General features: G+C 42.9%; 1 protein-coding gene across 9 annotated transcripts; it reads left to right on the forward strand.

The window, feature by feature from the left end:
- The first annotated feature begins 3470 nt into the window (after positions 1-3470).
- On the forward strand, positions 3471-120599 carry cep63 (centrosomal protein 63). 9 transcript variants are annotated; one of them, XM_052018846.1, is made up of 16 exons: positions 3471-3522; positions 5340-5385; positions 9073-9140; positions 13701-13878; positions 19774-19869; positions 21326-21457; positions 29658-29771; positions 54534-54785; positions 60613-60758; positions 67006-67140; positions 69262-69355; positions 71362-71559; positions 82346-82417; positions 91455-91654; positions 113419-113764; positions 119633-120599. In XM_052018846.1, the coding sequence occupies exons 3-16, from the start codon at positions 9097-9099 to the stop codon at positions 119780-119782; spliced, it is 2157 nt and encodes a 718-aa protein (XP_051874806.1). In that variant the 5' UTR covers positions 3471-3522; positions 5340-5385; positions 9073-9096; the 3' UTR covers positions 119783-120599. The 9 variants fall into 9 exon arrangements, with proteins under 9 accessions (XP_051874806.1, XP_051874808.1, XP_051874802.1 ...); XM_052018842.1 differs by having other exon boundaries at positions 3498-3522; positions 54531-54785; positions 91452-91654; positions 119633-120554; XM_052018841.1 differs by lacking the exon at positions 3471-3522 and adding an exon at positions 4999-5095 and having other exon boundaries at positions 54531-54785; positions 91452-91654; positions 119633-120554.
- The last annotated feature ends 7306 nt before the right edge of the window (positions 120600-127905 follow it).

Here is a 127905-nt window from a genome sequence, read left to right on the forward strand (position 1 = left end):
TGGTGACAGCCAAGTCTCTGCAAGAGCCACAATATCATAGTTCCACGTATTTATCCAAGCTCTCAGTTCATCCCCCTTATTCCTGATACTTCTTGCATTTAAATAAATGCACTTTAGCCCATCCACCTTTCTACTTTTATACCCTGTACTCTGCTTCTCCTTCCTCAAAGCCTCTCTACATGTTAGATCTGACTTTACTTCTTCCACTGACCTACCCCTCCGGTTCCCATCCCCCTTGCAAACTAGTTTAAACTCTCCCGAACCACACTAGCAAACCTGCCTACAAGGATATTAGTCCCCCTCGAGTTCAGTTGTAACCTGTCCTCTCTGTACAGGTCCCACCTTCCCCAGAAGAGATCCCAATGATCCAAAAATCTAAAACCTTGCGCTCTGCACCAACTCCTTATCTACACATTCATCTGCCATCTCTTCCTATTCTTACCTTCACTATCACATGGGACTGGCAGCAATCCTGAGATTGCTACCCTTGAGGTCCTGTTCTTCAGCTTTCTGCCTACCTCCCTAAACTCGATCTGCAGGACCTCATCCCTCTTTCTACCTATACCGTTGGTACCAACATGTACCATGACTTCTGGCTGCTTTCCCTCCCGTTCAAGAATGCTGTGGACCTGATCAGAGACATCCTGGACCCTGGCACCTGGAAGGCAACACATCATCCTGGATTCTCGCTCACATCCACAGAACCTCCTGTCTGCTCCCCTGACTATCAAGTCCCCTATCACTAATGCCCTCCTCTTCTCCTCCTTTCCCTTCTAAGCAGCAGGACCAGTCCCAGTGTCTGCTTGATCCCTGTAGGTCATCCCCCTCAACAGCATCCAAAGCGGAATACCTGTTATTGAGGGGAACAGCCTCCGGGGTCCTCTGCACTGTCTGCCTGTTCCCCTTCTCCTTCTCTCCCTTGACAGTCACCCATCTCTCTGCCTCCTGGACCCTAGAAGTACCTGCTCTAAGGGGGGGGGGGGGGTGACTGCCTCCCAATGCACAGCATCTACATATCTCTCTCCCTCCCTGATGCTCTGCAGTGTCTGAAACTGCAACTCCAGCTCACCAATTCTGAGCCAAAGTTCCTCCAGCCTCGTGCACTTGCTGCAGATGTGGTCACTGTGCACCACAGCAGGGTCCACTAGCTCCCACATCAAGTAGCTGCAGCACATCGCCATGCCCTCCATATGAACTAGTTTTTTTTCCCTACCTAGCTGTAGTCTACTTAAAAATTCATAATAACAGTAAACCTTACCCTTACTTACCAGCTACTCAGCAGTGTTGTTGCAGATGGCCTCCGCCTCTTGATGCAAAGAGAATGACAGATAAGTGGATCCTGCCTCGACCCGTTACCGCTTAAGCCCGTTGAGCCAAAGCCCAATCACTCTACTCCCTCTCACTCCGCTGCCCGCTCCGATGCTGCCCGCTGGATATGGCAGTGTTCGTTTTAAACTGGTCACATGCTACTGACTGACGTCACGCACCTATGCAGTCTATCCCCGCTATCCCCGAACTGTTAGAAAAAAACTTATCTTCTTGGAAGTCCTCGGCTGATTCCGCTCGCTCTCCTCTCGCTCCCGATTGAAACCACCGAAGATTCTCCTTCTCTTTTTAAACTGGTCGCGCGCTACCAACTGACGTCACGCGCCTGCGCAGTCTATCCCCGCTATCCCTGAACCATTAAAAAAAACCTTATCTTTTCGGAAGTCCTCGGCTGATTCCGCTCGCTCTCCTCTCGCTTCCGATTAAAACCACCGAAGATTCTCCTTCTCTTTTTAAACTATTTGCGCTATGCAGCGTAGATAAGTCATCGTAGTGGGAAATGACTGTGGCAAGACTCTAACCTGCAGCCATCTGACCATTCAGTCACTCGTTACCGGAATCATATGCCTTATCATTTAAACTACATGGCCGGTGAAAATGCGACATTCCCATCAAAGGTATTCAGTGCATTTCTGGCAAGTTATTTGTGCCTCTTCTATAAAGACAGAACCAAAGCATTTGTTGAATAGCTCTGGCTTTTCTTTGTTCAATGGTATATAGAGAATGCAGCAATAGATTCATAGTTCCACAATATGGAAATGGGCCCTTCAGCCCAACATGTCCATGCCAACCAAGGTAGGCCCATTTCCATGCTGTAGAACTACGAATCTAATGCTGCATTCTCTACCATTGACACACACACACCAACTTGGCGAGGCCGCATTTGGAACATTGTGTTCACTTTTGGTCACCTTACTATAGTATGTATAAAGCAAAAGATTAGGGAAGACAAGAATAGGTCACTTACATCAGAAATAGGAGAATGAAAATAAAAATTCTCCTATTTCTGATGTAAGGGATCCATTCTTGAATAGGTCTAGTGAGAGTTCTGTTGATGATGACTCCCTAAGTGAAAGTATTCCTCCAGATCTCCTTTGTTAGTAGTTTCGAATCTCCTACCTGTGGTTTTTGATGTGTTCGCTGGAGGATATTTTTATCCTCATTTGCTTTATCATCTTAAAAATGTCTGTTATGTCACTTCTCTATTTCTAGAACAGTTTGATCCTTCCCAAGCTACTGACATTCATCTTTCCCAGAACATGCTGGTGATAATCCAAATTTTTTTTCAATACTTCTACATATGAACTCACTTGCCTTTTTTTTAACCATTCAACTTGCTCGATTGCCTTCAGGATTAGTATACATGGATAATTTTCAAAATCACAGAGCTCTGATTTTCCATATTAGTTTTTACAAAGTGCATCATTTCACATTTCTCTGTTGGGAATTCCAGCGAATTTATATTTCCTGTCAACATAGGAGACTGTTCTGCCCATCGGGTCTATGCCAGCTCTCAGGACAATCCCATTGTCCCATTTATTTCCTCTGAAACTATTCTCTCTTAAATGCCCATTCACTCACCCCTGCTGATTCTCCCACTCACTTGCCTACACCAGGGACAATTTACAGTGGGTGAGTAATCCACCAAACTGCACATCTCTCGGATGTGGGAGGAAACTGGAGGAACCCCATAAAGTCACAGGGAGAACGAACTGACAGCACCGGAGGTCAGGATTGAACAGGGTATCCGGAGCTGAGAGGCAACAGATCTACCAGCCAAACATGACTGCTTCACCCTCCTGTTTATATCAACCGAAAACGACTTTCTCATTACAGTCTACATCAATACCAAGTATTGCAATGGTCAGGACAATACTGAGCAGCAAGCTCCAATGTCCAAAAAGATCTGATATTGTACCTCAGTGTCACTAACTCCATCTCCCTGATTCCCGAAATATCCCACTCCATCCCCGGCTCCTCCCCTCCCCACCCCCCGTCTGCTCCTCCCGCAGCTCCTGGGGCGTGAAGCAGGTGTCGCCAGAAGGGGGCGCTGCTGACGGCGGGGCTCCCGAGCGCCGGGGAATATGGCGGAGCGGGGTGGTGGGAGGGACTGCATATCCCGATAGGCCGTGCGCGAAAGGAGTGCGCGTGCGCAGTCGGGCCCAGGCGCGGGTGGCGGGAGAGGAGGGATGTCCGGTACGGGCGGTGGAAGGGAAGGGGAAGAAGGGATGGGGAATCGTCAGTGGTGGGAACGAGAGGGGTGGAGGGAATAGGGGAGGGAGGGAATAGGGGAGGGAGGGAATAGGGGAGGGAGGGGGGTGGGAGGGACGAGGGGAGGGAGGGGGGTGGGAGGGAATAGGGGAGGGAGGGGGGGTGGGAGGGAATAGGGGAGGGAGGGGGGTGGGAGGGAATAGGGGAGGGAGGGGGGTGGGAGGGAATAGGGGAGGGGGGGGGTGGGAGGGAATAGGGGTGGGAGGGAATAGGGGAGGGAGGGGGGTGGGAGGGAATAGGGGAGGGAGGGGGGGTGGGAGGGAATAGGGGAGGGGGTTGGGGTGGGAGGGAATAGGGGAGGGGGTTGGGGTGGGAGGGAGGGGGGGTGGGGTGGGAGGGAGGGGAGGGGGTGGGATGGAGGGAGGGAGGGGGTGGGGTGGAAGGAGGGGATGAGGGGGAGGGAGGGGATGAGGGGGGAGGGGATGAGGGGGGAGGGGGGGGGAGGGGATGAGGGGGGGATGAGGGGGGGAGGGGGGGGAGGGGATGAGGGGGGAGGGGGGGGAGGGGATGAGGGGGGAGGGGGGGGGGAGGGGGGGGGGAGGGGGGGGAGGGGGGGGAGGGGATGAGGGGGGAGGGGGGGAGGGGGGGGGGAGGGATGAGGGGGAGGGGGAGGGAGGCAATGGGGGATGGGAGGGGAGGGAGAGGCAATGGGGGAGGGATGGGGAGGGGAGGGAATGAAAGGGGGAGGAGGGGAGGGGTGTCAGGGTGGGAGGTGGAGGGAGGGGATGAAGGGAGGGAAGGGGATGAAGGTGGTGAAGGGAGGGAATGGGGAGGATGGGAGAGGCTGGAGGGGGTATGGGGGAATGAAAGGGAGTGGAGGGTGGGGGGAGTGAGGGAGTGGAGGGTGGGGGGAATGAGGGGGTGGAGTGGGAGAATAGGGTGCAATGAGGAGGGATGGGGAAATGAGAGGGGTGGGAAAATGAGCGGAGGGAGGGGCGAAATGAGGGCAGGGTGGGGGGAATGAGGGGGTGGGGGGAAGAAGGAGGGCAATGAGGGGGCAGGGAATGAGGTGGGGAGGGGGAATGGGAGGAGTGAATGAGGGGATGGAGGATTGAATGGGGGAAGGGGGAATGTGGGGTGAATGGGGGTGAGGGGATAGCTGGGGGAGGGGGGAATGGGGTTGGGGGATGAGGGGAAGGACAAGGGGAAAATGGGAGGGAGGGGGAATGAGTGGGGGAAATAAGGGGAGAGGTGAGGGGGAAATTGGGTGGGGGAATGAGGGTGGTGGGGGAGGGAATGGGCAATGGGGAGGGGTGAATGGAGGGAATGGGTGGGAGGGGGGAAATGAGGGGATGGAGGGGGAATAAGGGGGAGGGGGAAAGTTAGGGGCGGGTGATGAGGGAAGGGGAGGGGGGAATGAGGGAGGTGCAGCAGTGTTTCCCCTTTACCTGCCTACTTACCTGTTCTGTAACTTCCTGTCAATCCCATCAAGTTTGTCTTTTGCCATTTTCTGGCATTCTAACCCTACTCCCTGTTCTGCAGATGCTCGGACATTTAGGTTATGAAATTAATTTTCTTTTGAGTTTTTGCATTGAATATGATGGGGGAGTGATGTCATTGAAAAGGAAACAAAGCTGATTGTGACCATTAACCTGAAAATAACTTTCATTTGAAACAATTTATCTCAAATGATTTTGTTCCTTCTTTTAGTGTCTTTCCTTTGCTTTCTTTCTTTCTTCTTACTCTTTGCGTGCCTTCTATGTGCGATATTGATTTATCCATTGTTTCGTGTTCTTTCTCAGCGTATACACCAGGGGGTCACTGAGACATCCGTTCAGTATGATTAAGGTACAAAGTATGTATTAATATTGTGTTTACCAGATGTTGGATCAATAATTTGATTGAACAAATCTTTATTAAATGATTTCTTGTGAATTATTTTAAAATGTCTCGGCATGCAATTACCTTGAACATAGTATAACAATTGCAGAGTGATGGAAGCAATATCGACTTGTTAATTTATCTGAACAGTGGGGAATGAGGAGGAGAATGGTAAACATGCCTGTGATTTTACAGTTAGAAATGTCAACAAGATCTTATAGTAGATTAGAGAAGGTTCAGCCACTATTAATATAAGTGTAGTTCAATGAAAAAATAGTCCTTTACACATGAAGTCCAGGTGCAATGATGCAAAGTAGAGGAAAGTTCTAACACTGTACTTGGTTTCATGGAAAAACTGTTGAAAGTGTGAAGCTTATTGTGATAGTCCTGGACCTAATGTACAGGTCATTACTGAGGTTGAAAGGAATCAGAAGGCACCAAACTTGGATTTTTAAAAACTGCAGATGGGACTTCAGTGATATGGCCACTGAATGTAGAACAAACAACAGCTAGCATTTATGTTGTACCTCTTGTTAAACTATAAGAACAATTAAACAAAAGGATGGTTATTGGTCTGTAATACAGAAGTGAAAGGTTAGAAAAGAATCACAAGCCATTTTTGTCAGGGGAGGAAGATGAGGATTGGTACTTAAAGTTGCAGTTAGTAACAAAAGATTTAAAGAAGTTGAGAGCAGAGCAAAGTTTGATTTCACAGATAGGATTGACCCAGTGTCAAGCAAATCCATACCAACAGTATTTAAAAATGGGTAACACTAGGTGTCAGAGAAGAGTGAAAACAGCATCTAGAGCAGTGCTGGCCATTGATGCTGGTTAACAGATGTGCGAACAATATGGGACTATTACAGACTAAACCTGAACAGGGCATCGTTTGAGGTGGGGACCGAAGACAAATATCCCATATTTAGTAAGGGAAATTTCTAGATTGGATTTAGGAAAGCAGCTGCTTTCCTACCAGCACTGCTCTCAATCCGTGCTTTTATGTGAAGTGGTTGTTTGTGGGATTGGTGGTTAACATGGTGGGAGGATTGTGTGGAGAAGAGAGAAGTGTAGGAATAAATGGGCCTTTTTCAAGTTGGTGGCCTGATGTCAGTGACTTGTCTCTAGTATTAGTTCTGGGGCCTCAGCTATTTAAAAACTGAAATAATATCTTGGCTGAAGGGATCGTGTATATATAATATATCTGAATTATGTCTCAATATAAATCTTGACGGAAGAATAAGCCATGACAAAGGGTGCAAATAGACTGCAAAAGACTATGTTAAATGAACAGGTATTGAGGTGGTGTACTTTAACTTCCAGATGCACGCTTTCAAGGTTAGTGTAAAGAAGAGAAACGAGGGTGGAATCTTGGGAGGCTCTAGAATAGAGAATGAACCTTACAACACAAACAGAGTTTGATTTGCTGAAGAATGTTCTGCAAGAGTGAATGTGGAACATTGGTCAGATGTACCCAGAGTTAGTAGGACAGTGTGGGATATATTGAAGCTGATTGTAGTCTCTCGGTTTTTTGAGAAATAGGTGTTGATTTGGAGCTAGGCTGGTTGTAATTTAACAACCAACTCATTATTTTAAAAAAACAGCTACAACTTCAGAAGGATTGCTGGTCAATATTAATGACCTTATAAGGCCTTTGATAAAGTATAGAGTGATGGCCTTTGGCAAGTCATGATCTAACTGCACCAAATGTTTTCAATACTAGTCCCATTTTCCAATGTTCAGCCCTTAGCCTTCGATGACATGATGTTTAAAGTTTGTTGTCATGGTATAAACACTGAAAATTAGCTTTTTGCAGCAGCAGCACAATACATTACAAACATAAGTTAGATAAATTTACATAAATTATACACAACTTACACGACAGAATAAACAAAAATAAACATGACATTAGTGCAAGTTGAGGGGAAATATGGTCCAAGGTAGAATTAAGGTTTTTCAGGTCATTTCAAGAACCTGATGGCAGTGGGGAAGAAGCTGTTGTTGAGCATTGAGGTGCGGATCTTCAGGCTCCTGTATCTCCTACCTGATGGCAACAATGAGAGAAGGGCATAACCCAGATGGTGGGGGTCCTTGATGATGGATGTTGCCTTCCTGAGGCATCGCCTCTTGTAGATGTCCTTAATAGTGGGGAGACCTGTAACCATGATGGAACTGGCTGAGTTCATCACTCTCTGTAGCCTCTTGCATTCCTGTGCACTGGAGTTTCCATACCAGGCCGTGGAGTAACCAGTCAGAATCCCTTACACTGTACATCTGTAGAAGTTTGTCAGAGTCTTCGATGACATGCTGAGTCTCCTTAAACTTCAAAGAAAGTAGAGATGCTGGCACATCACCTTCATGGTTGGATCTATGTGTTGGGCCCAGTTTAGATCCTCTGAGATATTGACACCCAGGAACTTGAAGCTGCTTCAAGTGTTCGTCTGAATATTAAATGTTGTGAGATTACCTGCCTCCATCTAAACAAAAATTCTTCTTCAAATCCCTTGTGAATCACCTATGCCTTACCTTAAACCTAAACACTTAAACCTAACCTCAGCTCTGCTGAGGGGAAATGTTTCTCACTATCTACCCTCATGATTCTGTCTACCTCTATCAGGTCTCCCTCAGCCTTCTCCACTCCAAGGAAAGCAAATCCAGCCTATTTAGTCTCCTTTCTCCTCTTAGCTGAAAATCTCCAACACAGGCAACATCCTCATGAATCTCCTCTACATCTTTACCAGTGCAAGCATATCCTTCCTATAGTCTGGTGACCAGAACTGCACAGAGTACTCCATCTGTAGCCTAGCTAATGTTTTATGTTGATCCCTGCTCTTAAATTCCATGATCTGGTTAACAAAGTCTGGTATCCCATATGCTTTCATAACCACCTGATCTACCCATTCTGCTACCTTCGTGGGTCCTTGGACATGTACACCAAGATCCCCCTGTTCTCTGTATTTCCTAGGGTCCTGCCATTCATTGTGTACGTCCTTACTAATACTCCTAAAGTGCATCATCTCATATTTTTCATATTTAAATTCCACCTCCTGTTGCTCATCAAGGCAATCATCATCACTGCCAACAACACTGCCAACTTTTGTATCATTTGTGAACATTCACATCCAAATTGTCAATGCATCCTAACAAACAATTCCGATTCTTGCAGTATACCACTAGTCGTGAGCTTTCAATTGCAAAAACAGCCCTTGACCATCACCAACAGCCTCTTATTACCAATATAATTTAAGATCCAGTTTTGTTAAATTGCCTTGGATCCCAGTTTCCTTGGTGGGATCTTGTCAAAGGCCTTGCTGAAGTCCATGTAGACTACGGCAACTATCTATTGAAACAAAGCAAAGATTATCAGTTGGGTAATTTTGAATTGATTCCGCCTTCCGCTCTTGACTGTGCATGTTTCCTTAAATTTAAATGAGAAGATTTCAGCTGAGAAATAGGAGATTAAAACTAAAGGTAGGGAAGGGGAGTCCTGGAGGTGAAATTAGCTTCAGATGAGAAAGAATAGATAAGAGTAAGGTGAATTTGAATATGGGAGCTGTAGCAAATGTATGACTACAAGTTTAAACAATTGGAGGTTGTGGCAGATATATTTAAAGATGAAAAGGAATCTTGTTAATTTTTCCTATCCTTTGTCTCAAGTTCTCTCTCTGAAGCTAGGAGGAAATGGAGGCTTTACTAGAAGCAGTGCAAAACCTTGGCCAAGATGGGTAAGCAGAATAATTTAATGTGATAGGTGTGGTGTCTTTTTTGATCCGATGTTTGGGGATTTAATGCCTTCTTGAAAATATGGTGGACATTTTCTAAACTGCATTTGTGTACAGTTATTGCTCATACAGGCAGTTACAACAGGGCTCCGATCCCCAGAACTGTGACCAGAACTGGAAATGAACAAAGATGGTGTGTGGGAGAGGATCACAGAAGCTACTCTGATGAGAGAGTGAGCAGGCAGGGGAAGAGTGGCCACCAGCTACCTCGCTGACTCAGTGAGTTAGCCTGTGAGTCTGCTTAGTGCTCCCAGCTCTGCTTGGCTTGACCTAGCCTCCAATTGTTGCAGCTCGGGTGGGGAGAGGGGAGAGAAGGCTTGGGGAAATGTCCCGTTCCTATCCGCCAGAAGATGACCACAGCAGCTGGCAAATTCATCCCCATCCATCCCACAGGTCTTCCAAACATTCATTCACATGCACGAGGTATGTAGAAGTCAGGTGCTCATAACCTGGGGTGGGACTGTCCCGAAAATGTGGATATTTTTGCATTGGATTTTTGTTTACACTGATAACATTTGCTAAGATGCATATTTGCAGAGCTATGGGGATAAAAGCTTGGTGCAGGTAAGAGAGGAGGAGGTGTTGCCTTCTGGATGAAAGAGGACATAACAACGGTCATTAGAGAGGATATTCTTGGGGGATCATCTAGTGAGGCCATATGGGTAGAACTTAGAAATGAGATGGATGGTCACACTGATGGGATTGTATTATAAGCCCCCAAATGGTCAGAGGGAATTGGAGGAGCAGAAATGTAGAGAGATTGTAGCTCATTGTAAATATAATAGGGTAGTATTGGTGGGAGATTTTATCTTCCTTAATATTGACTGGGCCAACCATAGTGTAAAAGTGGAATTTGTGAAGTGTGTCCAAGAAAGCTTCCTTGATCAATATATAGAGGGACCTACTAGAGAGGGAGTAACACTGGACCTCTTCCTGGGAAATGAGGTAGGGCAGGTGGTGGAAGTCTCTGTCAGTGAGCACTTTGGGTCCAGTGACCATAATTCTATTAGTTTTAAAATAGTTACGGAGAAGGATACGATTGTTTCACAGGTTGAGGTCCTGAACTGAGGCAGAGCAAATTTTGGAACCACTTGACAGGATCTTGCAGAGGTTGATTGGGTGAGATTGTTTGCAGGGAAAGGAGCGTCTGCCAAGTGGGAGGCCTTTAAAAGTGTGATGTCAAGAGTTTTGGACCTGTTAGGGTGAAGGGCAGGGCTGGCAGGTTTCGGAAACCCTGGTTGACGAGAGATGTTGAGGCTCTGGTTAAGAAAAAGAGGGAGGCATACGCTGTGCATAAGCATTTGGGAACTAGTGAATCTCTTGATGACTACAAGAAGTGTAGGAGTGCACAAGAGAGAAGTTAGGAGGGCAAAAAGAGGATATGAGAAGGATCTGGTAGACAAGGTGAGGCAAAATCCCAAGAGATTCTACAGGTATATTAAGAGTAAAAGGGTAGCTAGGGAGAGAATAGGTCCCCATAAAGATTGGCATGGCCATCTGTGTGAGGAACCAAAGGAAATGGGAGAGATTTTTAATGAATATTTCTCTACAGTTTTTACTGTGGAGAAAACGATGGAAGTTAAGGAAACGGGGAAATGGTGGTGATGTCTTGGACCACATATGATTTGGCAGGGAGTAGTATTGGATGCCTTAAAGTGCATTAAGGTGGATAAATTCCCAGGCCTGACTTGGTGCATTGTCAGACCTTGTGGAAGCAAGAGGAGAAATTATGGAGTCCCTTGTAGAGATTTTGGCTTCAACTCTGGCCACATCTGAGGTTCTGGAGGACTAGAGTGGTTAATGTGGTGCCATTGTTTAAAAAGGGTAGCAAAAGCAAGCTAGGAAACTACAAGCTAGGTAAATTTCTGGAGGGGATTCTGAGGGACAGGATATACCCACATTTGGAGGGACAGGGTCTGATTTGGGACAGTCAGCACGGCTTTGTGCATGGGAAGTCGTGTCTGACAAATCTCTTGGAGTTCTTCAAGGAGGTAACCAAGTGGGTAGATGAGGGTTTGGCAGTGGATGTTGGCTTTATGGACTTCAGCAAGGCCTTGGACAAGGTCCCTCATGGCAGGCTAGTGTGGAAGGTTAGATCACATGGAATCGAGGGGGAGACAGCAGATTGGATTCATAATTGGCTCAGTGGTAGGAAGGAGAGGGTGATGGTCGAGGGTTGTTTCTCAGACTGGAGGCTGGTATCTCGTGCTGTACCACAGGGGTCAGTGCTGGGACCTTTGTAATTTATATAGACGATTTAAATGTGAATGTACAGGGCATAGTTTGTGGATGATACTAAAATAGGTGGTGGTGTAGATAGTGTAGAAGGGTATGAAAAATTACACAGGGATTTTGATCAACTAGTTATGTGGGCTGAGGATTAGCAAATGGCTTTCAATCCAGATAAACGTGAGGTATTGCATTTTGGGAGATCGAACCAGGGTAGGACTTGCACAATGAATGGTAGGGCCCTGGGGAGTGTTATGGAACAGAGGAGTGCTAGTGCATAGTTCGCTGAAAGCAGCATCACAAGTAGATAGGGTGGTGAAGAAGGTGGCCTTCATCAGTCAGGGTATCAAGTATAGGAGTTGGGAAGTTACGTTGTAGTTATATAAGACATTGGTGAGACCGCACTTGGAGTATTGTGTACAATTTTGGTCACCCTGTTATAGGAAAGATGTTATTAAACTGGAAAGAGTACAGAAAAGACTTACCGGGATGTTGGCTAGACTTGGGGCTTGAATTACGAGGAGAGGTTGTGTAGACTAGGACTTTAGGAGTACGTAGGAGATTGAGGGGCAACCTGACAGGTGTGTACAAGATCATGAGGGGCATAGAAAGGGTGAAAGCACATAGTCTTTTCCCTGGGGGGGGGGGGGGTTGATGGGTGCTAAATTCGAGGGCATAGGTTTAAGATCAGAGGCAAGAGATTTAAAAGGGACATCAGGAGCAGCAGCTTCATGCAAAGGCTGGTGCATATTTGGAATAAGCTGCCAGAATTATTGGTTGAGGTGGGCACATTAACAACATTTAAAAGCCATCTTGATAAGTACGTGGATAACAGGTTTAGAGGGCTATGGGCCAAACGTGGGCAGTTGGGACTAGCTCGTTGGGTGACACAGTCGGCATGGATGAGTTGGGCTGAAGGGCCTTTTTCCATGCTGTATGACTCTGACTCCAAAGAGCTGGCACAATCCATATTGGCCAAGTGGCCTCATCCTTTGCTTAATATGCCAGTGAATAAAGAAGAGGAGGAGTGATCTCTGAAATCATGGTAAAGTTAGATCATGAGAATGCTAAGGAGAAGTTAGGAGTAATGAGGAAATTTGAGTTTCATTAGTGTACCATCTTGATAATGCACAGTTTAAACAGAAGTTCTTAGCAGGTCAGGCAGCATTAGTCATGAGAGAATTGGAGCTAAGTTGTTCAGATGAGAACAGTTTTGATGAGACGTTAACTCAGTTTCTTTCTCCACAAATGTTGCCTGACCTGCCGAGTATTTCCAGCTTTCTCTATTTATTCCCCCAGACTTCCATCATCTGAAGTTTCTTCTGCTTTTACACAATGCTGCTGTCACTTTGGTGGCATTGAGCTGAGGAGTGGCTCTTCGCATTCCATTCCTGGTGAATCCACTGTTGCTTGAGATTATTTGTTGTCTGCTCTGAGTTACATTGAGGGCACTAAGAACTAGCTAACGTGACTACAGACCCTGAGCCTGGCCGCATGCCTACTCATGTCCGTCCCCCAATGTTCCTGACCCCTGGCACCATCCATGCACCCAACCCATAAACCTGATGATAGATGGCGGACCTCACAAGTACACGGATTCGCAGATAATGAGGACTAAGTGTACTAATGAGTGAACCAGATGCCAAACTGTTGGGATTTCTGAACAGTGGCCAACTAACCTAACAACCTCCATGTCTTTAGTATGTGGTAGGAAACCCACAGGGTCACAGGGAGAACGTGCAAACTCCACACAGATGGCACCAGAGGTCAGGATTGAACCTGGATCTCTGGAGCTGTGAGGAAGTGACTCTAGAGCTGCACCACTGTGCCACAGAAATTTGACGCTTAACAAGGAAAAATAAACTAAAGTAAACAACTGAAAAGATATAAAGGAACATCCTTTATATTAACTTGTTTCCATTGTTGAAAGCATTGTGCACAAAAAAAAATTCTGTGGGTTCTCTGGTATTTCACTGAAGTAGCTCTACAATAGAACTAAGTTAGTGAAGCTTACACTATAGATGCGGGACTGTGATTGAATGTCTGCAAGTCTTTTAACTGGAAGCTAGCACAACCAAGCCTAGTCTTGCCTTGTTGCTTTCCTGCCAGAGCAGGTTGTGATGGATCCAATGGCAGAGGGTGGCCTTGCAGAATGTTGCACTATACGCTATATAAATGGGGAATGGAGACACAAAAAAATGGGGAATGGAATCTGCAGGTAAACCTGTAAGTTTCTTTCTCTCTGAGTTTTCTGGCTTTTCAATTGAATTACAGGAATGTCCTCACCACCTGTGAAGCTGAATTGCAAGAACTGATGAAGCAGATTGATATCATGATGGCTCACAAAAAGTCTGAATGGGAAGCACAGTTCCAGTCAGTGGAAACCAGGCTGAAGGTCCGTGAACAGGAGCTTGGTGCCATTCGATTAATGCTTGACCAAAAGCAGACAGAGGTAGGAGAAGAACTCACTGTGATTGTGCATATTGACAGTTGACTCCAGGTATCAGTCTACAACAAACTTTATTAGATTTAATCTATTATTGTGGAAAAGGTAGATGTGGTTTTGAAAGGTGAAATGTGGGTCCAAAACCACACACACATTTAGAATAGAGGTTTATTGGAGCCAATCCAGGAGAGGTGGGGGAACATTGTATCAGGTGGAGGCCACCTACTCTTTTTATTTGTTCACTGTTTCCTGGGATTATGACTAAGAACTTTGTGTGACTGCCTTCGTCCCATAGAACCTAAATGCCTATAGTTAGTAAAAATCTTCTCTCTATATGATACTGATATAACTTACATTAGTCAGGGCATTGAGTACAGAAGTTGGGATGTTACGTTGCAGTTGTACAAGATGTTGGTTAGGCTGCATTTGGTATATTTTCAGTTTTGGTCACCCTGCTATAGGAAAGATGCCATTAAGCTGGTATTGGTTTATTATTGTCACTTATACTGAGGTACAGTGAAAAACTTGTCTTGCAAACCAATCGTACAGGTCAATTCATTACATGGTGCGGTTACATTGAGTTAGCACAGAGTGCTTGATGCTACTACAGGTAAAAACAATTATAGTACTGAGTAAAGTGTCACAGCTACAGAGAAAGTGCAGAGCAATAAGGTGCAAGGTCACAACAAAGTAGATCGTGATGTCATAGTCCATTCATTGAATAAGGGAACTGTTCAATAGTCTTATCACAGTGGGTAGAAGCTGTCCTTAAGTCTGGTGGTACGTGCCCTCAGGCTTCTGTATCTTCTACCCGATGGAAGAGGAGAGAAGAGAGAATGTCCCGGGTGGGAGGGGTCTTCGATTATGCTGGCTGCTTCACCAGGACAACGAGACGTAAAGACAGAGTCCAAGGAGGGGAGGCTGGTGTCGTGATGCGCTGAGCTGTGTCCACAACTCTGCAGTTTCTTGTTGGTCCTGGGCAGAGCAGTTGCCGTACCAAGCCGTGATACATCCAGATAGGATGCTTTTCGTGGTGCATCGGTAAAAGTTGGTGAGAGTCAAAGGGACAAACCAAATTTCTTTAGCCTCCTGAGAAAGTAGAGGTGCTGGTGAGCTTTCTTGGCCGTGGCGTCTACGTGACTTGACCAGGACAGGCTGTGGTGATGTTCACTCCCAGGAACTTGAAGCTCTCAACCCTCTCGACCTCAGCACCATTGATGTAGACAGGTGATGTACACCACCCCTCTCTGAAGTCAATGACCAGCTCTTTTGTTTTGTTGACATTGAGCGAAAGGTTGTTGTCCATGACACCATTCCACTAAGTTCTCTATCTCCTTCCTGTACTCCCGACTCATCGCTTTTTGAGATACGGCCTGCAACGGTGGTATCATCTGCAAACTTGTAGATGAAGTTAGAGCAGAATCTGGCCACACAATTTTCAGTGTATACGGAGTAGAGTAGAGGGCTGAGGACGCAGCCTTGTGGGGCACCAGTGTTGAGAATAATTGAGCCGGAGGCATTGCTGCCTATCCTCACTGATTGCGGTCTGTTTGTTAGAAAGTCAAGGATTCAGTTACAGAAGGAGGTGTTGAGTCCTAGGTCTTGGAGTTTGGTGACAACCTTGCTTGGGATTATTGTATTGAAGGCAGAGCTGTAGTCAATAAACAATAGTCTAATATAGGTGTTTTTACTGTCCAGATGCTCCAGAGCTGAGTGTAGGACCAGGGAGATGGCATCTGCTGTAGACCTGTTCCGACGATGGATGGAAAGAGTGAAGAGGAGATTTATGATGATGCTGCTGAGATCTGAGGGACTGGATTATGGAGAGAGGTTGAGTAGGTTGGGACTTTATTCATTGGAGTTAGGAGAATGAGGGGTGATATTAATGAGATCTGTAAAATCGTGAGGGGCATAGATAGATTGAATGCACACTGTCTTTTTCCCAGGGTTGGGGAATCAAGCACTGGAGGACATAGGTTTTGCATGAGAGGGGAGAGATTTAATAGGAACCCGAGGAGCAACTGTTTCACCCAGAGGGTAATCTGCATATGGAATGAGCTGCCAGTGGAAGTGGTTGTCACAGCATTTAACAGCATTTAAAAGATACTTGAACAGGTACACGGATAGGAAAGCTTTAGAGGGATGTGGGTGAAGTATGGGCAAATGGGACTAGCTTGGATGGGAATTATAGATGTCATGGACCAGATGGGCTGAAGGGCCTGTTTCTGTGCTTTATGACTTTATATGATGAAAACTTCAACCAGATCATTTTTTAACCTTGCATTCCAGAGAATACAATTGTATGTTGTCTTTCCTTATAAATTAATTGTGCTTTTCTAGATTTAATTCTGGTAAACCTTAGCTTCAGTCATTCCAAGGCCAGTATATCCTTGCTATAAAGTGGGGTACCTAGACTGAATACAGGACTCTAGGTGCAGTCTAACCAAGGCTTTGTATAGTTGTAGCATGACTTCTAACAACTTGTACTCCTATTCTTCAGATATATGGACAGAGTTCTGTTAGCTCTACTTGTTTTCTCAGCAACTTATGACATTTTAATCCATTTTCTAGACCCCAAGTCTTGGGGAAGGCCACCAACTGTGACCAGTAGAAGGTGACCATGATCATTATAGAAGAGAGAACCACAAAAGGGGCGGAAAGTGGTTGAAGGGAAAGGGATAGGGATTCTGTCTATGGATGGATGGAAGGGAGGAGAGGAGCTCTGGCTGTGATCGGAGTAACAAGTTTGATGGGCTGTGTTACTCTGGCCATGACTGAGGTGGACAAAGAATCTCTGGGCCAGATCTGGTATGGAAAGTGTACCTGCATGACAGTTCCCCATTGGCATGATGTTCACCTTGAAAGGAGAACTTAGGGGTATGTATAGATGAAATTTAACCAAAAATGTTAACTTGCATTTAATTAATAAAGATTTCCAATGTGTATCAATGAAAATAAAAGTGTACTTTAAGTCCCAGGTGGTAACCAAACATTGTCACTACTGCAGGTCTACATAGCTTGCTGAAACCACTGATGTGAGACTGAGAAATGAAGCAATGTATTGCTTCTTGGGATATCTTTGGATTCGCTTTAGAAGTTGCATCTGATTTTCATTTTGAATATGTAGCAAAGGTTAAATTTGGAATGGCTGACCATTGTACTGAAGGCTCAATTGTGCCTCTAGATGGCAGTAGTACTTCACAGTAGTTTTGAGCAAATTGGAATTATAAGCAATTCAAATGAATTAGAACACAGGCAGTCAGTTTAATGTTTTATTGGAATTATGCACGTGGGTTGGGTCCTTTGAAGAACCACTGTAACTGCCTTACTTGACATGGAACCTCCGAATGGTTCTGGTATGGAGGGTGCCATTCAGCCCATCTAGTGTGTCCTGGCTCTGTGCAAGGGTAATTCAGCCAGTCCCACTCCCATATCCTCTCCCCAGATTCTTTTCTTTCAGATACTTATTCAGTGTACTTTTGAACATTGTGGTAGAATCTGCCTCCACTATTATCCCTGGCCGTGTATTCCAGATATAACTACTGGATGCATTAGAAAACCTTTATGTAACTTTTAGTTCTTTACCATTCTTCTCATTCTCTGTCCCCTAGTCCTTGATCCCTCTGCCAAAGTAAAAGCTCTTCGTATCCTTCATGATCTTAAGTACCTTTATCAGGTCACCTCACAACTCCTTTTATTTCGAGGACAACAGCTCCTATTCTCCACCTATCCATGAGTCATTTGGATAAAGCTCTTCCGCACACTCTCCAGAGCCTTAACATGTTTCCATAACCCACAACAGTACTCCAGCGGTGGTTAGACCAGTGTTTTGTAAAGGTTGATCAGGGCTTCCTTTCTCTCATGTTCTGTGCCCTGTCCTTCAAACAACCTATGCACATATGCCTCATATCTCTCTATTCTTGGACCCCTTTTAGAATTCTGCCCTCTAGTTTATATTGCCCCTTTTCATCCTTCCTACCAAAAATATAAGACCTCATTTCTCGGTATTATCTTCCATTGGCCACCTATCCACCCATTCCAACTGCCCATCTAAAGCTCCTTGGTGTCTGTTACTATCCTCACAGTCAATTACCTTATGTCACTTGCAGATTTGGGAGATTGTGTCTTCTACAGTCCAAATCATTAATGCATATAAAGAAAAGCAGTGGTCCCAGTACTGACTGACTGACTGACTTTGCATTGATTAATATCTGCAAGTTTTGTCCATTCCTAGATGTTAATCATTGGCTGCTTGATTATGCTGATATGATATTGGTTCCAATCATCAGTTTGGGGGAATGCTATGTTGGCACTGGAAGTGTGGCGACACCTGCAGGTTGCCCCTTGGGACGCAAAAGATGCATTTCGCTATGTGTTTTGATGTACATGTGACTAATAAAGGTATGTTAATGGGATACCTGTCATCAACCTGAATAGGAACAAAACATGTACGTCATTTGTTTTGGCATCGTCCATGTTGTTCTTTCCCAACTACAAGGGATAGAGAGAGCATTTACCATCTCCCCATGCCCAAATTGTGTGAGTTAGAGAGAGGTAGCAACTCCACGGAGCTTGACCTAGAATTTGCTGAAGCAGTGGATCTGTTTGCTAGGTTCCTTTCACCACCTTTCAGCTCAAAGAACATTTTTTTCTGTACTATGTTACTGGAAGTGCAAGCAGATAATGGCAACAGGGCACATGGGAACTAAGTGAATGATGGAACTGATAAGTCATAAGGATGGAAGAATAAATAAAGGACTGAGAAGGTGAGGAGAGTGTGACTTCAGTATCAAATCACATATTTAAAGAAAAAGGAAATTGGATTTAGAAAAATTATGAAAACAACACAAGGTGGTAAATTCTCCCAACTGTTCACTTTCTGAAGGAATGGGGGCCCACATACCTATAATTTCCATTTTTAGTTAAGAGAGTTTTGCTGGTTATTCTCAGTGAAATCTTTGTGCATTGAACTTTATACATTGTTGGTGCTGCACTCATCTAGGCAGTTGGAGAATAGTTGACTCATTTGCCACAGAATACATCTAATCACACATTTAAGAGAAAACAGAGGAATTTCTTCTTGGAGAATCATGTATCTTTGTAATTCTCCATCCCACTGAGGTGTGGAGGCTGAATCATATTCATTGTTCAATGTTCAAAGCCGAGATGGGCTTTTTTTGATCTATACAAGAGTCGAGGATGATGGAGACTAGCTGGAACGTACAATTGAGCCAAGGTCATTTCAGCCATCGTATGGAATGCACAGCAGGCTCAAAGGGTCATATGGCAGACTCCTGTGTCTATTTCTTATATGATTAGTCAGTTAAGTGTTTGATCAATCGTGGCCTCCAGGATGAAGATGGTAAGAGCTTTGACAATGCCTTGATTCTAATCAAGGCCTTGTGATTAGAATTCAGTTCCCTTGTCCATGGCTGTGTAAAAAAAATGTTGGGAAGAACTGAATGGTCTTGACAAAATTCAAATTTATTAATGGTGAATAATTGCTGCTTAATACCTTGGTAGTTAGCAAGTTCTGTCACTCTGAGAGGAGACTGACAGGCCTGTAATTAGCTGGTGTGGCAATCCTACTTGAGTAGCTTGGGTTCTGGTGCAAGTGTCTTCAGCACTCCAGTTCTCATATTTCCTGAGTCCACAGTCTTTTCTGTATCCACTGCTCAGAGCAATTTCTTGATTTGACCCTGAATAGAATTTACTTGCCTCCAATGGAAAGGACCTATAGGGGAAACTGAGATTGATCATCCGCATAGCATATCTGGCAGAAGTTGAATGCAAAAACTGAAGAGGGTAGACTAGGTAGAAACTGAACTGCCTTCTTTGCAATGTATGCCTGAATGTCTTGCTATTTGATTCTTTCGCACAAATGGTTTTTCTGTTTTTCAGGTGGACCTGTTGCGACAGCAGTTACAAGACAGTGAAAAAATTCAACATGATATGGTAGTGCAGTATGAATCGCAGCTCAACATATTTCAGGCAGAGGTAATGTCAAGGATAGAATTTCTGGTTTTCAAAAACAATAATTCTGTTTAACCGAGGTACAGTGAAAAATTTGTCTTGCATATCGTTCGTACAGATCAATTCATTACACTGCAGATACATTGAGTTAGTACAGAGTGCTTTGAGGAAGTACAGATAAAAACAAAGAGTACAGAGTAAAAGAGTACAAAGTAAAGTATCACAGCTACAGGGAAGTGAATTGCAGGTAGACAATAAGGTGCAAGGTCATAACATTGTGAGGTCAAGAGTCCATCTCATCGTATAAGGGAACCGTTTAATAGTTTTATCACAGTGGGATAGAAGCTGTCCATGAGCCTGGTGGTATGTGCCCTCAGGCTCCTGTATTTTCTGCCTGATGGGGCAGGAGAGGAGGGTTTCCTTGGGTTTGCTCTCTGGAAGACTGATCTTACATCCTCGACGGTGACCGTGGGTTCAGTTGCATTGGAGACTGTCAGGGTGGGTGGTGACAATCCACTTCCCTTCTGTTCAAACTGCACGTAGAATACGTTAAGCTCATCAGGAAGGGACAAGCTGTTGTTAACTATGCAGCCCAACTTCGTTTTGTAGCCTGTTATAGCATGTAAGCCCTGCCATAACTGACAGCTGATCTGGGACTCTATTTTGAACCGGTATTCATTACCATTGGCACCAACACACTTCTGTTTAGTTTTGATGGTGGCATCAGGAGCCTAAAGGAATTTTCTTTTCACCCATAGAAAAGAGGTGTCATGCCACTCGTGTTCCACCACAATTTATTGTCCTATCATGAGGCTCTTTGTAATAAAGGCAATCCCCAAGTTCTGTTTGTACAGACATCCATAAGTTGATTTTGTCCATGAGTAAGAAAATGCACAAAAATCACTTGATATGGTAACCATACCTCCATGGTATTGCAATGAATGGCATCAAAAACACAGAAGACTGATTAAAAAAAGAACAATTACTAAAAGTGGAGAGGGCAATGTAGCTCTGACATTTGCAGGAGTGAATGTATTATGTACATTGGACTTTTGAATTTAGTAATGCTCTGGGAGTTCATTCATTTGTATGGGTGTCCGTAAGATGGGCATTCATAACCTGGGGACAGCCTGTATTGAAGCCACCTGTATCCTCCACAAAGATTGATTGTGGTGTTAATGCCATCTGTACCCTCTGCAAAGCTGCTTGCGATGCTAATAGTACCTGTACCCCCTACAAAGTTGGTTGTGATGCTGATGCTATTTATGCTCCAATGCTTGCCCAGGAGATGTACTTCAATGTCAAAAGATAGTTACCAGGTAATTTACCGAGCTCAGCTTACTGTGCTTATCAGAATTTTGTGCTAAGCTAGTCCGTCACTCCACTAATTAGATGTGTGTAGTAACGTGTTCAGAAGTGGGAGAGAGATTTCCACAAAACAATCAAATCTTAGCTTGCATTCAAACTTTCATACTTTAAGATCGAGAAACTGAAGAAAAGCTATGAGAAGTTGCAGAGACGGCAGTTCAAGGAAGTGAGAGAGGACATGAAGGACAAACAAGACAGGAAGGAGAGCATGTCTGAACTCAACAGGCTGAACAAGAAGGTCGAGGTAAATACCATGTGTGAAGTTTAGATGGCTTGGTTTGGTCATTTAGATGGTTAAGTATTTCTCAATGATTCAGTAATATTTTTAACTTCACTATCTGTTTAATATATTCTTGTTTTGATCTGTTCTTGACTTCTGAAAGAATTAGTTTTGATGTCATGGCACCAAGGTAAATGAGCAAATGTGATATCAGTCTGTTCAATAAAGTTAAATAGCTAGAATTTATACCTTAGACACTGGTCATCTGAGTAAGCAGGTGTAAGCCAGTGTCTGTCGTCTGCACAAGTCTTTTCCACTTTAATGCACGGCCAGTTTGTTTCTCTTTCATTATTATGTTGGTTTTTCTAACACCATTGTATCAGCTTCTCACAAATTCTTCTTTGTAATTTTTAGTGACCTTTCTTGTATTTATAATTTCAGATTGGCTAAAAGTTTTATTACTTCGGTTTCTTTCGGATGAATCCCCACCCCTTGGTAGTCTTAAAGATGACTGTTACGTCTTTAGCTGCTGAGGTGAGCTAGTTGGCATTACCTGTGAGTTATGCTCTGTTTTCAAGTCCCTTTTTTGCTCTTTTTCCAGTCCCTCTGTATCCTTTTTGTAATGTGATCCATAGGTGCACACAGTATTCCCAGGGTATAGTGAATGGCAGGGCACTGATGAGTGTTGTGGAACAGAGGGACCTGGGAGTATAAGTGCACAGTTTGCTGAAAGCGGCTGTGCAGGTAGACGGTGGTGAAGAAGGCGTTTAGCATGCTGGCCTTCATCAGTCAGGGCATTGAGTTTAGGAGTAGGAACATTATGTTGCAGTTATATAAATCGTTGGTGAGGCCGCACTTTGAGTATTACATACAGTTTTGGTCACCCTGTTATAGGAAAGACATTGTCAAGCTGGAGAGGGTGCAGAGGAGATTTATGCACATGCTGTCGACTGGAGGGTCTGAGTTAGAGGGAGAGGTTGGCCATGCTGGATCTTTATTCCTTGGAGTGTAGGAGAATGAGGGGTGACCTCGTATAACTTTATAAAATCATAAGGGGTATGGATAAGGTGGACGGTCGCAGTCTTTTCCCTAGAGTTGGGGAGTCCATAACTAAAGGGCATAGATACAAGATATGACGGGAGAGATTTAAAAGGGACCTGAGAGGTAACTTCTTTACACACAGGGTGGTGAGTGCCTGGAATGAGCTGCCAGAGGAAGTGGTTGAGGCAGGTACGGTTATGACATTTAAGAGTAATTTGTTTAGGTACATGGAGGGGAGGAGCTTGGGGATTATGGGCTGAACATGCTGTGGTCAGCAAGGACTAGTTGGGCCGAAAGGCCTGTTTCGGTGCTGTATTACTGTATGACATTTGACCGGATGAAACTCCATCTGCCATTTCTCTGCCCACATCTGCAACTTATCTACATCCCTCTATATCCTTTAGCAATCTTCTGCACTATCCACAACACCACCAATCTTTGTATTATCTACAAACTTACTAATCCACCCATCCACATTTTCATCCAGGTCAAACAGCAGAGGTCCCAGAACAGATCCCTGCAGAACACCACTAGTCACAGACCTCCAGCCAGAATATGTCCCATTGACCACTACCCTCTGTCTTCAACGGGCAAGCCAATTCTGAATCCAGTCAAGTCACAGTGGATGCCATGCATCCTATCTTCTGGATGAGCCTATCATTTGTGACCTTGTCAAGTGCCTTACTAAAATCCATGTAGGTAACATCCACAGCTCTACCTTCATCAATCACCCTTGTCACCTCCTCGAAAAACGCAATCAAGTTAGTAAGACAGGACTTGCCCCACACAAAGCCATGCCGACTGTCCCTAATTAGGCCATGGTTTTCTAAATGCTCATAACTCCTATCCCTAAGAATCCTTTCCAATAGCTTCCTTACTACTGACGTGAGACTCACCGGTCTATAGTTTCCAGGATTATCCCTATTTCCTTTCTTGAATGATGGAATAACATTAGCTACTCACCAGTCCTCTGGGATCTCATCTGCAGAGAGGACGTGAAGATCTTGGTCAAGCCCCCAGCAGTCTCATCTCTTGCCTCTCTCAATAACCTGGGGTATATCCCATCAGGCCCTGGGACTTATCCAACTTAATGTTCTTTAAGAGACCCAACTCTACTTCCTCCTTTATCTCAAAATGCCCTAGCGTATTAGCACGCTCCACACTGATCTCCCTATCCTCCACCACCTTTTCCTTGGTAAATACTGACGCAAAGTACTCATTTAAGACCTTACACACATCCTTTGCCTCCAAGCACATATTCCCTCCTCTATCCTTGAGTGGTCCTACCCTCTCCCTAGTTATTCTCTTGCTTTTGATGTATGTGTAGAATGCCTTGTGATTCTCTTTAATCCTACTTGCCAAGGACTTTTCATGGCTCCTCCTTGCTCTCCAAATTTCCCTTTTGAGTTCTTTTCTGGCTTATTTATAATCCTCAAGAGCTCCATTTGATTTTTGCTTCCTAAATCTTGCATACATTTCCTTTTTCTTCACTAAATTCACCATCTCTCTCGACATCCAAGGTTGCCTTACCTTGCTATCCTTGTCCTTCTCTCTTACCAGAACATACCTGTCCTTTATTCTGTACAGTTGGTCTTTAAACACCCTCCATATGCCAGAAGTGGACTTGACCGAAAACAGCTGTTCCCAATTAACTCTCCCTAGTTCCTGCCCAACACTCTTGTAATTTGCCCTGCTCCAATTTACTACTCTCCCGCAAGGTCCGTACTTACTCTTATCTATAACCATTGTAAAACTCAAGGAGTTGTGGTCACTGTTCCCTAAATGTTCTCCCACTGAAAGGTCAGTCACCTGGCCAGGCTCATTTCCCAACACCAGGTCCAGTATAGCCCGTCCTCTAGTTGGACTATCTACATACTGATTTAAGAAACCCTCCTGGATGTACCTAACAAATTCTGCCTCCTCTCAACTTCTTGCACTAAGGAGGTCCCAGTCTATACTGAAGTTGAAGTCATCCATGACAACAATCCTGTTACTTTTACACCTAATCTGCCTGCATATCTATTCCTTAATATTCTGGTGGCTGCATATCTATTCCTTAATATCTTGGTGGCTGTTTGGGGTGGCTGGGCGGGGTTGTAGTACTGTAGTATACAGAGTGATTACTCCTCTACCCATATAGACTCAGTGGATGAGCCGTCCATTATGCCCCCTCTGAGTGCAGCTGTGATATTGTCCCTGATTAATAGTGCTATTCCCCAAACCACCTCCCTGCCCCCCCCCCTTTTTTTTTAAAACCTCTTTCTCTACCTTTTCTAAAATATCAAAACCCTGGAATATTAAGCACCCAGTCCTGTCCCTCTCTCAGCCATGTCTCTGTGTGGCCACAACATCATAATTCCATATACTGATCCATGCTCTTAGTTTATCACCCTTACCCTTAATACTCCTAGCATTAAAATGAGCATACTTCCATGTGTCCATCCCATCGTGTCTATTGACTTAGTTCCTGCCTGTTCTTCCTTACAGACTTACTGGTCACGACATCTACCTTCCTCTCAATCTCTCCACTTTCTGACCTGGTTCTCTGGTTCCCATCCCCCTGCCAAACTAGTTTGAGCCCTCCTAAGTAGCACTAGCGAACCTCCCAGCCAGGATATTGGTTCCCCTCTGGTTAAGGTGCAAGCCATCCCCCTTGTACAGGTCCCCCCTGCCCCAGAAGACATTCTAACATTTCAATGAATCCTGAAATGCTGCTGAAGTTGGGCGCTCTACGTGGACCTGTCTCAGCTTCCAGTTTTTAAATTAAAACAGAAAATGCTGGAAGCAATTAGCAGGTCAGTCAGCATCTGTGGAGGGAGAAGCAGAGTCAGCATTTCAGGTTGATGACCTTTCATCAGAACTAGCAAATTGAGGACAAAAACGCTAGTGCCCAAAACTAAATTGTTTTCTCACTTCTCAGATCTGTTAAAGATTCTTTGACCTGAAACATTAGCTCTCTGTACAGTTGCTGCTGGACCTGCTAAGTACTTCCAGCATTCTCTGTTTTAATTTTACATTTCCAAAGTCTGCAGTTTTTTTATTTTTAATTTACTGTTTTTAAATTTCCTTGTTACTTTCCAAATGATTACTTGATTAACTTGATTAAAGTGACCACATGGAACAATTATGTCAATAAACAGCAGCTGACACAGGTTGTTAAAATTTGTCCAAGTCTGAAACATTTGAATGAGCCCATGATAACTGCATTTCTCCGAATGAAGAATAGAAGTGATTGCGATTTCTGTTCCATCATAGGCCAGTGAATAAAAAAAACTTGTTCCTGAAATACCATAGAACCATACAGCACAAAACAGGCCCTTCGGCCCACCATGTTGTGCCGTCCATCAAACCACCCTCACACTATCTAACCCTTTCCTCCCGCATATCCCTCTATCTCGCATTCCTCCATATGCCTATCCAACAAACTCTTGAACCTGTCCAATGTATCTGCCTCTACCACCACCCCAGGCAGTGCATTCCATGCACTAACCACTCTGGGTGAAAAACCTCCCCCTGACATCTTCCCTGAACCTCCCAGCCATAACCTTAAAGCCGTACCCTCTCGTCTTGAGCATTGGTGCCCTGGGAAGGAGGCGCTGGCTGTCTATCTATTCCTCTCAATATGTTATATACCGCTATCATTATCTCCTCTCATCCTCCTCCTTTCCAGTGAATAAAGCCCAAGCACCTTAAGCCTTTACTCATATTCCATACGCTCTAATCCAGGCAGCATCCTGGTAAATCTCCTCTGCACCCTCTCCAACGCCTCCACATCCTTCCTGTAATGCGGCAACCAAACAGTTAGGTCAGATGCAGTTAAACTCTGATAATCTGGCACCCCAGCAACATTGGCAAGAGCTACATTTATTCCTCATCACTGAATCATCCTTGAGAAGGTAGTGCAGAGCTGCTGCCTTGAACCACTGTGCTCTTTGTGCTAAATGTGCTCCCACAGTGCTGTTGGGTACTGTTCCAGTATCTAGAGTTAAGATGATGAAAGAATAGAAACATATTGTCAAAGCAAGATAATGAAGGACACGAAGAGGAACTTGTAGGATGATGGCCTTACTTTTGCTCAGCTGATTTTGTCCGGGTGGATGAGATCAAGGGTTTTAGAATGCTGTTGAGGAAGTCTTGGTGAATTGGGGCAGTCTGTTTTATAGAGTGCAGATCCTGCTGCATGGAGACAAAAGCTGCAATATCATTGATGAGTTGCCAATGGTGATTGTACAATATTCAATTAAATTGGAAAATTTAAATTGGTTTGTTATTGTCACATTTACCAAGGTACAGTGAAAAACTTTGTTTTGCATGAAGTCCATACAGATCATTTCATCACAACAGTACATTGAAGTAGTATAAGGGAAAAGCAATAACCAAATACAGAATAGAGTGTTATAGAGAAAGTGTAGTGCAGGTAGACAATAAGATGCAAGGCCATGATGAGGTAGATTGTGAGGTCAAGAGTCCATCTTATCGTACCAAGGGACCATTCAATAGTCTTATAACAGCGGGTAGAAGCTGTCCTTGAACCTGGTGGTATGTGCTTTCAGGCTTTTGTATCTTCTGCCTGATAGGAGGGGGGAGAAGAGAGAATGTCCAGGTTGAGTGGGTGGGGGTCCTTGATTATGTTGGCTGCTTTACCGAGGCAGCGAGCAATTAGAGAATCCATAGAGAGGAGGCTGGTTTCTGTGATGTGCTGAGCTGTGTCCACAACTCTATAGTTTCTTGTGGTCTAATATTCAATTACATCTAATATCTCAATTGTTACTTTACAATGAGGGTCATTGATGAAGCAGGTTGAGTCTAGAACACTGGGCTTTGGAGCTCCTTGTGCATTGTAATGCTGGTGGAGTGATTGACCTCCAGTTGTCTTCCTTTAAGCAAGGTATGACATTCCTTTATGACCATTGACTTCAGTTTTCCCAGCTTTCTTGATGCCACACTTGGCCAAGTGCTATCATGTTGTCAAAACAGTCACATTCACCTCGCCTTTGGAATTCTGCTCTTGGCATCATATTTGGGCAAAGGTTGTGATGAAATCTGGAATCCTCTTGCCTTAGCATTGAACAGTTGCAAGCAGGCTGCATAGACTTGTCCGTTATGTGACTGTGATGTAGTTGGGCAATTACTCTCATTTCTGGTAAATGCCATGTTGTAATTGTACTGAAATACTTGGTGAGTGACACTGTGAGACTGGAATGCAAGGCTTTGGCATTCCAGGTCTCTCAGCTGTTTCTTGATAATATAGAGCAAACTGGACTGGTTTGAAAATGGTGCAGCCTTCAGGATGAGCTGAATATGGCTGAAGCTTTGATCATATTAGGTTTATGGGATTTCTGTGTTTGCTACATGCTGCTTCCTCTGTTTAACATGCACGTGGTCCTTTGTAACTTCACATCAGTCTCTCACTATGAGTTATATCTGGTGTTGCTCATGGCGTGGTTTTCTCTGCTCAGTGAACCACAGTTGATCCTCTGGCTTGATGGTGAGGGATATTCTGGTCCATGGCTCTTTGCACCTCATGTGACCAGGTTTGATCTGCAAATCTGTTCTGAGTTACCCCATTTAACTCAACAGTAATACAACAGAACACAGAGATGGGGATTCTCTTCCACAACTACTACATGATGGTTATTTTACTAATACTAGACAAGTGATAGCCCCACCCCATGTGTCTTCTGTATCCCTGCCACCCTCAATGCTGCTCTAGTATTCAACTTTACTGATTCATCAGCTGGAGTTGGGCTGTGGTTGGTAATAGGTAGAGGGTTTCCTTATACTTGTTGCCTGATGCCATGGAATTTGGAATCAATGCTGCAGAATCCCACGGCCATTCTTTTCTGACTGTGTACCAGTCCTGCTGGTGGACCAGGATCCATCCAGGGATCATCTTGGAAGAGTTCAGGACATGAGCGGAAAGGAACCATTTTATGAGTGTAATTATGTCAGGCTCTTGCTCGAGTATTCTGTTGGTCAGTCCTAATTTAAGAGGTAGTCGTCAGATGTTTGAGCATGACTTTCCAAGGACAACTGTGATGTTCTTGCTATTGCCTTATCCAAATCCACTGCTTGTCAGTGCCTGATGTTCTGTCTGGTAGATTTTTTTTGGTACAGTGGTCAATGTAACTCATCGGGCCTTTCTAAGGGGGCCTCGCTGTTTAGTCCTATTTGGGTAATGGGAATTTTACTTCTTTAAAGGTGTTTTGTGAACCAGATGGGCTTTAAAGCTAGTCAAATAAAATAATGCTCACTATTATGGATTCTAGCTGTTTATTACAGATTATTTAGTCAACCAAATTTAAACTCTAGATACCATGATGGAATTTGAACTACCCCCCAGGTCATTCGTCCGAGTCTCTGGATTACTATGTAACTTAATATGATAATAAAAACAGCGCTGAAAATAGCTGGTTAGGCAGCATTTGCAGAGAGAATCAGAGTTAAATGATAACTTCCTTCATCAGCATCTCTCCACAGATGCAGTCTGATCTGCTGAGTATTTCCAGCACTTGGTTTATATTTCAAATTTCTAGAACCGGCAGTTTTTTTTCTACTCAACCACAGGAAATGGCTCTAATAATGTCGGCTTTGCTGGGATAAGTGTTGGAAGCTGGATGACTTGCAATGGGAAGTGCCTGTTTATGTTTCTGGACTGATAAAAAATGACCTGGAAATAGTCATTATCATAGTTCACTTCAGAAACGATTGAATCGCAATTGCTTAAGACGGGCAAAAGCAGCATTACACAATTTAACATCCAGATCCACGTTGTAGAAATATAACAATATGGTACCTGATTCACACTCAGCAAGGTTCCACAAATTGCAGCATAATGATCAGGTAGTCTGCTTTTGGCTGTTGGCTAAGGGAAAATATTGGAAAACTCCCTGCTGTTCTTCAAGCAGTGAATAATGAGAATCTTTTATGTTCACCTGGGAGGCAAGACAGCGCCTTGGCTTAACAAGCCAGTTGAAAGACAATACCTCCAAAAATGCAGTATTTGAACATTCCTAATTTCAAATTTCATGAGGCTTCAAAAGTGCTTAAGGATTAATATTGAAACACTGTCTGAATTTGATTTTATCTCTCCAGCGCTGACCTGATTTATTGGGAAATGCTTTGTGTTTTTTGGGGAGTTATTTAAAAAACAGAAAATCATAATAAGCAGTTCTCTTTTTAGGAGTTTCAGGAGAAGTCACTGGATTGGGAGAAGCAACGGTTTCGTTACCAGCAGCAGGTGGCATCCCTGGAAGCAGAGAGGAAGCTGCTGTCAGAGCAGTGCAAAGCCATACAGGTGTGAGCTTGACCAGTATTTGGTGAAACAGCCCAATCTGTGCACATTAGAATCTGCTTTCAGCACTTTATACACATCCACCATTTGAAAGAAATATATACACTCTACAGAGAGCATTGTACAATATGAATGACCATTCAATCAGAGTACCAGGGAGAATAAAACTGGGATTGGTGTAAATGGATGCCCAATGCTTGGCATGGAATCAGTGGGCTGAAGGGCCTGCTTCTGTGCAGGATGACAGATTCCTTATGATTCCTAGTTATGACTGCCATATGGATATAACTCCTAGGCATCCAGTATCTATTCCGTAGAGTTTTGAATTATTAATATTTTATCATTAGCTGGATGCTGCTTAAATATTAGCAGTGGATGACATTGTAATAGGGTTTATTGGGAGGCCCCACATACTTTCTAATTATAGAGTCATAGAATCACACAGCATGGAAACAGGCCATTGGGCCCACCTCATCCACGCCGACCAGTGAGCAACCATCTGTATTAATGCCATCTCCCAGTGTCCACAGCCTTCAATGCCTCAGCAATTCAACTACTTATCCAGACAGTTCTTAAATGCTGTCAGTGACCTAACTTCAGCTACACTCAGGCAGTGCATTCCAGGTACTCGCCAGTCTCTGGGTGAAGAAGGTCCCCATCATGTCCATTCAAAATCTACCCCTTGCCCTAAGTCTATGTCCTCTAGTTTTATCTACCTCTGATATGGTGAAATGCTTCCTGCAGTCTATCCCATCTATACCTTGCATTTTATAGACCTCAACTGAGTCCACTCTTGACTTCCTCTCCAGGGAGAACAAACCTAGCCTCTCCTCATAACTGAGCTGCTCCATTTCAGGCAACATCCTTGTGAATCTCCTCTGCACTCTCTCCAGCACTATCGCATCTTTCCTATAGAAACGTGACCAGAACTGCACACAGTACTCCAGTGGAGGTCTGACCAAGGTTTTATAAAGTTGGAGCATAACCTCCTTGCTCATGTATTCAACGAAGGACAGTATTCCATATCCCTTCCTAACCACATCATCTACCTGTGTTGCCACCTTCAAGAATCTGTGGACTTATACTCCAAGGTGCCTCTGTTCCTCAATACTCCCAAGATCCTACCATTCATGGTGTATGTCCTAGCCTCATTAGTGCTCCCAAAATGCTTATCTTCACATTTTCTGGATTAAACTGTCATTTCTCAGCCCATTTCACCAACACATAAATATCTCTCTGCAGCCAAAGACTACTTTCCACACTATCAACAACTCCTCCAATCTTCGTGGCATCAGGAACCTGCTGATCATGCCTTCCACGTCCAAGTCATTTGCGTTTATTACAAATGGCAAAGGTTCCAGCACCGATTCTTGTGGGACACCACCGGTTACGGGCATCCAATTGCAAAAACAAGTCTCTACCATTGCCCTCTATCTCTTGTTGCCAAGCTGGTTTTGGATACAGTTTGCCAACTTGCCCTGGATCCCATGGGCCCTAACCTTTTGAATCAGTGGGACCTTGTCAAAGGCCTTACTAAAGTTCGTGTAAATCACATTTACCACCCTGCCCTCACTGATCCATTTCGTTACAGCTTCAGAGAATTCAGTCAAACAAGATTTGCTCTTGGCAAAGCCATGTTGGCTGTCTCTGATTAATTCCTTCTTTTCCAAATGATCATTAATCCTCTCCCTCAGTTGTTTCCAATATTTTCCCTACTACTGATGTTAGGCCTCAGAGGTCTATAGTTACCAGGCTTTTCCCTGCTGCATTTCTTGAAAAAGGACCACATTTAAACACCTCTCTAACTTTTTTTTATACCCCTGACAGGCCATACGCCCCCCCAACCCCCATTAGTTCCCTGTACCTGTAAATGTTTTTTTTCCCCTCTATCCAACCCTCAATATACCTTGACAGCCAGGGTTTCCTATTCTTGTTACTCCTGGCTTTTACCTTTACAGGAACATGTTAGCCCTGAACTCTTGTATTTGTCCTGTAAGTGCTTCCCACTGTGCTCCTAGTCTACCTTTGTGGTCCTCCTTTATGTTAATGAATTTGGTCTTCCCCCAATTTAAGACCTTTATTTCTGGCTTAACAATATCCTTTTTCCATAACCACTTTGAAACATATGGAGTTATGGTCATTGTCTCCAAAGTGGTCCCCTATTGACACTCCCTCTTCATTCCCCAAGATAAGGTACAGTAATGCACCACCCCTCATTGGCCTATCTGCATGCTCTGTCAATAAGTTCTCTTAGACACACTTCAGAAATTCCGCCCCTTCGTGTAAACAAACAGCAATGTTTGTACGAACTTGCACCTTTCTATAGCTTGTCCAGGAACTGGTCAAATGAATGGCCAAAGTAAATGGGCTATCACTCTGGTGTTGATTCATTGAAAGTACCCTTGTTCTTAATTGAATATGGCATTCAAACATGATGTTCGCTTCGGTTGTCACATGGCATCCAGGAGGTACAATAATACATCCTCATTTCTCATCGTAACTTCCTGTGACGTAAACTACACCAAAAAGGTCAAATAGAAATCCTCAGATGACAAGTGATTGGAAAACAGGGAGTCTCAGAAATGCACAGCAGCTAAAGTAGAATCTATACCCTGTAAGCATAAGAAACAAAGATGGTAAATTTAGGAAATCTTGGTTAACAAAGGATATTGTAAGTTTAGTCAGGGAAAACAAGGAAGTGCATCCTGGGTATAGGCAATCAGTTTTGAGCAAGTCCTTGGAGTTTTATAGGGGATATAGGAAGGAACTTGAGAAAGAAATTAGGTGGGGGCAAAAAGAGGCTATGAAATGACCTTGGCAAGTAAGATTTAAGAAGAACCCTAACATTTTTCATGTATATTAGAAACAAGAGGGGATCTAAGGAAAGAGTAAGTCCCTGAAGTTGCCAAATGGTAATTTGTGTGTGGGATAGAGTAAGATGAGATTTCTTTATTAGTCACATGTACATCGAAACACACAGTGAAATGCATCTTTGCATAGAATGTTCTGGGGGCAGCCCGCAATGTTGCCATGCTTCCGGCGCCAACATAGCATGCCCACAACCTCCTAACCCATACGTCTTGAGGTCCTAAATGAATACTTTACATTCACCAGGGGGAATGATATGGAGGATGGTAAGTTAGGGAAGGAGTATGCTGATGTACTAGAACATGTCTGTGTCAGGAAGGAGGAAGTGTTAGAAACATTGGTGCACATTAGGTGGATAAATCCCCAGGGCCTGACAGAAATCTATCCCAAGATGCAGAGGGAAGCTGGGGAGCAGATTGCTGAGGCTTTGATGGAAATTTTGCATCTTCATTTGCCACGTGTGGGGTACTGGAAGATTGGAGGATAGCTAATGTTGTCCCCATGTTCAAGAAGGGCAGTAGGAATAAGCCTGGTTTAGACTAGTAAGTCTTATATCAGTGGTAGGGATATTGTTGGAAAGATTCTGGGGACAGGATTTATGTTCACTTGGAAAGGCAGGGACTGGTTAGGAGGAGTCAGCATGTTTTGTGCAGGGGAGACAGTGTTTCACAAATCTGAGTTTTTTGAGGAGGTAACTAAGTAAATTGATGAAGGCAGAGCAGTAGACATGCTTTACATGGACCAGTAAAGCTTTTGACAGGATCCACAACTGGCCTCTGACAATCACCCAGCTGTCTTGACTATCACCCAGCCAATTTTGGATCCAGTTCACCAACTTGCCTCGGATACTTTGTGCCTTAACCCTCTGGACCTTGCAGGATCCTGTCAAAAGCTTTACTGGTCAAATTCTGTTTAGACATAAAGAGTAAATGGCAGGGACCATAGGGCTCTACGGAGAGACCTTGGGGTGCAAGTCCATTGTTCTCTGAAAATGGTGACGCAGGTGGATAGGCTAGTAAAGAAGAATTTGGCATGGTTGCCTTCATAGGTTGAGGCATTGAGTATAAGAGTTGTGATATCATGTTGCAGCTGTACAAAACATTGATTAGACAGTGCTTGGAGTATTGTGTATAGTTATGGTCGCCACACTACAGGAAGGATGTGGTGGCAATTGAGAGAGTGCAGAAGCGATTCACCAGGGTGTTGTCTGGAATGGAGGGCTGTGGTTACCAGAAGATATTGGATGGGCTGAGTTTATTGTCACTGGCTTGTAAAGCTGAGGGGTGATATTATAGATGTTTATCAAATCACGAAAGGCATAGATATTGGATAGGTTGTCTTTTTCCAAGGGCATGGGAGCCCAGAACAAGAGGGCACAGGCTTAAGGTAGGTAGGTTACATCTGACATATGCGAAGTATTTGGTTAGGGGCTCAACTGTTCCTATATTTCCCATTACCCCTCTAAAATTTAATCTGTTATCGTCTGATTCCACAAAGCTCAATCTGTTTTCTCTTTATATTTCTAGCTAGTTTATGGTTGCATGGAAACCAGTGCAACCACTCTGCGCTGTCCAAGGTGCCTTCCTGAGCTGGTCCCATTTGCTTGCATTTGGCCCATATCCTTCTAAATCTTGAGCAACACACAAGATGCTGGAGGAACTCGGCAGGTCAGGCAGCATCTGTGGAGTCCAGATGAATGGTCTCGACCTGAAAAATTCACTGTTCATTTCCCTCTGTAGATGCTGCTGACCCACTGAGTTCCTCCAGCATTTTGTGTGTTGCTCCAGATTCCAGCATCTGCAGTCTCTCTTGTCTTCCTCTAAAACTTTCCTATCCACAGACCTGCCCAAGTGTCTTTTAAACGTTGTGATTGTACCCGACTCTTGCATTTCCTCTGGTAGCTCGTTCCATATACCCGCCACTCTTTGTGTGAAAACACTTACCTCTCAGGTTCTCTTTAAATCTTTCTCCTCTCACCTTAAACTGGTGCCCTCTAGATTTAGACCCCCTACCCTGGGAAAAAGACTGTGACCATCCACCTTATCTATGCCCCTCATGATTTTATAAACCTCTACAAGGTCACCTTTTGGAGTAACCATTTTGAGAGTGTCTCTGAGTTCGAAGAGCAGTGTATGAGGTCAAGTGCTGAGGCTTTGGCTGTGAGACTTCGGTGAAGAGGCAGAACAGAGATAAGTGAAGGTAAGCACAGGGAAGGTTTTTCAACTGAATCTTCATACTTGGTGCATCAGGATGGCAGTTAGGGCAGTGGTATCCTCATCCTGCAGGACGTAGGAGATCAGGGAGATTTCCAGTGTCCCTGAGGACTATACCTGTGGGAAGTGTATCCAACTGCAGCTCTGAGCGGAGCTGGAACTGGATGCACCTAAGATCATCTGGGATGCTGAAAGCATCAAAGATAAGAGTTTCAGTGAGATAGTCAGACCTAAGGTGCAGGCTGAAGGCAGGAAAGGTAGACGGTGCAGGATTCCGCTGTGGCCATTCCCCTGGAAAACAAGTATACAGTTTCGGATACTTTTGAAGGAATGACCCCAACTTCAGGGGAAAGCAGCAGCAGCCAGGCTGTGGCACCTGGACTAGTTCCGAGGATCTGCAGGGAAGGGTGAAGGCAGAAAGGACTATAGAGTTAGGAGACTTGATAGTTAGGGGGGCAGACAGGAGCTTCTGTGGCTGCAAAAGGGACTCTAGGATGGTGTGTTGCCTCCCTGGTGCCAGGATTGAGGATGTCTCAGCGGTTTCAGAACATTGTCAGGGGGGAAGGTGAACAGTCAGAAGTCATTGTGCACGTTGGCACAAATGACACATGTAGAAAAAGGGATGAGGTCCTGCGGAGTGAATATAGGGAGTTTGGAAAGTGGTTATTAAGCAGGGCCTTGAGGGTAGTAATCTCTGGATTACTCCATGTGCTACGTACTGGTGAAGGCAAGAATAAGAAGATATGGCAGATGAATGCATGGCTGAAGAGTTGGGCAGGCTTTCAGTTTTTTGGATCATTGGGATCTCCTCTGGGACAGAATGACCTGTTTAAAGAGGGACGGGTTGCACCTGAACTGGAGGGGGACCAATATCCTGGCAGGTGGATTTGCTGGGGAGGGGAGTGGGATCCAAAGCAGAAGTGAAGCAGATGGGAGGCTAGAAGTTGAGACAGAATTCAGTGAAAATAAGTTCAGTAGATAAGACAAGCAGTGAGGAAAGTCAGGGAGTGAGGAAAGATTGTTGGATTAAATTGCATTTATTTCAATGCAACAGACCTTGTAGTTGAGGCAGATGAACTTGGGGCACAGATAGCTATATTTAACTGGGTTATTATAGCCACTACAGAAACATGGCTAAGGGAGTGACAGGACTGGCAGCTAAATGTTCCAGGTGCTATCAGTGGAATAGAGGTAGAGGAGGGAGAGTTGCATTTCTGATTAAGGCGAATATCACAGCAGTAGTCCAAGATGAAATTACTCCGGGATCATCTAGTGAGGCTTTATGGGTTGTTACGTACTAGCAACAAAAGAAACACACTGAGTCATGTATAAGTGTTAGAAACTATTTTATTAATAACTACTTATAATAAGAAAACAAAAGTAAAAATGTTAAAAGTAAAAATGTTAGATATTAAACATTAACCCCCAAAACTAAACTCAAAGTGTATATGTGGCAAATTCCCAAACTCCAAGTCCAGGAATAGTTCTCAAAGTTCAGTTCAGCAAGCCATAAGGTGAAACGTGAGCAAAGGCTTTTGCAAAACCACCGTTGACTGAAGAGAAAATGTAGAGAGAAAATAGAGAGAAGTTATGAAATCCAAATGTTCCATGATGGAACCCATACGACACCTCAGTCACTGATGATCTCCATTGCTTTGTTCTGAAGTATCTGCCACCCCGCAAGGCATTCGAGACGTGGCCGTCCACACAAATACCTGTTTCCCTCTACAGGTTAACGACAAAGTGGACTCCACTGGATTATTCCAAAAATCCATACGTGGATTGTAGTGACAGACACAGTTATTGTTTTTCATCCATCGATACAGAGACCAGCAGACAGTGTCTCTCTTTCTCCTCTCTCTCCTGACTGCCAAAACGTCAGCACATCATTATCTCCTGTTGTCATAATAATGCCACACACACACACAACTGTACTATGTCTTAAAGGGACATTCACCAAATAGTAACCTAATCCGTAAGAGGGTGAAGCTGAGAAATAAGAAGGGGATGGTCACCTTGATGGGATAGTATTATAGGCCCCCTAATAGTCAATGGGAATTAGAGGAACAAATATGCAGGGAGATTGCAGAAAGTTGCAAGAATAATAGGATTATCATAGTAGGGGATTTTAACTTTACTAATATAGACTGGGACTGCCATAGAGCTGAGGGCTCAGATGGGGTGGAATTTGTTAAGTGTGTTCAGGAAAGTGACCTCAGGAAGGCCCTGCTAGGAAGAGGGCAAAGCTTGACCTACTGTTGGGAAATGAAGCAAGACAAGTGACTGATGTGTCAGTGGGGAAGCACTTAGGGACCAATGACCATAGTTCTGTTAATTTTAAATTAGTTATGGAAAGGAACAGATCTGGTCCATAAGTTAAAGTTCAAAATTGGGGCAAGGTAAATTTTGGTGGTATTAGACAGGAACTTGCAAAAGTTGATTGGAGTAGGTAAAGGGACATCTGGCAAGTAGGAGGCTTTTAAAAGTGAGATATTGAGAGTTCAAGATTTGCATGTTCCCATTAGAGTGAAGGGCAAGGCTGACAGGGATGGGGAACCCTGGACGACGAGGGTTAGGAAAAAGGAGGTGGCACGGGTCAGGTACAGGCAGCTGGGATCAAGTGAATCCCTGGAGGAGTATCAGGGATGTAGGAGTGTACTCAAGAAGGAAATCGGAAGGGCGAATAGGGGGCATGAGGTAGGTTTGGCAGAGAAGATTAAGGAGAATCCAAAAAGATTTTATATGTATGTTAAGGGAAAAAGAGTAACTGGAGAGAGAAAAGGGCCCCTCTAAGACCAAAGTATAGGAGGTGGGTGAGGTCCTCAGTGAATATTTCTCTTCTGTTTTTACTGTGGAGAAGGACGTGAAGATTTTGGAACTTGAGACAGTTAATGGGGATTGGTATTGGTTTATTATTGTCACTTGTATCGAGGTTCCGTGAAAAACTTGTATACCGTTTGTACAGATCAATTAATTACACAGTGTATTGAGGTAGTACAAGCTTAAAAACAACAAAGTACAGAGTAAAGTGTCACAGCTACAGAGGAAGTGCAGTGCGGATAGACAATAAGGTGTCAGGTCATAACAAGATAGATTGTGAGGTCAAGAGTTCATCTCATCGTACTGGGGAACAGTTCAATTGTCTTATAACAGCGGGATAGAAGCTGTACTTGAGCCTGGTGGTATGTGCCCTCAGGCTCCTGTACCTTCTGCCTGATGGGAGAAGAGAGAATGACCCAGGTGGGTGGGGTCTTTGATTATGCTGGCTGCTTCACCAAGGCAGCGAGAAGTATAGACAGAGTCCATGGAGGGGAGGTTGGTTTCTGTGATGTGCTGGGCTGTGTCCACAACTGTCTGCAGTTTCTTGCAGTCCCGGGCAGAGCAGTTGCAATGCATCCAGATAGAACGCTTTCTATGGTGCATCGATAAATGTTGGTTAGTGTCAAGGGGGACATACCAAACTTCTTTAGCCTCCTGAGAAAGTAGAGGCACTGGTAAGCTTTCTTGGCCTTGGTGTCCATGTGGTTGGACCAGGATGTCATGGGGGTTGTCTGCATTATAGCAGAGGAGGTAATGAATGTCTTAAAATGTATGAAGGTGGATAAATCTCCAGGGCCTGATCAGATGTATCCAAGAACAGTGTGGGAAGCTAAAGAAGAAATTGCATGATCCCTAGCTAAGATGTATGCATCATTGTTAGCAGTAGGTAAAGTGCCGGAATACTGGAGGGTGGCTAATATTATGCCTTTATTTAAAGAGGGCTGCAAAGAAAAACCTGGGAACTATAGACCAGTGAGCCTAACATCTGTATTAAGTAAATTACCGGAGTGGATACTGAGAGAAAGATATACAAGCATTTGGAAAGACAGGTTGATTATGGGATAGTCAGCATGCCTTTGTGGGTTGGAGATCATGTCTCATGGATTTGATTGTTTTTTGAAGAAGTAACCAAAAAGGACGATGAGGGCAGGGCAGTAGACACGGTCTATATGGACTTCAGTAAGGCCTTTGATAAGGTTCCACATGGTCGGCTGCTTTGGAAAATTAGATTGTATGGGATCCGGGGAGAGCTGGCTAATTGCACACACAATTGGCTTGATTCTAGAAAGCAGAAGGTGATGATGGAAGGTTGTGTTTGGACTGGAGGCCCGTGACTAGTGGTATTCCCCAGGGCTCAGTGCTAGGCTGATTGCTATTTGTAATCTATATCGATGATTTGGATGAGAATGTACAAGGCGTGGTTAGCAAGTTTGCAGATGACACTAAAATAGGTGATACAATTGACAGTGAAGATGGTTATCAGGATTTACAGAGGGATCTTGATCAGCTGGGTAAGTTAGGGAGGGAGGTTGAGCAGGCTAGGACTTTATTCCTTGGAGCATTGGAGAATGAGGGGTGATCTTATAGAGGTGTATAAAATCATGATGGGCATAGATAGGGTGAATGCGCACAGTCTTTCCCCCAGAGTTGGGGAATCAAGAACTAGAGGGCATAGGTTTAAGGTGAGAAGAGAGGGATTTAATAGGAACCCGAGGGGCAAATTTTTCACCCAGAGGGTGGTCAGTATATGGAATAAGCTGCCAGAGGTGCTGGTTGAGGCAGGTTCATTAATAACATATAAAAGTTACTTTAACGGGTACATGGATAGGAAATGTTTAGAGGGATATGGGCCAAACACGGGCAAATGGGGCTAGCTTAGATGGGAATCTTGATTTGCATGGACCAGTTGGGCCGAAGGGCCCATCTCCCTGCTCTATGACACCTCTCAGCCTCCTCCACTCCAGGGAATGAACTTTACATTCAGTCCTTAGTGCTGGGAATGGTAGCCTGGGAGAAGACATAGTTCCTGACACTTCTAGTGAATTTGGACAATTCTAAAGAAGTAGTGTTAGTGGCATTTTTCAAGAAGTGCTTGCTTTAGGTAGTCCAGGGCTCGGAAACATACAGGAGGCAGGTATCATTAATACCTAGTGCATCATGAATTTTGTGCAGGTGGTTACTAATTAACCCTGACTCATTGCACAAAGTCTAAAACCGCCTGTTCCTTTGTCGGTAGCACGTTGTTTCAGGACCTAATTATCAATACTTTCTATCAACTTGCTCTCTAAACTACTTCGGCTAATTTGACTTTTCCAGTCCAGGCTCTTAACTGCAAGTTGCATTTATTCCTTGATTGATACCCACTTCAACAGTGCTGTTGTAAGGGCTTGTAAATTACATCCATAAGTGTTTTCTAGACCTTGTTAACAGGTACTTCACTCATATTGTTTCTATTTTCCAGACCAGAATTATTTCTCATTACTGTTCTTGTGTCATAATATAATATTAGGATTACCCAACTCTTTTTTTCCATTTTGGCTCTCCACCATAAATGTCAGTGGACATGGATACATTTATATATATGTTGAGAATCTTAAGCCATCATACAATCATATCCTTGTATTAGCTACCAGATGAAATTAATTTATCACTATTTGCATCTTTGTGATGCAGTAATAGCAAGCCAATTGCTTATCATTACTTACTTTTTTTATGGCTTAAGCCACTATCTAGAACCTTAGTTCCCCTCTTATAGGAAATATTAAATGGCAAACTTATCGTTTTTAAACTTTTTGCAAGACTTTTGAAATATTGCAATTGAAGTTAAAGCTTCAAATGTCCCACGGCAAGATGCAGCATCTAAGTTTAATTGTATAAATATAGAAATGGGAGCAGGAGTAGGCCATTTGGACCTTTGACTCTGTTCTGCCATTCAACATGATGGTTGATCATCCGAATTCTGTACCCTGTTCGTGCCTACTCCCCATATTCCTTGATCTCTATAAACTCTTAGACTAATATGGTTTGGGACGGGAATCCATGCAGAAAGACAGAAGGAAGCAAAACAGAGACCAGAGCAAAAGTTAGAAGTAAGAGTGGAGTACAGAAAAGTGAAACGCAAAGGACACAAAGGTTACTGGATTCTAAAAGGACAATGAGTGTAAGGGCACTTTGTCTGAATGCCCTTAGTATTCGAAACAAGGTGAGAGAACTTCTGGCACAAATCAGTACAAAGGGGTATGATTTAGTGGTCATTACAGAAACATGGTGCAGGGTGGAGATGGGTGGGAATTAAATATCCAAGGGTGTCAGGTAATATGGAAGGATAGGCAGGGAGGTAAGGAAGGTGGGGTAGCGCTCTTAATGAAGAATGAGATCAGGGCGATAGTGAGAGATGATATAAGACCTAGGGAGCAGAATGTTGAATCTATCTGGGCAGAGATTAGGAATAGTAAAGGAAAAAATTCACTGGTGGGTGTTGTCTATAAGCCACCAATTAATAACATTAAAGTGGTGCAGGCAATAAGCCAAGAAGTATTTGATGCATGCAGAATGGAACGGCAGCTTTCTTGAGCAGCATGTTAGCGAACCTTCAAGGGAAAATGCTATCTTAGATCTGGTCCTGTACAATTAATGATCTTGTAGTTAGGAATGCTCTTGGAAAGAGTGATCATATTATGACTGAACTTTTCATATAAATGGAGGGAGCAACAGTTCGACCTAAAACCAGTGTATTATGCCTAAACCAGAGAGACTACAACGGGTTGAGGGAGGAGCTGGCTAGCGTAGACTGGAAACACAGGCCATATGGTGGGACAGTTTAGGAACAGTGGAAGACTTTCAAAGAGATTTTTCACGGTGCTCAATGAAAGTAAGGACTTTAAAAACAAGGACAGTAAGGGTGGGGAGAGCCAGCCTTGGATAACTAAGGAAATTAAAAAAGGGTCTGGCAGATGGAGTACAATGTTGGTAAATGCGAGGTCATCCACTTTGGATCAGATTATTATTTAAATGGTGAAAGATTGCAGCATGCTGTTGTGCAGAGGGACTTGGGAGTGCTTGTGCATGAATTGCAAAAGGTTGGTTTGCAGATGCAACAGGTTATGAAGAAGGTGAATGGAATGTTGGCCTTCATTGCTAGAGGGATAGAGTTTAAGAGCAGGGAGGTTATGCTGCAACTGTACAAGGTACTGGTGAGGCCACACCTGGAGTACTGTGTGCAGTTCTGGTCTCCTTACTTGAGGAAAGCTGTATTGGGTTTGGAGGCGGTGCAGAGGTGGTTCACTAAATTGATTCTGGAGATGAGGGGGTTAAGCCTATGAGGAGTTGCCTGGGATTATACTTGCTGGAATTCAGAAGAATGAGAGGGGATCTTGTAGAAACATATAAAATTATGAAAGGGTTAAGATAGAGGCAGAAAACTGGTAGGTGAGACTAGAACTAGGGGACATAGCCTCAAGATTTGGGGGAATAGATTTAGGACAGAGATGAGGATAAACTGCTTTTCCTAGAGAGTAGTGAACCTGCAGAATTCTCTGCCTAGGGAAGGAGTAGAGGCTTCCTCATTAAATATTTAAGACACAGTTAGATTTTTGCATAATAGGGGAATTAAGGGTTATGGGGAAAAGGCAGGTAGGTGAGTCCACGGCCAGATTAGCCATGATCTTATTGAATGGCAGAGCAGGCTCGACGGGCCAGATGGCCTACTCCTACTCCTATTTCTTGTGTTCTTATAGCCATTAGAACTGCAGCTAACTCCTTTCATATATTTAATGATGGCCTCAGCTGCCTTCTGTGGTTCAGGTTCACCTCTCTTTGGGTGAAGAAATTTCTCTTCACCTCAGACCTAAATGACTTACCCTATCTTAGGCTGCGACCTCCATTTCTTGTCTTCCTTCACCATTGGCAACACCCTTCCTGTATCTGATCTGTCCAGACCCATTAGGATTTAAAGTTTCAATGAGATCCCCTCTCATTTTTCTAAACTCTAGCATATATATTAACACCAAATGTCCCAATCTTGCCTCGTAGGTCAGTTGTGCCATCAGGGATCAGTCTGGTGGGCCTTTGCTGCACTCACTCCAACTTTCCTCAGATAAGGAAACCATAATTGCACACAATAATCAAGGTATAGCCCACTAAAGTCCTGCACAATTGCCATTAGAAATGATAAAAACTGTATTCTTGTACATTGCTCGATTATCAACTTCACTCTAATTACATTCCAGTCACTTGGAAGGTGCTAATGAAAGGTCCAATCTGGACATTCATTGTATTTCCACACTGATCCATACTCTTAGCTCATCCTCCTCACTGTGAGGCTCCTTGCATTAAAATAAATGCAGTTAAGCCCTCTCATGCTCATCCTCCTGTCTCTGCTCTTCTCACTGGACTTGCCTGCTTTATTTTCTACATGAGTCAACCTCCCCACCTACTGCACTGTCATTCTGGGTTCCACCTGCCTTACTGGTTTAAACCCTCCTAAGTAACATTAACAAACTTCCCTTCAGGGATTATGGTCTCCCCTCCAGTTCAAGTGCAACCTGTCCTTTGTGTGCAGGTCACCCCTGCCCCAGAAGGGATCCTAACCTGCAGCTGTTACACCCTTGTTCAAAAACAAGTGGAAGGACAAACCGAGCAAGTTCAGATCAGTCTATTTAACCTCATAAATATTGAAAGTTCTCGAAAGAATAATCCTGGACAGAATTAGCAATTACTTGGCAAAGTAGACATTGATTAGAGAAAACCAAAATGGATTTGTTGAACTTGAATTGTTTCTAATCAAGTTTTTTTTGATGAAGTAACGGGGATGGGGTGGGGTCAGTGACGGAACTATATCTAGGGAGTTCCAAAAGGCATTCGATATGGGGTCATGAATAAAAGGGGCTGTAGGTACATGGAGAGAAAATTGGCAAAGTAACAGGAAACAGTAGTAGAGGTTTATTTCACATTACACGGATGTGTACAATGGAGTTCCCAAAGTATTGGGAGTACAGCTTTACTTGGGTGCACTTAATGACTTGGGTGCACAGGGCACAATTTCCAAATTTGCAAATGACACAAAGCTTGGAGGTATAGCGAACTGAGGAGGAGAGTAATAGATTTGAAAGAGGAATATACAGGCTAGCGGAATGAGTAACTGGCTGGCAGATGTATATTAATGCTGATGAATGTGAACTGTTACATTTTGATAGGAAAATGAACCTGGGGTTTGCCTACATTGAAATCCATTTGTCTGAATTTTGCTCATTCATTCAATCTATTAGTATCCCTGTGTACTTCAATGCTTCCGTCTACGCTGTTTATGTTGCACCATGCAAGTCAATTATAAAATGGCAAATAGTTACGGCATTAATAGAAATGTTTGCATGTTCCTGTGAGTTGCTTTCAGTTTGGAAACCTGCCCATCTTTTATTATGCAGCCAAATTCTTGTCAGGTGAATAACTTAGCCTTCAGTTTTGTGCTTCAGCTTTAGCCATAGTGTGTGAGATTATGGAATGCCCTTGTGGAAGTTCATTTAAATAAAATCCATACATATGTCCTTGTCCATTATCGTCGCTTCAAAACAAAATCCGATTATTGGGCATGACTATAAACTCATGCTGTCTCTATATGTACCAAAATCATAATAAGGAAATGATTCTGGGAACAAGAGCTTCAAAAGGTGATAATGAAAGAATCTGCAAAGTTCTCATCTTTAAGTACCGGGGTGGGAATAAAAGCTGGTCCTCTTAGTGCCATTGATTTCTTCATCACTGTTAGTTAACATTGGATCCTTGACCCTGATATGATTAGCTTTTGAATTTATAGAAATTCAAGGTTCTATGCTGAGTCAATCTGAGATGATACCTTTCTCTACTGTAAATATTGTTTATCATTACTACACTTTTTTGCTTTCAACATCAATATCATCTGCTTAAAGAGACTATACTTCATCCCAACATAATTGTCATAAACTTTGTGGGAACACTGGGTTTGATTTCTTCAGACGTTGGCACCATTTCTGTCCCAAGTATCAGGTAGTAGTACTAACGCTGGTAGGAGCTGCATTATTTCAGTGGGTATTTAGGCTGTAAGTAGGGTGTCTGTTTAGAGTACAACACACATAGGAGAGTAGAAGCCAAATCAATCCATGAGCAAAAGGTCAGATTAAGGTACTGTGGTTGTGAATGTTGGTGACAGTTAAACAACTTGTTTTGTGAACATCCTCATCCTTCATGATGATGGAGCCCAGCATGTGAATCCAAAGGTCAGAGCTGAAATGCTTCCAACCATCTTCGGTCACAAGTGCTGACTGTGATCCAGTTAGGTCTCCTACTCAGAAGGCAGTTTTCTGCTTATTTGACTCTCAGCATGTGATGGATAGAAGCAGCAGAATGGAACAGACATGGTAAAAGCTGTGAATGTCAATAACTTGGTGCCAAAGACTCTCACTGCTGAAGTAGCCATGTCAGTAGCCAATCCTTTCCCAGTACAATGGCAACAGTGACTTTTACTCAACAAAATGCTGGTAAATAGGGTTAATACAGTTGGATACTTGATGGTTGGCAGGTTGGCATGGACACGGTGGGCCAAAGACCTGTTTGTGTGTTCTGGCTCAATGCTTATAAAGTGGAAAATTGCCCAGGCATTTCCTTTCCATGAAAGGCTGGATGTCCTGGAAAGCTAATTACTTTTTTATTTGTCAATTCTCAATCATTAACAATGTGATGCAAGGTGTATTTGAGTGCAGTCAGGCACCACTTGCTCACCAGTGTTCATTTAAATAGAGGGTTCATAAAAATAGAGGGCTATGGGTAAGCCTAGTAATTTATAAGGTAGGGACATGTTCGACACAGCTTTGTGGGCCAAAGGGCCTGAATTGTGCTGTAGGTTTTCTATGTTTCTATTTCTGGTTTCAAAGGGATCAGCTGAATCCAGACTTTATAAAAACCCTTGTTTGCACCTGGACAAAAGACCTGAACTCCATACGTTTCCAGATGAATTCCAGACACTCATCCTGGCCCTACATTCATCTCTGGAGCATTTGGACAGTAAAGACACCTATGTTAGGCTGTTGTTTATTGACTACAGCTCTGCCTTCAATACTGTAATCCCAAGCAAATTCATCACCAAACCCTGAGACCTGGGACTCAACACCTCCCTCTGCAACTGGATCCTTGACTTTCTGACCAACAGACTCAGTGAGGATAGGCAGCAACATCTCCAGCACGATTATTCTCAACACTGGAGTCCCACAAGGCTACGTCCTCAGCCCTCTACTCCCTATATACTCATGACTGTGTGGCAAAATTCTGCTCTAACTCCATCTACAAGTTTGTAGATGATACTATGATAGTGGGTCGTATTTCAAATAATGATATGTCAGAGTACAGGAAGGAGATAGAGAGCTTAGTGACATGGTGTCATGACAACAACCTTTCCCTCAATGTCAGCAAAACAAAAGAGCTGGTCATTGACTTCAGGAAAGGGGGTGGTGTACATGCACCTGTCTACAGCAATGGTGCTGAGGTTGAGAGCTTCAAGTTCCTAGGAGTGAACATCCTCAATAGCCTATCCTGGTCCAACTATGTAGATGCCACAGCCAAGAAAGCTCACCAGCGCCTCTACTTCCTCAGGAGGCTAAAGAAATTTGGCATGTCTCCTTTGACACCAACTTTTATCGATGCATCATAGAAAGCATCCTATCTGGATGCATCATGGCTTGGTATGGCAACTGCTCTGCCTCGGACTGCAAGAAACTGCAGAGAGTTGGGGACACAGCCCAGCACATCACAGAAACCAACCTTTCCTCCTTGGACTCTGTCTATACCTCTCAGTGCCTTGGTGAAGCAGCCAGCGTAATCAAAGACCCAACCCACTGGGTCATTCTCTCTTCTCTCCCATCAGGCAGATGACTGAGGGCACATACCCCCCAGGCTCAAGGACAGCTTTTATCCTACTGTGATAAGACTATTGAACGGTTCCCTTACATGGTGAGATGGACTCTTGACCTCACAATCTACCTTGTATGACCTTGCACCTTATTGTCTACCTGCAACGTTGTGACACTTCACTCTGCATTCTGTTATTGTTTTTACCTTGTACTACCTCAATGCACTGTGTAATGAATTGATCTGTACGAATGGTATGCAAGACAAGTTTTTCACTGTACCTTGGTACAAGTGACAATAATAAACCAATACCAGTACCAGTACCAACGTTAGGTGAGAATGACTGCCCATCATGTAAAGGCAACATTTGCATTGAAATCTATGGGAATTGAGGCAAATGTTTGCCATTGGCTAGAGTTGTTCCAAGCATAAACAGATGGTTGTGGTGTTGGAAGCCAAACATAGCCCCAGGGCATAGTTGCAAGAGTTCCTCAAGGGAATGGTCTCTGCTTAGCCATCAACAGGTGCTTAATCCATGACCTTGTATCATAAGGTCAGAAGTGTGGATGCTTGCTGATGGTTTCTTTCTGTCCAGTTCCATTCACAACTCCTCTGATAATGACATAACTTATGCATACCACAGCAATATCTGGACAACACTAAGGCTTGGACAGATCAGGAGCATGCAACATTTTTGCTGCATAACTGCCAGGCAGTGATCACATCAAATGTGAGAGAGTCTCCCTGTTGACATTCAACAGTGTTTTTCTCAGTCACTCAGAGGAGCACTCGCAAAAGTACTGTACCTGCAAGAGCAGGCCAGAGTCTGGATTTCCTGCAGTGACACCTAAATCGTTGCCTTGTCTACAAAGCATATTAGGTGATGGAATAACACCGACCGACCCGAGGTCCCTAGAAACCTCAACAACAACCAGGAGAATGACTTGCTTGACTGGCACCCCATCCACAACCTTAAGTAGTCACTTTCTCCATCAGTGATACACCATGTACTGAAGTGTTTATTATTTAAAGTGCTGCATAGCAGCTTACTGAGATTTCTATGCTTGTTCATTAACACCCTTCTGTGGCTTGAAAACTACTGTTCCTTCATGGTTGCTGGATCAACATCCTGGAGCTCCCCACTCAGTAGCATTGGGAATACCTTTAGACTGCTCGATGACTGGTTCAAGAAAGCAGATATCACCATCACCACAAGGGCAGTGTGGGATGGTCAATGAATAATTCTATCAGCAGAACCTACACATGATAAGTAGAGTAAAAAGTGATGAAGGGTGGATGTATTAGTTTTTCAGAGATATTGAAGATGAGCAGAAAAAATGTGCCATACTCCAATAATCAAGGAACTTCTGGCTTTTGTAAGAGTTGTTTCAAAGCTCTGGTGTAGACATAAATCTGATGGAGAAATTCATACATGGACTTGAGGAAAAGATAGCATGGAATTTGGGTTGGAAGAATTTTGAAGAATAAGGGCAAGTTGTAAATGTTAGCAGTTTATAAGGGCTCGAGGGTGGTTAAATAATGGAACTCTTTTATGTACATGGTTGTTTATATTGGGTCAGTAATTAATGTTGAAGCTAAGATTGATGGGTTTTTGTTCACCAAACATATTAAATAATATGGATCAGCTCACAATCAGCTGTGCTCTTGTGAAATAGCACAATGGGTTCGAGGGGAAGAGAGTGGATGAAATGTTTTGGAGACACGCTGAGCATAAAGAACATGGAAGATTACAGAAATTAAGGAATGAGGCAAATCAATTCATAAAGGGTCATCAACCTGACACATGAACTCTTTTTTTTTCCCTCTCCACAGATGCTGCCTGACCTGCTGAGTGTTGTTAGCACTTTGTTTTCCTTTCAGATTTCCAGCATCTGCAGCTTTTGAGTTTCAAACCATTTACTAACGACCTGGCTACAGGAATGGTACCAGAGGAATGGAGGGCTTCAAATGTTGCAATGTTGTTTAAGAAAGTAGGAAAAGATAAACCAAGTAACTACAGGCCAGTTACAGGCCACTTTAGTGATGTGCAAATCATTGTGCCTTTTCTGAGGGACAATATATAAAACAAAAGGCACAGAGTAATCAGGGGCAGTCAGAATGAATTTGTTAAAGGCAGACATGTATAATGAATGATTGAGTTTTTTGATCAGGTAACAAGGAGGGTCAATGAGGGTAGTGCATTGATGTAGTTTACATGGATTTCAGCAAACTCCCCCAGATTTTGTCACTAAGCTGCACAAGGCATAATCTAGAGTGGCCAACCAGAACATCTTTGGGATGTGGGAGGGAATTGGAACATCCAGAGGAAACCCACACGATCACAGGGAGAATATGTGAACCCAATGGCAAATCCAATCCAAAATTGTCTCAGTAGTGGAAAGCAGAGGTTAAGGATTGATAGGGTGTTAGCGAAACAGGGAATTTTATGATATATTTGGAGACCAGAAAATGAGGATGTTAGAGGAGAGTGTTGGAATGTGAAATGCTTGGAGGAGGAGAATGTATCCAAGAAATTGTCATTTTCTTAAGTAGTTCCTCAGTATTGAGAATAACTTGCTTCCACTTCAGTTCTCCTCAGTCCAGTAAGGTGGCTAATGAGGCCAATGTGGAACTGCAGACTGCCACAGGTGGGTGGGAGACACCTGGTAGAGGGTGGGGAGGTAGTTTTAAAGGTGTTGTTCTCCTTCCTTATCTGTTTTTTTTCCCCCCAACAAATTGCCTTGAGATTCTTAATATCATTTGGAAAGCTTCTCATCCATTTTGAGTGTTCATAGACCAGGGGTTCCAATGAATTGGTGGGGATGTTGCAATTCTTCCAGGGAGGCTTGAATCTCTCCAGTTGTTGCCTAGTAAGCTTTTGCTGTGATACAGCTCAGAATAGAGTGGCTTTTTTCTAGTGTACAGCATGTCAATGATGTTGCCTGCCCATAATAGCTGGTTGATTATAATTAGGGCCTCACTATTGGGGATGTTGACTTGGGAGAAGATACTGACATTGGTTTGTTTATCCTGCAAATGGATTTGGAGAATTTTTCAGAGAGTGTGTTGACTGTATCATAACAGTGAACCATAGAACACTACAGCACAGAAAACAGGCCATTTGGTCCTTCTATTCTGTGCCAAAACTTTATTCCGCTAGTCCCATTGACCTGCACCCAGTCCATAACCCTCCAGACCTCTCCCATCCATGTACCTATCCAATTTATTCTTAAAACTTAAGAGTGAGCCCGCATTTACCACGTCAGATGGCAGCTCATTCCACACTCCCACCACTACGAGTGAAGAAGTTCCCCCTAACCCTTTCACCCTAAAGCTATGTCCTCTCGTACTAGGTGGAAAGAGCCTACTTGCATTTATTCTGTCTATACCCTTCAATTTTGTAAACCTCTATCAAATCTCCCTTCATTCTTCTACGCTCCAAGGAATAAAATCCTAACCTGTTCTATCTTTCCCTGTAACTCAACTCCTGAAGACCTGGCAACATTCTAGTAAATCTCCTCTGCACTCTTTCAATCTTACTGATATCCTTCCTGTAGTTAGGTGACCAGAACTGCACACAATACTCCAAATTTGGCCTCACCAATGACTTATACAACCTCACCATAACATCCCAACTCCTATACGCAATACTTTGTTTTATGAATGCCAGGATGCCAAAAGCCTTCTTTACAACCCTGTTTACCTGTGGTGCAACTTTCAGGGAATTATGTATCTGAACTCCCAGATCCCTTTGTTCCTCTGCACTCCTCAGTGCCCTACCATTTACTGTGTATGTTCTACCTTGATTTCTCCTTCCAAAATGCAACACCTCACACTTGTCTGCATGAAATTCCATCTGCCATTTTCTGGCCCATTTTTCCAGTTGGTCCAGATCCCTCTGGAAGCTTTGAAAGCCTACCTCGCTGTCCACAACGCCTCCAGTCTTAGTATCATCAGCAAACTTGCTGATCCAATTTACCACATTATCACCTAGATCATTGATATAGACAACAAACAACAATGGCTCCAGCACAGATCCCTGAGGCACACCACTAGTCGCAGGCCTCCAGTCTGAGAAACAATCATCCACTACCACTCTCTGTCTTCTCCCACACAGCCGATTTCGAATCCAGTTTACAACCTCTCCATGGATACCTAGTATATGAACCTTCTGAACTAACCTCCCATGTGGGACCTTGTCAAAGGCTTTACTAAAGTCCATGTAGACAACATCCGCAGCCTTTCCTTCATCTACTTTCTTGGTAACCTCCTCGAAAAACTCTACAAGATTCGTTAAACACGATCTACCAGGCACAAAGCTATGCTGACTATCCTTAATCAGCCCTTGGTTGTCTAAATACTTGTATATGCGATCTCTCAGAACACCTTCCAATAATTTACCTACTACTGATGTCAGGCTCACCGGCCTGTAATTACCTGGTTTACTTTTAGAGCCCTTTTTAAACAATGGAACAACATAAGCTACCCTCTAGTCCTCTGGCACTGCACCTGTGGCTAAGGACATTTTAAATATATCTGCCAGGGCCCCTGCAATTCCTGTACTAGTCCCTCTCAAGGTCCAAGGAAATATCTTGTCAGGCCTGGGGGATTTATCTATCTTCATTTGCTTTAAGGCAGCAAGCACCTCCTCCTCTTTAATCTCTATATGTTCCATGACACTACTGCTTGTTTCCCTTCCTTCCATATCCACTATGCCAGTTTCCTGAGTAAATACGGATGCAAAAAAAACTTAAGATCTTCCCCATCTCCTGAGGCTCCACACATAGACGACTACTCTGATCTTCTAGGGACCAATTTTGTCCCTTACTATCCTTTTAATATACTTGTAGAAATGGGTTTACCTTCACATTATCTGCCAAAGCAACCTCATGTCTTCTTTTTGCCTTCCTGGTTTCCTTTCTTAGTATTTCCTATACTCTTCAAGTACCTCATTTGCTCCTAGTTGCCTATACCTGCTATACACCTCTCTCCTTTTCTTAACCAGATCGCCAATATTCCTTGAAAACCAAGGTTCCCTATGCCTGTTAACTTTGCCTTTAATCCTGGCAGGAACATGCAAACTGCACTCTCAAAATTTCGCCTTTGAAGGCCTTCCACTTGCTGAACACATCCTTGCCAGAAGACAACTTATCCCAATTCACTCTTCCTAGATCCTTTCATTTCCACAAAATTGGCGTTTCTCCAATTTAGAACCTCAACTCGAGGACCAGACCTATCCTTATCCATAATTAACTTGCAACTAATGACATTATGGTTCACCTCCACATACTTCTGTCACCTGACCTGTCTGGTTCCCTAATAGGAGATTGAGTATTGCATTCTCTCTCATTGGTACCTCTTGATTTAGAAAACTTTCCTGAACACATTTGACAAACTCCAAGCCATCCAGCCCTGTCACAGTGTGGGAGTACCAGTCAATATGTGGAAAGTTAAAATCCCCTACTATTACAACTTTCTGTTTCTTACATGGGTCTGCTATCTCTCTACAGATTTGCTCCTCCAATTCTCTCTGGCCTTTCCCGTTCCTCAGCTCCACCAATATGGCCTCTGTGGACAAGCCCTCCGGGCTGTCCTGTCTATGCACAGTTGTGATATTTTCCCTGACTAGGAATGCCACTCCTCCCCCTTTCATCCCTCCCCCTCTATGATGTCTGAAACAACAGAACCCTGGAACATTAAGCTGCCAGTCCTGCTCCTCCTGCAACCAAGTCTCACTAATAGCAATATTGTTGTAATCCCACGTGCCAATCCATGCCCTAAACTCATCTGCCTTACTGACAATACTCCTTGCATTGAAATAGGTGCACCTGAGAACATTTCTATCATGTACAAACCTTTGATTTATGTCTATACAGGCAGTCCTCGCATGAACTTTATCCTCCACTTCACTATCTGTTCTAACACTCTGGTTCCCCTCCCCCTGAAAATCTAGTTTAACCCCCCCAGAGCAACGCTAGCAAACCTACCTGCAAGTATGTTAGTTCAAACCATCCTGCCAGAACAGTTCCCACCTTCCCTGGAACAAAGCCCAATTGTCCTGAGACATGAAGCCCTCCCTCCTGTACCATCTCCTTAGCCACGTATTTAGCTGTATTATCTTCCTATTTCTAGCCTCACTAGCACGTGGCATGGGTAGCAGTCCTGAGATTGCAACTGTGGAGGTCCTGTCCTTCAACTTTGCACCAAATTCTCTAAACTCTCTTTGCAGGACCTCCTCCTCCTTCCTATCCACATCATTGGTCCCCACCGTGGACCATGACATGTGGCTGCTCACCCTCCCTCCTGAGAATATTGAGAACTCGATCCGAGATATCGCGGACCCTGGCGCTAGGGAGGCAACAGACCATCCGGGATTCTCTATCTCTCCCACAGAACTTCCTATCTGTCCTCCTAACTATCGAATCCCCTATCACTACTGCTCTCCTCTTTTCCTTCCTTGCTTTCTGAGCTGAGGGTCCCACCTCAGTGCCAAAGATGCGACCACTACAACTTGTCCCTGGTAGGTCGTCCCCACCAGCAGTATCCAAAATGGTACATTTGTTGATGGGAACGGCCAGAGGGGTGCTTTGCTCTTTCTATCTATACCCCTTCCCTTTCCTGACAGTCACCCAGCTACCTGCCTCATGACTTTTAGGGGTGACTGCCTCCCTGAAACTCCTGTCTATGTCTGCCTTTGCCTCATGAATGCTCCGAAGTTCATCCAGCTCCAGCTTCAGCTCCAGTTCCCTAACTCGGTTTGTCAGGAGCTGCAGCTGGATGCACCTTTTACAGATGTAGTCATCAGGGACAAGTGTGCTGTCCCTGACTTCCCACATACTGCATACAGAGCACACAACTGCCCTAACTGCTGCCTTCATTACCTACTCCTAAGTTAATTAAATTAATTAAAGGAACTTATCTGGCCTTACCTCACTGGGAGCAAGCTCCTCCTCAGCCTCTGCTTGCCGAAGCCTCAAAGCTCCACTTCTACCCTGAGCCACTTACACACTAGCCGCTCCTCTTCAGTTACCCCTCCTAATATTTGTCCCTGCCAATTATCTCAAGTACTCACTCCCTCTAATCAACCAATCAACACTCTGTTTTAAATACTCTGTCCATACCTGTTAGGGACCCGCTGCTCCAACATCTCCCAGGCTGATCCTGTAAGTGCTTTGTAAAGGAGTCCATGTTTCAAAAGCATATAGGATTGGTGTCTGGTAGACTGAGCATTTTGCCAGATGCAAGATCTTATTCTTTCCCAGGACAGACAGTCTGTGTTAGGACACTGAAGGTCATGGTGAATTTTATCATAAATGTCTGGCTTACTGACAGGTGGCTCCAAGATATGAGAAGAGATGTACGCTTTACAAGGTTTTGTTACTGATATTTATCAGTGATGATGATCAACAGTGGAGAGGACCTTTGTTTTAGGGATGTTGAGTGCAGGGCCAGTCTTCAGTATGCTTCAGTGAATGAGTTGATGATGACTTGAAGCTCAGGCTCTGAACGTTAGCAAACACAAGCACCATCTGTGTGCTGCAGCTCTAACTGCTGTTGGGGTGACCTTGATTGTGGAGTGGAGGTACCATAGGCTGAACAGTTACCTATCAGTCTACCGTTTGGAAACTGCCTAAAAATCAGTGATCACTCAAAGCCAAGGTTATGCCTCATAAGCAATGAACTCTGGTACTTCTGATCTTAATGTTCAGTTGACTAAAAGAGTGAAGTGGACACCTTCGATTTAATTTTGAAGAGACAGGTTCTCTGTCCTTTTTTGTTAATTAGAGCCTCATTACAAGATTTCCCCATGAACATAGCAAATGAAATGGGCTGGTTGAGTCATTGGACTGTATGCAGCATTCTGTGGTGATTTGACTGGGTAGTGATTATTTTAATTGTCCGGCTGGGATAATTTCAGTTTCACCTTTATTATGTTAAAATCTTTTCCATTTTGTTTTGCTTCTCTTCTGTTTCCTTCCTCTGCTAGCAGCAGGCTGTACTATACCAGACCCAGCTTGGTGATCGCAAGCAACTGGTAAAGCAAACGGAACTCATCAGCCAATCAGAAATGCAGCATCTGAGGAGCCAGTTAGAGAGGGCCAATGACACAATCTGTGCAAATGACATGAGCATGGAACGTCTCAACATGACCGTGGATGAGCTGAAAGCTGCCAACCAGCGATTTAAAGAGGGACAGCAACTCTTGCAGGAAGATGTACAGCACTGGCAACAACAACTACAGGTTGGAAGACTCAACTTTGAAGAGTGGGAGATGAAATGGTTTAAAATTAATTTGTGGAAACATTTCCGAGTCGATAAGATGAATTTAAAGTAATGAACGGAGTTGTTGAGCTAGATGCTATTTAGCAGAAAATCTGGTGGAATGGCTGAAAGCATTATCGCCTGAAGTTGGACATATTATGGTTTATGAGGTAAACTGTAGTTCATGTCTATGTACACATTTGACAGGCCTGGATCTTTTCCTGGTTTGAGATGAGGCAAGGAAAATGACTTAGCTGTGAAGAAGGGCTTGGATACCATGTTTTACCATATCACCTCGGGGAAATGTATCCAAAATAAAAATAGAAAATACCGGAAATAGTCTCAGATCGGGAGCATCCGTGGGGAGGAAAACAGAATTGATGTTTCAGCTCTGTGATGTCTCATCAGAACTGGAAAATGTAAGAAATCAAGTATGTTTTAAGTTGCAGAAAAGGTCAAAGAGACCGAGTGACAGAAATGTTGTTACAGGGCAGAGAGGTGGTGAAGGCTTGTTGATCACAGCTGATTTGCCTGGGGAGATGTAAATACCAGGAGATGATTGTGTGCACAGGCGAGAGAATAAAACAATGCTGGAAAAATAAGATGCAAAACTGGACTTGTTGGAAATCTAAAGAAGAATGTTGCAAATGTTCAGCAGATCATGCAGCTTTTGTGAAGAGAGAACAGATGAGTTGACATTGGCTTTTCATCAGAATTGGCTAGTTCTGATACAATCTGGAAAGATTGGTTATCTGAAATGGTTATCTGAATGGTTCTTGATTCCTGAGGACTGTAATGAGCTTGGTCAGAAAATGAGATGCAGGTCCTCAAACTAACATTGGGCTTCTTTAGAACAGTGTGAATGTGGCCAGAGATGGAGAGCTCAGGATGGGAATGGAATGGAGAATGAAAGTGATAGGTGATTGGAAGCACGGGGGCACCCATGCAGACTGAATGGAAGTGCTCCACAATGTGGTCACCCACTCTGCCTTTGGTTTCTTCAGTGTCAAGGAAACCACATCATGATCACTGAATGCAGTACACTTCAATGGAAAAGTGAACCGCTGCTTGATCTGGAAGGTGTGTTTGGCGGGATGGTGTTGGTGGGAAGGAAAAAGGAAAAGGGCAAGTGTTACATCTCCTGTGGTTGCACAGCTGAGAAAGGTAGTGAATGTTTCTGGAGATAGAGTGAACCAGGAAGCATTGGAGGGAATGGACCCTTCAGAATGCTGAAAGGAGGGTCCAGTAGTTGTGGTATCACATTAAAACTGGCAGGAATTGCAGAAGGTGACCCATCGATTTTGGAAGCTGGTGGGTAGAAGGTGAGGTGCAGACCAGGGGACCCCTATTTGCTCAGCCTGGGAGGAGTGGGGTGATAGCAGGAGTGCAGGAAATGAAACAGATGCATTTGAGAGCTCTCACCAAGGAGAAACTGTGGTAATGAAGGTGGGAAGGCATCTCAGAATCACTGGTGTAGAAAGTGTTATCATCAAGCTGAGTGCTTAATGTACCTTACAGGTATGACTTTCTTGTCAGGCTTGGGATACAAATCAAGGGCAGTTGAAATCAGTGCGTTGTGTATCAGTAAGTGTAAAACTGAGTTTGTATAGGAGTTCTCACAGCTACATATGAAGCTGCTTGAGAAAATACAGGCTGTCCCCAGGTTACGAATACCCAACTTACGAACACCCTCCACATACGATTGAGTTCCCATAATACTATTAAGTTCAAAAGTTCGACGCAGGTACATATTTTTCCTATGAATGGTAAATTGGTTTATTATTGTCACCTGTACCGAGGTTTAGTGAAAAACATTGTTTTGCATGCCATCCATACAGATCATATCATCACATCAGTGCATTGAGGTAGTACATGGGAAAACACTAACAGAATGCAGAGTAATTCTTCGAGTCATAGAATTTAGATTTAAAAGAGCAGAATGATTGTATTGGAAGTAATGAGTAGATCTGCAGAGAGTAGTTTGCAACATGCCGCCGCACTCTGGCACCATCTTGCGGAGGAATGGCATCTGCTCCCAAAGTCTTGTTTGAATGGGATATGGAGCTTCTCAGTTTGTTGATTGGATGTGGCAGAAAGGCTGTGGGATGAAGTCAAGCGTGGACTTGTGAAGGATAGGGAGTCACGATTGAGAAGGTCTTTCAAGTGTTCCTTCTAGGAGGCACTGATTGTCCCTCTGCCTCCAATGAGTTCATCCCTCTCCGTTCTTAGCTCTCAGTGGGGTGTTTGGACTGTAGGTGGCTTTTACAGTGCTGAACAACTTGCACATGTCATGGCTGTTATAGAGTTGCTGAGCCTGCTATTCTGTCTCCATCACCATCTGTTCTTTAGGCCGTGGTTTTTTCTGTTGGACTTCTGCCTTCAGGTACCCATAGAGCTGTTTCCTTTCCCTTGTATAGAGATGTAGCTGCAGCCCTGGATCTTATGTTTGCAGTTGATGATCTTCTCAATTTCGTAGTCAGTCCCATCAAATCGGTCCTGGTTCTTCCTGGCAGAGAAGCCAAGAGTTTTTTCACAAGTGCTAATTATGCTGGACTTCAGGGCAGCCCACAAAGTGTAAACACCTTCAAGGAAAATCAGAAACAAAAATTGAAGCATCTTTTTTTTTAAATCCAAAATATTTGTCCAAGTGTTCTCAGCAGATGCTTATGCTCATGGATTTGCAGCAAGAGATAGTAAGCAGAGAACTTGACTGGTACTTGTTTCTTCCTCAGCAAACCACCCACCCTCAACACTGCTAACCAATGTGCCGAAGGTTTACTTGAGCTGGTGTGTTTGTAAAACCAGTGGATAAGGTCAAAATTTTGAAAGTGGGATGTTGCTTATTTGTGTGACTCAGCTATTCACCAGAGCCGTATGTCTTCTATGTTTCTATAGCCTAGTAATTTCTAGGGTAGGGACATGTTCGGCACAGCTTTGTGGGCTGAAGGGCCTGAATTGTGCTGTAGTTTTTCTATGTTTTCTGTTTCTATGTCTTAGAATCCTACAGTAGTGACATTACAAACCCATCTCCTCTTTTGAACACTCTATTAATCCATGTCTTCCCATTACTGAGCTCTTCCAATGGCCTGGTAACTAAATGCTCCATCTAGTCTAGGACAGAAGGACACACATTTGATTTTAAGAGACTTCTCCGGTAGAAATGGGACTTGCTCATGTGGAATAGTATTTGAGGAAGTACGAGTAGGTTATGATTGAAAGCAGCCCACTTAGAGCCAGTAGTTTCAGAAAGGAAAAAGTTAAGTTTTTAAAAGAAATTGTCTGGTATCAGTGATAGTCTTGCCTTTGAGTTAGATGATTTTACATTCAAATCCTACTTCTGAAAATTGAGCCCAACATTCAGACCGATGGCCCTTGTGCTACATTATTGGAGTTACAGTCTTTACGTTAAGATATTAAACCAACATCTCAAATGGATGTAAAATGTATTTTTTTCAGCAAATGCAGGGAGAGTTTCTCAATGTCTTGGCTCATATTTATCTATTAACTGACAAATTAGCTCATCATGTTTTTGTTTTTGGGCAAAACTAGGCTACCATGTTTCCCACTTTACACAGTGACTGCTTTCATTGGTGTGAATTGCTTTGAGACATCCTGAAGTGAGAGTAGCAGTGTATGTATGGATGGATTTCTAAGCAGTCACTTTCAGCCTTGACTTTGATTCTGGTAATATACAAAGTTCATCTACAGTTTAAAAAAAATCAGATTTGAAATATTATGTGAATATGCCAATATTAAAATTTCAACATGGTGTCTTCCTCTTAATCAAAGTACTTATCTGTAATTCATGATCTGTGTGATTTTTTTTAAGTAAACAAAGTTGTAATATAAAAGGTTCCTTTTATATTCCTGACTTTGTGCCATGTAATAAAATTATGGTTTAGAATTTATGCTTTTTATGTTAGATCAGATTTATTACAGTCAGAAGTAACTAAAACCATCAGAACAAGATTACTCATGATTCTGAGATTATGTATTTTATTCTGTCATTAGTGGTGTAGATTTCAATATCCTGTTAGAAATGTCAAGTGAACTTTAAAGTGAACTTTTTTTTCTTAATTTCTCATCTCTTTTGACTCAAATTGTTTGTGGGGTTGGAGTGATGATGGGGTTTGGGGAGGAGAGTAAGTGAGAGTGGTAATGGAGCATTTGAAAATGGCAATATCAAAGATGGATTTTGGTTAGGCAAGGATATTTACAAAAAAGGCAAAAGAATGGAGCTAAAATGAATGAACGGTAGAATGGGATCAAAGGACTGATTAGTCTATAACCTCTCTGACACTTTGTGCTGATGTGTGGTTTGGGTGCCAGCAGTTCCCAGTCTATGTCAACAAGCCATTGTTGTCACCTGTCCAACTCCTAGACTGACAACAATTTACTTTGCAACAATTTGGACCTTAACTGAGGCCAATCCTGTCTCCACACAAGCACTTGCCAGCGGCTGGTTCAGAGGCTGGATTTTTTGCATCAGTGGGGCATGAAATAGCTTCTTTGGAAAGAGCATTGAATGAGGGAGTGAGAGGCAGAATTGATTAAGAGATAAAATGAGAGACAAAAATGACAGGCATATTGTGACAAAGAGCATATTCCTGTTTAGTATCCCACCTTGTTCAGTAAAAGCACTTTGAAAATTAGGCTTGGGTTAAATTATATTTGCAGGGCTCTGCCTCTTGTATTATGGGAAGTTTCAGTTTTAGCTGGTTTTACAATTTTTCTTATTTTTATCATTAATTCGGTTATATCACTGCTTTAAATTGGCATGATCACATATGGTTGAATAACTAGAAAATGATATTTTCAACTTGTTAGCATCCTTTGCAATATATCTGGCATTTCATTAAATTTTAATCCATTATCTTTGACCTCTTGATTACTTTAAGAGCTCAGTGTATGTTTTATTCACTGGGACTGTTTTCTGAGATGGTAGGTTTGCCATGTGATAGATTGAGTTGACTGGAACTGTGTTCTCTTGAGTTTAGAGGAATGAGAGGAGATCTAATCAAAACTTCGAAAATTGTTAAAGGTCTTGGCAGGCTGGATGCAGGGAAGATGTTTCCCCTGGCTGACAAGTCTAGGAGTGGGAGCACAGTCTCAGATAGGCCATTGAGGACTGAAATGAGAAGAAATATCTTCATTCAGAGCAGTGAACCTCCAGAAGTGTCTCCAGAGGGTTCTGGAGGCTCAGTTAGAACATAGAGCAGAAGAACAGGCCCTTTGGCCCACGGTGTCTGTGCCAAATTAAACTAATCTTGTCTACTTGCACGTGATCCATATCTCTCCAATCATTACATATTCATGAGCCTGTCTAAAAGTCTTATGAATGCCACTATCATATCTGACAGCATGTTCCAGGCATCTACCAATCTCTGTTTTTTTTTAAAAAAAAGCAAACAAACTCGCCCCACACATCCTTTAAATTTTCCCCCTCTCACCTTAAAGCTATGTCCTCCTAGTATTTGTCATTTCTACCCTGGAAAAAAAAAATTCTGACTATCTACTCTATCTATACCTCTCACAATTTTATAAACTTCTATCAGGTCTACCTTCAGCCTTTGATGCTCTGGAGAAATAGTTCTATTCATTTAGATTGATGGATTTCTGTATATTAAGGGAATTAAGGGATATGATAATGGTGTTGGGGCGGAAGATCACTGAGGTAGAAGATAGAAGATCATTAATGGTCTTAATGAATGGTGGAGCAGACTTGAAGGGCCAGATGTCCTGTGCCTGATCCTATTTCTTATGTTCTCATGATCTTAATTAAATTTTGCAATTTCATTGCTTATTAGAAATCAATGGAGGAAAATGAAGAACTGCACAAAAAACTGCAGGAACAAGAATACATCATTCAGAGTAAAGATCACCAACAGAAACAACTGTATAAGGAATTGTCCAGGTGTAATGAATTGCTGCAGGCCACAGAGAAGACTAACAGGTAATGAACTGTTGTCAGGCTGACACTGTCAGCTAAAGTGAGTCGGGCAATCTGAAACCAGAGCAATGGGAGGAAATCTACACAGTCACAGGGAAAACTTGCAGACACCACAGAGACATCACCAGATGTCAGAATTGAGCCAGGTTCTCTGAAACTGAGAGGCAGCGGCTATACTAGCTGGCCCACTGCGCCACTCTGGATCTGCCAAGTCAAGCTGCCACAGAATCTTTCATCTCTTAATTAAATCACATCTTGTTCTCCTAAACTCTAGTGTACAGGCCCATTCTCCTCAGTCATACCTCATAGGTCCCCACGTGCTGGGAATCAATCTAGTGAGCCTTTCCAACATGGTTTCCATAACCTCAACATACCTCATCTCCCATTCACTTAACCTCTCCATATACCTTTGTAATCTCTTTGTGTTCTCATTATTTAGTTTCTGACCTATCTTTGCATCATCAGCAAAGTTGGAAACTTTACCTTGTGCTCAGTCTTTCATCTAAACCATTAATATAAATTGTAAACAGTTGAGGCACCAGCAGCGATGCCTGCAGTACCCTGCTGGTCACAGGTTGCCAACCAGAAAGTGACCTATAGTGAAAGATGCAGAACCTGGTAGGCTGGAAGATAAGGATCAGAAGAATTCTGTTCTTGGTATGTCCAGGGGGAGAAAGGGTGAGAGTAGAGATGTAGGAAACAAGAAATGTGGTGAGGGGCTCTGGCCACGATGGTGAAAGTGACCAATTAACTGCTATTTTCCCTTTGTTAGACTGTACTTTGTCCATGCTATGATATTACCCCTGGTACATGACTCCTTATTTTGTTCAATAGCCTTTTAAGTGGCACCTTATAGAAAGCCTTTTCAAAATCCAAATACATTGCATCCTTAGGCTCTTCTTTAACCATCCTGTTGGTTACATCCTCAGAGAACTCCAATAAATTTATTAAACTTGTAAAACTACATTGACCATGTCTTGCTTTTATAAGTGCTCTGTTATAATTCCCTTAGTGAAGTCCAGTAATTTCCTTATGACTGGGATTAGATCAACTGGCCTGCAATTCCCTGCTTTTCTACCCTCCCACTTTCTTGAAAAGACATGTTACATTAGTTGTTTTCTTAACATTATTTGCATTTCTTCATTCACTATTGTTAATTCCTGAGTCAATTTCTAAGGAAATAACATGTACTCTTGCTACTTCCTTCATTTTGACAAACTTGTATAAATAAAATTTATTTTCATATTTCTTGCTAGCATCATCTAATTTGACCCTGAATATGTGTTGCATATTAAAAGAAAAGGGGAAAACAGCAAATGCAAGTTTCCGATGCTCTCTAGATTAACTTGTGTTGAACACTACAAATATCACCACATTGTTTAAGAAAAGGAAGGAGAAATAGAGTAACTGCATACCCATCAGCAGCAATAATGAATAATCACACTTGAGTTGGTCAGTGCATCTGCATTGATTTGCTTAAAGTCCAGCATACATGATTTAGTTTACATGGAGCTGAGTTTTGCAGATTGTGGCCATGAGTTCCAAAGGGAGCTGCAGGCCTTCAGCCATTTAGGCAGAAGTAAGTGCCAGACTTGCTGGACTTCTGCTTGGATTTACTGGAATTACCCTGCATTGTAGTCCCTGTTCCTGAGCCAGGTTAGACCTGGTGTAGGACCCAAGAGTCCATTAATTTTGGTAGTATTCTTGGCCTGCAGCAAGAAGAAGGTAAGTTTTAAACAAAAACTATTTTCATTTTTCTTAATGATTTATAAGTGTTTTTAAAATTTATTTCTTGGGTGTTGGGTGGGTGTTGATGGCCAGGCCTGCATGTATTGCCTTTGATAAGGTGGTCATGAGCCACCTCCCTGAACTGCTGCAGCTCTTCTGGTGAAAGTGCTCACTTTCCTGTAGTTCCAAGATTTAGACCTGGTGATGATGAAGGAACAGTAAATTTCCAAGTTGGAATCTGCATGGGGCTGTGTTCCCAAAGCATCTGCTGTCTTTGTCCTTCTTGCCCACAGAGGTTGTAAATTTGGGATTTGCTGTCAGAGTAACCCAAGCAAGTAGCCACACTGCATGTTGTAGATGGTATTCATGTCGTTTTTAGTTTAGTGGACAGGATGAGAATCAAGTGGTGTCAAATTTCTTGAGTTGTTGGCATTGCATTCATCCAGTCAAACCCCTGACTTCTGTTTTGTAGATCATGTAATTAGACCTGGGTTCATTAGGAATGAAAATATCCAGTTTTTTTGCAGGAAGGGTAAAGCAAGTAGGAATTTAGAAGGCAAAAGGTAACAGATCAGTTGAAATTTTAGAGTGAGCTCAGTAGATTTTTCCTGGGTAAAGATGTTGAAGAACATGCAGAAAAGTGGATAACTGGACTGAATCAACTGTTATCTAAATGAATGGCAGAACAGTTTTGATGGGCTAAATAGCCTTCTGTGTGATAGAATTTCCATAGTTCAAATAAGATTGAGGCTTGAGATTCCACTTTTTAAAGAAAGCATTCTGACATTGTGGCCAATTTTTCAACCAGCAACTATTAAACAGATTCCCTGGCCATTCATCCCTGCCGCTTTATAGTACTTTTGGAACATTGCATTCATTTTGTGCAGAAGTTTATGAAACATAATTGAACTCTGGTTATTTAACATTTCCCCATTTTAATCTCTGTATTTAAAATGATGTAATTCTGTCCAATAAAAATCCAGTGCAGAAAGCCAGTAGACATGTATAGAAATGGTAAATGGGAAGCAAAAGAGTCTTTATGAGGCAAGGAAGAATGTCACAGAAGTATTCAGAGAGGACATACTGGAGGGCTCATTCACAGAGGCAATTTGGGTGGAGCTCAGAAATAGGATAGGTGATGGGATTATATTGTGATGGAATTATGCTGATGAGATTATATTATAGGCCCCCCAATCGCCACTGAGAGGTGGAGGACTAGATCTGTAGACAGATTATGGAAAGGTGCAGAAACAACATTGTCATTGTGGGAGACCAACTTACCAAGCAACAATTGGAACTTCCTTAATACAAGAAGTTTAGATGGGACGGGATTTCTTCAGTGCATCCAAGAGTGGTTCTTGAAAAGGTATGTGGAGAGTCCAACTGGAGGAGAGAACATATTGGACCTAGTTTTCAGAAATGAACCAGACCAGGTGACAGACCTGATAGTGGGTGAACATTTTGGGAATAGTGACCACAACTCATTATGTTCCCTACCTCCTTCCCTTTATTCCATGGTCTACTGCCCTCTCCTACCGGATTCCTCCTCCTTCAGCCCTTTGCCTCTTCTACCTATCACCTCTCAGCTTCTAACTTCAACCCCACCCCCACCCTCCTACCTTCCCCCTGTCGCCTGGACTCACTTATCATCTGAACTCATCTATCACCAGCCTGCATGTACTCCTCCCCCTCCCCCGATCTTTTTCCAGCTTCTGCCCTCTTCCTTTCCAGTCCTGATGAAGGGTCTCGACCTGAAGTGTCGACAGTTTATTTCTCTCCATAGATGCTGCCTGACCTGCTGAGTTCCTCCGGCATTTTGTGTGCGTTGCTCATTTTGATTTAAGATAGTTATGGATTAAGATAAAATTGGATCTTGCGGGAAGGTACTAAATTGGGGGAGGCCAAATTATGACAGGATAAGACAAGAGCCAACAGGCACTGATCAAGAGCAGCTGCTGTCAGACGGCCACATCTAACGTGGGAGTTGTTTGAAGACCAGCTGATCAGAGTTCAGAATCAGCATGTTCCGGTAAGGAGTAAGGACAAGGATGGTAAGGTAAGGGAACCTTGGATGATCCAAGAGGTCCTAAATTTAGTCAGGAGGGAAAAGGAAGCATATGTAAGGTTTAGGAAGCTGAAAACAGACTGAGCACTTGTGGAATATAAAGATAGCAGGAAAGTGCTTAAGCAGGTGATTAGGAAGGCCAAAAGGGGCCATGAAGTGTTCTTGGCGAGCAGGGTCAAGGAGAATCCCAAGGCATTTTATATATTTAGAAAAAGAGGATAACTAAGGGGAGGATAGGTCCACTCAAGGATAAAGGAGGGAATTTGTTCTTGGAGTTAGAGCAAGTGGTTGAAGTACTAAATGAGTACTTCATGTCAGTATTTACTGAGGAGAAGAAATTGAAGGATAATGAAAACGGAGTAGGGCATGCTAATGTGCTGGGAAATGTTTGAGATTAAGGAAGAGGTACTGCTGGGTCTTCTGAAAAGCATTAAAGTGGATAAGTCCCCAGGGCCTGATGGCATATATCCCAGAATATTGTAAGATGCAAGTGAGGAGATTGCTGGGGCTTTGACAAGGATCTTTTTGTCCTCATGAGCAACAGGGGAGATCCTGGAGGACTGGAGAGTAGCAAATGTGCGTTTGTTCAAGAAGGGAAATAGCGATAATCCAGGTAATTATAGGCCAGTGAGCCTCAAGATATTGGAGAGGATACTGAGGGATAGGATTTATGCACATTTGGAAAGGCATGGCCTGCTTAGGGACAGTCAGCATGGCTTAATGCGGGGCAAGTCATGTCTTACAAACTTGACTGAGTTCTTTTGAGGAAGTGTCAAAGGTGCTTGATGAGGGTGAGGCAGTGGATGTTCCCTACATGGACTTTAGTAAGGCATTTGACAAGGTCCTTCATGGTAGCTTGATTCAGAAGATAAAGAGGCATAGGATTCAGGGTGAATTGTGTCACAAACCAGCAACAAAAGAAACACACTGAGCATGATTCAGTGTTAAAAACTATTTTATTAATCACTACTTATGATAATACGTAAAATAAAAGTAAAAATGTTAGTATGTTAGAATTCAAAAATGTTAAACCTCGAACGTTAACCCCAAAACTAAACTCTCCGTGTGTGTGTGGGTGTGGCAAAGTCCAAAACTCCCAGTTCAGGAATGGTTCTTAAAGTTCAGTTCCGCAAGCCATAAGGTGAAACATGAGCAAGGGCTTCTTCAACAACCACCGTTGTCTGAAGATAAGATGTAGATGTAGAAAAACATAGAGAGAGTACATACGAAATCCAAATGTTCCACGATGGAACCCAAACGACACTCCAGTGTTTACTCGGTAGTGACTTCCTCACCCTGAAAAGCATCCGAACCGTGGTCGTCCACGCACAAATACCTGTTTCCTTGTACAGGTCAGCAACAAAGTGAACTCCACCGGATTACTTCCAACTTCCATACATGGATTTCAGTGGCAAACACAGTTATTGTTTCTCATCCATCGATAGAGAAAACAAGCAGGCTGGTGTCTCTCTGCTTCTCTCTCTGTCTCCTTCTTCTTCTTCTAACTTCTTCAACAACGTCATTACGTCCTTTATCTTCTATTGACGTAAGCACGCCCCACACACACATACACACACACACTCTCTATCTTAAAGGGACTTTCACTGAGTCCGTAACAATTGCAAGTTTGGATTCGGAACTGGCTTGTCCATAGAAGACGGAGTAGGGGTGGAAGGCTGTAATTCTGGCTGTAGGTCCATGACCAGTGGTATTCTGCAAGGATCGGTGCGGGGACCTGTTGTTAATGATTTGGATGAAAATGCAGATGGGTGGATTAGCAAGTTTGCGTATGACACCAAGACTGGTGGAGTTGTGGACAGTGTAAAGGACTATCGAAGAATACAGCAGGATATTGATCAGTTGCAGATATGGGCAGAGAAGTGGCAGATGGAGTTTAATCCAGGCAAGTGTGAGCTGTTGCACTTTGGGAGGTCAAATTAACAGAAAAAGTGTACAGTTAATAGTAGGCCCCTTAATAGCATTGAGGTACAGAGGGATCTTGGGGTCCAGGTCCATTGTTCACTGAAGGTGCTTACACAAGTGGATAAGGTGGTAAAGAAGGTGCATGGAATGCTTGCCTTCATTGGTAAGGGTGTTAAGTATAAGAGCAAGGAAGTCATGCTGTAGCTCTAAAACTTTAGTCAGACCACACTGGAGTATTGTGTGCAATTATTGTGTCGCTCTATTATAGGAAAGATGTGGAGATTGTGGAAAAGGTGCAGAAGAGGTTTACCAGGATGCTGCCTGGATTAGAGGGTACGAGCTATAAGGAGGAGGTTTGGCAAACTTGGGTTGTTTTCCTACGAATGTCGGATCAATAAATTTTATTGATCTTTTTACTTTCCTCGTATAATGCATCAGATACCTGTTAACTTACAACTTGCAGAAGTACATTAAATCTGTTTCTGCGCAGACCCCTTTTTAACAACAATTCTTTTGTACTCTGACTTTCACCAGGTCATCAGAAAGCTTGAAGCAGCAGTGCAACAATGCTTCGTACAGCCAAGCTGAGCTTCAGCAAGAAGTTCCACTCCGTACAGGTACACAGGGTGAGAAGAATCTCACGAACGAAGTTACAGTCCTTCAGCAGAGGTAAGCACCACGAGGTTTTGAACTCTCTCATGACGAGGACACAATACCGACTGCCAAAGCTATTGCTCATTTTCCAATCTGGAATGGAAATATTTTAGGCCTGAGCTTGAATCATAGATTCACATAGTGCAGAAGGATGCCATTTGGCCCATCATGTTATGTGTTGGCTCTTATAAAGATCCATTTATTAGTACGTTTTCCTGGCTCTTTCCCCACAGCCTTGCAGATGTTTGCTTTTTTACTAACATTGTTGTTTCTATTTCTATCCTTTTGGTTTCTGTTTGAAGTGAACCTTTTACGAGTTATTATGTTACATGTTCATGGAGTCCTAATAGTAGGTGGGCAGTTGTGATTTGTAGTATATGACCAGCATGATTCAGGAATGAGGACTTGAAGTCTATCCTTTAATTTGTCATTAATATTTCATGTCAAAGAACTGTGACAGCTTTGTTAAACAAAATTACTTATCAGGTCAAGCAGCAGACAGATCTTTGTGGAGAGGTAAAGTGTTTCAGGTTGGTACCTTACCTTGGTATTATCTTTCATACTTTTCACTCTTGTTTAGGATGCCCAACTGCTCTACTGGAATGCTGTCCTGTGCCTGTAGCTGAGTAGGATGAACTTCCAACAGTGTCAAATCTTTATCATACTTGATCTGTTTCTCTATTCAACTGTTGTTTTCCTATCACTTCCTGCTACCTTTTATTTCAACAACTACTGCCACAACTTTTCCAGGAATCTTGTCCCCAACCTTCCTCTATCCTTTCTCCAACCCAACAGTATCATGGTACATCCAAGGCATGAACCCCCTTTAAAAAAAGTCATAGTTGTCATCTGTTCCCCTTTCGACATTTACTAATGGACCAACTGTGGCCTCCTTAGAAATAGCAATCCCTGTTGCCCCATTCCCCCTTCTAATCTTCCCTATAGACGATTGTATTTATGCCATGACTGTGACTAAAGTATACTTTCTAAAAGTGACCAAGGCTTGATCACCAAGTCACCTCTTCGATACTTATGATGTAGAAGGTTTACATTTCACTGGCTAATTTTCTCTGTGACCTATTACAGAGAACATTCTACAGCAGAGTACAGCACTGTATGAGCCCCTCGGCCCACGATGTTGTGCCGAACTATGTGGACACCTACTCCATGGTCACTCTAACCCTTCCCTCATACAGAGCCCATACCCCTCCATTTTTCTTACTCTCATGTGCCTATCTAAGAGCCTTTTAAATGTCCCTGCTGTGTCAGCCTCTACAACCATCCCTGGCAGTGTGTTCCAGGCACCCACCACTCTGTGTAAAGAACCTACCTCTGACATCTCCCCTGAACTTTCCTCCTCTGACCTTAAACAGATGTCCTCTGGTATTGGCAATTGCCGCCCTGGGGAAAAGGTGCTGGCTGTTCACTCCATTTATGCCCGTCATAACCTTATACACCTCTATCAAGTCACCTCTCATCCTGGGTCGCTCCAAAGAGAAAAGCCCCAGCTCGCTCAACCTCTCCTCATAAAACATGTTCTGTAATCCAGGCTGCATACTGGTAAATCTCCTCTGCACCCTCTCTAAAGCTTCCACATCCTTTCTATAATGAGGTGACCAGAACTGAACACAATACTCTAAGTGTGGTCTAACCAAAGTTTTATAGAGCTGCAACATTACGTCGCGGCTCTTGAACTCAGTCCCCTGACTAATGAAGGCCAACACACCATATGCCTTCTTAACCATCGTATCAACTTGTGCAGCAACTTTGAGGGATGTATGGACTTAACCCCAAGATCCCTTTGTTCCTCTACACTGCTCCCAACGTACCCATCAACTTCCCCCAGATTCTACCATTCCACCTGCACTACTGGCAATTTACAGCAGCCAATTAACCTAACTACCCACACATCTTTGGGATGTGGGAGGAAACCAGAGCACCTGGAAGAAACCCACACAGTCACAGGGAGCACATGCAAACTCCACAGACTTATAACTGTAGCCTATGAAGCCAGTAGATGGTAGTGGTGATTTCTTAGTGTAAAATGCTGCAGCCCTGAGAAAAGTTAGTTTGGTTAATTTTCTTAAAGTATACGTTTGTTCAAAATCCATCTTGAAATAATAACACTTTCATTAGTTTAGATTCTGCAAATGAGGAAGTTTTCAAAAAACAAGAGCAGCTGAAACAGATGGAAGAGGAGCACAATAAATACAAATCAGATGTTAAAAAGGTACAGAGTGTACACTGAATGTGCATGTCTTCATTTCTCTGTCAGTGGGTTTAAATGATTTATTAAAAGTGTTCCTTTTATTTTAGATTTAACTATATAATCTCCTTAGTCATGTTTCTTTCTTTAGAGACATTGCATAACCTGCTCCAAATGACATCTTGTTCTTGGAATCATTTTACAATTGTGCCTCTGATAATATTATTAACGTGCAAACTTTATCACAATACTGTACTGAAAGTACTTAATGGCTTGGAAAGACAAGTGGTTTTCTATTTGCTTGAGATGCATATTCAGTGTTTCTTTTCTCTCTGATAATCCCCTGATATTCCATCCTTCCCACATCCTCAATTTTTATCTCTGTTAACTTCTCAAGAGATCAACATTCACATTGCATTGAACAAGGATGGCACGGTAGCATAGTGGTTAGCACAATGCTTTACAGCGCCAGCGACCTGGGTTCAAATCTGGCCATTGTCTGTAAGGAGTTTGTACGTTCTCCCCGTGTCTGTGTGGGTTTCCTCCGAGTGCTCCAGTTTCCTCCCACATTCCAAAGACGTACTGGTTAGGAAGTCATGGGCATGCTGTGTTGGCGCCGGAGGCGTGGCGACACTTGCGTGCTGCCCCCCAAAATCACTACGCAAAAGATGTATTTCACTGTGTGTTTCGATGTACATGTGACTAATAAAGATCTTATCTTAAAGACCTGCAAGTCCAATGGTCCTGGGCACAGTAAAAACTGTTTTGGTGTGGGGACTACTATAGGCTGTCCAGACATGTACGTGTTCTAACAGGGATCCATGAAGTTGGACTTAAAGCAGTGACCCTGGCTGTTAAATTTTTCTGACTCAGTTTTCACTCCACTTGCCCTAACTTTCGGAATTGCTAATCCTGTTGCCGCCTCCCTCAGCACAGTTATCAGTGTAGAATGCAGAGTAAAACCAATGTGCCACAAAAACTGGCTTTTCAGTTTCATCATAGACAACAATAGGCACCTAAACCCTGACAGGCTTTTCTTTGTGCTGAAGCAAGATGGAAAACACACATAAATACTTTGGAAATGAAGCACACTAGGGGGGCCTGCTGGCCCTTGTGGAAAGTCAGCTCAGCATCAATCATCAACTTTTGGCCACTGGCACATAGTGCAAAAATTACAAGTAAATTAGGAAGGTGAAAAAAAATACCTTGAGCCTTTAGATATTGTGGACAAAAAAAAACAGAGGTATTGTACCAGCATACAGAGCTAGACTGTAATTTAAAAGCACAGTCCAATCTTAGCCTAGCTCTATATGGCCAGCAGGCCCCCCTAATGTGCTTCAAATTCAAGATATTTATATGTGCTTTTATATGTGCTTTCCATCTTGAAAGCACAGGAAGGTTTTTATAAAGAAAAACCTGTCAGTGTTTGGATGCCTATTGTCTTCATAGAGTCTAGTGTCAGTATAACAATTTTGTTCAGATAAGTAGGAGCATCAAATCATAAGCAACCAATTTTCAGATAGCCATTTATATTTCAACATTAGCGGCAGTTCCAGGGAGAAGCGTTATAACTGTTGAAACATAGACTTCTGTGTCTATGCAGAATGCAGCCTCCTGTAAATATCCTGTGAAGATCAAACTCTACAAGTGTGTTGAGGTAGATATCCATTATATATGGATGACTTGATTTACTGGAGCTGTGAAGGCAACAGCTCTCCTAGCTGCACAACTGAGCTGTCCAGGGGCTGAATTCAACAGGAAGAGAAATAAACCCAGTATTTCTATTCACTCTATATGATGAGTGACAGTTTTTCAGTTCACAAAGTTTAATTAATTCCTTTGGCCCTCTGCTGTCTAAAAGAACAAAGGGAGATGGCTGGTTTGATGTTTAATCTGTAATTTCAGTCTAACATTGAGTAGTTTCATCTTTGACACATAGCAGGTACTCTAAGGTAACTGAAGGGCATTGGCCTTCAATGCACCAGTGGGAGTTTGTATTCTATTGACACCATGTTTTATTCCTACAACAGCTGAGAGACCAGTTAAATTTGGTGGAGCAGCAACATCATTCTGAGATGAAGGGAATGAAGTTGGAGATTTCACAGCTGACCACAGAACTGCACCAGCGTGATGTAACAATTGCAGCGATGAGTGCAGCCACTTCCAACATGGAGCGACAGCTTCAGAGTGAACTGGAGAAAACTGATAGGAAAGCTAAAGAAATCAAGGTGTTTTTAATTAACTTCAATCATTTGTTCAAAGTTAAAAAACTGCAGATGTAGAAAATGCTGGAAATACTCAGCAAGTCAGGGAGCATCTGTGGAGAGAGAAACAAAGTTAACAGTCAGGCTAAAGACCCTTCATTGTCTCTCTTTCAATGCTGACCTGAGGCTGAGGAGTGACCCTAGAGAGGTTAGTAAAATCATGAGGGACACAGATAAGGTTAGATAGTCACACTCTGTTTCCCAGGGTAGGGGAGTTTAAAACCAGAGGGGAGAGGAGAAACCTGAGGGGAGAGAGGGGAGCTGAGGGGCAAGAGAATGGTGAGTATATGGAACGAGCTGCCAGAGGAAGTGGTGGAAACAGTTACAATTACAACGTTGAAAAGACATTTGGACTGGTACATGCATAGAAAATGTTCAGAGGGACATGGACCGAACACAGGCAAATGGGAGTAGTTTAGGTAGGCATTTCGGTTCACATGAGCCAGTTGGGATGAAGGGCCTGTTTCCATACTGTATAAATCTATGACTTTGACCTGCAAAGTGTTTTCAGCATTTTCTGTTATTTGTTTCTGTTTCATTTATTTTTTTCATATAATGTTTATAGATTTGATATTTATTGGCTTTGGAAAGTGTGGATAAGTGCCAAGCTGATCTTTTTTCCAACGTGCTAGATCTCTTTAGTATCCATTTTAGATTGCTCAAATGTGGGCTGTGTGCTTACAGCTACTAAGACCCTGGAATTCCTTCCCTGTAACCCTTCATCTCTCCTTTTCCCTTTTAAGGCGCTCTTTAAAACTGCATCCAAGTTGTTGATAGTCATGAGGAACCGGCACAGATGAAGAATTGAAGCTAGTGTAGATCAGCTGTGATCATTATGAATGGCTGGGCAGGCTTGAGGGGCTGAGTGGCCTACTGCTGCTCCTATTTTCCTAAAATCCTAGAGTTATACAGCACAGAAACAGGCTCTTCAGCCCAACTCGTCCATGCTGACCACATTGCCTACCTGAGGTAGTCCCATTTGGCTGCGCTTGGCCCATATCCTTCTAAACCTTTCCTATCCATATACATGTCTAAACGTATTTTAAATGTAATTGTACCTGCCTCTATCACTTCCCCTGACAGCTCATTCCACATACCCACCACCCTCTTGTCCCTCAGGTTCACTTTAAATATTTCCTCTCTCACAAGTCTATGCCCTCTAGTTTTAGACTCCCCTACAAAGGGAAAAAGACTGTGGCCATTCTCTTTATCTATGCCCCTCATGATTTTATAAACCTTTATCAGGGTTACCCCTCAGCCTCCTTTGCTTCAGGGAAAACAGTCCCAGCCTATCCAGTTTCCCCTAATACTGCAAGCCCTCCAGTCCTGGCAAGGTCTTTGTGAAACTCCAGTGCACGGAGTTAGTGATTTTATGAAAGAATAATGAATACTGCTCACACATTGAAATCAGAGTTTGACATCCTTCAGTATTTCTTGTGTTTTTGATCCTCTCTCCTTGATCATCATCTTGCATGCCTTAAGGTGGTTTACTGAATTAAGGGTGTTAAATAAATGAAGGTTGCTGATGTTCATAAAATACAATCATTCGGGTGTCTTTGGAGTGCTAACTAAAATTGTCAGCTACATACTGTAGATGTATGATCTTGGTCAAAGTGGCAGTCAAAGCACTTAGCCCTTCTCCTTACACATCTGAATAGATTTAGATGGGCCATCGGAGTGAGAAAGAAGTGCAATACCTTTCATTAACCTTTCTGTGAGATATGCCCCTGCATCCTCTTTCTTTGTATCATTTTATGGCTGTTGTGCATTCCTGATGCACTTTGTTTAAGTCGTTGGTGGTCATCTTCAAACCAGGCACTAAATGTCCTCAGATTATTTAACCGGAAAAATCACAGCCCTTCCTGAAACTAGCAACAGTTTTTGCTGCATAGCAATCATTTGCCTTGATTGATTTTTTTTTATTCCCGTCCTAACTTAACAGTGCCACGATTTATTATTGCTGCTATTGCAGAGATCATCTATCTCCATGCAACAGGGAACAAACTCAAGACTTGCTTGCTGAGCATGGTTAAGATATTTGTTCAGCTCACTCAACCAGCTGAGTGGCAGAGAAGAGCAGGCTAAAATTTTGAGCAGGGCTTGTCAGAATTGCTTCCATCTGAAGCTGTAAATCTGCCTTTTTCCAAGCTGCCTCAGACTACTTTCCAGAGTTTTTGTTTATGGAGGGTATTTTGTTATACAGATTCAAATTGGCTGCTTCATCATGACAGGGGAAAAGCATGTTATGAATCAATAAATGGACAAGAGGATTTGTTTTCTGGTGCAGAATAGATTAATGGGTTATTTAATGAGAAAGGATGAACTGTTCATTTGGCAGGATGACTGGTAAGCAGGATAATACAGGTTTAAGATAATGGGGAAAAAATGCCCGAGGCTGGATAGGAGATGTTTTTGTGTGACTCCCAGCATATTCTCAACTACATTGCATGTGAGTATGGAAACATATTCAATAATAACTCCTGACATGGGAGTTAGAAGAGGAAAATTCCCAGTCCTATGGTGAAAGGGCCAGACAAGGAGAGAAAAACAAGGAAACGTGCCTTAATGACTACTGCCGGGTGACTCTGACATCCACCATCATGAAGTGCTTTGAGCAGTTGGTCATTACCTCCAGCTTCCCAGACAAACTCAACCCACTGCAATTCGCCTACCGCCGAAACATGTCTATAGTGGACACCATCTCCCTGGCCCTACACTCATCTCTGGATCATCTGAACAGTAAAGACATCTATGTTGGACTATGTTTATTGTCTACAGCTCCACCTTCAATACTATAATTCTAACCAAACTCATCTCCAAACTCCTAGACGTACGGGTAGGTTAATTTGGGTTTAAAATGAGCGGCACGGACTCGTTGGGCCGGAAGGGCCTGTTACCACGCTGTAAATAAAATTTAAATTTAAATACCTCCCTTTGCAAATGGATCCTTGACTTCCTGACCAACAGACCACAATCAGTAAGGATAGGCAGCAACACCTCTGCCACGATTATTCTCAACACTGGTGCCCCACAAGGCTATGTCCTCAGCCCCAATCTCTACTCTCTATACACTCATGACTGCGTGGCCAGATTCTGCTCTAACTCCATCTACAAATTCACAGATGATGCCACCATAGTGGGTTGTGTCTCAATTAATGATGAGTCAGCGTACAGGAAGGAGATAGAGAGCCTAGTGGCATGGTATCATGATGACAACCTTTCCCTCATGTCAGAAGACCAAAAGAGCTGGTCATTGACTTCAGGAAGTGGGGCAATGCACATGCTCCTGTTTACATCAACAGTGCTGAGGTCAAGAAGGTTGAGAGCTTCAAGTTCCTGGGAGTGAACGTCACCAATAGCCTGTCCAGCTCGAACCACGTCGATGCTACGGCCAAGAAAGCTCATCAGCGCCCCTACTTCCTCAGGAGGCTAAAGAAATTTGGCATGTCCCCTTTGACCCTCACCAATTTTTATCAATGCACCATAGAAAGCATATTATCTGGTCGCATCACGGCTTGGTATGGCAACTGCTCTGCCTGTGACCACAAGAAACTGCAGAGTTGTGCACACAGCTCAACACATCACAGAAACCAGCCTCCCCTCCATGGACTCTGTCTATACTTTTTGCTGCCTCAGTAAAGCAGCCAGCATAATCAAAGACCTCACCCATCCATTCTCTCTCCTTCCCTTCCCATTGGGCAGAAGCATGTACCACCAGGCTCAAGGGCAGCTTCCTTCCCTCTGTTATAAGACTATTGAACAGTTCCCAAGTACAATAAGATGGACTCTTGACCTCACAATCTCCCTCATTATGACCTTACACCTTTTTGTCAACCTGCAGTGTACTTTCTTTGGAACTGTAACACTTTATTCTCCATTCTGTTAGAGTTTTACCATGTACTACCTCAATGCACTGTGTAATGAATTGATCTGTATGAACTGTATGCAAGACAAGTTTTTCACTGTACCTCAGTACATGTGACAATAATAAACCAATTTACCAATTGTAAAACTCATAAAGGATTTGTGCAGGCTTCATGGGCTAAGTGACTTCCTTCTGTGCCATCTGAGTTTTAGGAGTCTGTATTGCTCCATAAAATGAAGGTCACAGTTGCTTGTTCACTCAGTTTAGATCTATTTTCTTCCACCGTGGAACAATAAGGAATACAGTCCATTCTGTGCAAAAAATGTCTAACCCTATTCAGTTGTTTGCTGCTCTGACTACATGTGACACATGGGAATATTAGATTGTGTGCCTTTCTGTAGGAGAGGGGAATAGCATCACAACCAGGCTGTCCAGCTGTACATGTCTATGACTGGAATGCCACTGATAAGAGTCATCAAGTTGTACGGCACAGAAACGGGACCTTCTGACCAACTTGATCATGTTGATCGTGATGCCTATCCACACTAATCCTATTGGCCTGCATTAGGCCTATATCCCTCTACTCCTTCCCTATCCAAGTACCTGTTCAAATACATTTTAAACACTAATTGTACCTGCCTCTACTACCTCCTCTAGCAGCTCATTCCACGTAGCTGCCACCCTCTGGTTGAAATACCTGCCTGTCAGACCTGTGGCTTTGTTTCTTTGCTACTCTAGCTGATTGAGGCTGTGGCTACTGAAGATGAGGGCAATTGAGATAGAAAGGGAAAAAAATTAGAAGGTTTTCAGTTTGAAATTTCTGCAAACAAGCCAGCAATTTCACAACCGTGAGGGAAGTTGAAACTCGCATCCAAGCACATTAGAGCACCGAGAACCTACACCACCTTGCAGCTGAGCATTGGTTTCATTTCAAGTACGCTCCAATGATGGACTGATCTTGGCATCCAAGGGTAGAAAGTGAACTTCCTACAGTTTCCCACAGTTGGGATGTCTGCCAGCTACGCCAGGCTACAGCAGGTGTCAGTTCAGTGACTCCCTTCATTGTTACGGAGAGGGACAAATCTTGAGTGATTTATAATTTTTGAGTTTAGTGAATTTAAATATATTTAGTTGTGTAAGGGATTTTGAGTGTCCTCAGGTGTTTTACACTTGTGTTTAAAAAGACTTTCCAATAATTTTTATAGTATGCATAATTTTTAATGGTGTTTGAACATGAATGTTATAGATATACACAATTAATGGAAGCGGGACTAGGCTATGCAACCCCTTGTGCCTGCTCCCCCATTAATGAGATCATGGCTGATCTTTTACCTCGATATGTAAGCACTTTGACAACTGACTCCCTGACTCCCCATCTTAAAATTACTCATGGGCCCTTATAACCTCTCAAAGGAGTTGAAAAATATTCTAAAGCCATGGCCAATAAAGGAATGAAAAATTTCCTGTTCAATCCACCTGGGGCTACCTGAACTAGTCCAGGACAACATGTGGACCCAGAGCTTATCTCTAAAGACATTTGCCTTCTATGTGATACCAAGGTGAATGCCAAGGCCAAGAAGATGGAGTCAATGACTTAGAGAATGGAGTTTGTGGTGGTCTTTGCAATATTTAACTGAAAGCAAACATCATCTAGATGTTGGACGATTTGGAGACATCTAGGAGGTAGATTTGGATATTATCCTTCATTTAGAACCCTTTGGATGTACCTGAAGGGGAAGCAAGAGGATAAGAAGTAGGAGGGTGTGAAGGATAAATTCCTCATTGCCCGTGTTAAGGACGTGGCTCTGGTAGGAGAAGCTATTGCAATTGATTCTTTAACTATGACCAGACAAATGAAAATGTAACCAAGTAAATATAGTTTCTACCCAACTGTATGAGAGTGGGAAAATGTTGGAGGTTGGTTTAATTTAGTCGCATCCACAAAATGTCATTTATTAGATTGGTATTAGATCCACACATGGATATCCTGGTATTCAGGCACATATTTGGGATGTGACACCATGTTCAAGGACTCTGCAGAAGTAAGAGTCTTGGGTGCAGGAGATGGGGCCTTCATTGCCCATCCCTAATTGCCTTTGAGAATGTGGTACTGAGCTGCCTTCTTGAACTGTTGCTGGAGGAGCTCCCTGAGTGCTGTTGGAAAGGTAGTTCCAGGATTTAGACCCAGTGATGATAAATGATTGATAACTTAACATCAGAATGGCGTGCAACTCGGAGATCCTGCTCACAGGTAGTGATCCCATGCACCTGTTGCTCTTGTCGGGTTTGTGGGGTCCTGTCAGAGTACCTCAAAGTATTTGGTATGCACTGGTGGTGGAGGCAGCGAATGTTTAGCATGGTTGATGTGCTGCTTTGTCTTGGATGGTGTTGAGCTTGAAAGTTGTTGGAGCTGCACTCACTGATGCAAGTTCCAACTTGTTGATTAAAGACTGAGTTTAAGTTCCACAGCTACTATGATGGAATTTGAACTCCTGGCTCTGGATAGCTAGTCAAGGAGTCTGGGTTGCTCATCTGGTAACTTTACAGCTGCTGCACCATGTATCCTATACCAGACAAAATCTCGTGGGTGGCCATGAGAATGGTGTGGGGAGTTTGTGGAGGCAGAGATTAAGCGAGAGTTGGAAGGTGAGAATTGAGAGAGAGAATGGGTGCATGATAAACAGATGGATTGAAAATGCCGAGGAAGTGCCAATGCACATTCTGAGGAAGTTAAATATTGCTGATTTCAGTGGTGAATGCAAGCAAAGTTAAAATTATCTTTAATATAATCTGTGCATCATACTTTTGCAAAACTTCAGATTTATCATCCAGTCCAAATTTTGAGTTTTAATTTACTTTTAGCTTTCAAAAGGTATGTAATCTTGTATTTCAAAATCAGAAAGTCCAGGGTTATGAGGAATGTGGTATAACTGTCAGTGGCTGTGGCAAAGTTAAGGAGGCACTGGTCCTGTTTGACAGATGTGATATCCTTGCTCCCTCAAGCTCAAAAGACCATGTAAAAGAGGGAAGAGGAGAAAAATATAATAATTACTAGGAGATGGATAGCATTCTGTCCAGCCATAAACAGAAAGCTGTGTTGTCCACTTGATACAAGCATGATAAACATCTCAAGGACTAGAGAATTTGGGAAGCAAGAGAGTACAGTGGTTGCACTCCATGTTAGATAAATGGCAGAAGAAACAGATGCATTCTGAAGTTAGAAGATAATTAAAGAGCAGGATTTCACAAGTAATCATCTCGGTTATTGCCTAAGACGCATGCAAATTGGCACTGAAGTGAGCAGATCAGGAGGATTTAACAGGCTGGCTAAGAGTTCATGTGGGAAGTGAGCATTTCCTTTTGTGACAGTATTATTTGTTGCAATATATTAAGTGACGCACTTTGCACACCAACATTTATTGACAGATTAACAAAATGAAGTTGTTCACATTGGTAGGAAGAATTAAAAAAGAGTATAATTTTTAAACATTGGGAAACAAAGGTTGATGCAACCATTTTCTTGTTATTTAATTTTCTCTCTCTAGTTGTGTTTTTAGGGAACTTGTAACCACTCAGACCAGAGTTTTTCTGAACCTCGTAGTCTCTCTTTCTACTCATACTGATTTATTTCCTGTTCTTCTCACCCAAAATCATTCCTCATTACAGCCGTTATTTAATTCCTTTATTATCAGATCTGCCCTTGCCACCTGCTGCACTTTGCCCAATCTCTCTAAACATCAAGTACCATAGAATATTTAATTCACAACCACTGGGTTAGAAATTAGGTCAAGCCCAATAGTCTCTATTTATGCTATTTGACTCTTTTGTCAAATGCTTCATGCGTTAATGTTAACATTTTATCCATTCTCCTTGATTTTTATTTTACTACAGCCACTAGGTTCTGTCCTACTCCATCAAAATCTGCCTGTCATTAACTGAATTGCTATTTTCTTTTATGACTTAGAAAGTTTCTTTTAAGTCCTTTAAGTCTAAAACATTTCCCTTTCTGGAAACCTGCATCATCCTCCTCATTCCCATTGGTAGTTTAAAATTTTGTGACCCTAGTTATGTTTAACCAGGATATTTGTCCCAATCCCAGTCTCACTGGAACCCATCCCAACAGTAAAGCTCACTATCCTGAGTAATGATGCCATACTCCTGAACTAAAACTCCTTTCTCACACATCACTCTTGAGCCATACATTTAATTCTGATTTTTCAAACCAATACCAATCTGTGTTTGTCCCAGGTACCAATCCAGTGGTTATTACCTCTTAAGCTTCATGCTTTAATTTGATCCCGAGTTTCTAAAATATCTCAACTGTACCTTATTCTTATCTTACCTATATCATTGATGTTTCTGTCAATCATGACAATGGGATCCTCCCCCTCTTACTGCAAGTTTTACTCCAGCTGCGGAGATGTTCTCAACACTGGCACAGGGAAAGCAACATATCCTTTGTATCCTTCTGTGACAGCTGCAGAGAAAGTTGTACCTACCCCCTGAATATATTGTGCCCTTATCATGGCCATGTTCCTTTTCACTCCTCCCACTTTAATGGTCCCCTCTATCAGAGTACCCAGACCTGGTGGAAGAAATAGTGGAGAGGGAAAAATCATAATCATGGCAGATTTCAACTACCTTGAGATTAATTGGTCAGAAGAGGCAGGTAAACGGTATAATGGCAGTCCCATAACATGTACATGATGACTTTCTGCTCCACGAAGTGCATCAGGGGAGCATTCACTAGAGTCATGGGAAGTGAAGCAGAGCTGGAAGGGGAAGTAAAGTCGGAGAACGTCTATTCAGTAATCCCATTATAAGCCTGTAGATCATAACTGGGTTAAGCATAGCAAAGACCAAGATGATAGCTATGAGGAAAGCTGATTTTGAGAAGCATCAAACAGAGCATGGGAAAATTAAATAGGTAATATTGACAGGCAGTGATGTAGAAAAATAGTGGAAAACATTTAAAACAATGTGCAGTGGTGTCAAGGAAAAATATATTCTTCAAAAATAACACAGATAATAATAAACAACTAAAAATGTAAGAATAATTAGTGTCCAATGTGCAAAAGAGCAGGGCTGAGCATAATAAGGAAGATGTTGACAAGAATAAGAAAGAAATCTAAAAAACAATTAGGAAGGCAAAGAGGAATGATAGAATTAGGTCCAAGTACCAAACTACCAAAGTATTTCACAAGCAAAGGAAACTGTAGGAATAAATGCATTGGGAGTGGATGGATTAAAATCACTGTTGGAGAAAAGGCAAATGTTATTGAGCAAACACTTTTTGTAACTTGGTAAATGAGAAATTACAAATGTATTTATGTTTTTAAATATTTCTCTCTTTAAGTCAAGCTCAAATAACTTCTGAAGTAGACAAGTTGAAAATACACATTTTAAAAGCCATTAAAGATGAGGTTGCAGCTGCAGAAAGTAATTGGGCCGAAAAAGATCTGGTGTCAGAGAGCCGCTTATTGCCCTTGCAGTCAGTGCCTCTCTCCTCCAGTTTATTGGGAGGTAGAGCTGCCAGTGTTATGCCCGGAGGCATACTCTATTTCTTTCTGAAATGTTCCTGTGCCCAGGAAATTATACACCAGTCAGCTTAATGGATGGAAATAATGATGACATTTCTGTTAAAGTAGAAAATATAATATTAAAAACTAAAATATAATGATTAAAAGGTCAGCATGGATTTTAAAGCTCTTTGCTTGAGTGTATTGAAGCAATAATAAACAAGATTAAAACTGTAGATGCAAGTCATCTAGATTTCTTTATTAATTAATTACTGGGTTATTGTCCTATATAGTTCTAACTGGCTGCAGTGTAACAAGCAGAGACTGTAACTGAAAACCAGTTATTCAGCTCACCGGACAATGGAAATTGCTCCACAAGGATAATTTCAGTTTACATCCATTGTCCACAATTTACATCAATATTTTTGACTTTGGAATCCAAAACACAATTCCCAAATGTGGAAAGAATAGTTAATAATGAGAAAGACTGCATCATTACATTTTAAAAAAAACTTTCACAACAGGTGAATAATTGGCAAATGAATTTCAATACAAGCAGTGTGTGAGGTAGTACATTATGATAACAAAGCAAGTAGATCATGTATTATTTGAAAAATACAAAGGAAAATGAGACAGAGGAGCAAAAGGGCAGGTCACATTAATAGGTGCTATAAAGAAAACAAAATAAGCCAAACACTAAGGTTTGTTTCTGGAGAGAGAATTACAAAGTTGAGAAGCCAGACTAAGTCTGTTCCAAACTTTGCTTAGGCCACACATGGAGTATAGTGTATGAGTCTGGGTATCATGTTTCAAAAGGAACACTGGGAGGGCACAAAATAGATGTTCAAGGATGGTAGTAGGATTGCAAAGTTATATCCATCAGGGACGAATGAACACATCAGCTCAATTCTTGAATGAAGAAGGCTGAGAAGTGAACTCAGTTGTGATAGAGAGACACTAAGATTGTTTCCATGTGCAGAACAATCTAAGGCATCATATAATCACCAACAAATCAAATCCTCTTCATTGAGGGTGGTGAGATTAGTTTGGATAGATTTAAAAGGATGCTAGACAAGTATAGGAGGGTGAAGGAATGGAGGTTTGTTACACAGATGATGAATGCAAAGAGGCACAAGGAGAGGATAAATGGCAGCATGTAGTAATGGGCTGAATGTTTCTGTTTACATTGCATGCAGCAGATGTTATGTGTTTAACAAGTGCTGGGGCCTGATTTATTTTTTGGTCTTTGCCTTAATTCATTTTCTGCATTCACCTGCTTAAATTGACACACATTGCATTGAGAGTGATGTTGTTGGCATTGAAATAGTCCTGCATTAAAAGCTAATTTCTTTCCCTTTTTTTTCAGCTCACACAGATTCAGTTCGAGACCTTGAAATTGGAAAATCAACACTTGGCAGGAATCTTGAAAGGAAATCGGGTAAGAGGATATCCAGAGTATGGTGGGGAAAACTTAAGATTCACTTGACTGCATTTGACTTACAAGGAGAAGCTGGATAGGCTGTGTCTGTTGTCCTTGGTGCAGAGGAGGGGCCTGTTTGAGGAATAGAAAAGTTATGAGGGGCATAGACAGGATAGATAGTCAGAAACTTTTCCCCATAATACAGGTAACAGAAACTAAAAATCGTAAGTTTAGGCTAACGGGTAAGAGGTTTAGAGGGGACCTAAGTAAGAACTTCTTTACCCAGAGGGTGGTTGGAGTCTGGAATGCACAGGTGGTAGGGGTTCATTTGAAAGGTTGTTTTTCAAAATGGAGGCAAGGGTACAGTGGAGTTTAGCAGGGGTCAGTACAAAGGCTCTGCTGTTTTTAGTTGATATTAATGATTTACACTTAAGTGCACAGGGCATTATTTCCAAAGTTTCAGGTGACATGGATCATGAACTGAGGACAGTAAAAGACTTCAAGGAGATAAGCATGGCAAATGAAGTTTAACGCTGAGAGATGCAAAGTGTTATATTTTGGTAGGAGGAATGAGACAAGGCAATATAAACTAGAGGACAAGTCTATAAGAGGTACAAGAACATAGATATCTGGGATAAATTGCATTGTTTGCTGAAAGTGGTTAAAAAAGCACAAGGGATCATAGGCTTATAAAGTAAAAGAACACAAGAACAAGGAAGTCATGATGAGAGAAACAAAGGACTACAGATGCTGGAATCTGTATGAAAAACACTGTGATGCTGGAGGAACTCAGCAGGCCAGGCAGCATCCATGGAGAAAAGCAGGTGGCCAACGTTTCGGGTCAGGACCCTTCTTCAGGACTGAAGATAGGGAAAGCCCGATATATAGGAGGAAAAAGCAGAGCAGCGATAGGTGGAAAAAAGATGGGAGGCGGGGTGGGCACAAGGTGGTGATAGGTAGATGCAGGTAAGAGACAATGATAGGCAGGTGCGGGGGAGAGCAGATCCACTAGGGCTGGGTCAAAGGTAAGGAGGAAAAAGGGAGATAAAAGAAAGAGAGATAGACAAGGAAAGGGAAGAAAAGAAGAGGCATGGTGGGCGGTGGTGTGTGAAGTTCACTGAAAGTGGGAGAATTCAATGTTTATGCCATTAAGCTGCAAAGTTCCAAGACGGAAAATGAGGTGCTATTCCTCCAGTTTGTGCTTGGAATTCTCCTGGCAGTGGAAGAGGCTGAGGACTGAAATATCTGTGAAAGTGTGGGAGGGGAAGTTGAAGTGACTGGTAAAATTTATGAAACTGTCGAGTTCATTGTGCAAGAGGTGGCACCAATGCAGTTGTCGATATAGTGTAGAAAGAGTTGAGGAATGGGGTTGGAGTAGGCTTGGAACAGAAACTGTTCAATGTAGCCAATGAAGAGGCAGGCATAGCTGGGGCCCATGCGAGTGCCCATAGCTACGCCCTTGGTCTGTAGAAAGTGAATTTGTTAAGGGTGAGGACAAGTTCAGCCAGGTGGAGGAGAGTGTTAATGGAAGGAGACTGGTTCTGTCTCTGGTCAAGAAAGAAGCAAAGGGCGATGAGGCCGTCATTGGAAAGGATGTTATAGAAGAAGGACATTGACTCATCCACTTCTTCATTTATTTGATCTTTAACTGGACTACTTTAATCCTAGTGTCTGTGTTCTTTCATCTCTTTTCAAATACTTATACAACACCTTTGTTGAAACAGTGGCAATTCTGTCCCAAAGCTAACTGTGGTGAAGCAAAGTATGTTCTAAAAGCAAAAATACTTGTGTTCAATCCTTTAATCTAACCTATTATAGGCTTTTCTATTTGCACTCCATGGTTGCCAGCATTGTATTCTAATAAGGGACACCTTGTGAATGGGGCATGTTGAGGGCTGGGTTGTCTGACAGAAAGGTGCAGACCCAGTGGGCAAACTCTCCTGTAACTGTGTTTGTACAAAATTCTTCTGTTCACCCCTTAAATCTTAGAGGTCAAACATTTCCCTCTCTCCCAAATCAGGAAGCTGGACACATTCCTTCCCTGTTAACCATTAAACACCACTGCGGAGTTGGCTTTATCTAGGAAACCCTCAAGGTCGCATGTCTATGCTAATGCTCAATACAAGGGGGCATGGCTTTGAGGTAATGGGTGGGAAGTTCAAGGGAGCTATCAGAGGGAGGTTTTTCACCCAGAGAGTGGTTGGGGTATGGAATGTGCTGCCTGGGGTGGTGGTGGAGGCAGGTACATTGGTCAAGTTCAAGAGATTGTTAGATAAGCATATGGAGGAATTTAAAATAGGGGGATATGTGGGAGGAAGGGGTTAGATAGTCTTAGGTGTGGTTTAATGGTGGGCGGCTGAAGGGCCTGTGTTGTGCTGTACTGTTCTATGGTTCTATGATGGGGAATGGAGGTATATAGGGACTGGACGTTCATGGTGAAGATCAGATTGTGCATGCCAGAGAACTTAAAGCTATGGAAGATTGGAGAGCGTGTGATACGGACGTAGGTGGGAAGGAATTGGACTGGGGGGGACAGGATAGCTCCGTGGGGCAAGAACATGCAGATACAATGGTCTGCCAGGACAGTCCATCTTGTGGATTTTGGGGAGGAAGTAGAAGCGGGCAGTCCTAGGTTGTGAGACTATCACGTTGGTAGCTGTGGGGGGTAGATCCCCTGAGGTGATGATGCAGGAGGTAATGTCCTGGTGGTCCTTGGTGGAGTCATGGTTAAGGGGTAGGTAGGAGGAAATGTCCGAGAGTTGGCATCTGGCCTCTGCAAGGTAAAGGTCAGTACGCCAGACTACCATGGCACAACCTTTGTCGGCTGGTTTGATTACAATGTCAGGGTTGGTGTGGAGGGAGTGGAGATCAGAGCGTTCAGAAGGGGTGAGGTTGAAATGGGTGAGGGGAGCAGAAAAGTCAAGACAACTGATGTTCCACCGACAGTTGGCTATGAATAGGTCCAGGGAAGGCAACAGGCCCGGTGGGGGAGTCCAGGTAGAAGAAGAGGGCTGGAGGCAGCAGAACAGGTCATCAGGAGGGTGAGAGGACTCCTTACCGAAGAAGGTGGCGCAGAGGCAGTGGAAAAAGAGCTCAGCATCATGCCGGGCTCGGAATTCATTGAGGTGGGGGCATAGAGATAAGAAGATGAGGCCTTTGCTGAGAACATACTACTCAGCTTCAGAGAGGGGGAGGTCAGGGGAGATGGTAAAGACCCGGCAGGGGTTAGAGTTGGGGCTAGAGGAGGAAGGGTGGGGGTAGGGGGGCTGGGCTGGTGAGAGGGGTTGGGAGTGGTGGAGGGGTGAAGAGAGAGGTGTAGGTTAGGCGGTGGATGTAGGGGAGGGAACAGGAGAGGGAGCAGGAGGAGAGGTCAGGGTACGGGGAGGGGATAAGGGGGGCTGGGAGTGGGCTGGGGGAGGTGCAAGATGGGCTGCAGAATTAGATGTAGATGGGGGAAGAAACAGAGCAGAGGCAACAGAAGGTGAAACCTGGAGAGAGGGAGGCCCCGGGGAGGAAAAGGGTGGGAGGAGCAGAGAGTATTGTAGGGCAGGGGTGTCCAGGTGGGCAGGGGAGGGGGGTGGGGGCAGGCCTGGAGAACCACACGGCGGGGGGAGCTGGAGAACCGCGTAGCGGTGAGAACCTCCAACTTGGAGCAGGTGGGGAAGGGGATCCAGAGGACCGTGCAGCAGTGGGAGTCTGGAGGCAAGTGATCTTGCGATCCCTGACGGCGGTGAGGAAGGAGAAGAACCGTCCATCGAGAGGGTGGATATGGCGGAAACGACAGAAAATAACGGTCCTGGGCACATCTTGGAGAGTGAGGCCCAGAGCTGTGGAAGAGAAAAAGAGAGGACCAGAAGGTGTCGGCGTGGAGCAGAGGGCACAGAGGGAGAACCGGAGAGAGCAACCGGAGTGAACGTACCCAGAGATCCAGGCTGGATGAACCTTTATAAAACATCGCTTCTACCACAGCTGGACTGTTGTGTCCAGTTCTGGGCACCAACTTTAGAAAAGATGTGGAAGCTTTGGAAAGTGTACAGAAGAGATTTACTAAATGATTCTAGAGATAGATGTGGCATGGAAACAGGCCCTTAGGCCCATAATCTTCTAAACCTTTCTAATCCATGTACCTGTTCAACTGTCTTTTTAAAAATTATTTTACCTGCCTCAATCACTTCCTCTGCCCTCTCATTCCACATGTGTATGACCCTCTGTGTTTTAAAGAAAAATTGCCCCTCAAGTTCCTGTTAAATCTTTCCCCCTCACCTTAAATCTATGTCTTCTAGTTCTTGATTCCCCAACCCTTGAAAAAAGACCAAGTACATTCACCCTATATATGCCCCTTATGATTTTATACACCTCTATAAGATTAGCTCTCAGTCTCCTACATTCCAAGGAAAAAAAGTTCTAGCCTGACCAACCTCTCCCTATAACTCAGTCCCTTGAGTCCTGGCAACATCCTTGTAAATCTTTTCTGCACTCTTTCCAGTTTAATAACATCTTTCCTATAGCATGGTGACCAAAACTGAACATAATATTCCAAGTGTGGCCTCATCGGCTTCTTGTACAACCACACAATGACCTCCCAACTTCTATACTCAGTGCCCTGACTGATGAAGGCCAGCATGCGGAAAGCCGCCTTCACCACCCTGTCTGCCTGTGACTCCACCTTCAATGAACCATATACTTGATCTCCAACGTCTCCCTGTTCTACAACACTCCCCAGGTCTCTACTGTTCACTGTGAAACTTCCGCCTTGATTTGACTTTCCAAATTGCAACTCCATTTGACATTCCTCAGCTCACTTGCTTGGCTGATCAAAGTCCCCTGATGTTCTTTTGATAACCTTCTTAATTGTTCACTATCCCACCTATCTATCATCTGCAAACTTATTAATCATGCCTTGTACATTCTCATCCAAATTGTTGATATTAACGAGGGGCAAAGGATGAGGGACATAGTTCTGTGGATGGACTGGAGAAGCTGGGGTTGTTCGTTTTGGAACAGAAGGATTTGCAGGGGTATGTCATGAGTTTAAAATCATCAAAAATTGAAAGAGAACAGATAGAAACTGTTCCTCATGGTAAAGGAGTTGAGACCAAAGGACTTGGGGAAAATCTTTCTTAAGTGGCAACTGATTTGGGTTGGGAATGTACTGCTGGAGGTGATGGGGTAGATTCAATCTTGGAGGTTAAAAGGGAACTGGATAAGTACCGTAATTTACTATGGGGAAGAGGAGCTGAACTCTTATGTGGAGCCAGTACCCACCCAGTGTGCTTCCTTCTGCACTGTGATCTTTCTATGAAAGTGTTAGCCCCCCCAAAATAATGAAGTTCCCAAACATGACTAATCTCTCCCTCACCCATCCTCTTTCTGTCCATCTTTCACACACTAGTTTTGGAGCAAAGTCACCCAAAGCTTATGGACATGAGATTTCGAACATCCCACACGTGGGTTTCAGTTCTGCTGCAGTGTAACCACACTTAGTACATTGTTAGACCATCCAAAGATCTTTTAAATATTTTTAACATGAGCAGGAACCTCCAAATCAACGTACTCATCAGATCCCAGACTCTGTAGTGTGACAGTACCCTAGATACTTGTCATTGCCATACCATCACACCTCAACATGGAGCTACAGCTGTTGCTCTCTGCACTTGGTGCTGTCCAGCAAAGTAATCATCTTTATGTCATGATATGACTGGGCACGTGATTAATTTTGACAGATCTGCTGACTGTTTTGAAGAGGGATGTCTCCATGGAGAGAAACAGAGTTGACGTTTTGAGTCAGTGACCCTTCATCAGATGAAAGGTCATTGATCTGAAACATTAACTTTAACCCTTTTCCTCTCTCCATAGATGCTGCCTGCCATGCTGAGAATCATGGAATTGTACAACACAAATAGGCCCTTTCTGCCACCTCATCATGTCGACCCTGATCCCTATCTACGCTAATCACATTTGCCTGCATTAGGCGTATTCCTCAAATCCTTTCCTATCAAAGTACCTACCAAAATGCCTTTCAAACATTGTAATTGTATCTGCCTCTACCGTCTCATCTGGCAGCTCATTCCAGATAACCACCACCTCTGAGGAGAACCCTCACCCTCAGATATCCAGGATGAAGTTTCAGGGTACTTGGAAGCACATGATAAAATAGGCTGAAGTCAGCATGGTTTCCTTAAGGGGAAATCTTGCCTGACAAATCTGTTGGGATTCCTTGAGTAAGTAACAGGCAACATAGATAAAGGAGAGTCAGTGGATGTTGTTTACTTGGATTTTCAGAAGGCCTTTGACAAGGTGCCACACATGAGGCTGCTAAACAAGATAGGAGCCTGTGGTATTACAGGAAAGGTACTAATGGATAGAAGATTGGCTGACTGGCAGAAGGCAAAGAGTAGGAATAAAGGGGGCCTTTTCTGGTTGGCTGCTGGTGACTAATGGTGGTGCACAGGGGTCAGGGTTGGTCAGGGGATGCTACTTATCGCGTTACATGTTAATGATCTGGGTGACGGAATTGACAGTTTTGTGGCCAAGTTTGCGGATGATAAAAAGATAGGTGGAGGGGCAGGTAGTGTTGAGGAAGCAGGGAGCACTTGGGCAGGTTGGGAAAATGGGCAAAGAAGTGGCAGATGGAATACAGTGTAGGGAAGTGTATGGTCATGCACTTTAGTAGAAGGAAGAAAGATGTAGACTATCTTCTAAAGCGGGAACGAGCTCAGAAATTGAATGTGCAAAGGGACTTGGGAGTCTTAGTGCAGGATTCCCTAAAATTAACTTGCAGGTTGAGTTGGTAGTAAGGAAGGCAAATGCAATGTTAGCATTCATTTCGAGAGGACTAGAATATAAAAGCAAGGATGTAATGCTGAGGCTTTATAAGGTGTTGGTCAGAACACATTTGGAGTCTTGTGAGCAGTTTTGGGCCCCACATCTTAAGGAAGGATGTGCTAGCATTGGAGAGGGTCCAGAGGAGTTTTACAAGAATGATTCCAGGAATGAGGCGCGTTTGATGGCTCTGGGCCTGTACTCGCAGAGTTCAGAAGGATGAGGAGGGATTTCATTGAAACCTACTGAATATTGAAATGCCTGGATAGAGTGAATGTGCAGAGGATGTTTCCATTGGTGGAAGAGTCTAAGACCAGAGGGCACAGCCTCAGAATAGAAGGCTGTCCCTTTAGAACACAGATGAGGAGGAATTTCTTTAGCCAGAGGATGGTGAATCTGTGGAATTCATTGCCACAGACGGCTGTGGAGGTCAAGTCGTTGGGTATATTTAAAGCAGAGGTTGATAGTTTCTTAGGGTCAAAGGTTACGGGGAGAAGGCAGGAGAATGTTGAGGGGGAAAAATAAATCAACAATGATCAAGGGCAGAACAGAATCGATAGGCCAAATGGCCTAATTCTGCTTATTTGTCTTATGGTCTTTTATTTCAGATTTTCCAATATCTGCAAGTTTCTAAACCCTTTAATACTTTCTCTCTTACAATGTTTATTGCGTCCAATATTTTACACTCTCCCTCTAGCTGCAACACCAGCATCATCCCACTCTCCTCTGAAGGCATCCACTTTGTGTTCATGAAGAGAATACCCACATTCACTGTCTCCATACACGCTAAGTTTTTGGATCAAAGTAGGCTCTTTAATTATTCACTGGTCTTTATATACCGGTTTTTCTTTGATTTTACTTGCTGCTTTATCCTCTCTTTGTCATTAGGACCAAAATAGATCCATATCCACGCTGACCATCAAGTGCCCATCTGTGCTAATCCCATTTGCCAGCAATAGATCCACAGCCTTCTAAGTGTTGGCGATTCAAGTATTCATCCAGATACTATTTCAACCATCTCCCTCAGCAAAAACAAAAGCTAATGTTGTACTAGTTTTATCCTTGGAGTGAAGAAAGCTGGGGAGGGGGATGGGGGCTTGATTTGATAGAGGTATACAAAGTTATGAGTGGCCTGGTTAGGATGGATATTGGGAAACTTTCTCCCACAGCAGAGATATCTACAATTGGAGATCATACATATAGGGTTGGGGATAAGAGGATTAGTGGCAATCTTGAGGATGAAATTTCTCACCCAGAGCGTGGTTGGAATCTGGATCGCATTCCCTATTCAGTGTAGGGATAAGAGAATTAGGGAGTGTGATCCAGATATGACTATTTTATTTTCCTTATCTTGCCCTCGCCACATCTTGTCACATGGTGGCTGTATCTTGGCCTTCCCACCCATTTTATTTGGAGAGCTCTGCATTGGAGAAGATCAGAACATTATCACTTTAGCACATGTGGGCAGTCACACGTGTACTTGAGCCACTGGTCCAAAGATCTGCCTTAATAAAATACTTTGAAAAAGGAAGACTTACACTTAATTAAAAAGAAATCCACTCAGTTTCACTACATTAGAATGAGTTATTACCATATTCAGATTAGCAAATGGTGGATGAAACTTTTTTTAAATCCCAAATGGGTTTGATGGGTTTCAAATATAAATAAAAAGAAAATGCTGGAAACACTCAGCAGGTCAGGCAACATCTGAGGAAAACAAAACTGGTAATGTTTCTGGTCAGGGACCCTTCATCTGGAACGTTAACTGTTCCTCTCTTCACAGATTCTCCCTGGCTTCCTGTGTGTATCCAGCATTTTCTGTTTTTATTTCAGATTTCCAACATCTGCGTTTTTTTGTCGTGATGAGTTTCAAACTCAGCCTTTGATGTTTTTCTGATAGTGAGGGAAGATTCCAAAGTAGACATCCAGTCTTTGCTGAGGTTAATGAATTTCGCTGGAACAGCAATTTTAAGGGACTTGAATTGACTTCAGTTCTTTTGTTCTATGGAGAGAGCGCATGTTGGTGAAATCTCCTATTTCACTCTGGAGGGTGTGAGTGTGTATGTTGGATGAGGAAAGGATTGAGCTAAGCAGAGATGTGGCTAAAAGGTCCAGATCATTAGGTTAACACTTGGAAAGTGAAATTGTTGATAAGTTGTGTTAGTCAGTGGCCTCCAGAAGTGGTAGGGAAGAGAAGAAGTAATATATTTTTCATTCATTTCAATTTCAGCAGAATTGCTCACTAATGGATCTTCGGGATGGCTACGTTTCATCTCTGAGGCAGTTAGAACAGGAAAACCAACGGCTCCAGCAAGAACTGGCCGACGTAAGAAGCAAACTGGAGATGTCAGTCAAAGTGTCTCAGGACAGATACGAGATGCTTCTGCTTCAGATACAGAACAAGCTGACAGACATCAGAGAGACTGAGGACAGGTATGGATGCTTTGGCAGTAAGGATGTGTCAGAAAACCTTTGCTGGGGGCTTATGATAGATCCAAAGTAGACGGATTCATTCTTTCGGTGTCGGTTGGGTCACATCAACCACTCTGTGTGTGTGTGCTGGCCTCTAGTAGGACATGTCTACCAGAGGTGGATGCCCAGTGTGAATAGCTTTGGAGGTCCTCAACATTGCCATGCCCCTGAAGTGTCAGATCAAACGTAGGAAAGAAACTTCCTCTTGTTTACTGCCAACTGCTGTCCTTCAGCTGCTGAGTCACTGCCAACTATAAGTTGAACTTGGAGGAGTAGCAGAAATATAGAGTGTACTCTGGATGGAGGACTTTGCCATATATCCCTAATGGTACCACAGCTAGAAAGTCAGCAGCTGGGGTAATGTCTTTGACTGCATCGTTGTTCATCACAGATGCTTCTGAATAGACAGCTTCAGAGCTTCACAGTGAGGGTACCCTGCATCCTGTTGTGTGGCACTGGCACTGTCCTAAATGGGATAAATTCAAACTGAGCATCTATAGGGCAATGTGGGGATTTCAGCAGCAACATTTTATTCCATTGCAGCCTCTAATGCCAGCACATCCCTCGCTCCCTGCCCTTCCTGTCAAGCCAGGGAACTAAATGTGGAGCATGCCAGAAATATTACAAGGCATACCAAGGAAAGTAATGCCAACCTGGTAAAGTTGCAGCACAGAACTACATGTGCGCTAAATAGCATGAGAATTATGTCGTAGACAGCAGTGTGATACCATGGTTGAGGTGATTTTGTTCATTTTGAACTGATCACTGGCAAGTAACCCTCACCACACAAATTCTGGGGAATAACTGTCGTTGAGAAGAAAGTCCAACAGCCCTCCTTTAACATTCAGTGGTTCTACCATTGCTGAGTGCTCGGCCATCAACATTCTGGGGGTGGAGATCACCATGGTCTAGAAACAGTATTTATACCTGCTGCAAAAATAATTTGGAGATAAAGGCTAATTTTCTTACTCTCAACACCCAGGGCACCTTAAAATTTGCTCCCTCTGGCTGCATTGTATATGACAGAATGCATTGCATCAACAGAGAGAGATACAACACTTAAATGGGCCCTTCAGCCCACTGGCCACCACCTATTTACACAAATCCTACATTACTCCCTTTTTTTTTGACAGCTTCAACAGCATCTCCTAAACCCATGAGGTTTTATCACTTAGATATGCAGGAGAAGAGACTGGTTTATAAATTACAAAAATAAATAGTGCAAAAAAAAGGAATAACGCGGTAGTGTTCAGGGGTTTTATGGATTCAGAAATCTGATGGCGGAGGGGAAGAAGCGGTTCCTGAATCTTTGTGGGTCTTCAGGCTCCTGTACCACCTCCCCAGTGGTAGTAACGAGAAGAGGGCATGTCATGAATGGTGAGGATCCTTAGTGATAGATGCCACCTTCCTGAGGCACTCCTGAAGATGTCTTCGATAGTGGGCAGGGTTGTGCCGTGATAGACCTGGCTGAGTGTATGACCCTCATCATGTCAAAATCTTAGAGCTGCTTACTGAGCAGTCTGTAGGAGTACCTTCACACAAACTGCAGTATTTCAAGGAGCTGCCCCAGCACCACCACTTAGAACAATTAAAACTTGCCTTGCCAGTAAAACTCACTATACAAATTAAAAAAAAAACTGATTGGGCCACAAAGTATCTAAGCTGCAACTAGAGTCTCAAACATCAAACACTACCTCATGTCCTTGACTTCTTATGAGCAATTACACAAGAGCTCTAATTACAGAGTACGTGGCATTGATTTCACAGTTTTTGTACCAGGGTGCCAGAATTACAGCATTACACTATTTTCTATTTTGTTTCATGTTTTCCTGCTGTCTGCCTATTATTCCCCCTCTCGCCCCCTGTGTCATATGTGTTTTAATACTAGATTTTTAATTATGCTTGTTTTTGTATCTTCATCAATGAGCGTCATTATATTGATTTTTAGTATTAAATGTTTGTCATACCAGACATGCCATGTGGTGGGCAGGGAATTCACACAACCAGTGTTAAACCTGTGGATGCAAGATGGCGCTGCAGCATGGCGGCAAGTTGCTCTCTGCAGATCCACTCATTACTTATAATATAAAATGTTCCCTATGTCTGTGAGATAAAGGAGCTATTTATTGTGACAGCAGTAGTCCTGGGTTTGTTAACTTAATAGAAGCAGAATTTTTCTTCATGATGTGAATGATACTGGCAATGATGTGCTTTTTACTTTTTTTTTACAATGTGTTTATCATTAGCAATGCCAGCTTTTATTATCCATCCCTCATTGCCCTTGAGGTGTGAAGCCAGAAGTTGTGGTACATGTTGGTGCCAATGACATAGGTAGGAAGAGGGATGAGGTCCTGAAAAGTGAGTTTAGGGAGCTAGGCAGAAGGCTGAAGAACAGGACCTCAAGGGTAGCAATCTCAGGCTTGCTGCCAGTGCCACGTGATAGTGAAGGTAGGAATAGGAGGAGATGGCAGATGAATGTGTAGCTGAGGAGTTGGTGCAGGAGGGAAGGTTTTAGATTTTTGGATCATTGGGATCTCTTCTGAGGAAGGTGGGACCTGTACAGAGAGGATGGGTTACAACTGAACCCGAGAGGGGCCAATATCCTTGCAGGGCAGGTTTGCTAGGGTGGTTCAGGAGGTTTTAAACTAGTTTGCAAGGGGAATGGGAACCAGAGGGGTAGGTCAGAGGAAGAAGTGGATGTGGAAAAGTCAGATCTAACATGTAGAGAGGCTTTGAGGAAGGAGAAGCAGAGTACAGGGTATAAAAGTAGAAAGGTGGATGGGCTAAAGTGTATTTACTTAAATGTAAGAAGTATCAGGAATAAGGGGGATGAACTGAGAGCTTGGATAAGTACATGGAACTATGATATTGTGGCTCTTACAGAGACTTGGCTGTCACCAGGGCAGGAATGGATATTGAATATTCCTGGATTTCAGTGTTTTAAAAGGGGTGGGGGGGAGGAGAAGAGGTGGTGTTGCTGGTCAGGGATACTATTACAGCTGCAGAAAGGGTGGATAAAGGGTGGATAATGTAGAAGGATCCTCTCTGGAGTCAGTATGGGTGGAAGTTAGGAACAAGAAAGGAGCACTCTACTGGGAGTATTCTATATGCCCCCCGGTAGCAGCAAGGATACTGAGGAGCAGATTGGGAGGCAGATTTTGGAAAGGTGCAAGAATAACAGGGTTGTTATCATGGGAGACTTCAACTTCCCAAACATTGGCACCTGCTTAGTGCCAAAGGTTTAGACGGGGCAGAGTTTGTTAAGTGTGTCCAGGACAGATTCCTGTCACAGTATGTTGACAGGCCGACTAGAGGGAATGCCATATTAGATCTACTATTAGGTAATGTACCGGGTCAGGTGACAGGTGGGTGAGCATTTGCGGGACAGTGACTACCGCTCCCTAACCTTTAGCATTGTCATGGACAGGGATAGGAGCAAAGAGGACGGGAAGATATTTAATTAGGGAAGGGCAAATTATGAGGCTATAAGGCTAGAACTTGAGAGTGTAAATTGGGATGACATTTTTGAAGGGAAGTGTACTATGCAGATGTGGTCATTGTTCAGGGATCTCTTGCAGGACGTTAGGGATAAATTGGTCCTGGTGAGGCAGAAAAAGAATGGCAGGGTGAAGGAACCATGGGTGACGAGAGGTGGAACAACTAGTTAGGAAGAAGAAGGCAGCAAGGATCAGATAGGGCTCATGAGGAATATAGAGTAGCAAGGAAGGAACTTTCTTCTTCTTTTTCAATCTTTTTATTAGTTTCCAAATTAATACAGATTAATATATAACATCAATGTTTGTACATGTAATACAAAGAGATCAGGAGAACAATCATGGCATAGATAATCATAAAGAATAGTAAAATATAGTAAAAAAATCTGAAGATCCCACGATCTCTTAGTAAATGAATATAATATAAAAGGAAGGAAAGAAAAAGATTTATTGTGTATATAAAAGAAAGGAAAAAAAAATCCCCAAACCAATAAGAAAAATTATAAACAATATATCAAACCAAACTGGAAAATTTTTTAAAAAAAAGACAAAAAAAAGACTGGACTGAAATTTCTCAATAGAAACAGAGCAGTATTATGTCATCAACTCCGTTCCTCTAAATTGGAAAGTTATTGAAAAGGGATCTATATCATGTGAAAATATTGAATAAATGGACTCCAAATATCTTCAAATTTAACCGAAGGATCAACAGTACCACTCCTAATCTTTTCCAAGTTTAAACATGATGTAGTTTGAGAGAACCATTGAAAAATAGTAGGGGGTATTGGATCCTTCCATTTAAGCAAAATGGATCGTTTGGCTGTTAATGTAACAAAGGTAATCATACGGTAAGCAGAAGCAGATAATGGCCAGCCTCTATCCTGGTAATCTAAAAATTGCAGTGTTAGGGTGAGGTTGTAAATCAATATTCAGTACAGTTGAGATAATGTTAAAAATGTCTTTCCAATATTTTTCCAAAAGAGGACAGGACCAAAATGTGTGTCAGAGAAGCCACATTTGATTTACATCTGTCACATATAGGATTTATATGGTGATTAAAAACAGGCTAGCTTATCTTTTGATATATGGGTCCTGTGAACTACCTTGAACTGTATCAAAGAGTGTCTGGCACACATTGAAGATGTATTAACTAAATGAAGAATTTTCTTCCATGTCTCTGTAGGTAAAGATGTCTGGAGTTCACTTTCCCATTCATTCTTAATTTTGTCCAGTGATTCTGGATGTATTTTCATAATTAAATCATAGATTATTGCAATCAAGCCCTTCTGATAAGGATTAAGACCTAAAATTTTTTCTGTAATTTCAGTTTTGTATGGTGTCGGAAAAGAGCTTTTAAAAAATTTCTAATCTGCAAATATCGAAAAAAGTGTGATCTAGACAAATTGTATTTGTTAGTTGTTCAAAAGATGAAAAACAGTTATCAATGAATAAATCATGAAAACATACTATTCCCTTCCTTTTCCATATAGAAAAAGCTGAGTCAACTCTGGATGGTTGAAAGAAAAAATTAGATTGAATGGGACTTGACAAGTTAAATTTATTCAATCCAAAAAATTTACGAAATTGAAACCATATTCGTATTGTATGTTTAACTATTGAGTTAGTCATATGTTTACTTAATTTGGTAAGTGCAAAAGGGAGTGAAGCTCCTAAAATAGAAACTAATGAAAATCCAAGTACTGATTGATGCTTAAGGTGTACCCATTTGGGACATTGAATTATATCTAAATCTTGTATCCAAAAAATTAAATATCTGATATTAGTTGCCCAATAATATAATCTAAAGTTAGGCAGGGCCATACCACCATCCTTTTTTGGTTTTTGTAAATATTTCTTACTTAACCTTGGGTTTTTATTCTGCCAAATATATGAAAGAATTTTAGAATCAATAGTGTCAAAAAAAGATTTCGGGATGAAAGTTGGAATTGCTTGAAATAAGTATAAAAATTTTGGTAAAATATTCATCTTAATCGCATTAATTCGGCCTACCAATGATAGAGACAGTGGGGACCATTCAGTAAATAATTGTTTAATGTGGTCAATTAAAGGCAATAGATTAGCTTTAAATAAGTCCTTATGTTTCTTGGTAATCTTAACACCTAAGTACATAAAATAGTCAGTTACTAATCTAAAAGGTAATTGCCTGCAAATTGGGGTTTGCATATTTAATGGAAAAAATTCACTCTTATTAAGATTTAATCTATAGCCAGCAGAAAAAACACTAAACTGATCTAGTAGTGATAGTACTGCAGGGATAGATTCCTCTGGATTAGAAATATAAAGTAACAGGTCATCTGCGTAAAGGGATATCTTATGAATTTTCTGTCCGCGAGTAATGCCACATATATTTGAAGAGTCCCAGAGTGCAATAGCCAAGGGTTCCAAAGCAATATCAAACAATAAAGGACTTAAAGGGCAACCTGGTCTAGTACCTCGAAAAAGCCTAGACAAAGGGGATCTTTGATTATTAGTAAGTATTGAAGCCATAGGTGTATAATAAATCAGTTTAATCGCAGATATAAATTTGGGGCTAAAATTAAATTTTTGAAGTGTAATGAATAGATATTCCCATTCGACTGTCAAACGCCTTTTCAGCATCTATTCAGCATGTGAGACAACACATTCTGGAATTTGGGATGAAGGGGTATATATAATATTCATTAATCTCCTAATGTTAAAATGTAAACGATTCTGAATAAATCCTGTCTGGTCTTCAGAGATAATTTGTGGAAGAACCTTTTCCAATCTAAAGGCCAATAATTTGGAAAATATTTTTGAATCTACATTTAATAAAGAAATAGGTCGATAAGATGCACATTCAGTGGGATCTTTATCCTTATTAAGAATTAAAGAAATAGTTGCTTCATAGAAGGATTGTGGTAGTTTACCCACTGATAGGGCATCTTTAAAAATTTTTGCTAACCAGGGAACAAGAATATCAGAAAAGGATTTAAAAAATTCGGCTGTATATCCGTCAGGGCTGGGTGCTTTACCCGAGTTCATTGAAAATATTACTTTCTTTATCTCTTCCTCCGAAATGGGTGCATCTAATTTAGAGCGTTCATTTAAAGATAATTGGGGAATCTTCAAATCTCTTAGAAATTCATGCCTTGATGTAGAATCCTCAGGGGATTCTGATTGGTATAAAGAAGAATAAAATTCTTGAAAGGATTTATTAATTTGAACATGATCTATTGTGCAGGTACCATCTGTTTTACGAATTTTGTTAATCTGACATTTAGATAAAGTAGCTTTCAATTGGTTGGCCAATAATTTACCAGATTTGTCACTATGTATGTAAAATTGACTTTTGGTTTTAAGTAGTAGATTTTCAATTGAAGATGTTAGTAATAAACTATGCTGTAATTGGAGTTCTGTTCTCTTTTTATAAAGCTCCAGATTAGGAGTATCAGAATATTTTTTATCGATTTCTTTAATCTTGTCAACTAATATACGTATTTCATTATTAGTTCGTTTTTTCAATCCAGCGGAATATGAAATAATTTGACCACAGGTATATGCTTTAAAAGTATCCCATATTATCCCACTAGAGATTTCTTCAGTTAAAAAGAAAAATGAAATCTGTTCTTTAATAAACTGGACAAAATCTAAGTCTAGTAATAGAGAAGGGTTAAATTGCCATTGACATCGAAGGATACATCTGCTGATTTAATTGATAATTTCAATGGTGCATGATCAGAAATGGCAATTGCATCGTATTTACAGTCAATAAGTGGAGCTAGTCTAGCATCAATAAACAAAATAATCAATCCTCAAGTAATTATGGTAGACATGAGAAAAGAATGAAAATTCTTTATCATATGGGTGTAGAAATCTCCAAACATCTAAAATTCCGGATTCAACTAAGGAGTTAATAAAGGCAGCAGATTTGTTTGCAAGTGCAGGATTTGACACAGATCTATCCATTGAAGGGTTTAAACAGCAGTTGAAATCTCCACCCATAATCAAAGTGTGTTCATTTAAATTAGGAAAAAATGCAAAAAGATGTTTAAAAAATTCAGGGTGATCTACATTGGGTGCATAAACATTAAACATAACAACTTTTTTTTATTATGAAGTAAACTGGTAATTAATAAAAAAAAATCTACCATTTGGGTCTGATATTGTCTCATGATGGACAAACACAATTGAGGAGTCTATAAAAATAGAGACTCCTTTCACCTTCGCTTGTGAATTTGAATGAAACTGTTGACCCCTCCAAAATCTAAAAAAACATTGATTATCTTTTTTCCTGATATTAGTCTCCTGGGCAAAAATGGTCTGAGCAATAGCAATTAATCTGTGAAAAACTTTAAAGATCTTCTTGCGCTTAATCGGATTGTTTAAACCGTTAATATTCCATGAGATAAAATTAATAGTCTTATCCATTTTAACAGATTAAAAAACATATGGTATGTAAAGGGTTAATCTTGCTATACAAGAGTCCCACTAGCAAGAAGTAGTAAAAAAGTTCAAAGAGGAAGTGGATATGATGGCAATTTAGACATATTTGTAGTTCATCAGTCCAGAAGAAAAACCTAAAAACAGCCTCACCCCCCTCCCCCAACAGCCCGAAAACTGGCCAATACGCAGCCAGAAAGCTAATCGCTAATTGAACTAACCCCAGTTCTATTGGTGGCAAAAGTCCAAGTTGGAAAAAAATATATAAACCACTCATGGTTAGTCTAAACAGGCTATTGACATAGTTAAAACAAAGTTATCAAACTGACAACAGTAGTTGTGAGATTGAAACAGAGCCAAAGGGAGTTAACAGTCGACATTTAAAAAATACAATTTTATAGTTATTTCTAAAAGAAAGCAAACGATCAGTCATTTTGTTAAATACTTAATTATTATTAAAACAAAACATTAAAAGAAAGAAAAGGAGAGGTTTAAATCTAAAAATTAATTGCATAATAAAGCAAGTAGGTAGTAAATCAAAGGAAAAACACTGTCTCTTCCACATTTCTTAGCTTCTAAAGTTAAAAGCTAGTTCATAAGAAATTCTTCGCCCTCTTGGACAGATTTAAACCACTTGCGAGATTTATCAGGTAGTGTAATTCTCAGCCTTGCTGGGAATAATAATGCAGGATGATAATTGCTTTGATAGAGATGAGCCATAATTGGTTTGTAGCTCAGCCTTCCTTTCATAACTTCTGGGGTGTAATCTTCAACTATTCGAAACTTCCATTGTTTAAATTGAATCATTCCACGTCCACAAGCAGTACGAGTCAAGGGTTCCTTGATGTTGACATAGTGAAATCTCAATATTACTGGCCGAGATTTTTGGTCCGGGGCAGGTTTGGATCTTATTGCTCGATGAGCTCTATCAAGAATAAGCTGAACAGGAAACATTTCGGAACCAAACACATTGACCAGAAGTTTAGAAAAAAAGTCCATAGGGTTACCAGTCTCGGTGTTCTCTGGAAAACCGATGATTCTTAAATTTCTTCTCCTGCTGCGGCCTTCCAGGTCGCTGATCCTCTGTTGCTTTTCCCGGTTTTGCTTGGTCATAATTTAGGCTTTTTCAAGTGAGTGGAGTTTGGCATCTCTCTCTTTACCAGCTCAGTCGAGTTCAGCAATTAATTGCTTTTGTTTGGTGTTTTCCTGGATAAGTGTATTTCGTCTGTCTTCAAAGTCCTTTAAAATGGACTTCAATTCAGCAAAGCTCCAGTCGAACTTTTTATCCAGATTAGAAATAGCTTCCAAAGTAGGTTGGTCTCCATTACCTTTGCCATTAGCTAACGCTTTAGATCTGGTGTTCATTTCAACAGTTAAAAATCAAAATTAAACTTGTGCCAGTATTGTAAAAGACTTATTAAAGAGTGGTAAATGGAAAATTAAAAAGTGACTGGAACAAAGCCAAGTTATGACTTAGTCCATTGAGCGGCACCAATAGACTCTGGAAGGAACTTAAGAAGGGGCTGAGGAGAGCAAGAAGGGGACATGAAAAGTCTTTGGCGAGTAGGGTTAAGGAGAATCCCAAGGCTTTTCTCACGTACATGAAGAGCAGAAGGATGACGAGAGTTAAAGTAGGGCCGATTAGAGACAAAGGTGGGAAGATGTGCCTGGAAGCTGTGGAAGTGGGTGAGGTTCTCAGTGAATACTTCTCTTCAGTATTCACCAAAGAGAGGGGCCTTGATGACACTGAGGACAGTGTTGGTAAGGTTAATGTTCTAGAGCATGTAGATATCAAGAGAGAAGATGTGTTGGAGCTGTTAGAAAATATTAGGACAGATAGGTCCCTGGGACCTGATGGAATATTCCCCAGGCTGCTCCGCAAGGCGAGGGAGGAGATTGCTGAACTGTTGACTAGGATCTTTGAGTCCTTGTTGTCCACAGGAATGGTACTGGAGGATTGGAGAGTGGCAAATGTTGTCCCCTTATTCAAAAAAGGTAGTAGGTATAGTCCAGGGAATTACAGACCAGTGATCCTTACGTCTGTGGTGGGCAAGCTGCTAGAAAGGATTCTAAGAGCATTTAGAGAATCATGGACTGATTAGGGACAGCCAGCATAGCTTTGTGAAGGTAAGATCATGTCTCACAAGACTGACAGGGTTCTTTGAGGAGGTGACCAGAAAGATTGATGAGGGTAGTGCAGTAGATGTGGTCTACATGGATTTTAGTAAGGCGTTTGACAAGGTTCCACATGGTAGTCCTCTTCAGAAGGTCAGAGGGCATGGGATCCAGGGAGGCTTGGCCGTGTGCATTCAGAATTGGCTTGCCTGTAGAAAGCAGAGGGTTGTGGTGGAGGGAGATTGGAGGGCTGTGACTAGTGGTGTCCCACAAGGATTGGTTCTAGGACCTCTACTTTTCATGATATTTATTAATGACTTGGATGAGGTGATAGAAGGGTGGGTTAGCAAGTTTGCAGACGACACAAAGGTCGGTGGTGGTGTGGATAGTGTGGAGGACTATTGAAGCTTGCAGAGGGACATTGATAGGATGCAGAGCTGGGCTGAGAAGTGACAGATGGAGTTCAATCCAGAGAAGTGTGAGGTGGTACACTTTGGAAGGACAAATTCCAAGGCGGAGTACAAGGTTAATATCAGGATTCTGGGTAGTGGGGAGGATCAGAGGGTTCATATACACAGATCACTGAAAGTTGCCTCACAGGTGGATAGGGTAGTTAAGAAAGCTTATGGGATGTTAGCTTTCATAAGTCGTGGGATCGAGTTTAATAGCAACGAGGTAATGATGCAGCTCTACAAAACTCTGGTTAGACCACACTTGGAGTACTGTGTCCAGTTCTGGTCGCCTCATTATAGGAAGGATGTGGAAGCGTTGGAAAGGGTGCAGAGGAGATTTACCAGGATGCTGCCTGGATTGGAAAGTATGGATTATGAGGAGAGACTAAGGGAGCTTTAGGGCTTTACTCTTTGGAGAGTAGGAGGATGAGGGGAGACATGATAGAGGTATACAAAATATTAAGAGGAATAGATAGACAGCCAGCACCTCTTTCGCAGGGCATCATTGCTCAATAGAAGAGGGCATGGCTTTAAAGTAATGGGTGGGAAGTTCAAGAGAGATATGAGGGAGGTTTTTCACCCAGAGAATGGTTGGTGCATGGAATGCACTGCCTGGGGTAGTGGTGGAGGCAGATACATTGGTCAAGTTCAAGAGATTGTTAGATAAGCATATAGAGGAATTTAAAGTAGGGGGATATGTGGGAGGAAGGGGTTTGATAGTATTAGGCATGGTTTAAAGGTCAGTACACATTGTGGGCCGAAGAGCTTGTATTGTGCTATGGTTCTATGATTCTACTGATGAAGGTACTTCCACAATACTCTTGGTGAGAAAGTTTCAGAGTTTAGATCCAGTAACAGTAAGGACTTGCGCTATATTTCCAAGTCAGGGTGGTATGCAACTTTGAGAGGAACCTGTGGACAGTGATGTACCTAACGCCTCTTCTGCTCTTGTCCTTCCTAGTAGTAGAGGTTGTGGGTTTGGGAGGTGCTTGTTGAGTAGCCTGGTTGAATAACTGTAATGTACTTTGCAGATGGTATTCACTGTAGCAATTGTGCACCAGTGGTGGATGGGGAGGGAGTGAACGTTGGATAATCATGCAGACAGGACAGCATTCAGCTTGTTTGAGTGTTGTTAAATGCACTTGTCAGACAAGTGGAGAGTATTCCATCATTTCTTGATATTGTCCTGTAGATGGTGGAAAGAAGGTGAGTCACTTGCCTTTGACCTGCTTTTTTTAGCTACAGTAGTGATATGGCTGGTCTAGTCCAGTTTCAGTTGAGTGAAGTCCCCAGGGTATAGATGGTTGGAGACTCGGCAATGGTAATGCCATTGAATATCATCTCCCTCTTGTTGGAGGTGGTCATTGCTGATTTGCTGTGGTAATTAGCCAGGTTGGATGTGTCATGCTTTTGTGAACATGACATATCTGGGCAGTTTACATATCATCAGGCAGAGGGTTTCGGCACTGCTAGCTCTGGGGTATAGATCTTTAGTATTGTAGCCAGGATGTGGTCTGGTCCTTATGCCTTTGCTGCATCTGGTTTTGTCAGCTGTTTCTTCACATCACCTGGAATAGAGTCAAAGGGCATGGAAACAGGCCCTTCGTCTTAAATCATCCGTGCCAACTGTATTGCCCATTGAGTTAGTCTCATCTGCCTCTGTTTGACCTATAGCCCTCTAAACCCCTCCTTTTCTTTCTTTTTCAATCTTTTTATTAGTTTTCAAATTAATACAGATTAATATATCAATGTTTATACATGTAATACAAAGAGATCAGGAGAACAATCATGATGTGGATAATCATAAAGAACAATAAAGTATAAAAAAGTTTGTAGATCCAATGATCTGTTAGTGAAATTAATATAAAAGAAAAAGATTTATTATAAAATATAAAAGAAAAAAATCCCCAAAACAATAAGAAAAATTATAAACAATATCAAACCAAACTAAGCTAAAGAAAAAAAATTCAAAAAGAAACAAAAAAATCTTGACTAAAATTTCTCAATAGAAACAGAGCAATATTACGTCGTCAACTCCGTTCCTCTAAATTGAAAGGTTATTATAGGGGGATCTATATCATGTGAAAATATTGAATAAATGGACTCCAAACTTCAAGTTTAAGCGAAGGATCAACAGTACCACTCCTAATTTTTTCCAAGTTTAAACATGATATAGTTTGAGAGAACCATTGAAAATTAATAGGGGGTATTGGATCCTTCCATTTAAGCAAAATGGATCATTTGGCCATTAATGTAACATAAACCCCTCCTATCCATGTACTTATCTAGATGGCTTTTAATGTTGCTAATGCGCCTGCCTCAACCTCTATTTCTAGCAGCTCATTCCAAATATGCAACACCTTTTGCATCAAGAAGCTGCCTCTGATGTTAAACCTATGCCCTCTTGTTTTTAGCAACCCCTCCCTAGGAAAAAAACTCTGTGCTATCACCCTGTCTATGCCCTTCATTGATCTTACATACCTCTATCAGGTCACCCCTCAATCTCCTATGTTCCAAGGGATAAAGTCCTAGTCTATGCAACCTCTCCTTGCAACTCAGGCCCCCAAGTCCAGGCAACATCCTGCTATATCTTTCCTGCACTGTTTCTAGTTTAATAACATCTTTTCTGTCATAGAGTGATCAAAACTGTACACAGCACTCAAAGTATGACGTCACCAACATCTTATATAATTGCATCATAACTTCCCAGCTCCAACACTCAATGCCCTCATTGATGAAGGCCAGTGTGCCGAACGCCTTTTTCAAAATCAAATTTGAGTTCAATGTCATATGCACAAGTACGTGTATGTACAGGTGCAATGGAAAAACTTACTTGCGGCAGCATCACAGGCACACAGCATCATATAAGCAGCATTAACAAGAAAAACAAATTATATGCAATTTTTACAAGAGAAAAACACAATTAGTCCATTTTAATGCAAAGTGATAAGGATGGTCATAGTGTTAATAAACTGTCATGATGAGGGTTTTGTTGGTTGGGGAACCGAATGATTGAAGGGAAGTAGCTGTTCTTGAACCTGGTAGTGTTGGACTTGAGGCTTCTGTACCTCCTGCGAAAAGATGGCATAGCCTGGATGGTGGGGATCTTTGATGGTGGATGTCGCCTTCTTGAGGCAGTGCTTCCTGTAGATACTACTGATGGTAGGGTTCACCACTATCTACCTGTGACACCACTTCCGGTAATCTATGCACTTGCACTCCTAGGTCCCTGTTCCATACCACACCCCAGGGTCCTACCATTCACTGTATAAGTCCTACCCTGGTTTGTTCTCCCAAAATACAATACCTCACATTTACTTGGATTGAAAGTCATTCGCCAATCCTCAGCCCACATACCAAGGTGATCAAGATCCCCCTGTAATTTTTCATAACCTTCTACATATTCTACAACACCACCTATTTTAGTATCATCCACAAACTTACCAACCATTCCTTGTACATTCACATCCAAATTGTTTATTTTACAAACAACAAAGGTCCCAGCACTAACCCCTGTGGCACACGACTAGACACTGGCCTCCAGTCTGAGAAACAACCCTCGACCATCACCCTCTGCTTCCTATCACTGAGCCAATTATGAATCCAATCTGCTGTCTCCCCCTGGATCCCATATGATCTAATCTTCCAGATTAGTCTGCCATGACGACATCCACTGCCCTACCCTCATCTACCCTTTTGGTTACCTCGAAGAACTCCAAGAAATTTGTCAAATACGACTTGATGGGTCATTATGGGTGGGAGGTTCAGGGGAGATGTCAGGGGGAGGTTTTTCCACCCAGAGAGTGGTTGGTGCATGGAATGCACTGCCTGGGGTGGTGGTGGAGGCAGATACATTGAACAGGTTCAAGAGCTTGTTGGATAGGCACATGGAGGAGTGTGGGATGGGGGGATATGCGGGAGGAAGGGGTTAGGTAGTGTGAGGGTGGTTTGATGGACGGCACAACATGGTGGGCCGAAGGGCCTGTTTTGTGCTGTATGGTTCTATGGACTTCCCACGAACAAAGCCACGTTGACTGTCCCAAATCAGACCCTGTCTCTCCAAATATTGGTAAATCCTTGTTCTCAGAATCCTCCAGCAATTTACCCATCAGCAATGTCAGACTCTCTGGCCTGTAGTTTCCTAGCTTGTTTTTGCTGCCCTTTTTAAACAATGGTACATTAGCCACTCTCCAGTCCTCTGGAACCTCACCTGTGGCCAGAGATGAAGCAAAATCTCTGCAAGGGCCTCCACAATTTCTTCTCTACTTCCCACAAGGTCCGAGAATGCACCAGGTCAGGCCCTGGGGATTTATACACTTTAATGCACTTGGAGGCCTCCAATACCTCCTCCCTGCTAATCCATATGTGGTCCAAGACATCACCACTCATTTCCCCCATTTCCTTAACTTCCATCGTTTTCTCCATAGTAAAAACTGAAGAGAAATAGTCTTTAAAAAATCTCACCCATTTCCTTTGGTTCCACACACAGACGGCCATGCCAATCTTAATGGGGATGTATTTTCTCCCTAGCTACCCTTTTACTCTTAATATATCTATAGAATCTCTCAGGATTTTGCCTCACCTTGCCTACCAGATCCTTCTCATATCTTTTTTGCCCTCCTAACTTTTCTCTTAAGTGTACTCCTACACTTCTTGTAGTCATCAAGAGATTCACTAGTCCCCAGTTGTTTATGCACAGTGTATGCCTCCCCTTTGTTTTTTTAACTGGAGCCTCAATATCTCTTATCAACCAGGGTTACCAAAACCTACAGCCTTGCCCTTCACCCTAACGGGAACATGCAGGCCCTGAACTCTTGACATCACACTTTTAAAGGCCTCCCACTTGGCAGACACTCTTTTCCTTGCAAACAATCTCACACAATCAACCACTGCAAGGTCCTGTCTAATGGCTCCAAAATTTGCTCTGCCCCAGTTCAGGACCTTAACCTGTGAACTGACCGTATCCTTCTCCATAGTCACTTTAAAACTAATAGAATTATGGTCACTGGACCCAAAGTGCTCGCTGACAGACACTTCTGCCACTTGCTCTACCTTATTTCCCCAGGAAGAGGTCCAGTGTTGCACCCTTTCTAGTAGGTCCCTTTATATATTGACCAAGGAAGCTTTCTTGCACACACACTTCACAAATTCCACTCAGTCCTAGTTTTTCACTTGATGGTTGGCCCAGTCAATCAGGGAAGGTAAAATCTCCACAACTACAACATTATGTTTACAATTACCTGGAATCTCTGCTCCTCCAATTCCCACTGAATATTAGGGTGCCTGTAAGGCAATCCCATCAGAGTAACCATCCCCTTTCTATTTCCAAGTTCTACCCATATGGCCTCACTGGATGATCCCCCAAGAATATCCACTCTAAGGCCCATTGTTATGTCTTTCATCAAGAAAGCAACTCCCCCTCTTACCTGCACCTCTGTCATGCCTGTAGCATCTGTATATTGGAACAATAAGCTGCTAGTCCTGTCCTTCTCTCAGCTACGTTTCTGTTATGGTTATGATATCCCAGTTCCCAGAGATAATCCATACTCTGCATTCATCCACCTTACCTGTCAAGCCTCTTGTATTAAAATAAAGGCAGTTTAAACCAATGGTCTTCCTTCTCCTTTTACTGTGTTCCTGTCTATCCTGACGACTAAATTTACTCTCATTGGCTACAGCATTATCCCCTGATTTCTCATCTACCACTCTACAGCTCAGGGTTCCCGAGCAGCACAGGCATATCTCCCAATCAGGATAGTGGTCCTCCTCTAGTTCAGGTGCAACCCATCTCTCTTGTACAGGTCACCCCCTACCCCAAAAAAATCCCAATAGTCCAAGAACTTAAATCCCTGCACCAGCTCCTCAGCCGCACATTCATCTGAGCTGTTTTTCTATTTCTACCCTCACTAGTATGTGGTACAGGGAGTAATCCAGAGATTACTGTCTGTCCTTTTTTGCCTCTCTCTTAACTCCCTAGGTTCACTGTGCAGGACCTCATCCCTCATTGGTACCAACATGCACCACAACCTCTGGCTGTTCACCAACCCCCTTGAGAATGTTCTGCAGCCACTCCAAGACATCCCTGACCCTGGCAACTGGGAGGCAACACCATCCTGGCATCTCTTTTGCAGCCACAGAACCTCCTGTCTGCCCCCCTAATGATCGATTCTCCTATCTCTGCCATCATGCCTGACTTCTCCCTTACCTGCTGAGCCTCAGAGCTGACTCAGTGCCACCAATCTGGCTACTGCTGCTGTGCCAAGAAAGGTGGTCTCCCCAGCAGTATCAAAAGGGGTATACTTGTTGCTGAGGGGAACGGTCACAGGGGGACCCTGTACTGTCTGTCTCTTCCCCTTGCCTCTCCTAATGTCACCTAACTACAGTGGCATGCAAAAGTTTGGGCTCCCCTGGTCAAAATTTCTATTACTGTGAATAGTTAAGCGAGTAAAAGATGACCTGATTTCCAAAAGGCATAAAGTTAAAGATGAAACATTTCTTTAATATTTTAAGCAAGATTATTTTTTTATTTATGTCTTATAGTTTCAAAATAACAAAAAAGGAAAAGGGGCCGAATCAAAAGTTTGGGCACCCTGCTTGGTCAGTACTTAGTAACACCCCCTTTGACAAGTATCACAGCTTGTAAGCACTTTCTGTAGCCAGCTAAGAGTCTTTCAATTCTTGTTTGGGGGATTTTCACCCATTCTTCCTTGCAAAAGGCTTCTAATTCTGTGAGATTCTTGGGCCGTCTTGCATGCACTGCTTTTTTGAGGTCTATCCACAGATTTTCGATGTTTAGGTCAGGGGACTGAGGGGGCCATGGAAAAACCTTCAGCTTGTGCCCCTTGAGGTAGTCCATCGTGGATTTTGAGGTGTGTTTAGGATCGTTATCCTGTTGTAGAAGCCATCCTCTTTTCATCTTCAGTTTTTTTTTTACAGACGGTGTGATATTTGCTGGTATTTAATTGAATTCCTTCTTCCCTCCACCAGTGAAATGTTCCCCACGCCACTGGCTGCAACACAAGCCCAAAGCATGATCGATCCACCCCCATGCTTAACAGTTGGAGAGGCATTCTTTTCATGAAATTCTGCACCCTTTTTTCTCCAAACATACTTTTGCTCATTGCAGCCAAGAAGTTCTATTTTAACTTCATCAGTCCACAGGACTTGTTTCCAAAATGCATCAGGCTTGTTTAGATGTTCCTTTGCAAACTTCTGACACTAAATTTTGTGGTGAGGACGCAGGGAAAGTTTTCTTCTGATGACTCTTCCATGAAGGTCATATTTGTGCAGGTGTCACTGCACAGTAGAACAGTGCACCACCACTCCAGAGACTGCTAAATTTTCCTGAAGATCTTTTGCAGTCAAACGGGGGTTTTGATTTGCCTTTCTAGCAATCCTACAATCAGTTCTCTCAAAGTTTTCTTGGTCTTCCAGACCTCAACTTGACCTCCACCGTTCCTGTTAACTGCCATTTAATTACATTACGAACTGAGGAAATGGCTATCTGAAAACGCTTTTTATCTTCTTATAGCCTTCTCCTGCTTTGTGGCATCATTTATTTTAATTTTCAGAGTGCTAGGCAGCTGCTTAGAGAAGCCCATGGCTGCTGATTGTTGGGACAAGGTTTGATGAGTCAGGGTATTTAAAAAGCTTTGAAATTTGCATCACCTGGCCTTTCCTAACGATGACTTTGAACAAGCCATAGCTAATGAGGGTCTGAGACCTTGGTAAAAGTTATCTGAGAGCTCAAATGTCTTGGGGTGCCGAAACTTTTGCATGGTGCTCCTTTTTTCACTCTACAATTGTACAAAACAATTGTAAAATACGTATTGTATAATATGATTAGGAATAGCATGGCTTTGTCAAGGGCAGGTCCTGCCTTAGGAGCCTGATTGAATTTTTTGAGGATGTGACTAAACACATCGATGAAGGGAGAGCAGTGGATATAGTGTATATGGATTTCAGCAAGGCATTTGATAAGGTACCCCATTGCAAGGCTTATTGAGAAAGTGAGGCGGCATGGGATCCAAGGGGGCATTGCAATGTGGATCTAGAACTGGCTGGCCCACAGAAGGCAAAGGGTGGTTGTTGAAGGGTCGGTGACCAGTGGTGCACCTGGGACCCTTACTCTTTGTGATTTTTATAAACAACCTGGATGAAGAAGTGGAGGGATAGGTTAGTAAGTTTGCAGATGACACAAAGGTTGGATATGTAGTGGATAGTATAGAGGGCTGTCAGAGGTTACAGCGGGACATAGATAGGATGCAAAGTTGGGCTGAGAAGTGGCAGATGCAGTTCAACCCAGATAAGTGTGAAGTGGTTCATTTTGGTAGGTCAAATATGATGGCAGAGTATAGTATTAATGGTAGGACTCTTGACAGTGTGGAGGATCAGAGGGATCTTGGGGTCCGAGTCCATAGGACGCTGAAAGCGGCTGCACTGGTTGACTCTGTGGTTAAGAAGGCATATGGTGTATTGTCTGTCATCAATCGGGGAATTGAATTTAGGAGCTGAGAGGTATTGTTGCAGCTATATAGGAACCTGGTCAGACCCCACTTGGAGTACTGTGCTCAGTTCTGGTCACCTCACTACAGGAAGGATGTGGAGGCCATAGAGAGGGTGCAGAGGAGATTTACAAGGATGCTGCCTGGATTGCAGGGCATGCCTTATGAAAGCAGGTTGAGGGAACTCGGCCTTTTCTCCTTGGAGCGACGGAGGATGAGGGGTTGACCTGATAGAGGTATATAAGATGATGAGAGGCATTGATCAGGTAGATAGTCAGAGGCTTTTCCCCAGGGCTGAAATGGTTGCCACAAGAGGACACAGGTTTAAGGTGCAGGGGAGTAGATATAGAGGAGATGTCGGGTAAATTTTTTTTTACTCAGAGGGTGGTGAGTGCGTGGAATGGGCTGCCGGCAACAGTGGTGGAAGCGGAAACGATAGGGTCTTTTAAGAAACTTTTGGATAGGTACATGGAGCTGAGAAAAATAGAAGGCTATAGGTAAGCCTAGTAATTTCTGAGGTAGGGACATGCTCGGCCCAGCTTTGTGGGCCAAAGGGCCTGAATTGTGCTGTAGGTTTTCTATGTTCTGTAAAACAAAAATACACTAATCTTGCTTAAAATGTTGAAAATAATGTTTCATCTTTAACTTTATGACTTGGAGATCAGTTCATCTTCTACTCAACTATTCACAGTAACAGCAATTTTGACTAGGGGCCCAAACTTTTGCATGCCACTGTATCTGCAGTTAATCTCCTTAAGTGTGACCACCTTACTAAGCTCTTGTCTATGATGCTGTCAGCATCCTGGACGATCCCAAGTATGTCCAGCTCCTTCACACAGTCAGTCTGGAGCTGCAGTTGGAGTTGAATGAATTGAATTGGCTGAAAAAAATAGCTTCTGGGGGTCACAGGAGGAAGCACTTCTGGCTGGACATGGTTGTAAATGCATCAGCCTTTAGCACTGATGTGTATGGCCCTGCCATTGTTGAGGATGGGGATGTTATTAGAGTCTCCTGTTAACACTTGCAACTATATGTGGGAGGACTGTAGAGTTTGATCTGGTGGTTGGAGATCCCTCAGCTCTATCTATTGCATGGTGTTTTTACTGTTTAGCACCTGTAGTTCTGTGTTGCATCTGCACCAGGTTGGCACCTAATTCTTGGAATCCCTGATGCTGCTCCCAGCATGTACTCTGCACTCATTGAACCAGGGTTGAGCCCCTTGCAATCACTGGTGGCCACAGTACCTCTTGCACACCCAGCTTTGAGCTGTCAGCTGTTCTGAGTCTGTTCCATGTAGCATGTTTGTAATGTCACATGATGAGATGGAGGGTATCCTCGATGTGAAGGTGGGACTTTGTCTCCACAAGGACTTTGCGATGCTCACTCACCATGGCAGATGTGGACAGGTGCATCTGCCCCAGGTAGTTCAGAGTGGAAGAGGTCACGTAGGTTTATCTCTCATGTTGATTCGCTCACTTCCTGCTGCCTATCCAGTTGTGGTGCTGAAGTCCCCACCCATAATACATTCTGTGTTCTGCTACTTTCAGTGCTGTTTCTACATGATCAACGTAGAAGAGCACTGATTGATCAGCTGATAGAGGAGGTTTTCTTGTCCATGTTTGACCTGGTCCCATGAGACTTCATGGAGACTGAAGCCAGTGACTATCGCTTGAGGCCATAGAGATACCCCTGGGCTGAGAAGAGTTGTGGAGCCACACACACACGGAGACAGCAGATTGTCATGATAATCAAGACTGCACAGCACAGTAGTGAAGTGGTTAGCATGACGCTATTACAGCGCCAGCGATCGGGGTTCATTTCCCTCCGCTGTCTGTAAGGAGTTTGTACGTTCTCCCCATGACTGCATGGGTTTCCTCCAGGTGCTCCTGTTTCCACCCACATTCAAAGACGTACAGGTTAGTAGATTAACATGGGTGTAATTGGGCAGCGCGGGTTCTCTGAGCCGGAAGAGCCTGTTACCGTGCTGTATAAATAAAGTTTTAAATAAAGTTTTAAAGAGGTAATGGGAGAGGCCGTAGGGTCCAGCTGGTCTACCAAATGTGGAGCAGTTGCTGCCAGTCCCAGCTGTGGCCACAGTGTACAAGGCATGGTTAGTATGTTTGCAGATTATACTAAAATGGGTGGTATCTTAGACAATGAAGGTTATCAAAAATTACAGGGGGATCTTGATCAGCTGCGTTTTCCTGGGTCAGTTTTCCTGCTGTATTTCTCTACAGCTTGCTGCACTGGCCATGTTGCATCCAAGCTCCAGATGACAGTGTGAGCCCCAGCACGCCCAATGCCAGTCCTCACTGGTAGTCTCAGTGCCTTACTCCGTACCCAGCCAGGTGTCGATTAGACCTCTTTAACCATTTCATTGCTGTAGGAGTGTAGGACTGAATGCACAGGTTCCTAGTCCAGCTCTATAATGACCCATTTTAGCACTGATTCCACGAGTGCTGTTGTTCCTGGGACCACATCCTGAGTGAGGTACTGGTGTTGAGGTATTGGTCCAACTGAGTGACTTGCTCATGGTCATGGAAGACAGTTGATGAACCTTGGATAGGATGGCAAGTGTCTTTTTTATTTAATAACCTGGTCAAAATTCTCTGGAAACTATGATATGGAACTGTTGACTGATTTGCAGTGCCCTTGGGAAAATATTCAGCCTTTAGTACATATAACCCTGCAGTGTATTTAAGTAATTCAAGCATGAAAACTCTGGTGAATACTTGCAGGCGAGTGGAAGAGCTCCAGCTTGAACATCAGAAGGAGCTGCGAGGGCTTCAGAAGCGACTCAGGGAGATGACTACAAACACCAAAGAAGGCAAGCAGCTGAAACAGAGTCAGCATCCACTGTCCAAGTCTGACTGCAGCAATTTAACAGATGGCCCAGGCCAAGCTGGTGAGAGTGACCATAGCAATGCACATCAAAGGGACTCATGTGATGTTTCGCCATCTGACTCTCTGCATGGGATCACATCTTGCATCACCTTGTCTGCAGAGGAGAATGAAGCGGATCTTTCTGACAGTGTGTCAGTGCAGTCTCTCCGTTCACTTCACAGTGACCAACTTCTGCCTCTGGTATGCCAGTTTTATTGCACTTTTGTCAGTATAAAGCATTTGGATTCTGAGCAACAAAGGAAATTTCCACATTCAGAAATGCATATTCAGAATGTGAATGTAAATTGGAGTTTTAATTGAAACTGATTCTGTTGGTTAGATGACACACATTGTCCAAAAAGCAAGTAGAGTTGTGCAAAATACCTACACCAAAAATTATGATCATGGATGCATTGCCTGAAAGCAGATTCACTAAAAACATTCCAATGTACAATGTCATAGAGTCATACAGCATTGGAAACAGGCCCTTCAGCCCAACTAGTCCATGCCAACCAAGATTCCCACCTAAGCTGGTCCCATTTGTCTGTGTTTGGCCCATGTCTCTCTAAACCTTTCCCATCTATGTAGCTGTCCAAGTACCTTTTAAATGTTGTTAATGTACAGTACCTGCCTCAACCACTTCCTCTGGCAGTGCATTTCATATACAGACCATCTTCTGGGTGAGAAAGTTGCCCCTCAGGTTCCTATTAAATCTCTCCTCTCTCACCTTAAACCTATGCCCTCTAGTTATTGATTCCCCATCCCCAGGAAGAAGCCTGTGCATTCACCCTACCTATGCCTCTCAATTTTATACACCTCTATAACATCACCCCTCATTCTCCTACGCTCCAATGAAAAAAGTCCCAACCTGCTCAACTTCTCTCCATAATTCAGTCCCTCAAGTCCCAGCAACATCCTCATAAAACTCCTCTGCACTCTTTCCAGCTTAATGGCATCTCTCATAGTCGGGTGACCAAAACTGAACACAATATTCTAAATGTCTCCTCACCAACATCTTGTACAACTGCAACATAACATCTCAACTTCTGTACTTAATACCCTGACTGATGAAGGCCAGTGTGTCAAAAGCTTCCTTCACCATCCTGTGATAGAGTGGACAGCCAGCGCCTCTTTCCCGGGGCACCAATGCTCAATAGAAGAGGGCATGGCTTTAAGGTAATGGGTGGAAAGTTCAAGGGAGATATCAAAGGGAGGTTTTTCACCCAGAGAGTGGTTGGTGCATGGAATGCGCTGCCTGGGGTGGTGATGGAGGCTGATGCGTTGGTCAAGTTCAGGAGATTGTTAGATAAGCATATGGATGAATCTAAAATAAGGGGATATATGGGAAGAAGGGGTTAGTTAGTCTTAGGCATGGTTTAAAGGTCGGCACAACATGGTGGGCCGAAGGGCCTGTATTGTGCTGTATGGTTCTATGGTACCTGCAACGCCACTTCCACTTTCATTGTGATACTAAAGAGTCACAAGGAAAGAACAGGAGTGTGAGTGTGATTGAATTGCACAACCAAATTCCCTCACTGACTCAATGCTGGATGGCACCTTCCAGTGCTATACAATTTGATAGTTACTAGGTTCTTCAAATATTTAAAAAAATGTCAGTAAGTTTTCCTGGATTACTTTAGTCATTTCCTGAATGAAATATCTTGCATTTCACTTCAGCTGGATCAAGAAATAGATTTGATTTCGAAGTTAATATTTTAATTTCTTGATCTGAGGTGAGTGCAATCAATTACTAGAATGTTAGTGTGACTAACTTGGTTCCTAAATTTAATATAACTTGTGTGTCTGTAATATCAATGCTGACTAGAGTCAGAGTCATAGAAACATACAGGACTTGACTAGCATAATGTGATGAGGTTACTGGGGAGGGGGAGTTTTGCAACATTCTGTTTGGTGTGTAAATGCAGTGTAAAGGCAAACCAAGTGTGTAGGGTACTCTGCATTGTTATTGAAGGGGACATAAAGAACGGAGTGAGTAGGAGCAGCCATTCAGTGGGATTCCAGATCTGATCATTGGCCTCAATTCTGCTTTCCTACTTATCCTCATCCTGCCTCCTTTGAAGCCTAAAATCTATCCATTGCAGCTTTGAATGCATTCAATGACATATTAAACAATCATCCCAGCAATCAACCTAGTGAACCTTCCTTGCATTGCTTCCAAGGAAGATATTGTGGGGTACTCTATCATGACCCACCCTTTTTGGACCTTCAAACTCTTGTAATAATAGCCAACATTCCTAATTGGTAATTATGACAAACATCAGGCCATCATCTCCTGCTCTGTCACAGATCTCATTACATCAGGAGATCTCCCCTCCACAGCCTCTAACCTGAGTGCCTCAGCCCCGCACTTCCTGCTTCTCTTACCCAAGATCCGCAAACAGGACTGTCCTGGTAGGCACATTGTTTCTGCCTGCTCTTGCTGCACTGAACTTATCTCCTCTTCTTGACTCCATCCCGTCTCCCCTTGTCCAGTCCCTTCCCCCTTACATCCGGGACACCTCGCATACCATTGGACAACTTCCGATTCCCCAGCCCCCACTGCCTCATCTTCATTATGGATGTCCAGTCTTTATACTCCATCCGGCATCAGGAAGGTCTTAAAACCTTCTGCTTCTTTCTGCAATAAAGATCCAACCAGTTCCCCTCCACCAACACTCTCATCCACCTGGCTGAACTTGTTCTTACTCCTCTCACTTTTCACAAATCAAAGGTGTAGCCATGGGCCTCAGCTATGCCTGTCTTTTTGTTGGCTCCATGGAACAGTCCCTGTTCCAAACCTCCTCTGGTACCACTCCCCAACTCTTTCTCCATTATATTGGTGCTGCTTCCTGCAAAGATGTAAAGATGCCATTCCTTTCTCCCAGTTTCTCCATCTCCACCACTTCTGCCTTCAAGATGAGGCTTTCTGTTCCAGGACATCTGAAATGTCCTCCTTTTTCAGGAAGCGTGGCTTCTCTTCTGCTGTTGTTGATGGAGCCCGATCTCGCATCTCCTCAGCTTCTTGTACTTATGCTCTCACCCCGCTTCTTCCCAGAGATAGAATTTCCCTAGTCCTCGCCTTTCACACAATGAGCCTCCGCATCCAGCATATCATCCTTCGTCATTTCTGCCAGCTGCAACAAGATCCCACCACCTGCCACATCTTCTCCTCCCCACCCCTTTCTGCTTCTGTGACTTCCTGGTCCACTCATCCCTCCACACCCATCCCTCTCTTACCCCTGGCACTTTCCCCTGCCCTCACAGTAGATGTAACACTAGGCCTTACACCTCCTCCCTCACAACCATCCAGGGTCCTAAACTGTCCTTCCAGGTGAGGTAAAGATTCACATGCATCTCCTCCAACCTCGTCTGCTGCATTTGGTTCTCCCGATGTGACCTCCTCTACATCAGCGAGACCAAGCACAGACTCGACGACTGTTTTGCAGAACACCTACACTCTGTTTGCAATGGCCATCCCGAGTTCCCAGTTGCAGACCATTTCAACTCCCCTTCCATTTCCATACTGACCTGTCCATCCTTGGCCTTTTCTGCTGCCAGGATGAAGCCCATCACCTGGGTAGTCTACAAGCCAATGGCATGACCATTGAGTTTTGACTATTGAGTAACACCCCCACCTTTTTTCATCTCTTCCCATCCCCACCTTCCTTCACCACCACCCCTCGCCCCCCCCCCCGGTTGTCCCATTTTTGTCCCCTTTCACACACTTCTCCCCACCAGCCACCCCCCCCCCCCCCCCACCCATCTTCGTCCCCCTTTCCTGGTTGCATCTACCCACTTCATACACAGGTCCTCCCCCCACCCCACCCATTTGGTTCCACCTGCTCTTCATCTCTCCCCTAATGGTTCCCATTCTCACCTTCTTTGCTTTGTGTTCCTGCTTATCTCCCTCCAGCAGCTGTCTCCAACCTTCACCCTCCCTTCCCCTTTACTTTGCTCCATCTTTTTTTTTACCCCTTTTTCCTCTCTTTGTCTGCAACTCCACCCCTGCTCACCTCCCCTACCTGGCACTACCTGCCTGTCATCTTACACCCCTCCTCAGTCCACCAGTTGCCTCGGAATCTTTTCTCGTCACTCCCCTTCTCCTCTTTAAACTGGCCACCTCCTCACCTCCCCACTTTCAGTCTTGATGCAGGATTTCAACCCAAAACGTCAACATTTCCTTTCCTCCCACAAATGCTGCTCGACCTGCTGAATTCTTCCAGCAGATTGTTTGTTGTTCCTACCTACTTGCTGTACTTGCTAACTTTGTTATTGTATGCAGGAACCCAGATCTCTTTCAGTGCCAGAATATTAAATAATATTTTGCTTTTCTGTTCTTCCTACAAAAGTAGATGGCTTCATATTTCAACTAGTCTGGAATTCCCTCCATGAACTTCTCCACCTCTGTCCCCTGCTTCCCCACTTCAAATCGCTCCTCTTTGACTATCTTTTGACCCTGTCTCCTAATATCACCTTATATGGCTGTCTTAGACATTTGCTTGATAAAGCTGCTGTGAAGTATCACAACATATTTCACGATAAAGGTACAGTATGAATGCAGGTTATTGCAAAAGATCATTTCAGATGATAACACTGTTCAGTATCCGCTATGTTTCTGGAAATTTGACTCTCTCCCCTCTGAAACCAGCAACCAGTGTGTGCTGTCACTGCCCCTTTGGAAAGAAAAGCCTCTGCCTTTACATAACATGTACCTATTTCCCACATTTCTGCCTAATTCTAAATCACATAATCTGTCCACATGTAGAGTTGTTTTTAAATATATTTGTAAATCCTTCAATTAAATTTTCCCAATGCATGCTTTACCTGAATAAAAAAACTCAACTGTCCAAGACTGTTATAATAACTAAGTGTCTTTAAACTAGGTATTAGTCTTGTAGCTCAATGATTTGAATGAGAATCTATCATGGTTAGCAAGTTTGCAGATGACACCAAAATAGGTAGTGTTGGAGATGGTGAAGATGGTTATCAGGATTTACAGAGGAATCTTGATCAGCTGGGTAAGTGGGCCGAGGATTGGCGAATGGAGTTTAATTCAGATAAATACGAGGTGTGGCATTTCGGGAAGACAAACGAGGGTAGGACTTTCACAGTGAAGGTTAGGGCCCTGGAGTGTGTTGTGGAACTGAGGAACCTAGTACATCGTATCACAGGTGGGGGTTGGGGGGGGTTGGTGGTGGTGAATAAGGCTTTTGACACAGTGGCCTTCATCACTCAGGGCATTGAGTATAGAAGTTGGAATGTTATATTGGAGCTGTACAAGACAATGGTGAGGAATATGGGAAAATTGCCATTTAGTATTTTGTGTTCAGTTTTGGTCACTCTACTATAGGAAGGATGCCATTAACCTCAAAAGAGTGTAGAGGAGATTTACATGTTGCCAGTACTCAAGGGGCTGAGTTTTGGAGAGAGATTGAGCAGACTGGGACTTTGGAATATAGAAGAATGAGGGGTGATCTTATAGAGGTATATAAAATCATGAGGGGCATAGAAAGGGTGAATGCACACAGTCTTTCCCACAGTTAGGGAATCAAGAACTAGAGGGCATAGGTTTAAGATAGGAGGGGAAAGATTTAAAAGGGACCTGAGGGTGGTGAGTATATGGAATGAGGTGCCAGATGAAGTGGTTGAGACAGGTGCATTAACAGCATTTAAGATATTTGGGCAGGTACATGGATAGGAAAGGATTAAAGAGATATGGGCCAAACGCAAGCACATGGAACTAGCTTAGATGGGAATCTAGGTTGGCATGGGCTGAAAGGCCTGTTTCTGTGCTGTATGAGTCTATTATTTTCCTTGAACTATCTTTGAAATGCTCATCTCCCATCGTGTGGAGACTAGAACGAGAAATGTGACGTTGCTGAGGCTGACACGTTTAATTGGGACATTTGGCTTCTGCAGGAAGGTGCTGTATTTTGATGTAAGTGTCTTCCTCAGTTAAGGATCTCAATTGGTGGTTATTAACACACAAGATGAATAGATTCACACTGGTACTGATGTACCTGGCCAAGTGAAATGGCAATAATCCTCCCTTTTGCTGTTTTATTTCAGAGCCTAGCAGCTGAATCTCCCAATATGTCGATAGCAGCCAAGTTTCTTGAGGAGGAGGATAAACGGTCACAGCAGCTCTTAAAACAGCTGGACATGCATATTGAGGAACTCAAAATTGAAAGTGAAAGAACTGTTAATATGTACGGATGACCCACAGTACGAAGGGCAGCTTATAGGCTTCGTATGGTGGAAGTTCCACAGTGTGAGACTGAGTAACTTGGTGCTATCGTGTAGATTGATGAGTCTCGATGATTGTCCCATATGATTCCTTGAACTACATCTCATGTATATTAGAGTATAAATTTGCCATCATTATCCATCTCCTGGTTTCTTAATGGTTCCAACACTGTTGCTTTTTGTTCTCTCTGCCCTAAATTATACTGGAAAGGTGAGACACTGTAGCCAGAGCACTGCTGACACCACACTTGGAGATGTGGTTCAAACTCCCATGCTGTGCCCCCTAAATTCATCATTGGATTTGTCCATTGTGCTAGGTCAAGGATTTAATATTGGAACTGTCAAGCTGCAAGCCTTAACTGTATTAGTATTGTATGACCACAACACCGAACATTGGCTAACGTTATCTTATTGGTGCTATGCTAATAGTGTTCACCAGACTACCTAAAATGCAAGAAATATGTCTTGTATCTAAAATCATGGTGCATTTTGTTTGCTACATTGATGTAAACTAATGAATGAAAAAAATCTCCAACTCCTGATAACATTCTTTGGTGTAAACAGAGTAAAGAAACACTGGGCTCTGCTTTACATCGTCTTTAGATTATTTTATCCATAGCCTGCCTTGTGCAGGTGGCAGGTTCTCACCCTATAATGTCTAGTATTTTACAGAGAATCAGCATTGTACTGCAAAGACAAATCTGTGAAGCTGGTTTTGACCAGAACCTTCCAATACTAATGTGTTTTTATTTATTTACAGAGATTTATCAATAAACTTTATATAGAATTGAAGCAGCTGTTTTTTTTAAAATTCATTTTAGGGATGCTGGCTGCAAGCTGATCCAGCACTTAATCACCCATCCCGAGTTGCCCTTGAGAAGGTGGTGATGTACAGGAGTTGGGATGTTATTTATGTTGAAGTTGTATGAGATGTTGGTGAGGCCAAACTCAGAGTATTGTATACAGTTCTTGTCACCTACCTACAGGAAGGATATCAATAAGCTTGAAAGAGTGCAGAGAAAATTTACATGGATGTTGCTGGGACTTGAGGACCTGAGTTACAGGGATATGTTGAATAGGTTAGGACTTTATTCCCTGGAGCACAGGAGAATGAGGGGAGATCTTATAGAAATGTGCAAAATTAAGAGGGGTATAGATAGGGTGAATGCATGCAGGCTTTTTCCCCTCAGGTTGGGTGAGACTAGAACTAGAGATCATTGGTTTAGGGTGAAATATTTAAGGGGAATCTACTTCACTCAAAGGGTGGTGCGAGTGTGGAATGTTGCCAATGGAAATGGTAGATGCAGTTTCAATAATTGTAACATTTAAGAGAGGTTTGGATAGGTGCATGGATGAAAGAGGTATGGAGGGCTATGGTCTGGGTCCAAGTGGATGGGACTGGGCAGAAAACCAAGCTGGCATGGACTAGGTGGGCTGAAGGGCCTTTTTTCTGTGCTGTAGTCCTTGAGTTGTGGGTATACCCACAGAGCTGTTAAAGAGGGAGTTCCAGGACTTTGACCAAGTGACAGTGAAGGAACAGCGATATATTTCCTCGTCAGGATGGTGTATGGATTGGAGGGCAACTTCCAGGTGGTGGTGTTCCCATGCTCATGCTGCCATTGTCCATCTAGCTGGTGTTGTCTAAGGAGTTTTGGTGCATTGCTGCAGTGCATCCTGCAGATGGTTCAAACTGCTGCTACTGTTGTGTTGGTAGTGGAGTAAGTGATTGGTGGATGGGATGCCAATCAAGTGGGCTGCTATGTCCTGTGTGGTATCTAGCTTCTTGAGTATTGTTGAAGCTGCACTCATCCAGGCAAGTGGAGGGTATTCCATCATATTCCTGACCTTGACTAACTTCTAAGTCTGTTTGATAAGATATAGTATCTTTACACTAATATAATATCCACATGTTAGTGATATTTTACTAATTCTGAAATGCTGCCCTTGCCCAGGACAGTGCAGTGGTTAGCACTGCTATTTAACCATCTAGCCCCCCAATTTCAATCCTGACCTTGGACACTGTCCTTGTGGAGTTAGGATATTTACCCTCTAACCATGAGTTTCCTCCTGGCTACTCTGATTACCTCCCACATCCCAAAGTTAATTGACTACTGTAAATTGTCCTAGCGGGGGGCAGATGAATCTGGAAGGGAGGTGTGGCAGTTATAGGAATGAGGAAAAATGATGATTAGTACAGGATTGGTGTTCATGGGTGTGTAATGGTCTGTGTGGACATGGTAGGCCAAAGAACCTGTTTCCATGCTGGATGATTGTGACTATATAAAACATCCCTGTTTTAATTTAGCTGATTTCATTTTTTAGTATCAGCTGATCATTGAACAGATAAGTTCGCATGTGTTTCTCCAGACTGAAACATGACCTTGGTTGGATTGTTCATGGGAGACATTGAATGGAAGATGTACATAGAAACAGAAAACCTACAGCACAATTCAGGCCCTTCGGCTCACAAAGCTGTGCCGAACATGTCACTTTCTTAGAAATTACTAGGCTCTTTCTCATCTCCATGTACCTATCCAAAAGTCTCTTAAAAGACCCTATCGTATCCACCTCCACCACTAAGTAAAAAAAACTTACCCGACATCTCTATACCTACTCCCCAGCACCTTAAACCTATATCCTCTTGTGGCCACCATTTCAGCCCTGGGGAAAAGCCTCTGACTATCTACCCGATCAATACCTCTCATCATCTTATATATCTCTATCAGGTCCCCCCTCATCCTACATTGCTTCAAGGAGAAAAGGCAGAGTTCCCTCAATCTGCTTTCATAAGGCATGCTCCGCATTCCAGGCAGCATCCTTTTAAATCTCCTCTGCACCCTTTCTATGGCTTCCACATCCTTCCTGTAGTGAAGTGACCAGAACTGAGCATGGTACTCCAAGTGGGGTCTGACCAGGGTCCTATATAGCTGCAATAATACCTCTCAGCTCCTAAATTCAATTCAACGATTGATGAAGGACAATACACCATATGCCTTCTTAACCACAGTCAACCTGTGCAGCTGCTTTCAGCATCCTATGGACTCAGACCCCAAGATCCCTCTGATCCTCCACACTGCCAAGAGTCCTACCATTAATACTATATTCTGCCATCATATTTGACCTACTAAAATGAAGCAGTTCAACCCAGATAAGTTTGAAGTGGTTCATTTCACACTTATCTGGGTTGAACTGCATCTGCCACTTCTCAGCCCAACTTTGCATGCTATCTATGTCCCGCTGTAACCTCTGACAGCCCTCTATACTATCCACAACACCTCCAACCTCCAAACTTACTAACCCATCCCTCCACTTCCTCATCCAGGTAGTTTATATAAAAAAAAATCAGAGTAAGGGTCCCAGAACAGATCCCTGAGATACACCACTGGTCACTGACCTCCATGCAGAATATGACCCTTCAACAACCACTCTTTGCCTTCTGTGGGCCAGCCAGTTCTGGATCCACATTGCAATGTCCCCTTACTTTCTCAGATAAGCCTTGCATGGTGTACCTTATCAAATGCCTTGCTGAAATCCATATACACTACATCTACTGCTCTCCTTTCATCAATGTGTTTAGTCACATCCTCAAAAAATTCAATCAGGCTCATAAGGCAGGACCTGCCCTTGACAAAGCCATGCTGACTATTCCTAATCATATTACCCCTCTCCAAATGTTCTGCCTCTCAGGATCTTCTCCATCAGCTTACCAACCACTGAGGTAAGACTCACTGGTCTATAATATCCTGGGCTATCTCTACTCCCTTTCTTAAGGGAACAACATCTGCAACCCTCCAATCTTCTGGAACCTCTCCTGTTTCCAGTGATGATGCAAATATCATAGAGGCTCCACAATCTCCTCCCTTGCCTCCCACAGCAGCCTGGGGTACATCTCATCCAGTCCCAGCAACTTATCCAACTTGATGCTCTCCAAAAGTTTCAGCACCTCCTTTTTCCTAATATCTACATGCTCAAGCTTTTCAGCCTGCTACAAGTCCTCACTACAATCACTCAGATCTTTTTTCATAGTGAATACTAATGTAGAGTGTTAAGTACCTCCGCTATCTCTTCTGGATCCATACACTTTCCCAGTGCTGCACTTGATAGGCCCTATTCTTTCGCATCTTCTTGCTTTTCACATACTTGTAGAATGCCTTGGGGTTTTCCTTAATCCTGCCTGCCAATGCCTTCCCATGTCCCCTTCTGGCTCTCCTAGTTTCTTTCTTAAGCTCCTTCCTGTTAGCCTTATACTCTTCCAGATCTCTAACATTACCTAGCTCTCTGTACCTTTTGTAAGCTTTTGACTAGATTTATTATAGCCTTTGTACACCACGGTTCCTGTATCCTCTCTTGACACCCGTCTCATTGGAACATGCCGATGCAGAACTCCACCCAAATATCCCCTGAATATTTGCTACATTTCTTCTGTACTTTTCCCTGAGAACATCTGTTCTCAATTGTGTATCTCCTCAATTAGAAATCTCTAATTAGCCTTGAATCATCAAACGTGTGATCGCTTTTAGTATTGATTTAATGCAAATGAATTTTCCAATCATTTATGCAATGTGGACATCCCTAATTGCCTTGAAATTATGGTGGTGAGCTGATTTGCTAAACCACTACAGTCCTGGTCAATTAAATCTGCCCTCAATTTCCTTTGTTGAAAAAATCTAAACCAGTTTAGTAATCTTTCCCCATAATGATCATTCACCATACCTGGCAAGGTCCTCATAAATCCTCCCTCCTGCTTCATGTCATCTTTCCTAGTGTAGTGTAGGTACACATCTGTGTCTTAACTAGTGTTTTAGACATTTTGAGCATTACCTTCTTTGCTTTGGCAAGTAATGGCAAATACCCTTTGATACCCTGAGTAAAATAGAGGGCTATGGGTAAGCCTAGTAATTTCTAAGGTAGGGACATGTTCGGCACAGCTTTGTGGGCCAAAGGTCCTGAATTGTGCTGTAGTTTTTCTATGTTCTATCATATTTATATTTCCTTATGACATAGAACAAGGCCATTTCAGCCCATTGTGTCTATGCTGGTTTACAAAGCAATCCTACTCACTAATTCTCCCCAGAACCTGTTCCCCCCCCATTCTCATCAACTCCCCCCAGATTATATCACCCACCTACACCCAAGGGGCAATTTACAGTTGCCAGTCAACCCACTGATCTGCATGTCTTTGGGATGTGGGAGGAAATCAGAGCACCTGGAGGAAACCCACATGGTCATAGGGAGAACATGCAAACTCCACACAGAGTACCAGAGGTCAGGATTGAACCCATGTCACTGGACCAGTGAGGCAGCAGTTCTGCTAGCTGTGCCACTGTGTCGCCCAATGTGGCTTCAAAGCCATCAGACCAATCTGTCCTGCTACCTTGAGGAATCCAAGGCATGCTCTGTTCCTCTACACTTGATATTCTACCAACTCTTGCATACTTCCTTGTCGTGTTCTCTGTCCACAATTGCATTGCCACACACTCCTCCAGATTGAGTTCCATTTGCCACTTTTGTTAAATAGTCACAATGTCATACAGCACAGAAACAAAACTTGAACTGTCCACTGAAATTTTCCTATGGTCCAGAATTTCCTTCTTCACGATCAAGTTTGTGGCCAGTTGTAGTATCATTAGCAAACGTCATCCTCTGAGTTCAGATCATTCACACATACCACAAGTGACCAGTGCTAAGCCCCATAGAAATCCACTGCAAACAGACTTCAAAACAGCTGATCAATTTTTTTCCCCAAACCATTACCCTTTATGACACTTAGCCAACTTTTAATCCAGTGTACCAATTACCTTGAATCCAAAGAGTTTACTTTTTTGATTTATCTACCATGCAGGGTTATGTCAAACACCAAGCTCAAATCCATGTACATTAGCCAAGTGCTCTACCCTTATCAGCAATTCTGGTACCACCTCAAAGAGTTCAGTTGAACTGGTCATTTACACCCTTCACATTACAAATCCACACAGGCCATCCTACCTCTCTAAATGCTGATTTATGCTGCTGCTCTGATATTTTTCCAACTATGAACTCATTATCAGCTGACTGACCTGTAGTTACTTGATTTTTGCTTTTCTAAACAAACTTGGCACACATTGCAATTTTCCAGTACGGCACCTGTTGATGAAGAACATTGGAAGAACAAAGGTAGAGGGCTCTGGATAGTCTTTGGATTTGGAAAACAATTTATTCACAAAGACAAATACAGGAACAGAATGAACAGAAACAGATGCACACTCACACATGGGTGATCGCGAAATGTGGGGGAAGTCGCTATGGGGGTGAAGTATACACATACACAGCAAACTAGTTACAAACAATCAGGGAAAACACAATACAGTGCCTGAAACCCCTGACTCTGGACAAGCATCGGCTCTACACCACCAGGAATCTACTTAGGACGCTCCTAAACCCCTGTGGAAGTGCACACTCTTACCAATAGTCCCTCAGCGCAGTTTCGACTCCTGCAACAATCAAAAGAGAGAACCATGCACATGTGGCATTCTTTATAGTGCTGGAGAGCTGGATGGAGCCAGCTGAGTTAATTCAACAGGTCCAATAGGTCATGGCCAGGTATAAAATGTGTGCATGGGAACCAATGGTCAAGAGTGTGTACTAATGAGTGGGTGGAGCCAGACCTTGATTGGCAGTGGTGTTGCTTTCAACCAGTACTCGATGGTGTCACATGACAGCCATGACCTTTCACACTACACCCTCCCTCCTTTTAAGTGCCAGTAATAATTTTATCTGCGCCTATCAATTTATGCTCTTGAAATCCTAGAAACCTTACGTTGTCCTTTCTCTCTTTGCTAGCTGTTTAGTTGTTCACTACTATACATGATTGCAGAGCCTGGGCACTCTCAATCCAGCCGGGTTGACAATAGATTTTCTTCCTTGAGAAATGGTTCTGAACCAAGTGGTTTTTAAATGATAATCCATTTATGCTGCAAAGTGCCAGAACACAACAAATCTAAGTCAGTGATAATAAATCTGACTCTGATTATCCATGGTCACCATCATTAACATTAGTGTTTTTTTATGCAGATTTTGATTTGAATGAGTGGAATTTCTCATCTGCCATAATGTGATTTGAGTCTAGTCTCTGGACCTTAAGCCCAGGCCCTGGCCAGTCCCTGGAGAAATGAAGATCCTGGAACGTCATTGGGGCTGGAAAATAGTGGCTCTGAGGAAAAACTGGCTGTTTTGTTATTTTCTTTGGAACACAGATGGCTGCAGGAAGAATTAACTGAGGTGTATGAAGTTATGAGGGGTGGAGATAGAATAAATAGGTGGGACCTAATTCCCTCAACAGAGAGGCCAAACCCCAGGGGCAGAGGTTTAGAGTAATAGGATTAGAGAGGAAATGACAGATGTTTTCACCCAGAGGGTGATGGGGTATGGAACTCACTGCCTGAAAGGTAGTGGATGCAGAAACCCTCACCACATTTAAACAGTACTTAAAGAGGCATGATGTGCAGGGCTATGGATTGAATGCTCAAGGGTGGGGAACTGTTTCTCGACCAGTGCCAACATGCTGAGACCCTTCTCGACATTGTTGCCTACAATAACTCCAAGCAGAGATTGGATTGGGTTGCAAAGTTAACTTTTGAGGTTTTCTTTAAAAGGCTAGCAGGCCAAAGGTTCTGGTAAAAATTCATCAACCTGAATCATTATCTGTATTTCTTCCTCCACAGACACTGCCAGACCTGCTGAGTATTGCCAACATTCTGTTTTCATACTACATGGTACTTGGACATGTCTGCACCTTGAGGGAAATGCTGTAGAAGAAACCATATGCCTTCTAGCATAGCTCTCTAATGTTAACTGTTTCTCTTCTCACAGATGCAGCCTGACCAGCTGAATGTTGCCAGCGTTTTCTGATGATATTTTAGGCTCTTCAGCATTATCAGGCCTCTGTCAGTAGTTGCCCCAGAGAACACTGATCTTAGTGTGATGTATGAGCAATGATTCTTAAGAGGGTGAAAGTGCAAAGAGAATTTAAGAATGTCTTTCTGCCTTTCTTTCCTTTTCTTTCAAAACACCCTATAAACAGGATCACTAGCTTTGAAAATAGAGACAGAAATTGCAAA

Source organism: Pristis pectinata, chromosome 6 (genome assembly GCF_009764475.1).
Source record: "Pristis pectinata isolate sPriPec2 chromosome 6, sPriPec2.1.pri, whole genome shotgun sequence".
Lineage (NCBI taxonomy): Eukaryota > Metazoa > Chordata > Chondrichthyes > Rhinopristiformes > Pristidae > Pristis > Pristis pectinata.

Excerpts from the sequence above, each read along its gene's own strand:
- cep63 (XM_052018842.1), top strand. The coding sequence starts at position 9,097 with ATGGAGGCTTTACTAGAAGCAGTGCAAAACCTTGGCCAAGATGG. Across the intron at positions 21,458-29,657 it reads GGCTGAACAAGAAGGTCGAG|GAGTTTCAGGAGAAGTCACT; the intron begins GTAAATACCATG and ends TTCTCTTTTTAG. Across the intron at positions 54,786-60,612 it reads ACTGGCAACAACAACTACAG|AAATCAATGGAGGAAAATGA; the intron begins GTTGGAAGACTC and ends ATTGCTTATTAG.